The 144179-nt window shown below is 33.6% G+C and overlaps 9 protein-coding genes across 16 annotated transcripts in view; 5 read left to right on the plus strand and 4 right to left on the minus strand.

The window, feature by feature from the left end:
* Nucleotides 1-1353, plus strand: part of LOC114177593 (YTH domain-containing protein ECT4) — a 5379-nt gene extending 4026 nt beyond the window's left edge. For 3 of the 4 annotated variants that reach the window (XM_028063000.1, XM_028063001.1, XM_028063002.1), the window contains exon 8: nucleotides 249-1349. In XM_028063000.1, the coding sequence (XP_027918801.1) occupies nucleotides 249-848 (600 nt within the window). In that variant the 3' untranslated portion in view covers nucleotides 849-1349. Of the gene's footprint in view, nucleotides 1-248 lie in introns of all 4 variants that reach the window. The other variant, XR_003603154.1, reaches the window with a different exon arrangement.
* Nucleotides 1354-2993: 1640 nt separating this feature from the next.
* On the plus strand, nucleotides 2994-20872 carry LOC114177592 (probable inactive DNA (cytosine-5)-methyltransferase DRM3). 2 transcript variants are annotated; one of them, XM_028062999.1, is made up of 12 exons: nucleotides 3005-3243; nucleotides 3326-3401; nucleotides 4338-4450; nucleotides 5462-5561; nucleotides 5691-5737; nucleotides 7116-7220; nucleotides 8758-8856; nucleotides 10235-10334; nucleotides 14430-14533; nucleotides 18172-18271; nucleotides 18528-18607; nucleotides 19402-20872. In XM_028062999.1, the coding sequence occupies exons 3-12, from the start codon at nucleotides 4343-4345 to the stop codon at nucleotides 20734-20736; spliced, it is 2178 nt and encodes a 725-aa protein (XP_027918800.1). In that variant the 5' UTR covers nucleotides 3005-3243; nucleotides 3326-3401; nucleotides 4338-4342; the 3' UTR covers nucleotides 20737-20872. The 2 variants fall into 2 exon arrangements, with proteins under 2 accessions (XP_027918798.1, XP_027918800.1); XM_028062997.1 differs by lacking the exon at nucleotides 3326-3401 and having other exon boundaries at nucleotides 2994-3243.
* Nucleotides 20873-28366: 7494 nt separating this feature from the next.
* LOC114177377 lies at nucleotides 28367-103208 on the plus strand. The gene is made up of 63 exons (XM_028062696.1): nucleotides 28367-28598; nucleotides 28925-29006; nucleotides 29838-29941; nucleotides 30201-30296; nucleotides 30656-30703; nucleotides 37013-37063; nucleotides 37788-37891; nucleotides 38041-38158; nucleotides 39434-39535; nucleotides 39677-39877; nucleotides 40703-40860; nucleotides 43650-43808; nucleotides 44544-44636; nucleotides 44801-45131; nucleotides 45370-45483; nucleotides 46004-46099; nucleotides 50061-50128; nucleotides 55429-55549; nucleotides 55649-55870; nucleotides 55956-56183; nucleotides 56285-56394; nucleotides 59023-59119; nucleotides 60126-60224; nucleotides 60328-60468; nucleotides 60736-60804; nucleotides 64944-65417; nucleotides 65516-65833; nucleotides 66038-66169; nucleotides 67333-67446; nucleotides 68713-68897; nucleotides 69736-69844; nucleotides 69919-70062; nucleotides 71695-71970; nucleotides 72089-72754; nucleotides 73045-73251; nucleotides 75892-75995; nucleotides 76479-76774; nucleotides 76912-76987; nucleotides 77831-78529; nucleotides 78640-78958; nucleotides 79517-79675; nucleotides 79793-79956; nucleotides 80096-80276; nucleotides 80350-80619; nucleotides 80720-80926; nucleotides 81386-81440; nucleotides 81639-81769; nucleotides 81908-82408; nucleotides 82508-83311; nucleotides 83408-83484; nucleotides 87169-87622; nucleotides 87728-87814; nucleotides 90032-90187; nucleotides 90276-90460; nucleotides 90735-91256; nucleotides 91486-91663; nucleotides 91770-91915; nucleotides 91995-92121; nucleotides 100317-100538; nucleotides 100649-101005; nucleotides 101761-101919; nucleotides 102006-102293; nucleotides 102505-103208. The coding sequence occupies exons 1-63, from the start codon at nucleotides 28584-28586 to the stop codon at nucleotides 102616-102618; spliced, it is 12690 nt and encodes a 4229-aa protein (XP_027918497.1). The 5' UTR covers nucleotides 28367-28583; the 3' UTR covers nucleotides 102619-103208.
* Nucleotides 103209-108532: 5324 nt separating this feature from the next.
* On the plus strand, nucleotides 108533-111175 carry LOC114174943 (craniofacial development protein 1). 2 transcript variants are annotated; one of them, XM_028059677.1, is made up of 5 exons: nucleotides 108533-108692; nucleotides 109218-109315; nucleotides 109428-109552; nucleotides 109661-109846; nucleotides 110422-111175. In XM_028059677.1, the coding sequence occupies exons 3-5, from the start codon at nucleotides 109451-109453 to the stop codon at nucleotides 110794-110796; spliced, it is 663 nt and encodes a 220-aa protein (XP_027915478.1). In that variant the 5' UTR covers nucleotides 108533-108692; nucleotides 109218-109315; nucleotides 109428-109450; the 3' UTR covers nucleotides 110797-111175. The 2 variants fall into 2 exon arrangements, with proteins under 2 accessions (XP_027915478.1, XP_027915477.1); XM_028059676.1 differs by having other exon boundaries at nucleotides 109218-109298.
* Nucleotides 111176-112247: 1072 nt separating this feature from the next.
* On the minus strand, nucleotides 112248-115114 carry LOC114177839 (leghemoglobin reductase). Its single transcript, XM_028063413.1, has 2 exons — nucleotides 114759-115114; nucleotides 112248-113801 (listed from the first exon to the last, which is right to left on the minus strand). Exons 1-2 carry the CDS (start codon nucleotides 115008-115010, stop codon nucleotides 112551-112553), a joined length of 1503 nt encoding a protein of 500 aa, XP_027919214.1. The 5' UTR covers nucleotides 115011-115114; the 3' UTR covers nucleotides 112248-112550.
* A 1932-nt stretch (nucleotides 115115-117046) lies between these two features.
* On the minus strand, nucleotides 117047-119791 carry LOC114179833 (probable protein phosphatase 2C 13). Its single transcript, XM_028066302.1, has 2 exons — nucleotides 119152-119791; nucleotides 117047-118407 (listed from the first exon to the last, which is right to left on the minus strand). The coding sequence occupies exons 1-2, from the start codon at nucleotides 119311-119313 to the stop codon at nucleotides 117409-117411; spliced, it is 1161 nt and encodes a 386-aa protein (XP_027922103.1). The 5' UTR covers nucleotides 119314-119791; the 3' UTR covers nucleotides 117047-117408.
* A 1690-nt stretch (nucleotides 119792-121481) lies between these two features.
* Nucleotides 121482-128704, minus strand: LOC114179832 (hydroxyproline O-galactosyltransferase GALT3). The gene is made up of 8 exons (XM_028066301.1): nucleotides 128556-128704; nucleotides 126575-127386; nucleotides 125928-126160; nucleotides 125567-125845; nucleotides 124822-124950; nucleotides 122844-123020; nucleotides 122642-122749; nucleotides 121482-121937 (listed from the first exon to the last, which is right to left on the minus strand). The coding sequence occupies exons 2-8, from the start codon at nucleotides 127350-127352 to the stop codon at nucleotides 121731-121733; spliced, it is 1911 nt and encodes a 636-aa protein (XP_027922102.1). The 5' UTR covers nucleotides 127353-127386; nucleotides 128556-128704; the 3' UTR covers nucleotides 121482-121730.
* A 2113-nt stretch (nucleotides 128705-130817) lies between these two features.
* Nucleotides 130818-134172, plus strand: LOC114175341 (30S ribosomal protein S1, chloroplastic). The gene is made up of 7 exons (XM_028060119.1): nucleotides 130818-131145; nucleotides 131247-131522; nucleotides 131620-131700; nucleotides 132237-132518; nucleotides 132586-132696; nucleotides 133490-133576; nucleotides 133915-134172. Exons 1-7 carry the CDS (start codon nucleotides 130846-130848, stop codon nucleotides 134017-134019), a joined length of 1242 nt encoding a protein of 413 aa, XP_027915920.1. The 5' UTR covers nucleotides 130818-130845; the 3' UTR covers nucleotides 134020-134172.
* A 761-nt stretch (nucleotides 134173-134933) lies between these two features.
* LOC114177946 (E3 ubiquitin-protein ligase UPL6-like) overlaps nucleotides 134934-144179 on the minus strand; it is a 17875-nt gene continuing 8629 nt past the window's right edge. The window contains exons 10-26 of one of the 3 annotated variants that reach the window (XM_028063560.1): nucleotides 144145-144179; nucleotides 143698-143794; nucleotides 142557-142700; nucleotides 141864-141947; nucleotides 141696-141782; nucleotides 141401-141541; nucleotides 141155-141280; nucleotides 140822-140920; nucleotides 140560-140627; nucleotides 139649-139715; nucleotides 138916-139086; nucleotides 138722-138811; nucleotides 136706-136786; nucleotides 136303-136376; nucleotides 136149-136220; nucleotides 135949-136029; nucleotides 134934-135316 (exon numbers count right to left, since the gene is read on the minus strand). The exon at nucleotides 144145-144179 is cut by the window's right edge and continues 249 nt beyond it. In XM_028063560.1, the coding sequence (XP_027919361.1) occupies nucleotides 135250-135316; nucleotides 135949-136029; nucleotides 136149-136220; nucleotides 136303-136376; nucleotides 136706-136786; nucleotides 138722-138811; nucleotides 138916-139086; nucleotides 139649-139715; nucleotides 140560-140627; nucleotides 140822-140920; nucleotides 141155-141280; nucleotides 141401-141541; nucleotides 141696-141782; nucleotides 141864-141947; nucleotides 142557-142700; nucleotides 143698-143794; nucleotides 144145-144179 (1584 nt within the window). In that variant the 3' untranslated portion in view covers nucleotides 134934-135249. Of the gene's footprint in view, nucleotides 135317-135948; nucleotides 136039-136148; nucleotides 136221-136302; nucleotides 136377-136705; nucleotides 136787-138721; nucleotides 138812-138915; nucleotides 139087-139648; nucleotides 139716-140559; nucleotides 140628-140821; nucleotides 140921-141154; nucleotides 141281-141400; nucleotides 141542-141695; nucleotides 141783-141863; nucleotides 141948-142556; nucleotides 142701-143697; nucleotides 143795-144144 lie in introns of all 3 variants that reach the window. The other 2 variants (XM_028063559.1, XM_028063561.1) reach the window with 2 other exon arrangements.

Genomic DNA, 144179 nt, shown 5'->3' on the forward strand with positions numbered 1-144179 from the left:
TTAGGAGTTTTTTCCGCTAATAAGGACTTTGACATGTTTATTAAGGATTGTCATTTTATCATACTTCTATACTTGATTGTCTTGATTGAAGTGATTAAGTGTTTTTTATTTATTTATTTGGGAGTTGCTGTTATTTCTACATTGTGTTGATTTGGTTTTGTTACAACGTGTAGATTTTCATTGGCGTGTGCCTTTTTTTTACCTTGCTATTATTTGAAACAGTTTTTTATCCCATTTCTCTTGTGCAGATAATGTATGGTAAAGGTTTGGAAATGCTGAAAATGTTCAAAAACCATAGTTTGAAGACATCTTTGCTTGATGACTTTATGTATTATGAAAATCGACAAAAGATCATGCAAGAAGAAAAGGCCAAATTGCTGATCAGAACGTTAGAAATTCCATTATCGTTACCTACCTTGGAACCGCCTCGGAAGTTGAATTTTGTCTTTGACATCCCTCCAGTCAGTGCTGAGAAGGATTCAAAAACGGATGATGAGTTTGATAACTTAAAACAAACTTCAAGTAGTGGACATATTGTGGGTAGTTCTGATGTCACCAACACGGCACCTGTAGATGAAAAGGCCGAGAAAGGTACTGTTGAGAAGGAAGATATCACTTCTGTGTTTAAGATTGGTTCTGTCACTATTACCCCAAAACAAGTGGAGACTAAACCATCTTCCATTAGTGTCTCTAAGAAGGAGCCGCCTGATGTTTTCACGGTAGGCTCAATGCAAGTTAAAGTTAACGGATTTGCCAAGTCTTCTAGCTTTTTGAAGATCGGGAGTATCCCACTTGATCCGAGGAAAGTACAGCTGGACGGAGGTACTCGTGTTAAAAATGGATCTTAAAATTTGCATATGGGCACGCTTTGGATGTTTGGGAAAATACTGGTTAATGTCTACCTTATGGTTCCATTTTCGGTAAGTTAAGTTGGTTTTCTGTTCAATCTTCGTTTACTGTTTTTTTGTTCTGATGTCGTGCGGTGTTGAGTCAGAATGCTTTTAATGGAAATGTTACTCTTGTTTTTCGGCCTTTAGCAATCGATATACAAAGGATGTTTCTTCGTTGCAGATTCTTGCAAAATCTTCTATTGGGTAATTGATTCGGTAATGTTGCTATTTTTTGAACTCTGCAATTATTGTATACTATTACCGGGCTTGTTTGATTTTGTAAGAGAATTAAGTAGATCTTGTGTTTTCTCTTTTAGTATGTCGAAGTTTACGGGTAAATTGTGCAGAACCAAGAAGTAGTAATTTGTTGCGGTGAAAGTTAACGATGATTTAATGTTTTTGTTTCTTTCATGACTATGAACTGTGATGGTAGCCATCTATTTATCAATACTTGTTGTACCTATGCACCTAGTCAGTAATCACGATTTGAGCTTTTCTCTTTCTTAAAATAAACACTTTTAAGTCACTTTGTGGTTTTGGATGTTTCTTTTGGTAGATAAGGGATGTAAAGGGAACTCGACAGCGGAAAAATACGGATAAGTATGCATTTCTCTGATACTCTGATTACGAGGTTTTAAATGAGAGGAGGCATTTGTATTTTATTATTATGTATAATAATAAAATAGCATTTGGGAACTAAATAGGTTAAATGAAGTTTGGAATTCGCTAAAAGAATGTGATAATAAAAGTTTAGTATATTCTTGTGAACATTGTTGACTAAAAAATTCGCTTTTTAAAATATTAATTAAACGCTTTAAAAGAAGTATAAGATATATTAAATATATATTTAATTACAATCGATACAATTAAAAACAATTTAGTAAGAACTTTAAATTTCTCGTAATATAAAAATTTAAATCTATCACTTAATATTACAAGAGATTTTTTTTTCTTCTATTGCAACTACATAGTTCTTTGTCTCTCTCTATATATATTAAGGTGTTGATATGAATTAAATATTTTAGAAGATCAAATATAATATTCAAGATGCAGAGGATAAGTTTTTAGTTGGCCAATTAGATAAAAATACCATGTCCTACGTTATTTCACCTGGACTAATATATTTTGCCTAAAGAATTATAAGTTACGGATTGAAAAATTCATAGAATATTTCGTGAATACTTAATTCAAAAGTGTCATTAAAAATTTTGAATTTAATTACTTAAAAATATTTTTGTCATTTACTTCTAAACTGATTAATTTATAGATTTGTTTATTTTTCTCCTACTATTTCTTTGAAGATCAACAAAATGATATCAATTGATATTGAATGGCTATCTGATTTGCAAAGCAACACTGATTTGACAATACTTATCTTTGAATGATGGTTGATGTCTGGTTTACAAGCTGCTTGAAATGTGAGTCTTATTTTTCTTTTTTTTAGAAAAAGTTGTTTCATAAAACTTCTAGAAAAAATATGAAACAAAATGCAAGTAGACTTCCTGATAAAAAAAATACAGAGTAGAGTGTTCTGGAAATAACTTAAAACTTTTTAAAATTTGAATTTAAAAATATTATTTTAAACTGTATATTTTTTTTAAAATTTAATTTTGTATTAAAATTATGCAATTTTTAGTTTATCTCCCTTCAACTATAAATTTTACGTACAAGGTTACATTTGATTCTTAGAAACATTCAATCAGAATAGCGTTAAAATTCAAATTACTACTTTAATTGTTCAACTTAGAATATTTTTAAATTCCACAAGAAAAAAAAAAAACTTAAAAAACCAGTCTCAATCAGTTCTACGATTGTTATAAAATCTAAAGTGCAAACAAGTCTGAGAAAAAATGTGCAAGATAATAGGGATGAAGTAAGCAAAAGTTCAAGTTCTTTAATCATAAAAAATAGTGAATGACCCAAGCCTTTATTATAATTAATATAAAGGATTGGGATAATTAATCTGAATTATTATTTTTTAATTAAAAATCTATCATAAATCTCAGTCATGTTTGTTTGCCTATCCTATGTGGCAGAGAGTAGAATGCCTGTTTTAACCCCAAAAAAGAAGTGTGAAAGAAATAAGGAAGAGGTGTGACCAAACACAGAGACAAAAAGGGAAAATATGTGTGAACCGAACTAGTTGAGATGGCATGAGTGGGACCAGGAATCCCCTCAGACATGTCTTCTGCTGCTCTGCGTATATATATAGATCACTTCACTTTTACTGTCGCCGTGAAATCTGAGTTACTACTCTTTTCTTCGATTATCTTCTGTGTCTGGGGAATCTCAATCGTGGTTAACGCGAGCGTAGTGCGAGTGCGTATCACGCGCCGGCACTCTCTCCGATTAGGTATTCTCCATTCGCCTCCTGCATTTCCTTCCGTTTCTCACGCTCACTACTTCTTCCCTTTGTTGTTCTCGCCAATTTTCAGTTCCTGCATGAGCCTGAACCGGTTCGGCCCGGTTCACCAACTACGAGCTCTGATCGCATTTTGAAACCAATTCTGTGTATGAAATTCCTAAATTTCTCGACATGTTTTCTACTATTGTTATCCTATTAAAGTAGGACTTACCCGAAAATAAGAATTAAGATAGGGCTAATTGTGTTTTAGCAGATTGACTAGGATTATGCTGATAGTGTTTCTACGCTAGTTGCCTCTAAATAATTAATTAAAAAATTTGTAAAAGTAGTTAGCACGCCACTAATGTTAATAACTGTAAGTGCTTAAATATAGTTGCTCCCTCGTTATAAGAATTATTATTGTTATTATTATGCCTTTGATGTTATCAATTCCGGCATAAAAAACAAGGGTAGTTTATATCATGTTTTGAAACTGTGGTCGTGATTGCAGTTGTTGTAGTGACCACTGCAAGTGTATGCACTGTGGCTGTTGCGGCGTGAATTTGTTTGATGTTTGCACCAAATATATTTGACTATGACTAGTATTAACTATTCTGCATGTTTTCCCTCCCAAATTCCACATTTCCATCATTAATAACTCATTACCATTTAAGTTCAAAATTCCACACAAATCTACATAATGAAGAAAGAAGAAGAATGACAGTAATTTTGCAAGGGCTAAAAACCAATATTTCAGACTATTGTGGTATGATGCAGTCCGATGTGGCTGTTTGACGTTCTATATTGGGGTGTCGCGGTTATTTGTGTTTGTTTACAAAAAGTAGCGCAATTGCAGGGCGATGAGTTTGAAACCATGGTTTTCAGGATCAGTTTGTTGGGGCAATGCTGTTAGTGTTTGTTGTAAATGTTTTTTGTTTTGTTATATTTTTCTGCATGTTTTAGACACATTTAAGGCTTGTGGAACTGGTCTTCTATATTTTCTGTTGATGTTCTACTTCAGTATTATTATGCATGTCATTACACTAGAAAGTTGAAATAGCCATTGTATTGATGCAACCACACTCACGTACTGAAACATGCAGGTAACATGGCGGGGAATTCAAATGCACGAGAAGGAAAAACCGTTATGGTTCCAAAAACTGAGGATTTGGATTATGAGTTGCCACCTTTTACTACATTTTCAGGGGATGTTGGAGTATGTTGTTGATGTCTCAATACACACAATACACATCTTGCATTCTCATTATTCCCTTAATTATTTACCCATTCTATGGATGTTAATCACAGTGTTTTAGATCCCAGCATGTAACAGCTGGCCCCTAAAATTCTACAGCAGTATAGCATATAATAGGGTAGCTGCTATTCAGAAAATTTTCGTAAATCTATTCTATAACTATAGATAAATTTTCAAAAATGATATAAAGATTACCCAAAATTCATGACATTCATAAACAACAAAAAGTCTTTAGTGTCTAAGCAAGACATATAAGAACTAACAAAAAGTCAAATACATGTTTTCTACTTAAGAAATGGTAATCATCAATTATCCCCTTCTAAATCAAAGTCTTTTTTCTTTATCATTTTCACTACTATTACTGCTGCATTTTCTTTCTTGAAAATTGAAATCCAAAAAGGCCCTGGCATCTATTTTTATTTTTTGGAATCAACACATGGTGGTGTTATCCCGTTGGCTACAGCTTCTGTTCAGCTCATGGCAGGCACAATACCAAACTGCTATTCTACAGCAGCCTGAGTAGTGAACAGGGGCTGCTCCACAGAGTGACTATAGGAGTGCTGTAGTGCACTATTTAACGAGGAGCAAACTGCTGTAACCAAGTTCCAATATTGAAATAAAATCTCTAAGAAAGATCCATGCAATAAAAAATGCATCTACACCTTAGTCCTGTGCATTTGAGTGATAACCTCATTTTTATATGTGAAATTATTAATGATTCAAAAGTCTTTACTGATTTTGTTTGTTTGCCGTAACCCTATTGTGCCAGTTTTCTGAATTTTCTCTATTTACAAATCTCTACATTTGGTGTAACATGCAAAACCCATTTGTTAACTATGTACATATAATAGCATAAAACATATACAAAACTAGTGGTCTTAATTAATTTTTCATTTTTATTGTTTACTTATGTTTAACATTTTTTTCTTCATAACTTCCATATATTTAACTTCTTCCTTCATAATTTACCAGGAGACCAATGGTGCTAGCTCGTCTAGAGGCGAACTGCGAGCATTCTTTATTGGAATGGGATTCCTACCATGCGTAGTCGATAAAGTGATTGAGGAGAATGGTATATTTTGTGGGATCCAGATACTTAACTCGTGCACCGAATGCATGACACATTTGATGAATTTCTAAGATATTTCACTTTGCTGTTTGAAGTATTGATGTTTTGATTTATTTTCTTTAAAATTTACAGGTGAAGAAAATTCTGAAACTTTATTAGAGGCCCTCTTAAAATGTTCTGTAAGTAGACCAAAATTATGTTAGTGTGTTTTCATAGTCGGCACTCTTGGGATTATGTTTGGAATTTTGGTGTTTGTTTACTATTTAAATTCATAATAATGATAATACCTCTGATGTGCATGTTCATTGAGGTGAGAAAAGTTTATTTGTATAGACAGATATGCATATACCTGAAGATTGAAATTATCATTTAATAAGCACGGTCCTTTGAATTACATATTGCTTGCATAAAGTAGAAAAATAGTAGAAAAAAAACTAGTTTTTTTATGTGTAAGGTTCCTTATTCTCTTCAATTTTCATCTCATAAGACTCAAATACGTGACCTTGTAGTCATGGATTTTAGTGCTGAGATAACCTTGCTAGACCCACAGAATCATGGCATTTTATCAGGCGTCTAGTGCAATGTTATGCTAGGAATTTAAATAAATGACAAATATCCATTTGTAAATAGTGATAAATGTCATTTACTATTGTAGGGATGCAGATAACTAACTCCTTAGTTTATGTCCTGTCTCTTCTATTTGAGAGGACATTGTATTCTATTTTCTGTATCGGTTGATAGTATATTGTTTCCTTCTTTTCTTTCAAGATAGGTATTGTCATATTAGTGCTGCTTTGCGAGTTTATCAAATAGTTCTTCAATATCATTTGATGCCATTGGATTGGCCCTTAAAGTCCTATTGAATTGGTCCTTACACGGATGAAAGCATCACCATTATTGTCATTCAAGGACCAAGTTTGTACCACTTATTGTGAGTATATCTTTAGAGGATCAAAATGAATATTTACTCTAATATAATGTGTTATTCATTCTGATATAGAATTTAGTAGGAAAGAAAAAGAAAGGAAAACAGGAAAGAACAGAATAGAAAGGATAGAGAGAAGCAGAGAGAAACATGAGGTCAAAGAAATTGTGCACTGCACTTGTTATCATTTCAATCTGTCTACATTTAGTATTTATTACAAAAGGGAACCAAATAACCACGAACTAACAGTAGCTGACTAACCAATTAATTAACGTTTTTTTTTCTCTTATTTATATATACATATCCAATTCTCCATATTTTTATACTCATGAAAAGAGGGCATGATAGTTTGTTTTTTGTCAATTGTATACATAAATAGTAAATAATGGACTAGGACTATACATGTGTGTGTGTGTGTTTACATATTAGATTTCCTATTCACTACATTTTACATGAAGTTAGAACAGGGATAAAATACTGATTCTTTCTATAATTTTTTTTAATAATTAGAAACTTGTAATGATACTCAACAGCTGTGTTTGCTCTCTTCATTTGTTGATACTGCTGCCAATATGCTTTGTGAACTCAGGACTTAATATCCTGATCGGTGACTATTATTTCCAATTGATTAGGCTCACAAATCCAATTGTGACTCTTCTGATTCTTTGGGTGATTTTCACAATACAAGCAGTGGTACAAAGGCCCCAAATATCTATCGTGATGGTCACTCTAGAGAGGTAATCAGGTGTCTTCTATTATCGTCCTCCCCAGTTTTAGACATTTCCTTAGTTGATTGTTTATTAAGTGTTGACTATCCTACCTTATCCTACTGCTAGAAAATTAAAGATTTATTCCTATGACTTACTTTTACGTGATACCAATTGTCTTTTAGGCTTCTGGAGTTAGAATTTGGGATGGTAAGGTACTTAACGAAACATATCTCTGCTTGTATCATTTGAATTGTTTTTGTTTGAGAGAACTATTAAGTATTTTAAGTAATTGAATGATGAAATAACGACCAAGCTTGATACCTGGCCCTTTTCCATGTTTCTCCTAGCTTTATTCACCCTCTCTTGAGTCTTGATATACTTTCTTTTTTCTATGGCACATGGTAAAGGCACTGTTTATGCACTGAGCCTGATTGTCCAAAAGAATAAATTCTAGAAATGTTGTGGTGCAAGTACATCTATACACGCACACACACATTGTTTAGAAAAATTGAAATGCATTGATAATAAAAATGTATATAATTGGTTGCAAATGTGTTTAATAATGTGCCCCATTACTCCACATTGTTAACTGCAAATGTGCACTTATTTTTCTCCCACAAAATTATTTTTCTCTTCTAGATGAGAACACTGCCCTCAAATGCTTCACATGATCATCAATGGAGGGAGGACTGCAAGCCAAGACATCATCAAAGAATATTAAAAAATATTCTAAGACGAATTTTGAAAATGTTGTTCATAGACCCTAGAGAAGAAGTAGGAATATTGTGGTTAAAAGGGCATAACCAATCATTCATAGTGACCACTATGAGTCTTGAAGGCAGTTGTTGAGAAACGGCTCTGATTTTTTTATGTTTCAGATTTAGGAAATATTTTGTATAATCTTAATAGCCTATTTTTCTTGTAAATCCTTTTATACAGTTTATATAGGTATTACTTGTAAATCCTTTTGTACAGCTAGTAAGTCGCACAGCTGTAGCTTTATTGGTGAGCTGCTTAGTACAGCTGTCAGTAAGCAATGGCTATAAATACATTTTGTACTCATGTTTCAGAACGTGTGATACAATAATAAAGATATTTAGTTCGTGTTTAGTTTCTTCTCTCATTTTACTTTCAGTTTAGTTCATCTAAGACCATATGAATCTGGAAATTGATGGGCGAAGCAACGGATCCTTGAAGAATTGTGTGCTAATTCCTAACTGTGCATTTGCTTCTTTAGATAGTGCTTATGCCAAGCTGCATTTCACTTACGCAAAATTTTTCATGTCCAGGGGAATTCATATGCCTCAATGAAGGCAATTGTTTAAATATATTTTGAGGTGCTCATCAGTATTCTAGTGAACTAGACTGAAAATAATATTGTTGTAAATGTCAAGGTGCTTTTATGGGCTAGGATTCACCTAGAATAAGATAATTGCCTTGCTATCTCTGTTTTATTATTTGAAAATAGTTAACTTGAAATGTGTTCGCTTTTTAAATTTAACTCTATAATGGTTTGTGTAAAACTTTTAACTGCTTTTTTCAATTTGCTTTGTAATTTATATAGGCTCTTCAAAAATCAAATTCACTGTCTTCTGATTCTCTAGATAGTTTATTTGATGATAAGGATCTTCCAGAGGTTTCCAATGTCAACCAAGCAAAAGAGGTACCGGTTTCCTATTCCTTAGAAATCATCAATTCATTTGTTATAAAATTTAGTCATCTTATAGAACAGAGAAACTGATGTATTATTTCCATTCTCTTAATAAGTCCTGGTAGGAATAGTTGAGTATTTGGAACTTGAATATTTGAAATGAGCCAAATGGTGAGGTGCGATTTATGTTGCCTATCTCAACTAGTGGAATAAGGTTTTTATTGCTTATAAGCCAGTTCTGATCTATTAATGTCACATATTTGTGGTAGCTGTAATCTCTGACTATATGCTAGTTTAATCTTTCTAATGTTCAGGTATATTCATATGTTGATTTCATCCCAAATTCCAAAGAGATATATTTTTTTTTTCAAAAATTGTTTTTTAGATATTCTTGTATCGTCTTGTCAACCTTTAAAATTGGTTGTATGATTTTTTGAAATGTTGTGGCACCTGTCTGTTGCATATACCATGTGCATCATCTAAAGTTGTACTCACCAGTTTGTTGCATTCACCTTACATAAACGAATTCAACCAGTAATAAAGTAGTAGGAGAATATGGATATGAAGCATGTGTAACGCCAGTGTAATGGATTAAACCAAAATAGGCTTTTTTTTCTTAAAAATGTGTCATTGCAGGGGAAAGATCAGCTATTTACTTTTCTTTTTTACAGTTAAAAAAAGAAAATATTCTAGCTTGAGCAATCAAGGGTTTCACGGCAGTTCCCAATAGTATACCAAGGGCACCATCCTACCTAACCGAGAATATAAATCCTAGCTTAGCAAAATAAGTCAAAGTTGGCTAAATGAAGGAAAAACGAACCATGACTATTAAACTAGAGATCTGACTTTCTTAGCCAAGATAGTGTAAAGATAACATGTGTTTTTGCCATAGATTGGGCCCGCAACAAATGTCAAAGGGCCTTGACACAAAGCCTCATCTTTTAGGGTGTTCCAGATCCAGGTCATACACAACCTGATCCTGTTTCTTGTCTGACCCATATGTTGACAGAATAATATGATTCAACTGATTCATAGTGCGATGTAGCATAAAAAATTATTTGCTGTCAATCTATGCTTTTGGAACTGAGAAATGGATTGAATTGTAATCCGTAGGATTCTGATAATATTGGCTTGGCACCTGTTTGTTGCGTCATATGCATTATCTAAAGTAGTGATCATTGGTTCCCTTTTACTACTGCAGGTGATGAATTTAGTTTATATTTCTATGATTAAATATGCATGATGATGTATTCCTGCTTGCCCTTGTTGACCTTGACAATTTAGCCTCTTTAATGTGTCTTGTAGCAATATTTTCTTTCTTCATGGTTGTCATTATTGAGGCATGTGTTTTGGCTAATTCAATTTATTTTTGACAAAATCTTTCTTGCAGGAGCTTGATGAACTTAACAGAGACATTGATGATAAAAGAGGTTCCTTATTGATGATGAACTTCTCTATTGAGGAAGTTGAATTTGCAATTCGCAAGCTTGGTATGAGAATGTACATATTCATATGTAATGTTGCCTTGTGTAATTGATGTTTACTTTCTGATTGTATTTGGGTAGTTATTATTATGAAACCGGCTTGTAAGGGTTGGAATGGATCCACCTATATGTTATAATTTAGCTATATCTCTAGTTAATGTGGGACTTCCAATACACTCTTCACGCCTAAGACATTGAGTGTGAGAATGCAGGAGAGTCAATAAGGGGTGGTATGATGACCTACAAAACCTTTCTAGGACAAACACTAGTAAGCTTTAATACTATGTTAGAAAATGGACTTTAAACCTCACTCAACCTCACAAAATTGTATTGTAAAGCGAGGTTTGCATACACCTATATATTATAATTTGAATATATCAATAACATTTGGTCCTAATCAATATATCATGCAACTTTTGCATGAGATTATTTCCCTTCTTTACTCTACAACTCCTCCCTTGATATCAGTCTACAACCATTGTAAGAAAAATTTGATTTTCTATCACCAAAAATGTTAATGGTAACTTCTACTCATTGGAAAAACATTTGTGGTAAACACAATTCATTGAAGAAACATATGTAGTTAATAGTCCTTGTAGGAAAAAAATTGTGGTAAACAATAATGAGGGCTAGAAAAAAACTCACTAGAAAATAAGGGTGAAGTGAGTCAACCCAGTTCACAGAAGTTAAGCTAAAAGCGAGTGGAGCTCAGCCCTGCTTGTTTCATGGTGAGCAGAAGTTTTACAACCCGGCTCAATCCACCACAGTTATTGGGTTTAGTGGGTTGGTTCACTAACTCATTTATGGATACTAACCGTACCTGTTATAGTGACATACAATTGTAAGTAAATATATTAAACATCTAACTATTCAAAATCTTAAAAAGCATTCTAGTTTCAAAAAACCATAGTGTCAACCTACATAATTAAAATTAGTAAAAAGGTGTGAAATAAAAATTGAAATGTGGCAAACTACTCATTCTACAATTGAAGGAATTGGTTTCTCTTGTTCATGAAGAACCTTAAAGTCATGGATTGAAAAATCTAGAGTAATCTATTCTTTCTGAACATCTTCGTTATTTTCATCTTCAAAATCAAAATATTAGCAAATAATGTAATTTACAAGTATGATATCGAGAAAATGTTGGAAAGTAAAATAAATTAAATTACAAATATTTTAAAAGCCATGTAACCAATTTTAAGTTAAAATTGGTGCTTGAACATTATTAGGTAGAAAAATAGTATGATACTTAAATGTAGATTCACTAGCAACAATTGTTATTGGAATGCTCAACACATCAAATGCTAATCTATAGATATTTGGGCAGTGTTCTTGACGATTCTTCCAGTAGCTCAAAATATTGTTATGTTAGAAAATATTTTGGCTCAAGTGTTGTTTCAGTTAAATATAGATCCAACTCAAACTTGTCGGTTACAGTAACATTTTGGCTCACATAACTGATATATTTCTATTAGAATACAATGCAAACATAAAAATTGGTTAATAAATATTAGATAATAATAATAAATAACAACAAATAGGAATGTTTACTAACTTAGACAATATGGATCAATCTCATGGTCTTTGTCGATATTGAAATGTTCTTTTGTTGAAGAAATAAGTTGAGAACTTCATGCATAAGATAAATTTGACCTTAAACTGACATATTCTTCAAAGAGTTTGTACATCTTTCTTTTTTTATATTTAGTTTTTTCGTCACAAGTGGAAGGATCAAGCTTTGAAAAATAAAACCGAAGTGTTTCAAGTGTCATTTGTGGGTCAAGAATCATAGCAATTGAAAGAATGATACCATATTCACTCCAATATTTGTCACTCTTTTCCATCACCAATTTTTGTCATGTCTTTCATTAATGGATCATCACTTTTGAGTGTATCCCTTAACAACCATTGGATTTTCCATACTTGCATGAAGTTTTCATTATAGGTTGGATAAGATGTGCCTGAATTATAAATTTTCCACTCATCATATTTAAAATTTATAATTAGTGTAAAATATTTAGTGACCAATTTGCAATTTAGAGGATTTTAAGGACCCATTCAATTATGAAAAGTATTTAGAAGTCTTGTAATGGGCCAAACCCACTTTAGTCCTAACCCTAACTCGCTTTATGTGGGGATTTTGGGGGTTGAGGCTTTTTCAACACACTCATTTGGCAGGCCAATAAAATGGGGTTTATTTTAGGAGTGGGTTGGGGTTGGCCAATAGGCCATGGTTTAAAGTGACAATTGTAACTATATGTGATAGAAATTTTAAACATTGTCCATCATATGATAAGTGGAAAAGAGCCGAGAGGATGTGTGAATTTTTAAGGCTATTTTATATTACAACCTATTTGATTTTAGACACATCTTATCCAACCTCCAATGAATTCTTCATGCAAGTATGAAAAATTAAATGGTTGTTAAAGGATGCACTCAAAAGTGATGATCCATTAATGAAATACATAACAAAACGAATGATGGAAAAGTTTGACAAGTATTGGAATGAATATAGTATAATTCTTTCAATTGCTATGATTCTTGACCCACATGTAAAACTTGAAGCACTCGGTTTTATTATTCTAAGCTTATCCTTCCGTTTGGGATGAAAAACTTAATCATGTAAAAGGCAAGATATACAAACTCTTTGAAGAATATGTGAGTGTAAGGTCAAATACATATTATGTATTAGGTTCTCAACTTATTCCTTCCATAGAAGAACATTTCAATATAGACTAAGATGATTCATATAATTTAAGTTCCTATTTGTTGGTGTTATTTATTATTATCTAATCCTTATTGACCAATTTTTATCTTTGCATTATACTATATAGGAATTTATCAATTATGTGAGCTAAAATGTTAATGTAACTGGCAAGTTGGATTTATATTTCCAATTTTTGATGTTTTGACCTACAGATATATATGTCCCACTCTAAAACTTAAGGTAGGCAATGTGAAACTTTCCAATGCTCCCCTTCCACCGATGTTTGCTAAACCATGTGCATGTCAGATTTAATTATAAAACCAATTGGCATTAGGTGAAGTTGGTCGAGAAATATAGAAGCTGCACTTCAAGACTTGAAGCAGGCAATGTGAGACTTCCCAACACTAACTACTTCATTCTTACTCTAGAACATCCTAGGAACTTCTAGAACATTCTATAGTACTCCTCTACTTTTTCTAAAGAATTTCTAAATTTACAAATCATTTTTATGTTTCTTAATTTCTTATTCAAGAATTCCTTTATTTCTTTTGCCATATTTCTTGTAAGGATTCTTTGGGTTCTTTCTTACTCCCTAGCCCTCTTCATCTCCTTGGGTTCCTTTCTCTACATCGATGTCTCATCAGTAAAGTGCATGATTGTTGGCAAAATCTTTCCGTAGGAATTGTTGTGGGACAAATGATGGAGGACAAAAAATTATATGATAGTGTTAGAGAAGTTTGAGGGCAAAAGAATTAAAGATGGAACCTTTACAACGGACCTAAACTTAACCCATTAATATTTGTGGAGGTCTTTGTCGAACATAAACTTCTCTAATGAAGATTTGTGGTGGTGAGCCACCAAAAAGGGGAGGATCTGTTGTGAGCCATTAGAAAGGAGGGGCGGCGCTGTTAGGCCTAGAGGAGTTGAGAAGTAATCCTCTGTGGGGGAGTATGGTATAATGGTAAGAAGAATATCGATTTGGTGGTAGTTAAAAATGGTGCAGCATTGACCATTTGTAAAAGTGGTCCAAACCATTGCTTTGCTTGAGTTATTAATTCTTGCTTGCGTGGGACTTGATGTTAGCAGTACAACTTACTACGTAAGTGAACAACAGGCTATTGTTGAGAATATATTCAAGTGTTTAGACTATACTTGTGAATATTCTTTATAGTTTGTGCTTTGACAGAAATGAAAACAAAACTGACTATGAATAATTTCAGCAGGCTTTTGAATATGTGTAGCTGTATACATTTTCTATATATTTTCTATATCAGTGTTTTTTCTGTCAAGTGTTTGTCAAGATCTAATTAACTAATGCAGAGATAAGTTCATATCTATGTTTATTGATTACTCGCAACTGTAAGGGTTTCTTGATACATTTTTGTTTCATATAGGTGGTGAAGCATCAATTCCTGAGCTAGTGGACTTCATCTTTGCTTTGCAGATTGCTAAAAAGTTGAAAAGGGAACCTGAAGATATCACCTACGAGACAGATGAGGTTTTGATACATTTAATGAGATTTTTTAGGAGATAAATTACTGTGCTCTGCAAGTCATGTTTGTAAGTTAGTCCTCAAATTTATTATCTGCTAGACAAGATATAATGGTCCTAGTTGCTCCAGTCTACAAAATAAGCAAGACCTTTGAAGGGAACATAACTATATCCTCTACTTGTTTTACTTAAAGACTTGGACGTTCCAATGTCATATAGTTTACGTCCAGTGGAAATACAAATTCTTTCATAGAGACTATTAATTTTATTAGTTAATTTCTTTTGTGCATGCCTTTTCTTGTCATGTAAACTATGGGTTGTTTTAGTTTGACATGAGTAGAAGCTCAATCCATTTGGAGTAGATTGTTTATGTCAAAAATCGTTACTTAGTGTGTATTTTAGGAAAGTTGAAATTTTATTTTCGATTGTATTCTTATTCTCTGTCAAAGTTGTTTATTTGTTGTTAATACTAGGATTATGTATTTAGAATAATCCCATAATCATCATAGGGATTTAGAATAATCCCATAATCATCATAGGGATTTGTCTCCCTGGAATTAGCTGCTCATATTTCCCAAAATATCCAACAGACTCGTGTACATATAGGTCCCATGACCCAATAGTTCTGTATGAGAAATAAAACATTCTTCCTTCTAAATTTGAGATGATACCAGAGCTCCTGATCCTAGGAGCCTCTAACCGCAGCCTAAAACCCTAAATAGTTGCCACCACTATTGCGTAGCCTTGACCCACCGCAACCTTTGTCACTCACTGCAGCCTTCATTGCTGCCTTCCTAGCCTTGTAGCTGTGATTGCCCCTGTCAAAGCCTTCATTATTGTCTTCCCTACTAATCGCAGTCTTCATCCATGGCTGAGAATGTGAATTTGTTATGAAAAGGTTAACCCGTTCGTACAAGAACACAAAATTCCTTAACAAATGCCCCCTGGCCTTCTGGTGAATTCGGAACTCCCCTTTGTAGGAGTAGATTCCTCTGCGAGGTTCAAACTCGAGACATTGGGTTCATTGCAAGACTCTGATACCATTGATACGAAAAGGTTAACCCATTCGTACAATGACACAAAATTTCTTAATAGATTTATGTGAACTCCATTCCTAACACAGGGAACAAATTCCAAAGTGTTGCAGATTTGCATAATACACGTTTTGCTTATCGCCTAGCTAGGAGGAATTATCTTAAATGGTCTCAACTCAAGGAAAAAGGCAAGGGCAGCCACCTTATCGACAATGCCCCTTATGAAACAGATTCCAAGTTCAAACCATGGGATGAAAAAGACTCCATGATCATGGCATTGTTGTGGAATTCAATGGTACTAGAAATTATTGATACTTGTGTGTTCCGTAAATCAGCAAAGGAAATTTGGGAAGTGGTAGGACAAACCTATTCCGAGGCCAAGGATGCTGCACAAATATATGATTTAAAGGTGAAAACCTTGGAAACCAAACACGAAATCAAATTAGTCACAGAATATGCCAATCATCTATGGATGGAATTGGATCACTATCGCGTTATGTACACGAAAAGGTAAGGTGTTCAGAAGATTCAACAATCATTAAGGATTACATTGAACAAGATAGGGTTTTTGGTTTTTTGGTAGGCCTAAATTTAGAATATGATCAGGTCCGAATCCAAATTTTGGGAAAAGTGAAAGTCCCAAGACTTAATGAAGTGATAGTCATCATCCAGAGTGAAGAAGGCAAGCGAAATTTGATGTTGGAAACCTCAATTCCTGAAAGTACAACAATGGTAGTGGAAGAAAGAACAACCATGATTGTTAACCAGAAGGGAAGCAGACAATCCTCCTACATGGAGAAAAAGCATAAGGAATTATGGTGTACTTACTGCCACATGCCACACCACACAGAGGAGAAGTGCTAGAAATTACATGGAACTAGAGCCGTCAAAATGGATTCTAACCTGCGAGCTAATCCGGCTCATCACGGGTTCGGGTCGGGTTGGGTTGAAAAAAAATTACAAATTTCAATACGAATTAAGTATGAACCCAACCCACTAAGAACCCGGCACCCGTGATGAGCCGGGTTGGCTCACCAACCCCCCAATAAATTTTAAATATTAAATTAATATATATATATATATATATATATATTCATATATTATATATGTATATTATATATATATATATTATATGTATATATGTATAGATTATATATGTATATATTATATATATTATATATGTATATTATATATATATATATATATGTATATTATTTATATTATTTATATATATGTATATAATTGTAGATGGGGATAAAGAAAATGTTTAAGAGATGAAAATGTTGTGGATTTATTTATTTAAGATTTTAATACTATAGTTTGATAAGTGATAATAATGATTTGATGTTAGATAGTAATTTTTATTTTTGTGATTTTGGTTTGTATTTGGAGTTTAACATAATTTGGGATTTTATTTCGATTGTATTGAAGTTTATTTAGATTTTAATCGGAATTATAATTTAGTTTTTTTGAGATTGAAGAAAAAAAATTGTGTGCTTTTTTTTTAATTGAGTCTTTAACCCGCCAACCCGTGGTGGGTCGGGTCGGGTTCTAATTTTGTTGGTTCGCTAATAAGTGAGTCGGGTTGGGTTGATCCACTAAGTGACCAACCTGTCGCGGGCCGAGCCGGGTTGGGTCGGGTGACCCGTTTTGACAGCTCTACATGGAACACCTCCAAGTCGAGAATGGGGTAGCAACCTCCTAGTTGAGGATGAGGTAGAAAGGAGGTCCACAAAAAAAGGGAGGACAAGGGTAAGTACACTCTACTAATGGACATAGTGAAGAGGCGGTTAGATAAATCATGAAGAGGTAGAAAAGGTAAGGTCATTTATGAGTAAATTGGAAGCCCACAAGTATGTGCTCCTTATCATATCTTGGTAAGTTTTCGTTTTCTTTTGGACTTAATGTTTCAATACATTATTTACCCACTCTTGGATATTAGATTCTGGAGCCACACACCATATGACACCCCTATCTAGAAAAACCCAAAAGTTAAAATACGATAAAAAATTGTAAAGCACACATTAATTTAGGAGAAGAACGCATACAAAGTAGTTTACATATAGATAAATGTAGGGAGATGGATTTGAGAGCATGCCAAAGTGTAATATAAGTCTCTAGATTCATGTCCTTCGCCAATTAGCCAACCCATACCACATTCCTGTCTAACAAAAGAGTTGGTATCAAAGGTCTGTGAAAAATTTAATGATTTGCTTGATTGACCAAAACAATTGAGGTTGAAGGGACAGGCAGGAACAAAGAGAACAAATTTTAAGTTTAAAAAAGGAGAAAGGGAAACTTGACCAATTCCTTTTGAAGCTACTCTAGATCCATTGGCTAGGGTTATGAGATGAGACCTTTAAGGAAAGGAGAGAGACGAGAATAAAAAGGTATTACAAGAAATCTGTCAAAAAGGCACTTAAGTCTATTATCCATAGATTTTGACTCTCCATACATTGTGAAATTCTAGTTGTTGACAAAGTGGGAGTATCCTCTTTCTTGTGTTGTACCTGTATATCCCATCAAGAGACCTTTCCACTTATTATTTTAATTTATGTATCTTGTTATGACTGTATTATGCATCCAATTTTTGTTACTTGTGGGATCTTAGGTCACCAATGAAAAGCTCTTTGGAATTATGGCAAAAACACTCCAATTGTTTGAAATGGGCTTCTCTGAGAATGAAGTATCATCAGCAATTGATAAATTAGGTGAGTCTTGGTGAAAACTAATCTTTTCTAAACTAGGCAGCTGTGGATTAGGTTGGTGGTGTTGCCTTTCAAAGTATTTATCTTTAGAGTTGTGAGATGACATCAATGGAATAGAACTTATATCATTGGCTTTTATAATACTGGATTCTGAAAAAATGATATCCATTTCTTTCCATTCATGTTTTTTAGTCAGTACTTAACTTCAGGTTGCTTATTAGTATTTGCATCTTTGGCTTAGCAATTGGTCGTTTTTCAGGTACCGAGGCACCAATTTCTGAGCTAGCAAACTTTATTTTTGCTGAACAAAATGGTGTCGATTATGTGATGGAATATAAGGTTAGTCTTTTTAGTTGTAATATTTCAAATTATATGTTCAATCATTTTTTGTAATACAGCTTGTTTTTATATATAATTATGTAATTTATTTCAACAATAATGAGCATTGTTTCGTAGAATCATATTTGCATGCATAAATACGTAGAATCATAAATGAAGTTGTGGCAAGTGAAAAGTATATCCACTGTTTGTATGTTGAAGTGAACCTTATCTGGGATTTTAGGAGTTTGAAAATTTAAAGGATAATTATTGAGTGGCTGTTCCTACATTTTCTACATTGCATGACCATAATTAAACACTACCGTATTCCTGTTCTCTTATAACTAGTCAACCGCATGGTAATATTTTTGGTGCTAACTAAAATAAAAATTGTACCAAAAGAAACAAAAACACAGAAGAATATTTATAACTTAATTATATTTTGTAAAGTTTTCTCATAAGTTAAATTGCTTTTCCATGTATTATATATATATATATATATATATATATATATATATATATATATATATATATGTATGTATATCTTTTATGGTATTCAGAAAAACCCAACTAAGGTAATGCTAAAATAAAGTATGAGTGAGGACAATTTTCATCAAACGAAATCAATTTATGGAATTGAATTAGGCCTAAACCACTTACATAAAATGAACAGTATTTCTAAGAAACCTATGAAGTAAAAGTTAAGGTTGTGTTTGGCATATTCAGTATAAAATTGTATTGTGCCCAAGTCATTCTTTTGTACTTAAAACCAGACAGGTTTTTTTACTGAGTGATGAAGTTTCTTGCTTTTCTAGTTTCCCACCACTCCTGCTTATTCTGTGGGGATCAAAGATGAACCAGATTTAGATTTATGTGGTACAGCCGAAGTGAAAGCTGAGAACTTTAGCCATGAACCTCCACAATCAAGCCACGTCAATGTGGAAGAAATTTACGATGATACTAGGGTGAAAGACGAAGAAGGAATTGATGAATTTCCCAGCAATGTTTCTGACCAATATTTGAATTTTGTGGAGAATGACAGAGGTAAAAGGCCCAAATATGAACATCATGATTCAATCTCTTTTCCTGATCCTTGTTTGGTGGAAGAGAGGGTTGACAGCATTGTTGCTGAACTGTCAAAACGTCCCAAACCAAATCCATTCAGGTGTCTTAGTAGTGTGGCCGCTAAGCCACCATTTTTCTTATTTGGGAATGTTTCAAGTATATCCTACGACTCATGGGGAAAGATGTCTCAGTTTTTATATGGTATTGAACCTGAATTTGTGAATACTCAGTCCTTTTCTGCTTTGGACAGAATAGAAGGTTATATACACAATCTCCCAGTTGAAAACAGGTTCCACATCCTTCCAAAGCCTCCTATGACTATCGAAGAAGCAATGCCACGGACAAAGAAATGGTGGCCACCTTGGGATTCAAGGAAGCAGTTGAGTAGCATCTATTGTGAAACCAGTGGAGTGGCTCAAACTTGTGATAGACTAGGAAACATTCTAGCTGATGCAGGTGGAGTGTTCACATATGAAATGCAGAAAGACATTATTCGTTATTGTCGTGGGTTGAATCTTGTGTGGATTGGCAAATTTAAACTGGGTCCTGTAGAGCCTGAACAGTTGGAGCTTATTTTAGGCTACCCTTTGAATCACACTCGTGCTGCTGAGGGCAATTTGGCTGAAAGGCTTAAATCACTGAAATACTGCTTCCAGACAGACACATTAGGGTATCATCTTTCTGTGTTAAAGCCCATCTTCCCTAATGGATTGACAATTTTGTCACTTTTTAGTGGTATTGGTGGGGCAGAAATTGCCCTACACCGGCTAGATATTAAAATAAAAGCTGTTGTCTCAGTTGAAACTTCTGCGCAAAAAAGGAAGATTCTTGAGAGGTGGTGGCGTCAATCTGGGCAAACTGGGTCTTTGGTTCAGATTGAAGATATTCAAAAGCTGACTAGTAAAAAACTTGAGGGTCTAATCAGTAAATTTGGTGGTTTTGACCTTGTCATTTACCAGAATCCATGCTCTTACACAAATTCCAGGCTTCAAGCAGGTGCAGGTCTCTCAGCTCTTGATTTTTCAGTTTTTTGTGAATGTGTTCGTGTCCTGCAACGTATAAGAGGCTTGTGTCAAAGGAAGTGACTCGAATCTATCTTTTCTATCTTGTAGAAAATTATGTCGTTCAATGAATGTCATGTCCAGTTCTTATCTGAATCTGAACATTTTCCTGCTGTATATGTACTTCTTCCTAATAAATTTCAGTCCAGGGATTTTGTTAGTGTCTATCTTTTTAATTGTGATTCTGAATTGTGAAATTTGTGAGTTGTTTCCATAACATTATATAATTATGAATTTTAAATTATATAATATATAATATATTTTAGACCGTATAATCTTGAATATTTAATAATTCACAATTAATTTCTAAACCTAAAAATGTATTTTAAAATATATAATTTAAAAATATATTTTAGAATCTATAATCTAAAAACAATTATTAAATTCTAAAAAATTGTGTAATCTATAAATATAAGTGAGTTATTGATCGTTTCAAATTATACATTTAGAAAATGTATTACATGTGTAATTGTGTACTTTTTCTATCCCCATGAAATTACAAGAATAAACTATGGGATATAGAAAAGGAAAAAGAACCTACACAAAAATATGAAATTTATTTTGGATTAGGTTGCGGAGTATGGAGAAGGTCAAATAGGATCTTTCTTCCTATATTTCCATAGGTGCAGGTAAAGTCCAAATCATCACTGCAATGTATTTTTTTTTCCTGTAAAATTCAAAATACACTTTTTTTTATTTTGAAATGTATTCTGAATTACACTATGAAAATATAATTTGAATTACTCTAATTTAAAGTTTACAATTCTATTTGTATATTGCACAATTGAAAAAATAATTATATTTTTACATTTGATCTTTCAAAAACAACTTGCAAATTATACAATTCAGAAGTTAAAAATACAATTATGGATCGGAAAAATCCAAAATCTTCTAGTGGAATTTTCTTCATGGGTTATGCAATCCATTATAATCATGGATTCTGAAATCCAAAATGCTACAATTATTCCCAACTGTATGATCCATAACTTCAATTTGAAAATAACTCAAAATTAATGTCACCTCTATAACTAATCAAATCCTTTGCAAAAAAAAAAAAAAACAAAAAACAAAAAACAAAACACTTTGAGTTAACTGAGTTCAACACCTATAAAGCATTCACTTCCAATAACTCTCTTTTGGCAAATTCAATGTCACTAGTAAGGACCACAAATGATGTTTTGAAGGTTGAATACATTATAAAACAAAAAGGACAAACTAAACATTGTTTTCCAATGGGAGTCTAGAAGGGGAATATGTGGACACTACAAAAACGAAGCATGTCATATATGGAATGTGAACTACAAATTAAAATGACGAAAAGATTAAGACTTTGTAGCAATCAATGAAGAAAAAAAATAATGGAGAGATGATAAGTTAGGAACAAGAGGGGTGGACCCAATAAGTGAACATCTAAATTTCCCTCATTCACCTTCCATTTTTTATTTTAAATATGCATTTTATCCTTTTTGTGTTGTTATCCATTCATCCTCGTAGAACCTTTATTGTTACCCTCCTTGAAAAAGATTAGTATTGAATGATAGTTAATTGTGTTAGGTAAATTGTTCAATTTATTTCTCAAAAGATTAGACTAAGAGCGAATGCGACACGTTGATTTTTGGATGAGTTCCAAATTGAACATTCTTGAAGAAATATCCCACTGGAAGGATTATTAATTGTACAATGGAAGTTCTAAAATTCAATTTGGGATTTTACAACCTAGAATAGCTTCTTTTTTTGGATTTGTCAATGAATTTTTTCTTTTTTTTTTTTGAGTTACAAATAATGTAATTTAGAAGTTTTTATTTTTTAGCTTCTCATTACATGTTCCTTAGTAGTATTTTTTTTTTTTATTGAAAGTGATGCTTATATTTGACAAAACTTCGATGGCCACTTTTTTTTTTTTGAGTAAAATATCTAATGAAATTCCTTATATGAAAAAATGTGATTGAATAAGAATAAATTAAAATATATTATAGTGAAGTTTTCATGACAAACAATATGATATTTCACTTTTTTGTACTAAAAATATGATAAATGACATGTTTTAATTTTGTAATTTATTTGTCTAGGTGTTTCGTATACGTGATGATTTACTTAAATGAGTTTTTGGAGTAACATCTAAGCTTCAATTTATAAAAAAATTACTAGTAATTAATATATATATATATATATATGAAACGAATATATTTTATAGTTTATTTACATTATATGGTAAACTAATGAACAATGGTGAATGGTGAATATGAAGTTATTTTTGTGGATATCTTAATCATAAAAAGATAGATGAATTAGTAGATTATTCATATGTTGACTTATTAAAAACTAATTAACATTCTATGCTTGTGGATGTGAATCCCATAAATACTTTGATGACAAGAAAACAACTAAAAAGATGTCATAAATATCACAATTAATATCGATAGTCGAAATATAGTAACCAATCATATTGTTAAACTGTGACATATATATTTTTTTAAATGTAATAATTAATGATGTATACTTTAAATTAAATTGATATTACAATTCAGTGTATTTTTCTTAGATTTAGAAAAATCTAGTTTGTTATTAATTTGATTTGATTGAAATGTTATTTAACAATCAAAATTTATAATAGATATTGATTGATCGAGAGACACTGTTGCTTTATCCTAAATATATTTGTCTTTAATAAAATATAATTCATTATAATATAAGAAGAATGCTAATCAGGATCTTTAATATTCGATAAAGAATAATTAATGTGTATTTATTTTATTATTTTTATATTAAAAGTAAAAATAATTTAATATATTAATTAAAATAATATAAATGTGTATAATTATTTTATAAAGATCAAAATATCCTTTTAACTTTTTAGATACTAACTTCTTATCTAAAATAAGGATTTTGAAATTTTTAAATTTTTTACTAAAAAGTAAAAAAAAGAAATTTACTTCAATTTTTTTATTTTTTAGATGATTAACACTATTTTTTTTGTTGATTTTTCTATTAAGTTAAATTTTTTATGTTTAATTATATTTAATTTAACAATATTAAAATATAGTAATTTTATTTTTTAATTATTTTTTAATTTTTGTTAGTGAACATTAAATAAGATATTAAACATAGTGTATAATACTTATGAATTTTTTTTCCTTTAAATAAAATAAAATTGTATTAATTATTATTATACCATATTTATTTAATATCACATCTAATTATATACTTTCGTAAAATTCAATGGATATTAATTATATTTAAGTAATATTTTTAGGACATTGATTAACCAGATCCATAATATAATATGAATTTACAAAACATCAAAATGTGTTTTCAGAGTATAATTCAAAATATTGAGTAACATTAAAAATTAATCTCAGATCATGTAATTTAGAGGGTTTTTTTTTGGATTACGTAGTCTACAACATGTTTTAGACTATATAGTCCTAAACACATTTTTTTTTTCAAATTTATTTGATTCGTAATGTTGTCTCATATTCAGCAATTTAAAAATATCAAGAATCAACCAGTTGGAAATGTCTGCCCAACCAAAACTGAAAAAAGCGGAAAAGATGAAGATAAATAATACAAAAGAATTCAATAAAATGTCAAAATTTAAATTAAAAATAAGATAAATAATATATATATATATATATATATATATATTAACATTAGGTTTTTTATAGGTGAATGTAAATTATAATCTACCACTTTAACTAAATCACATAAATAAACAAATGATACGCTAATAATAATTGACATGATTTAAAAAATAAAATAAGTACATAAAAAATATCAAAAGTAATATTGTAGATAGTATAAATAAGTAACAGATAAAAATACTTAAAAAAATAATAATAAAATGAGTCTTTTATAAATAATCTGATAAACCACTAAAATAGATAAAAATAAATATATAATTAAGATATGATAAGATAAAAAAAATATGTTAAAAATTTAAAAAAAATATTTAGTTTACGAATTACTTCAACGGCGAATAATAGAATAAAAAAATATGAATGCTTTTTTTCTATTAGCTCGTAAATAAAATGTTTATCTTATTGAATATTTAAATTTAGAGCTAATAATTCTGATATTAAAAATTGAACAATATAATAGAGTATACAAATATTCAAATCTAAAACATAACTCCACTAAAATATCATAAGAGAAAAAAATAAAATAGAAAGGTATGATAATAGATTATTATATCAAACAAAATGTTTTCTAAAAAGTTTTTGTGATAATTGATTATTTATAACAGTTGTGACTTCATTTTTTATATTCTTAACCTAATTTCTAAATAGGCTTTTATAAATAAAATGGTAGGCTTTTATTTTAAAATACATAAGTTAGAAAAATCTATGTATTTGAGAACTCTATGTGGAAGGCTTTGAAAAACGTATTGTGGGTAGAATGATAACTTTTATCAAGTGGAATATTGAGTGATTAAGTGTTACTATTGTTACTAAGAGAAGTCAGTCATCCTTTATGTGATTTAAAGGAAGTGTTCATTTCTTATGTGATTCAATGAAGGTGTTTTCATCCCTTATGAGTTTCAATGGAGGTTTTTAGGGGTGACAATAGGTCGGATCGGGCACAGATAGTGCATATTCGCAACTTGACTGACAACAAAATAATCTACCCTTTACCGTCCACTACATGCGCGAGTATCCGTTTAAAAAAATACCTGCAAACATTTTTAAAATTATATTTTATAAATATTTAAATTTAAATTTAAATAAAATTGTAAAAAATGTCAAATAAAATATAAATTTAATTTAATTTAATTTAAATTTAATTTAATATAATAAAATATAAATTAAAATTTAATTTCAATTAACTTTAACTTATAAAACAAATTTAATTTTAATTTTAATTTTTTACGTGATAACGGATACCCAAGGTACACATAGTATGATACTTGCACCCGATCAGTTTATAAGAAGATATTAAAATACCCGCTTCCTGTTATCCACAGGTACCAATTATCCTTCACGAATTTTATCTGCGGATATCCACATGCACATGTATTTTTGCCATCCTAGTGTTTTCATCTCTTGTGTGATTTAAGAGAGATGTTTTCTAAATTATAAACTTTCTTATCTGTGATTGTATTAATTATATTTTAGTGATTGAGTTAATCTCGTTTTTTTACATATTAACAACTTGACGTATAGTCTTTTGATCCTAACCTATATAACTACTTTTGCAATTTTCTCTTCTCTACCCTATTTATTTTATTGTGATTACTAAAATAAAGAAAAAAAATTTAATTGATCTTTCATATTAAAAAGGAAAAATTTTTAAAACACAATTTGTGCTAAGATTTCAATTCACCGTTTCTCTTGGTCTTTGTACATTAACAAATTATTCCACTACACGTTTTCAATACGGAGCCACCAAATAAATGATAAGCTTTACACATTAACAAATTTAACTCTCCTTTATTCATTTACATATATACTCATACTTTTATGAAATAAATCAAACTTAATCAAAGCACTAATTAACACTCATAGTTGAGTTCGTGCAAATGTGAAAAAGAATTTTAATTTGTTATTTAAGTAACTTTTTAGCTTTTCTAACAATATTAAGTAATTGAATTATATATTTATAATATATATTTTAAAACTTTTTATCAATATACTTATGATATAATATTTATTTATTTTATTGCACATGCTTTAAATTAAAAAAAAATACTTAACCTTTTATATTTTAAGAAATAACATTTTCAAAATTAATTTTTTGATTTTTAACGGCAATACAATATCATATTATTTTCATCTCATTATTCAACGTGATTAAAAGTTGAGATATTTAATAAGACGCTATATTAATGTTTAGTTTCTAAAAGAACCAAACCTTAATTAAATATTATATCATTCTTAAGTTCCTATAAAATTTATATAAATAACGATAATTGAACATAATAAAAAAGAATATAAGTCTGAATGTTGGAATTTGGAATTCATGACCTTTGTGACTCTTGAATTACATGAAATCCATCCCTGGACGATATTATTTTGTTTTTGATGTTAACACATTTATGTGGTTCTTTAGTGACCAAATAAACCCTAATGGCCGGCTATTATGGTCACAGTGCGATGAATAAACGTTTTAACAAATAGTCCAACTTAAACGGATGCAAGAATATTACAAAATTGTTAATACTTGTTTTTCTGTCCTAAAGAGACAATTAAGTCTAAACCTGTCCTTCTCATTGCTACATCAATACATAACCCACTAACAGAGAAAATTTAAATCAGCAGGCTTAAAGGGTACTGAATAATTTTAATTTAAAATAACAATTATTTAAATCTAATGATTTTTCGTGTTATTTAACTTTTAAATATTTGACACAACAAATAAAGATAAAAAAATACAATTTAAATGTGAAACTAATGAAAACCATATTTTATATTCTTCAAAATACATGTGAATTCCTTATAGAATTAAAAATAGTTTATTTCAAAATTTAAAAAAAAACAGACAAATATTTTGTGAAACTACTTTAATTCCTTTATAAATTGTGATTCAAATAACTCAGAGAATTAAAATAATGCATTTCAAAACATAAATTAAAGTAAAATAATAAATAATTTGAGAAAGTAATCGTATATATTAAAAGTTTTAAATGAGTAAACTATATTTGCTATTTTGAGAAGGTGAGAAGAGGTTATTGACATTTTGAAACACTTCAAAAAAAAGTGAAAATCAAATAAATTGTCTACCACAAAATCAGCTTAACGTGATGTGCACGTATATGCAAAATTTACTTTTCCAAATCTGAATAATTTTGACTAGTTCATTAGATTGATATTAATTAGTTGCTATAAGTGAACTATATCCCGAGACGAAAATAGTTAGTAGGTAATTAAAGGTAGATTAACAACCATATGTACACTACACGTAACATATCCCAATACAAAGTAATATAAACAGTGTCACCTATATTCCGTACTCTGTTATTAACTTAAATAATATATAGTAAATGACCAAATAAAACATAAATTATAAAAATGAGGACTATTTTAAATATTTGATAAAAATGAGAGTTATTTTATTTTAGGTAAAATTATTTAATGATGTTATGTAACATTAAACATTGAATTTATTTAATAAATACAAAATAATATAAAATTTTCAATGAATTTGTGAACTGACTATACTCAACTGCAACTTTGATATTTAATGCGATCTATCTATTTCTCTCTCTTAAAATTTAGGTAGGTGGTTTATCCTGTATAATGTCTACATGAATTAATTTGTCGTACTTCTCATATTATTTTTTCAAAGAAAATTTTAATTTATAGAATATTTCATTTTTTTTATTTTGATTTCGTTTACAGAAATGTTTAAAATGTATAATATAACTATAATATAACCATTGATAAAAATATTGAAAGCTGAATTAATAAATTTATAATACACACGGGTTGAAGTCGTTTGTATTTAATTATGCGGTAATAATATTGGTGTTTGTTTATAGATCAAGGTGGTAAGGTAATAATACTAATTTATTGACAAAAGGAGTAAATTAGAAAAAAAAAAATCTAAAGATATTAAGAAGAGAAAAACAATACAATATTATTGAAATTATTGGACCGCAGGGTCGGTGTCAGCAAGTACCAGGTTCTGGCATTACATTACATGTCCCCGCTTATAAACTTGTGTGTTGCGAGTGACCGGGACCTATATAGCTTAAGCTTAACACCAATACATTCTCAACTTTTATCGTCATTTCTTCTATTTAACCGTCCCAATCTCAGGATCACCAGCCCTAATCAATTTCTCTCTCTAACAGTCTTTCCTCTATTTCATCTTCTTCTTCGCCATGCATTCATTCCAAATTCACCATTAATTGATCGCACTCCGATTCCTTCACCATGTTCGAAGCTCACGTAAGAATATCCTTCGTTAATCTATTTTCCGCAACAATCTGGAGCTCGGTTTTCAATTTTAATTTTCTCTGCGTGCGTGTGCAAGTGCGATGTCTATTTACTCGTATTTCCAAGGCGGAGTTGAATTTTAATCTTAATTTTGAATTTCAATTTGCTTCCTGCGTTTGCAATGTTGCTTCCTATTGCTCGTTGTCTGTTGAATTTGAGTTGGATTTGAAATTTTGTTTGCGTCTTTTTGTTTCGGTTGGCGTGATGTGTTATCGGTGAATCCTGTGACGAAGGTGATACCTGTGACGAAGGTGATAGTGACGTTGCTTTGTTGACAGGTTCTGCATTTGCTTCGAAGATATTTGGGTGAATATGTACACGGACTCTCTACGGAGGCGTTGAGGATAAGTGTCTGGAAGGGTTTGTATTCTGCCATTTTCCCACATTTTACTCACTTTGTTTACTGAGTCCGATGAATCCGGGAACAAGTTCGATAAATAGGTTTAATGTTTATTCTTTATGGTGTATTATTTTACATACACATTCTATACTCTGTATGCACGCCCGCTGCTCCATTTTTTTTTCTTTTCTGATTTATACCAACCTGCGACTAACCAAATTTGTTAATTGTCTCCGTAAGTTCTCAATTTATATCAAACTGAGCGTATGTTCAGATTTTCCCCCCAACACTTTAAACCTATTAAAACTTCTTGCGTTGTGAGGTAAATTGGAAGATATGGAGTAAGTTGTTTGGATAATATTGGATTTGTTAGTTTGGAATTATTTTTTTCCTCTTAATTTTATAATTCACTTTAGTGGTTTTATGAGCACTAAGGAAAGTCAAATATACTGGAATTATGCTCTTTTAACTGGACTGCTGGCAGTACATTTTGTTGGAGTGCAACTTTATTATCCTTAGAATGATTTTTTTTTTTTACATGAGCTTGTTTTTCCAAACTCTTTTTTTGAGGTCATTTATTTGTGATGAAAACATGTGGATGTATATTCTAGATTTAGTTTCATTTTCACATTTGTCTATATTTTCATTCCACACATTTTATTATTTATGTGTTTTTTCTGTGAAACCTAGTTCAAACTTGTGCCGGTGAATATCTTTCATTGGATGGATTTCTTATAAAACACATTATTTTCATGATTATTAATTTTCACATTACAGCAATGATTTTCTGTATTCGATTGAGATCTCATGGTAGTTGTTATTCCAACCTAAGACATTATTGGTGTCTGCAGGCGATGTTGTCCTGAAAGATTTGAAACTGAAGGCAGAGGCACTAAATGCACTAAAACTACCAGTTACTGTCAAAGCTGGCTTTGTTGGTACAATTACATTAAAGGTACATTCGGTCATTTAGCATTATTGGTTGTCTGAGTACTTTTTACTGGGACAGTTATACTTTTGATAATCAAAATGTTGTGGATTTTTCTGTTATGCAGTAACTAGTTAGTTTTAAACAGTTGGTTCCATGTGAGACTGGGGCTTTTCCTAATCTTAATACTTCAATTTTTACGTTTTTTTTCACTCTCTCTTGAATTCATCCATGTGCTTTCAAATGGGTGTTTATTTTAATTTTTTTTGTTACTCATGTGATATAGGTTCCATGGAAAAGTTTGGGGAAAGAACCTGTGATTGTTTTGATTGATCGTGTGTTTGTTCTAGCTCATCCTGCTGCCGATAGTCGAACTTTGAAGGTACACTAGTATTCTGTATTTTGTCTATTAGGTGTGCTTGGAAGATTTTATTTACAACTTATTTGAATAGTGTGACATAAGCACTAATATGAGTGTTTGGAAAAGCTTATAAAAGTAACTTATGATGTGTCCATATTTTGTTTTCAGATTATTTCAATAATAAAACTTATGATAGCTTAGGGAAACAACTTATATAAAAAAAACTAACCATAATTTCTCTTTGGATTATGAAAACATGTTATTCATAAGTCCTTATTTGAGTAGTACTTGTTCAATAAGCACTTAAGTGATCTGTTTACCAAATTGTGCCCTTAATACAATTCTATGTCTTTTGCTAATTGAGCTTTGTTTCGTCATAGGAAGAGGATAGGGAAAAACTTTTCGAAGCCAAGCTTCAGCAGATTGAGGTCAGACTTATGTAGATTCTTGTTAAAGTATCTTTTTTATTATGGTATATAGTTGTTTGTTTTGTCAGTTGATTGTGTTATTTGTAATTATCTTTTTCCTTACATTTTTGTATGCCTATTTTTGGGCTTGTAAACAATATTTTCTTTCAATTATATATTGTTGAGGGAATTATAATTTACCTGTTTGAGTTTTTGTGAAATCTTTGGAAACAAAACCCACTTTTAATTTTTGAAATTATAATGGTGATATAGAAATTTACTGCTAACGTTGTGGAAGTATCAAGTACCAAGTAATATAAGTAGTAGTATGTTGTAGTCCTTGGTTATATTTATCCTTATTCAATTTTTTTTTCCAAACAAATGGATGGCTTATCTTAAGGTTCCCCATAATAGATGAAATGGGTTATACTTCGGTGCATCTTAATTTTTACGAACGTCTTATCTGTGGTGGTGAGCAACTGTATTTTAGCTTCACAAGGGCTTTTCCCCTCCGTATATGAGTAGAAAAACCCTAAAAGGGTATTGAATGCATTTTTATATAGCAGTTGTGAGTACTGTAGTATTTAGATTTTGATGACTATAGTTGTCTTGTTGGGTCAGTGTATAACTAAGTTCTCTAACAGAAATTGTAACATAAACACATATAATGGATATAGCCACCCCATAAGCTGATAGCCCCCTCAAACTGCTGGTGCAGGTGAGACAACATGCCTAAGTTTGACACACAACTCATTAAATTGCTAGGTGGACAAAGGCTTAGTTAGGGAATTAGCAATCTCATCATAGCCAGGTATATGGTGAACACTCAGCCTTGGAAAGAACTTTTTCTCTGTGAAAGTGAAGATCCAACTCAAGATGCTACTTCCTTGCATGAAGAACAAGTATCTGATATATAAAGCACTTAGGTTTTGGAAATCAGAGTTCATGATGAAGTCATTGAAGTCACATGTTTTCAGTTGTTGTGCGAGCCATGCCACAATAGTCTGCTTGGTGGTTGATCTAAAAACGATTCCAAATTCATGACCATACTAGTTGCATAATTGGCAAGTAGCTCTGAAACCATTCTTACCACCATTGCTGCAGCCTTGACCTAGATTTTGGTTGTACTTATGATAAATAATCGAGAAATAAAAGAGACGATGTATTTTAGAGGGCTTGAAAACACATATCTTATGATCTCATATTTATAATAATAGAATTCTGATACAATGAGAAAAGGAAAGATAAAAGATAAGAAATCTAAACTGGAAACCTAGGTACAAAACTAGGTATAGCTCATAGGTATAGTAGGTAGTAGTTTCTAATACAATTATTTCCTACCTAGATTTATACTTATTCTAACATTCCCCTTTTAGAGAATAGAAATTGTATGTACCAAGTTTGGAACAAATAAACTTAATCCGAGGCCCTCTTAAGGATTTGGTGAACACATCTACAAGTTGGTCATTTGATTTGACAAACTCAATACATATTTCTTTAAACAACAAATTTTCCCGAATAAAATGATAGTCAATTTCTATGTATTTAGTTTTCATGGAATAATGGATTGGAAACAATGCGGAGAAGGTAAGTTTAAGTTGTTGAAGAAATTGTTTCACCCATACAAGTTCACAAGTACGAAATGCATTGCCCTATATTCAACTTCAGCAGTTGATTGGGCCACCACATTCGGTTTCTTACTTTTCCAGGAAACAATATTTCCTCCTAGGTAAACATAATATCCTGTAGTAGAGTGTCTATCAATAGGGGATAATGCCCTATCAACATCACAATACCCAAAGATTTGGATGTTTCCTCATCTTCATATGACAGACCTTGTCTTGAGTCTTTTTGAGGTATCTTAGAATATGAATTATAGCATTGCAATGGCCGATTCATGGAGCCAGCACGAACTGACTAAGAACACCAACTACGAAAGATAGACTGAGTTTGATAATAGTAAGATAAACAAGTTTTTCAGCAAATCTACTCTATCTTTTGGGATAAGAGAGTGATTCACCTTGTTTAGTCACTAACTTTTGATTTAGGTCCACACGATTGTTTACTTGTCTACAATCAATCATATTTGTCTCTTTTAGGATGTCTAAAGCATATTTCCTTTGAAAGATTACAACACCTTTTGATTGAGCTACTTCAATTCCCAAAGAAGTATTTGAGACTAGCAAGATCCTTGGTTTGAAAATGTTTAGATAGATGTTTCTTCAATTGAGATATTTTAGCAACATCATTTCCTGTAATGATTATATCATCAACATATACTATTACATAAACACATTTTCCAAGAGAGGTTTGACAGTAAAAACTGAATGGTATGCTTCACTACGTTGCAACCCAAGGGTTTGAACAATGTAGCTAAAATTTTCAAACCAAGTACTTGGTGATTGCTTGAGGCCATAGAGAGAGTGACATAACTTACAAACTAAACCAGACTCCCCTTGAACAACTTCGAGGGTTGCTCCATGTAAACTTGCTTTTCTAGATTTCCTTGAAGAAAAACATTTTTAATATCTAATTGATGAAGTGACCAATGATGAATTGTCGCCATGGCAAAGAAACGATGTATAATAGTCATTTTGAGCTATGAATCTGAGTGTATCCTAGATGAAACTAATCATGCCTTGAGACGATAAACTTCATCACTGGGGCCAACTTTAATGGCGTAAACCATGTACATCCAATTGTCTTTTTACTAGGTGGAAGGGGAACTAACTCACATGTGCTATTCTGGTCAAGAGCCTACATATTTGCAATCATGGCTCGGATAATCAAGAGTTTCATTCGATTATTTTGGAATAGAAATAGAAGAGGGTAGAAAAGAACAATAGGAAGACGACAAACTGCTATAACTAAGAAAATTATAAATAGGATATGGATTAGGGGTAGAATGAGTACGTGGTATTCAGTGACGATGGAGAAGAACTTGAAGAAGAGGATTCATCTAATAGCATTGGATCATCGGGGTCCTGCGTTGGTAGGTAATGATCAGGACTTGGATTTTTAGAAGCACTAAGAATAGTGAATTCAACTAATGGTATAGGGAGGATCTGTTGGATGTAATGAATGTCTTGAACAAATGAAGAAAAGTAAGAAGTCTGTTCAAAAAACGTGACATTAGCAAACATGTAGTACTTCTTGGTTTTTGGAGAATAATATTAATACCCTTCTTGAAGCCGAGAATAGCCTAAGAAGACACATATAACAACATGGGCATAGAATTGTTAACCCTGGAGAGAAATCATGAACAAAACATGCATAACCAAACACACAAGGAGGCATACGAAAAAAGAGGATTATTTGGAAAAAGAATAAAATCAGGAACCTTATTTCTGAGAGTGGAGGACGACATTTTGTTAATTTGAAAACAAACAATTAGGATAACATTGCCCCAATGGTTGACTGGTATGTTTGCATCTATCAATAGGTACAACTAGTCTCAGCAAGTGTCTATTTTTCCTTACAGCAATACCATTTTGTTGAGGAGTCTAAGGACTTGTAGAGTGATGTAGAATACCATGTGAACTTAAAACTGTATAGAAATTAGAGGTGAAGTACTCTTTGGAATTGTCAGTTTTTAAATCTTAATTACCTGGCCAAATTGATTTTTGATTTCATTCAAAAATGATTTCAAGATAGTCAATAGTTCAGAATGGTCTTTCATAAGATAAACTCACGTACATGTTGAATATTCATCCGTGAATGTAATAATATGAGACATGACTTAGTCCCTAAATGTTAGAATGGATAATAATAAAAATAATATTACATCCTGATTTAGATCTTTTAGGAAAAAAAGATCCAAAAAGTTTTCTAGTTCACATGACTCGTATTGTAATCTGGAGACTACTAAGTTCATGTACCATTTTTCTTAATTTTGACAAGTGATGATGTCCAAACGATAATGTATAAGTTTAGGAGATGGAGTTGCAAAACAAGACACATGTGGACTAGATTTAAAATAGTATAAACCTCTTGATTCACATCCTTCTCCAATCCATTGCCTTGTACCATGTTCCTGTGTAATAAAGTAATTGGTATCAAAGGTTATTGAAGATTTAACATTGAGTGGACAAGTAGGAATGAAAAGGACAATTTTTAGGTTTATGGAACGGGAAAGGGAAACATGACCCACCCCTTCTTAGGAAACTTTTGAACCATTGGCTAAAGTTATGAAGTGAGGATTTTTTTGGAAAGGAAAGAGATGAGAACAAGGAGGTATCACTGTAAGTGTGATTAGAAGCATTTGAGTCACTTATCCATGGGCTTGGACTATTAACAGATTGTGAGATGCTAGCTGTTGACGAGATGGGATTTGTAGTGACTGTGCCAAGCTATTCAATTTCAATCTTAGATATTATTGGTATTCTTTATTGGAGAACTTGTGTTCAACAACTTTAGCTTTAGAGATATTTGCTATCTTGTCAGGAAATCCATGTAAAGAGAAATAATTCTCTTGAATGTGTAAATTGTGTCGCTTACTTCATGGTGTCAAGCAATCTCCACGTGCTTGGTTTGGATTTAGCTAAATGGTTTGAACATTTGAGTTAGAACGCAGTGAGACAAATCATTCTGGTTTCTATTCTCTCACCTCCATTGGAAAATGTGTGTACTTAATGTTGTATGTTGACAATATAGTCATTATGAGGAATGATGCTGCTAGAATATCTCGGTTAAAGTAATACCTATGTAGTCATTTTGAGACAAAGGATCTTGGAAGTCTCAAATCAAAGGAAGGAGTTATATGTTGTCAAAGGAAATATGCTCTTGACATCCTAGAGGAGGCGAGCATGGTTGATTGTGAACCAATGGATTTGTTGTTGTTGATTTGAAAGAATAGATGTCCTTGACCTCACAGGTTTGTATTTCTTTGATAATTAGGTTGTGATTTACTGAGTGGAAGGTAGAAAATTGTGATCAAACTTGTAATAGCAGAAAGTAACACTGTAACAGGTTTTGAACACCCTTTACGGTCATCCCCACATCCTCTAAAACTGGTGCTGTGGCCACCTCGAAAAGAAGACGAGCCACAAAATCATTGACTTGCATTTGAGTATCACGAGTCAATGTTTGAGTAGTAGAAGGTTCTCCATCATTGTTTGGAACAAATTTGGTTAAAGGTGCATGTGTGAGATTAAGAGAAACAAAATCTAAAATAGTATTTTTAGTTATTTTTGAAGATGAGTCATGTGCAACAGGTGCTTCAACTTCTTCTATAGGAAGAGGTCTGAACTTACTTTCAATAAGATAAATAATATATTGATAATACTAGAAAGAACTAATATAAAAGAAAGAAGATTGTTATTCAATTGATTCATTTGAAAAGTACATTAGTCTCTATATATAGAACTCTAACCCTAAAGTAATAATTACAAGGAGATCTCTAGAATCTTCTATTAGCTTCTAGTTAGCTTCTAATAATATATTTAATATTCTACCAACTTCTAGTAATGCATTTAATATCTTTCTTACAACAATAATCTTGAGGCAGCCCTTCAGGAATAGGATCAATGTGTTTTGGAAATAGGATCTCATATAGAAGCAAGATAGGAAATTGGACACTTATCAAAAACCTGTACAGGAAACAGAACAAAGTCTCTGGTAGGCGCTGGAGGTGGGGGTTGAGGAGCAGGGTTATTTTTGGAATCAATGGATTATTGAGCTCTTTATACCATATTAGAGTTAAGAGAACCAGAGGAGAGAGAGAGAACAGAAACAGAAAAGGTAATTTTTGTACAGATAAAATGTACAAAGGATAATTGGTATTTTCTTTCTACAAAGATTGAAAAGATGGAAAGCTGTAAAGCAACAACTAATAGAGACACTTATAACATAAACTATAGCAATCTAAATGCAACAATAACATGTTTGAACCCATGAAGGATGGTGTTATTTAAAAATCTTTATCATGAGTGGAATGGGGAGTGTGGTTTACCCTATTTTCTGTTTTGGAAAACAGAAAATGGAGGTGTGAAGGTATTTGAACATGTCTGCTTCTTCTGTTTTTTTCACTTGCCTTTACACCATTATTTCATATCAGTGATTTTGTGCTTTCATGCATAATCAGTTTTTGATCTTTGTTTAACATTTCTTCCATGTATTTTAGTCTGTTCTTTTTTAATTTGTGTTGGGCAATGTCTTTCTTTGGCTTAAATTAAAAGTTAGAACCAACTCTCAATTGAACTAAGCCAATATGTTTGTGAACACTGGAATTGTTTTACAGATTTCGATTCTGTTCTTATACCTTTATTTCTTAACCTGACTTTTGTAATATTCTTTTGACCTATGGTTTCTTTTTCATATGTCTTGATGCAGGAAGCAGAGTCAGCTACACTGGACGCAATATCTAAGTCCAAATTGGGAAGTGTATGATGTCATAATCTGTCTATTGTTCTGAATACATTTGATTCTGTCTTTTAATTATTCATTTTTGTCATCTGTTTACTGTAAACAGTGCACATGTCATGCCCAAGTTTGTGCATATATTTGTACTCCGTGACAGTCATTTGTTTTGTTGAAAATAAATCTGAATAAACATGTTTTGTTTTGATTGTATTTTAGAATAAGTTATTGTTAAATTGTGATCAACGTTTCATGCTTTGTTTTCATTTGAGGCTATATTTGGAGTCTGATTTTGTTGATTTTGGAGATGAAGAGGCTGTTTATCTTTACATCTGTAAGAGTATACGTAGAGGAGTATGTCTCATTAAAATTTAACGATCAGGAAACAGATGCACTGCTAAAATGTTACTCATTTTTTGGTTTCTTTTAAAGGGTGTTGAAAGTTTATGAGAGCTACTTGGAGTTAGTTAATTATAGAGGAATTAAGTAAATGAATGATCCAGTCATGTTGTTTGTTGTTTTTTGATAGTGAAATGAATTTAGACATACAATGTATATTTCCATTTTGTTGTATTCAAACAAAATTTGAGATGAGTGAAGAAGTGGTAGCGTTTTTGGAAGGTATTTTATCTGAAAATTAAAATGATTAAGTCAAATGGACAGTGAACATATTTTCTCTCTTTCTATACAAACAATCACAAATACACACACGCACTGAAATAACAAGATTGTTACTATTATCTCACAGCCGTCTTCTGGAAATTCGTGGCTGAGTTCTCTAATTTCTACAATTATTGGAAACCTTAAGATATCAATCAGCAATGTGCATATCAGATATGAAGATTCAGTCAGGTTGGTTTATAAGTACCATTTTAATTTCCTTTGCACAGTAGAAGTGGGCATGAAAAATTGACATTTATTTATTTTTTTCATTTTTTTAATTGAAGAAGTTTTGGTTTTGTTTATTTTCATTTGCTTACGCACAAAAGTGTTGTTTGCAGTAATCCAGGCCATCCATTTTCTTCAGGTGTGACTTTGGCTAAGCTTGCTGCTTTTACAGTGGATGAGCAGGGGAACGAAACTTTTGATGCAAGTGGCGCTTTAGACAGGTTGAGGAAGGTGAAGTGTTCCTCCCTAAGAAAATTTAATAGACAGCATTGAATGTTAATTTTAACTTGACAAACCAAATTTAGGCATTCCAGGATAGTTTTTGATGCGTTAGAGCGTTATCTTTTAAATGCTATTCGAGTTAAGAGATGGAGATAAAGAGAGAGAGAGAGAGATAGAGAAAAGGGAAACAAAAGGTAATTTTGTATTCATAGAACAGATGTAATTGTTGCCTTTCAATGTTTAGGGCTGTTAATTTTAATTTTTGTCATATATATAGGATAGGAAATAAATGTGCTGTCTGGCAGGCTTGTTAATTTGGGTCTGGGTTCTAGGATAGAGTTTGCTTGGTATTGTTTGTTGACCACTTGTATTACGCAAGACTTTTTTAGTAATTGGTATGGGTTACTGGATTATTGGTTTCTTGATTCTACATGGGTCTGGTATTGTCCACTATGGTTTTGGTCTAATATTTTGTTTTCTTTTTTGTAATGTATTTAATGGTTGGTTTGGTTTTGGAGCTTTGAGGTGTTAACCTTGTTGCGATTTCAAAGCTTCATAGTGATGCTTTCTGGAGTGAAACCTTTTATAAAAAATGATCAATGGAAAACAAGGATTCTCTTTATATAGAGAATGAAAAGAAGCAAAGATGTGAAAGAACAACTGATAGAAACACCTATAACAAAAATTATGTCAAACTGAATACAACACTGTCAATTGTCTTTTATCTTGTTGTTTGTATACTTATCTTCTTACTTTTCTATTGTTTGGTTGTACATAATCGTTTTTGCAATATTTAGAATTTAGCAGACCCCCTACAATGGTGCAAAGTATGATTCTGTTATCTGTAATTTTTTAGTAACTGACCCAGCTCTTTAGTCATCTACCAGCTTCTGGATAGTTGAACCAGCTGTCTTGCAGATATAATATCTAGAGTTAGTTGCAAATCAATTAAGTATCAGTTAGTAGCATCCAGTTTATAGCCTAGCCTATCTGTATATAAAGGTCTTAAAATTTTGTCTCTATGTAATCAAAATACATTTAAATTTAATGAACATTTTCATTCAATTTCTCTTTTTCTCTGGTTCTTCACATGGTATACATAATTCTAGAATAAAATGGAAAATCTTTTTCTCTACTCTTCTGATAGCCAGATGGTTTAACAAAGCCATTGTTTGGTTCCTAAAATATTTATCCACTTTGATATAGTGAGTGCAACTTATTTTTTGTATTGTTACAGTGAGTGCAACTTATTTTTTGTCTGATGAATATTTGTTCTCACTACAGTCAGTGCAACTGGAGAGACTAGCTCTTTATCATGATTCTGACCACCTTCCTTGGGAGATTGATAAGAGATGGGAGGATATCAATCCACCAGAATGGATTGAGGTTTGTTGTACTTTGTTTGATAACTTTAATCTTCTTATTCTTTGAGCTACATATATATAACTGCCAAATGCTTTTTGTTATTGGTATGTTATGCGAATTTGGTCTTATTTTCACATGTCTTTTATGTTTTCGTTGTGCTAGATATTTGAAGAGGGCATAAATGAGCCCACTGATGATCCTAAGTTTGTATCTAAGTGGGCTAGGAATCGTGCATACTTGGTTTATCCTATCAACGCAGTTTTACAGTATCATCGGCTTGGAAACCAAGAAAGAGTTAATCCAGAAATTCCATTTGAAAAAGTTACGCTTGTCCTCACAGAGATCTCACTTACTCTTACAGAGGTATTTTATTTCTTAACTATTTGATACTTCTATTGAATCAATGATGAATTTAGAGTTAGATAGGATCCTGATTAAGGAGATAACTCTAGAAGCCTGTTTTCTATACTTTAAAGCATCTTCCTTGTTTGTAAGATAACTTGCCTTAATTGAATGTTTACTGGATATTGTAATTTATATTTTTAGTTTTTGTGCCAATGTAGGTTGGAGTGGGATAGCTTTATTACTTGACAGTTGTTGGTTGCGTATTGTGTGCATTTACAACTAAAGCTGGGGAAAATGTTTTCTTTGGTTTTTTTCATTAGTCTTGTTATGTTCATTTTATTTTTAAATTTGTACTAGAGTACAAACGGATTCCTTGTTGGATAGTCATAGGAATTGGAAAATGATTGAGTGATTCCTCACCCTCCTATATTTTCTTTATCTGATTTGACCATGTTCTAGATCTTATGTTATCACTTGATTTCATTTATTTTCTTTGTTATCACTTTATTTCATTTTATTCTTTTATTATCACTTGATTTGATTTTTTTCTTTGGTATCAATTGCTTCCTATTATATTTTTTATTTTGATGAAAGGAGAAAATTTTATCAGAATGTTGTGTATATAAATGGGATCACCAGAGATCTCCAACATACATTAGTTGGATATGTCATGATGTATTCATATTTATGAATTAGATTCAGAACATAAGAGTAGTATGTCTGTTATGACGCCAGATCAATAATACTCAAAATTTTCTAACAATTTGCTTTCTAACAGGACATACTTTAACTCACCCTTTGTCTGCTTTGATATTTTTTTGACTTGTGCTCTGTGAATTATAGTCTCAGTATCATGATTGGATTAAACTTTTGGAAGCTGTTTCAAGATACAAGACATATATGGGAGTTTCTCATTTACGACCTGCAGTTTCCATCTCCAAGGCTCCTTGTTTGTGGTGGCAGTTTGCTGCGCAGGCTTCACTCCAGCAGCAGCAGAAGTGGTAACTTGAATTTTCTGTGTTGTTAAAATACGTCATCTACATTTTTTGTTTATTGTACATGGAGAATTTTGGAAAAGATTGTAGAGAATACCATTACTTATAATGTGAAAAAAGATATTTATTAAAATTACATTAACATCTATATATAGAGAACTCTAACCCTAAAGTATCTAGAACCTTCTACTATCTTCTAACAACTTCAAGTAGAACATTTAATATCCTACTAACAACACTCCCCCTTAAGTTGGTGAATGAATATTTGTCATTCCCAACTTGCATGTGAGATCATGAAATCGCTTAGTAGGAAGAGCTTTTATGAACAAATTTGTTAATTGATGCTAGATGGAACATAAGAAGTAGTGATAAGACCACTATCCAATCTCTCTTTAATAAAGTGCCAATTTATCTCTGTGTTTGGTCCTATCATGCTGAACTAGATTGTGAACAATGCTAATAGCTAACTTATTATCACAATAAATAATCATAGGTCCTAGTATGCACTTACATTTTTTAATTTTAGACCAGCAAAAGATGTACATGTTGGGCAACAAAAGCAGTGGAACTAGAGGGCTTACGATCCTCACATTGAAGAAATTCATTAATAATAGCAGATTTGTTGGCAAAAGCATATGAAGGAGGATCCACAGTAGATGGTTGTGAGAGAGGATCAGTGTGAGCAACAACAATAGATCAAGGAGGACGACCATGTAAAGTATAATGCTTGTCAATTTTGTGGTCGAACTTGCCACAATGGTCACACTTATGATGCCATTTTTCTGGCTTGTGAGAGCGGTTGCGATCATTATGTTGAGATGCCAAGGCAGAGGAATAATTGACAAAAATAAGTGTATCACTGGAAGGTTTACATGGCACATGCAAAAGAGTAGAACAAGTAGAAGGAAAATTGGGTATAATAGTAGAACCCAAAATCTAATCACAGACATGAGAATATTTATCGGCAAGTCCGTGTAAAGTCAAAACTATGAAGAACTTTGACCATAGCTCTATTTCTTCAGCAAGAGTAGAGGCAGGAGGTAATACTTCATTAAATTAATGAAAAAAGATCATTCGTCTTATCCAAATAATCAGCCATAGAGTCCTGAGTTCGAGGAGTAAACGTGAAAAAGGTCATGACACATATTGAATATAGTGAAAATAGGTTTGAGACTAATCTTCCTTATGTAGAAACTACCATTGGGTACTATATTTATAATAAAGGAAATATGGGCTAAGCCCAATATACAAAATAAAGAATAATATCGAAGAAACTGAAGATAGAAGATAAAGATAAATATCTAAGATATCTAATAATCTAATAATATATCTAACAAGCACCAAAATGATTAGCAGCGTGGTTCACATCACCATATGCTTGAATCAAATTGTCTGTATTGTATTGTCAATCGCAGGATATTAATAAGAATGGATAACCACAATAGATGGTATGGATAACCAGACCCCAAGTTCATCGAGCAGAGTCTAAATCCATAAAATCTGAGCAGTAACCTTAGATAAGCTGCTGTATTTGGGTCTATGCTTGTCCTGGCAACATTCTGTTTCTTGCAAGACATCCAAGAGATTAGGTTTGGATCTAAATATATGGAAGCACCAGAAGTGTGAAAGTGATTATCAGGGTGGTGTGCAACCCAATCCAGTGTCACTGAAGGCTTTTAATGTAAGAGGCTGATGAGCAGCAGCAGGAAGGAGCTGAATGCCAAAGGGTAGTTACCCTTGAGTTACCTAAGGATATTGATAGAATCTATTGGTAATTTTGGAAACGATTTAGGGATTCACACAATATTACAGGAAGAATACAACTTTGTTATAGAATCTTTTTTTTTAAATCAACATGACCCAAGAGGAAATGATGCATACTTCAAGACTATTCGAGATTGCCCAAAAACTCTTCCATTATACACCACAATCACACACTCACCTCTCTAACCAACCTCCTATGTATTCTACTAATTATAGAACAGTTAATTATGACTATTCTAATTGCTCTGAATTAGTTCTGTAGCTGTATCCCAATTAGCTGCAACTACTCTAACCACTTCAAGTTGGTTACAACTGTATTTATATCGCTATCCTTATTTCTATTCTTGTCCTTTCTGACATATACTTTCTTAATGAGGGGTCTTGTATCGGATATATATGACAGCCGTTTGTGAGCCTTAAGAGGGTGAGGGAGTTAGCAAACTTTATTAACTTTATAGCTGGTTTTTTGGACATGTAATTGCGACACTGGAGAGCTGCCTCGAAACCTGTTGAGAGTGTGATCAGTCAGCAGGTTTGTTTGATTTTTTGAGAGGTTGCAGTCAGATGGTGTAAGGGAGTAGATACACTTGGCCTTAGGCATGTTGGTTTTATGCAAAATATCTGTAATTTATTTGCTTTGAGTAAGAGAGTAGAACCGTTTGAAAGATGTCTGACTTAAATGCCAAAGACGTAGTCAAGCTTGCCAGGTTGTTTTATAGCTAAAGTATAATTTAGTTGAGGATCAAGGCTATGATACCATGTTAATGGTACAGAGAATTTGAAAGAAAATATTGAAGAGAAACCTGTTGTTATTAATGTCCTGTTACAAAATGAGAGAGATACAATCTTTCATAAATAGAGCCATTGACTGTTAAGAGTTAGCTTATATCTTAACAAAACCCTATAGATAACTATGACAATAAAAGCGGTGTGACAAACTCTGTAACTACTTAATTTCTAATATGATATGTATTGCCATTCATTCTTGGAATCTTGCCTGAGGTTGACTTGATGCTTCTGTATTGAATTAGTTACCGCTTGTCATGGGATCAAATTAGGCATCTTTGTCAGTGTCGACGTCAGTACATTCAGATGTATGTGGCTTTTCTTCAACAATCATCAAATGTTAATCGTACAGAAATCCGAGGAATAGAGAAAGATCTGGATTCGAAAGTGATTCTTCTATGGAGGTCTGAATAATTTTTATCCTATTGTGCTGATGCTTTTTAAAGGTGGTTGTTTTTTTTTTTTTTTTTTCTGAAAAAGATCATGCTTTGTGACTTTTGTATTGACATTTCAAGAATAAGATAAGGCACTTTGTTTGTGTGCATGTGTGATTTACTGAATCGAGTGGCTTGTAAGCAATAGTTTCTTAGTAATCTATTTTGTTTTAGATCAGAATTCAATGATATTTAATAGCTGTGGATTCTGTATTGGAAATTGAAGTGAAGAGAGGGATTAGAGATTCTGGGTTATGAATCTGGTGATTTGTTAGTGGTTATCTGTGGGTTCAATCTGCTTTGTGCTCTTTTCCGCTGTATGTTGTTGAAATGTAATGTTATATTTTAATATTTTGTTATTATTGGTTTTGTATGTATCCAGCTTTAGGTTTAGGGTTTAAGGTATGCCTCTTTTTGTAATATATATATATATATATATATATATATATATATATATATATACACACACACACATACACATACACACACACACACATCAATCACAAGCACAATAGGTAGGTTGAATACTCTCTGTTTTCTTCATTTGATTTATTCCAGTGATGTGTTAACAGGCTGTCGAAGAAGTAAACGAATTTGTTTGGGGGGGGGGGGGGTGGGGTGGTACCGTTTGGCTTCTTCGTGCAATATGTGTTCATTCATAAGTGAAAAGAAGTTGTATCTGTGTTCATTTTGTTTGTTATCTAGGCTTCTAGCTCATGCGAAGGTTGAATCTGTGAAATCAAAGGTAGCAGCTGAGGAAAGAAAGATCAAGAAAAAGAGCTGGTTTTCATTTGCATGGTACATGTGAACTTCATTATTTCTACACATTATCACTTGTAATTGTTTTCATTTTGGTCCTTTTGTGGATTAACTTCAGAAATATTTATTGGTCTTCTGGCTCTGTTTTCCTGAGGTTTTTTCAGTATGCATGATCATTTATTGTAGTTTCATTTTTTATCTAGGGGTGACACGGAAGAATCTTGTTTGGATGATGCTTCCGAAGAGCAAGAACTTAGAGAAGAATGGCAGGCTATCAACAAGTTACTAAGTTACCAGCCAGAGGAGGACTTGATGTTACGATCTGCAAAAGATGTTCAGAATATGGTTCAGTTACTGGTAACTGTATCCATTGGTCAGGGTGCTGCCCGGATTATCAGTGTGAATCAGGAGGAAATTGTTTGTGGTCGATTTGAGCAACTTCACGTGTCAACCAAGTTCAGGCATCGCAGTGTCTACTGTGATGTGTTGCTAAAATTTTATGGTTTATCTGCTCCTGAAGGTTCACTTACACAGGTTTGCACTCTTTGAAACGAATGCTGCACAAATATTTTACGCATAATTTTCAAGTTGCCAAATTAACTTTGGTTTATTTCTGGGTTCCTCTTTTTCTTATTGTACTATTTACCTGTCCTTTTGTTAGGTTCTCTTTAAAGTGATTGGACTGGCTCAATTGTTGATATAAGTCAAGTCTAACAATTTTTCTTTTTTTATTTTTTGTTAATTCGGTAGTTGTTGTCTACCTGATGTGCAGAGTGTCTATAGTGAGCAGAAAGTGAACGCATTAGTGGCTAGTTTTGTGTACTTACCAATTGGGGAGAATATTGACTGGAGATTGTCTGCCACAATTGCACCCTGCCATGTGACGGTAATTTTTCAGTCTTTGGGAGAGTCAAGAAGGAGTCTTTTTAATTTCCCATTTCCTCAAAAGTGTATCCGTCATTTTCCATTTTCAATTTCATGTCCCTGTTTTATGATTTTCTTACTTTTATATGAAATTATTTCTCTGTGGGCCCTGTACTGAGACTCTTCCATTCTCCCTCCATAAATAACTGAGCTAAGACTTGATAAAGCTAGAAATGAGCTCCTATAATAGTTTCTAAGGAAGTAATATCTCTAAATGGTTTGATTATGTTCTGTCTAACTATACGACTAATAACTAGACCGAAAGGCATCTATTCTTGGCCTTGAAACTGAACAAATCTTTAAAAAATTTGTTGACAAAATAGTTTCACATCAAATGTTGTAATTTGTAAGAAAGGTTGCAAACACATGCTATACAAATAAAAAACTTCTACTTAATGGCTTAAAATCAAAGTATTCAATTTAGTAACTACTTGATTTTCATCAGTTTTATTGTTGGGTCCTTTCTTACTCTTTACTTACAGGTTTTGATGGAAAGCATTGATCGTGTCATGGAGTTTATAAAACGAAGCAAAGCTGTCAGTCCTACTGTGGCATTGGAGACAGCTACAGCCTTACAGGTGATTATATCCTTGTGCTGAAATTAAAATATTTTTTAATTGAATAAATATTATATATAAGGACACCAGTGCTTTCATTCCTGAATTTCCCTGCTCTTGTTTGTTTTACTTTTGTTTTTTATACCTCAATTACTTTTTATTTTAGAGTGCGTTTCTTTCAAATTGTTTTATTTAAGTACACCTTTATTAAAAGTATCTCTTTTCATATATTTTGAACCGTTTAGTTAAGTGTAAAAAAAAATCAGAATCTATAAAAAAATTCTACAAAGGCTGATCGGAATAACTTTTCAAAATAATCACTTGTTACACCTAAATATTCACGGAAAATTTATAAATTACACGGAAATATAACAAGTATAACTTACTACAAGGGGTATTAAAACTAACAAAAATGTATTTCAAAGCTAAAGGAAGATTACAGAAAAAGGAAAGTCACCTCTTTACAAAACCACCCTTTCTCACACACACATATAGGTATAGGGCCACGACAAAAGAAAGAAAAGTTGTTGTTAGAAAGCGAGGTTGAAGCCTAATTCAACCTAATAAAAAATCCACTTATATACTATAATTTGGCTTCTTCTCTAGTCATTGTGTGTTCTTGAACACATTCTCTCACGCTGAGTACTTGCCATCTTGAGCATGGATTAAGGGGGAATCCAATAGTGGGTTACTTGAGATGTAGCAAATTTGAAAATCCTAAAAGCTTTTGATAAAGTAAACATAACATCTACAGGCTTGACACTGGGGAGTAGAGGGGACAAAAGACAAAAAGAACCAATAATAGGACTACAATTATTTAGGATACACATGGGTAACATGTTGAGGTTTGTCACAACTAACACAACTTCTCCCAGGTAGTTTTAGGAACAAACATTTAAAAAGGAGGGCTCTGGGCTCTAGCTACTTTTAGATGATGGCAATTCTTCCTTTTTGTAACTCTGCTCTGTTGTGGAGTGTTAAAATAAGTTAGCTCATGAGCAACACTGTTACGAGACAATTTTGGAGAATTTATGATTCACATATTCAGCACCATTATTAGACCTCATTTTTTTGATGTTTTTCCAAATTTATTTTGATGAGATGAAAAAATTAAAAGTTATTTGAAATACCTTAAATTTACTTTTCATGATGTATGTTCTTGTGACACACGTCCAATTGTCAACATAGGTAGTACACCATTTTGCTCTAGAAATAGATTCTAAAACTTGTCTCTAAACATCATATTGAATCAAGTTAAATAATAAATTACTTTTTTTTACACGAGATGGGATAAGATGCATAGTTGAAAAATGTAACATTTGAAAGACTTAATAGACTCTTTAGTGAACATTTGGGGGAACAAGGATGGGATAAGGTTGAATGAGGGATCCCTAAGTCTTTATGATGCAATGATATTTGGAAACTTGCCCGTGTTTCTGATGTTGGTTTTTGAGTTTTGACCTATGTGTTGCTTTGATGTTTGGATTCTAATAGATGCAACCCAGTTCTCTCCATCTAAAATCATTTTTCTTGTGGCAAGGTCTTGAGTTTATTGAACAATTCAAACCCTCTTTATGTTTTTGTATAGAAATAACACTATTGGTCAATTGTGGGACATATAAAGTTATATTCCTAGATTTGCATTCGGCACACAATTACCATTGCAACTGTAATGAATTGTTCTTAGGTCATTTGGACATACGAATTTAAGAGCTTATGAAATGTAGTCATGTGATTGGTTGCTCTTGAATCAGTAATCCAAATTCTTTGAGACAAACAACCAATAGATTAAGTACACTCTTACCAACGGACTTAGTTATTGACTCAATCATTTGTTTTCAAATAATGAAATTCCTCTTTATAAGCTTTCATACCTGATGTAACCCTTTGAAGGATGGTTGGATCTCTATAAAAACAAGAGATGTTAGAGAATCCAAAGTTCCATGATAAAGCAACAATGGTTGGTAAAAGCAAGATAACAATGGTGGGAACATCCAAGGATTTCAAATGTAAAATAAGAACAAGTTGCCAAACAAAAGTGAAAATGGATGAACGAAAGGAATTACACATTGGTTTTGAAGAGAATTTCAAAGGATAAGTGCAAATGGGATTCAGCACTTGAAGAACCTCTCCAAGATAAGAATCAAGACAATAGTACTCAAGACACGCAAAAGTTGTCTCAAATTGAATTGTATTCAACCATTAAAGTGTGTGCTTACAAGAGAGTTTGGCCTTGTTTTTAACCAAAGAATTTTGTCCAAGAATTTAAAAAATCAATTTCACGCTACGTGAACATAAGAAAAGGAATTCTATGTCTGACCACAGAAGTAACAATGACACCTATTGTGAACAAAAGCCTAATTTAGCTAATGGTTACACATATGTCTTACTAATCATATGATTATTACAAAATTAGTTTCCTAATCTTGTTTATCACATGGAAGATAATTGAAAGGTGGAGGGACACTTGGATAAGCACATTGGATGTCCCTTTATTCAAGGAAAGGACATGTGAGGTGGCCACAAAATTCATATGCACTTGAAAGTGACATGTTATTCTAACTAAACACTCTTGTAATTCTAGAACTTCTTTTAGTCTCTATTTTTGCATATCTCTCTTGAAACTTTCTTCTTTTTGTTCTTTTCTTGCCAAGCTTATTCTTTCCGTTCTTAATTCTTGTGGTAGTTCCTTTTCTCCTTCGTTATTAAATTCATCTCCAATCCTATTTACACCAATACCAGACAATGAAAAATAAAAATACAAAAACAATTACATAACAAGGATTTAGCCATTATCATTTTGATTCATGTTGAGAATAAAAAAAATAGGGTTTGAGATTAATCTCCCTTGTGTATAATCCACACATAGGGTAATCTATTTATAGTAGAAAGAGATACAATTAAAAAGAGTAACTGAAAAAATAGAGTAAATAGAAGATATAATTTGATATTGTGATTAACAATATCTAACAATATGTTAACAATATCAAACAATATCTAAACAATATCTAACAATTCATAACAAAAAGAATCTGTTTGAAAATAGAACCAAAAGATCCAGTTTTTCGGGAACCAAAGTCAAAAGGAATGTCATCACCCCTTGGAATGTCTTTATGGTGGTGACGAGTAGTTTTTGTAGTGAAGGCTCATGGGGCTACGTGTGACAATAATGGTAGTGCACATGACAACTCTATTGATGAGGCATTGCATGTTATGATTGCTGAAGTGGCCACACCTTTTTGATCCAATACTAACCTCATTGGCAAACAATGGCAATGGCAGAAGTTAACCGGCGATTAAAGCAGGGCTTCCAAGATTAAAATGTTTGATACCAACTCATAACAATCACATCATTTCCATTTTTATTTTTTCTATTTGGAATAATAAAATCTTTGAAAACAAAATTAAAAAATATTTTGAAATGAATTTAAAGATGCTAAAGATGTTTTTTAATAATTCTTATGGAAATATTGAGAATATATTTATTGTAGTAATCTGCAATTTACAGCAATAAAATATTAATCACATAACCTTGTAAGGCATTGTGATTCTGAAAATTCCAGTGAACTACCACGTACAATATTGACACTCACATAATGTACGTGTTGCATGGACTTCACTTTCAATATTTATTTCTTATGGCTTGTATTGCTAAGGATTAAACCGATGCCAAATTTTTTGGTGTGTACTATGTAACAAAATAAGCAGATGTAGTTCCTTTACAAAAAGTGCATTTTGGGAGTGAGTTGGTTTCTTTATAAATTATAAAACCACTCTAAAGATATGTTGAGGGACCAGGTAGTCTAGATTGATGAATATATTCTTATTTACTTATTTATATTTTTTCTTTATTTGTTTGGGAGTCTACGTTGAACTCATAAGTAAATTGTGGAAAAAGAAATATGGGGTTAGTATATGTAAATGGAGAAAAGTAATTGTATTTATCCTGAATTGACTTGTGTAACCAACATTTGGAGGGTAGGTGAAGTTTGAGAAAGTAACTCGTAGAGCACAGGAGCAGTTTCAAATGGCTTTAGAAGAGCAAAGCAGGTTTCATCTACTGTCAATTCGCTTTTTCTTTTGGATGGATGTTTGTGTTTTTTTTATCTTAATTGATATCTGTTCCCTTTATTTTCTCTTTATTACATGTTAATAACTATTGAAAACCTTTTTCTGGTGTTCATCACACTAGTTATGTTTTGAAATATTGAATATTTTAGTGAGATGCTGTCAGCCTTTTCCTGTTGAATATACAAGATGTAAAATAAGATGAAATAGGGTTTTGGGATTAATCTCCCTTGTGTAAACCCTACACAAAGGACAATTTATTTATATTGATAATGGGCCAAATCCCAGAAATACATAATGGGCTGAGCCCAACTATTAAACACAATATTATATCATCTAACACTCCCCCTCAAGCTGGTGCATACAAATCGTATGTACCAAGCTTGTTACAAAGATAATCAATTCTAGGTCCTCGAAGAGACTTAGTGAAAATATCTGCTAATTGATCACTTGAGTTGACAAACTCAGTCTTGATGTCCCCGGATAGGATTTTTTCTCGAATGAAGTGACAATCAATTTCAATGTGTTTGGTCCTCTCATGAAAGACATGATTAGAGCTAATATGAAGAACAGCCTGATTGTCACATGTGAGTGTCATTTGAGTGACATCTCCAAATTGCAATTCTTGAAGCAATTGCTTAAGCCAAACAAGTTCACATGTGGCTAAAGCCATAGCTCTATATTCTGCTTCTGCACTAGATCTTGCCACAACACTTTGTTTCTTGCTATTCCAAGAGATCAAATTACCACCAATTGAGACACAATATCCGGAAGTAGATCTTCTGTCGGAAGGAGATCCTGCCCAATCAGCATCTGAATAACATACAACTTTTGTATCAGAGTTGGAATCATATAGTAAACCTTTTCCAGGGGAGCTTTTGATATACTTTAATATGCGAATAACTGCATTCCAACGGTCTTCACATGGGGAATTAAGGAATTGACTCACCACGCTAACAGCAAAGGAAATATCAGGACGAGTAACAGTAAGATAATTCAACTTTCCAACTAACCGTCTGTACTGTTCAGGATCTGAGAAAGGCTCCCCCTGTTTAGGTAGAAGTTTAATATTAGGATCCATGGGTGTTTCTACCGCTTTAGAATTCGTTAATCCAGTTTCCTCCAGAATATCCAATGCATATTTCCTCTGAGATATGACAATACCACTATTGGATTGTGCTACTTCAATACCCAAGAAATACCTGAGTTTTCCAAGATCTTTGGTCTGAAAATGACGACAAAGATGTTGCTTTAAGAGGGAGATGCCAAGGTTGTCACTTCCTGTGAGAGCAATGTCATCAACATACACTATTAAGTAGATACATCCAGCACTGGAGTGACGATAAAAAACTGAATGATCCACTTCACTGCGAGACATGCCAAATTGTTGAACAACACTACTGAATTTTCCAAACCAGGCCCGAGGAGACTGCTTTAGGCCATATAAAGATTTGTGAAGACGACAAACCAATCCAGAAGACTCCCCCTAAGCAACAAAACCAGGAGGTTGCTCCATATAAATTTCTTCATTCAAATTGCCATTGAGGAATGCATTTTTGACATCAAGTTGGTGAAGAGGCCATTGGCGAAGAGCAGCTATGGCAATGAATAAGCGAACAGATGCCATCTTGGCCACTGGAGAAAAAGTATCACTATAATCCAAACCAAAGATCTGTGTGTAACCTTTGGCAACAAGGCGAGCTTTGAGACGGTCAACAGTACCATCAGGGCCAACTGTGATAGCATAGACCCACCTGCAACCAACAACAGATTTCCCGGATGGTAATTGAACAAGATCCCATGTTTCACTATGCCTGAGAGCACTCAATTCATCAAGCATGGCCTGACGCCAACCAGGGTGGGCTAATGCATCACCTAAAGATTTTGGAATTGACAAAGAGGAAATAGACGAAAGGCATGTATAGAAAGATGGACAGATTCTATGATAACTTAAAGCAGCATAATGAGGAGAATGATTACGGGTAGAACGCATACCTTTACGAAGGGCAATGGGAAGATCAGACTCAGTTGTTGGAACCGGAGGAGACAAATAACTCGGCACTTGATTTGAGTCATGTGTTGGTGGTTGGCAACGATGTCTTCTGCTATAAACCTGAAGAGGTGGTCTATCCGCAATAGGTACACTCGGAGGTGGCTGAGGAGAATCCGAGGTGGCACTGGAAGTGGGTACACTAGGAGGATCACACACAACAGGGATATCTATAGTAGTAGATGGTGGCTCACAACGAGAAGAGGGGTGTGTGAAGTAAAAAGAAGACTCGTCAAAGGTGACATCAGCGGAGATAAAATGACGATTGAGGGAAGGAGAGAAACACTTATACCCTTTTTGTGAGCGGGGGAATCCTAAGAAGACACATTTGTGGGCTCTCGGAGACAACTTATCCAAGCCAGGACTAAAATCATGAACAAAACATGTGGACCTAAAGACTTTAAGAGGTAAAGGGTGAAGAGGGTCGTGAGGAAATAAAATAGAATGAGGAACTTGATTATGCAAGACTGAAGAAGGCATGCGATTAATAAGATAACAAGCAGTAAGTACTGCATCACCCCAAAAATGTGAAGGAACTGCACCATGAATTAAAAGAGTGCGAGTTGTTTCAATAAGGTGCCTATTCTTGCGCTCAGCCACTCCATTTTGTTGGGGTGTATAAGTGCATGATGTTTGATGAAGAATGCCCTGAGAAGCCATAAAATGTTTGAAGGATTGAGAGAGATATTCACGACCATTATCACTCCGCAAATTTCGAATAGAAACCCCAAACTGTGTTTTAATTTCATGAAAGAATGATTGAGAAATAGAGAACAACTCAGAACGATTTTTAATTAAATATAACCAAGTACATCTTGAATAATCATCAATAAAAGTAACAAAATACTGAAAACCTAAAGTAGACTTAACATTACTAGGTCCCCAAATGTCCGAATGAACTAATGCAAAAGGGGACAAAGCTCGTTGTGAGACACTACAAGGAAACGAACTACGACTATGCTTTCCTAATTGACAAGACTCACACGACAAACTAGATAACTTGGACAAGCTGGGGACAAGTTGTTGCAGTTTGGCAAGGCTGGGATGACCAAATTGTGCATGAAGAAGGGATGGTGATTCCATAGCTGCGCCAACATGTGAAGGAGGACGAAGATGATACAGACCATGAGACTCACATCCGGTGCCAATCATGTGTCTCGAACTCCGATTCTGTAAACGAACAAAATCTTTGGTAAAGGAAATAATACAATCAAGAGAACGAGTTAGCCGACTGACAGATAATAAATTGAGTGGAGACCCAGGAACATAAAGAACATGATCAATGGATATGGATGGAAAAATATTAACAGTACCAACACCATGAGATGAGACTCTAGACCCATCAGCCATTGTAATTGAGGGTAAATGATCCGGACAAGACAAAGAAGAAAACAAAGATTTGTTACCAATAATATGGTCTGTGGCGCCTGAGTCAAGAACCCAAGGACCAAGAGAATCAGAGTGAGTTAGGCCAACGAATGATGTACCTGTGCGTGCAACAAAGGCAGATGTAGTGGAACTAGAACTCTGACGTTCCTCATACCATTTGAGAAAGTCGTTGAAAATGGCAGGGTGCCCTGCGGTATCAGATGAAGCAGGATCCACAGTCGCTGATCGGGGAGGAGGATCAGAGTGAACTACTGCAGCAGACCGAGGAGGACGTCCATGTAGAGCATAACATTTGTCAATCTTGTGGACTAATTTGCCACAATGGTCACACTTGGGTCGTCTTTTTCCCGGCTTGCGAGAACGATTGCGATCATCCCGCTGAGAGACCAAGACTGAGGAATCATCAGCACAAGTAGATGTATCAATGATTTGTTTTCTTGGCACACGTAAAAGGGCAGAACTAGTAGCAGTGAAGTTGAGCACAACAGGAGACCCCAAAATCTGGTCGCGAACATGAGAATATTCATCAGAAAGACCATGTAATGCCAACAACATAAAGAACTTTGACCGTTGCTCAAGTTCTTCAGCTGGAGTGGAGGCCGGAGGCAATAACTCATTAAACTCATGCAGAAGGGCATGAATTTTGCCCAAATATTCAGCCATGGGTCCAGGACTCTGCGGAGCAACAACTTTGAAAAGATCCTGACAAACACCATAAAGACGCTGAGTGTCATTGGTGTATAACAACTTGGCCTGTGCCCAAACGTCTGAACATGTTTGATATGAACGAAACATTTGTTTCAGCGAAGAGTTAATGGTGGACTTAATGACGATGCATAATTGGGCATCAATTTTCGTCCAACGGGAAACTTCATCTGCAGCAACTGTAGTTACACTCTGGGTGAGATGATCTTCATATCCTTGACTCTTGAGCCAAAGTTTGATATCGGATGGCCATGTCGCGTAATTTGTGCCATCCAACTTGTCAATGGATAAATGCACATTGACGTAGTTGGTATAAACAGAGGGTTCATATAGCGGAGTGCTTGAAGATGACACACCCGAATTGGCAGCGGAAGAAGCCATAGAGGGAGAAACCCTAAAAATTCAAGGTGCTCCGATTTAAACAACAACCACAGATTCAGAAAGAGCTCAAGAAGGCGATTCAGGCGAAGTTGATCGGCGTAGAAAACGACCGGCGACGCGCCGTCACGCGCGGCGGAGAGGTGGCGGTTGCCGGAGCTTGCGGCGACGCGTGGAGGCGCGTGAGAACTCCGATGGTGGTGATCTCTGCGGCGTTGGAATCGCCTGGCCGAGACGAACAAAACCGTCTGGTCGTCGGTCGAAACTGCAGCTCCGGCGACGGCGGCGGTGGCGGAGGCGACGATGACGACGGCAGAAGCGGCGGCAATGAGCGGCGGCGGGACGGTGGCTGTAGTAAACTAACCTAAGCTCTGATACCATGTAAAATAAGATGAAATAGGGTTTTGAGATTAATCTCCCTTGTGTAAACCCTACACAAATGACAATTTATTTATATTGATAATGGGCCAAATCCCAGAAATACATAATGGGCTGAGCCCAACTATTAAACACAATATTATATCATCTAACACAAGAAAAAGATATTTCCAAAGCATTGTAATCTTTTGGGTACATATAGCAAAGAAAATCCCTTCCTCTTTTAGTTTTTTATTTTTTCAATTTTTTATTCTTAGCATGCATGATTTGAATTATTTGATACTTCATTGCATTTATTTTTCTGATTTTTTTGAGCATTGTGTTAAATTGAAAAGGCACATCATGCTCATTTACCGATTCTGGTTTCTGACTGAACTTTCAGATTTGCATTTGATATTGATCTTGATGCTCCAAAAGTTAGAGTTCCTCTCAGAATTAGTGGTTCAGACAGATGTGGTAGTCATTTTCTTCTGGATTTTGGTCATTTTACACTGCACACTGCAGTAAGCTACTTGAAATTCAAGATTTTATTTTGGTCATTTTACTTTGTACACCAGGTTTATTATTTGGCTTGGCATATTTATTGATTCTTGTTTTCACAGGAAAGCGAGTCTGATGAGAAAAGGCAAAATCTGTATTCTCGCTTTTACATAGCTGGACGAGATATCGCTGCCTTTTTTACAGATTGTGGCTCTGAGTTTGGGACTTGTAGTTTGGTGAAACGAATAAATGACAGTGAAGTATTGAATTCACCTATTGCTAAAAATGATGAAAATGTGTATCATCTCATTGATAGGTGTGGAATGGCTGTACTTGTTAATCAGGTCTGTTTCCTAAATGCTCATATTTGGATGACATTTGTATGTGCATGACTTGTTCATATTCTGTTTCTTTCTCTGGTTACTCTAGATTAAAGTGCCACATCCTAGTTATCCATCTACTCTTATTTCCATTCAAGTGCCAAACCTTGGCATTCACTTTTCACCGGAGAGAAATTTCAGAATTATGGAGCTGCTGAGCTTATTTAATAAGACTATGGAAACTTGTAATCAGCCTACAACTGATAGTTTCCAATCTAAACCTGTTCCTTGGAGTTCTTCTGATCTCACCACTGATTGTAGAATCCTAGTTTGGAAGGTAACTCGACAATTCTTGTTAAATTTACTTATTGGCCATTTATGTTTAAGGTAACGAGTCATTCTTGGCAATAGAATTGGAAATAATATTTTATTTTACAGGGAATTGGCAATTCTGTTGCTACATGGAGTCCTTGTTTCTTGGTGCTTTCAGGATCATATCTTTATGTATTTGAATCTGCTAAGTGTCAGAGTTACCAGCGATACCTAAGGTTTTTAGCATTTCTTTCCCTTTTTTTCTCTTGGACACCAATTCCAAGTTTTTTATGAAAAAAAAAACAAAATTTTGAAGAGAAGAGCATTTACATGGGTTAACTGTTTTTCTTCTCCCAGCAGAATGGACTTATTTGTATTGAAGAATAATGCAAAGATAATTAATGCCAATCCAATTTACAGGAGAATAATTAAGATATTGTTACTTCCGAATTGAACATAGCTGTACCAAGTATGCCTGCCACCTCGAAAATAAAAATTGAAGAAGCTTTTATCTCTTAAAGCATTCATATTCCGAACATGTATACATGTTGAGAGGTGTCAGGAGAATGTTGAAATGTTTAATAGTGACCAACTTTGCCTCAAAAGTGATCAAAAGATTTAATGAGTGTGCTTGGGTAACTAATTGTTAAATGTTCCTGGAACTGGTTAATGCTGAGGTGATTCAATGTCTAATTGCTGTTAAAAGTAGTTAATTGTCTTGCTGACAATTGGTGGAGATTTCCAAGGTGATGTTCTTCACTTTTCATAATAAAATTAAGGGTTAGATAAGTTTTTTGTGCCTCCAAATTGACCTCACTGCAATTGGTACCTCCCAAATTCTCAGTGCTTTTGCTACAGTATATTGAATAAATATATTAATTTCATTCTTTACAGTAACTTTATTACTTTTGAATTAATGATGTTGACCTATAATGATCACGGTGAGATATTTGCATGGAGGCTAGCATATGTCAAATTAACATGTCAAATTAATCTGACAAAACTGTTAATTCGAAGTACAAGAGGAACTATCAGGAAGAAAATAGCACATTTGTTATATGTTGGGTATAAAAAACATTTAAAAGTGTTTGGAGGTATCAATTTTAATGTGGGTCAATTTTGAAGGTTTAAAAGACTTTTCTAACCCAAAATAAATGAGCAAGGCTGCTGAGTTTGTCTACATGCAGAATTAGAAACTCTTTTAGACCAATCTGATCAGAACGTCATCTCATAGCTTGACCTTAAAAAATCAGTTTGAGGTTAGCCTTTTTTTTATTAATGTGGAACTTTTTTTTTTTTTTTCGAATTCTTCATGTTGCAGATGAACTGATAAACTGTACATTATTACTATAAAATTACAGAAGAACCAATAAAATTGCCACTTTGATTCTTGTCAAAATTTTTATATGAATGAAACAGATAATCATTAATTAATAAGCACCAAGACATATCCAGTTCTCTTTGCGGGTCACAAATTAAGTGCTTTGTAGGAAAGCAACTGTATCCTAGTGAAGTAGCTGCTAGTCCCACTGGAAATAAAATTAGTTTTTGGGAGGACCTCAGAAATGATGTATAAACAAGCTTTAGGCTTTGTCTCCACATCGACAGTATTACTCGGGGAATGTGTCTGTAAATGTAACCAACACGAATTATAAATACAGCATAGAGTCAGGGGACTATCCTAAGTCTGCTAATTTTTGTCATTCAAAATTCCTCTCCTCTCTCATCTTCATTTGCTTAGTTTTGTCAATTCCACATATCCAATTACAAACTTTAAAAATGGAAGAAAAGTCTAAAAACTCAGATTTGTTGGTATTCTTGTGTTGCATGCCTACTTCAAGTACATGCTTTGCTTATCTTCATCCTCTCATGATACTAGTGTTGAAATATGGGTGTAAATATTGTAAATTTATTGTACAATAAATATAGATTTGTTTGTAAGAAATTCCTAAAATTAAGGGATTGGATTATGAGTTTGTTTAGTAGAGTTGCTCAAGACTTAGAGTCTTTATGTCTAGAGATTTATTTCCTTTTATTAGGATTTCGTTTTTCCTTTAAATACCAATGTATTTTTTTTTTGGAGATGAAGTAGTTTCATAATTATTGCTTAATGTCTGCTCATTTTTTCACAAGCATTGAGTAGATATGATTTTGTTATTCTGACAGATAAATGCATTTCAAAGGAGCAAGTCATTATATAGGTGTCAAGTTTCACTTAAAATATGATTTACTTTGCCGGAGTATAATCTAGTCCGCATTACAATTGTTTAGGATCTTCTTGTATTGGGCTTAATTGCATTTTTAATTCCTTTAGTTTAGATTATGTGCAATTTTGTTTCCTGAAGTATTTTTTCAGATAGTCCTTTTATTTTTAAAATCAAAAAAATTTGGTTCTTCGGTCAATTTCCTTGTACCGAAAGTCCTTAAATTCTCTCTTAAAACTCAAAATCTTCACATATCTTTTTTTTCTTCTAAATGCCCCAGCTAAAATTTAAATTTCAGCAAAAAAAGAATCTCAAGTTTGTCTGTTTTCATACCCTAATCCAGCACCACATAAAATATTTGTAGTTTTATTGATTTTTCTATTAAATTTTTACTTCTACATATTTAAAACTAATTTGTCTCCCAAATCCATGACAATGCCCAAATATTTGGAAAGAAAATGAGAACCCATGTGCGTGTTTTAGGTAGTAGTTAGAAGGAAAGCAACAGAAGAGTGAACTTTGAGTAATTTAAAACTAGTGGAACTAAAGTTGGTCAATTAAACTTGAAGGTTCAAAGCTGCAAATAAGCTAAAGTTAAACTTAATTTAGAAAACAATAATCTCTTTGGACTTCATGTAATTTTGTTTTTCAACTCTGCAGCATGGCTGGTAGGCAAATCCTTGATGTGCCCTCGACATATGTCGGTGGTTCAGCATATTGTATTGCTTTAAGCATCAAGCGAATGGACATTCAACAGGTACGGCAAATAATTTCTTTAATCTCTTAGAACAAATATAGCTGTCAAAACTGTCCACTCTAATCTGCTACTGGTTATTGTGGTCTTAGTTTTCAATTTATGTGTATTTTCATCACTTGGCATGTTCTAGTCTCACTAGAGATGGAATGCCTTAAGCAAGTTATTTCATGGCGTTGTAGCCAGTTTATCATGAAGAAAGTTTGCTAAAATGTGTAAGAACCTGTGCAATACATACCTTACACTCATCAAGAGAAACAGTAGTGTGGAACCTCCTACCTTGCAAAGTGTGACTGCATAGACAACTTACTTGACAAGGTGCTTATGATCTACAAATTGGTTATCAAGAATGAATTTCTGAATATTTGGAGACCTACATAGAAAACCGAGGTTCTTAAAATGCTTTTCATAAATTCTATAGTACACAATTAGCCGTCTGATTTGGAAATAATGAGTTTACACTGAAAAGGACTCTGGCTAGCTGGCATCCCTACGTATAAAAATTGGAAAGTGCAAGACAAATATACAAAACGAAATAAAAGTGTTGATAGACTTCCTAATTTGAGAGGGAAAGCTCATGACGTGCATGGTAAAATAAATAAATATTAAATAATTTAAGAGAGAGAATTTAGAATGAATTCTAAGAAATTGCATTTCTGAAAAGTCACAGGTAACCAAACAGATTCAGCTATTTTAGCTGACTATGGTTCATAACTTGCTATACAAGTCAAAGAACCTAATACACTATCAAATATTTACATAATAGACTTCGTTTGAATCAAGTGTATATAGATGCAACACTCTAACATTCACCCTTGTTTTTGTAGTTTGCTTCACGTAAATATAATTTTTCTACTGATAGATTATTTACTTCAAGATGTAGAAATGGGGAGACAGAAGAGATGATGTCGTAAATTATTAAGTGGACATAAACAATAAAATTTGTTAGGAATGCATTTTTTTGCAACTTGCTGACTTTTTCTGTCTTAAATTATGAATTACTTTATAGGCTCTGGAATCTTCTAGCACATGGATCTTAGATTTTCAAAATGAGGATGAGAAGGCTAACTGGTTTAGAGGACTTGTTCAAGCCACGTATCAAGCTTCTGTATGGCATTTTTAATCGGCTGTCTTATGCTTTTTTGTTTTGTTAATATTTGATATATGTTTTTTTAGTCATCAATTTATAAAAGCATGCATGTTGTATGTAGGCTCCTCCATTAATTGATTTGCTAGGTGACTCAGAGGGTGATGCTACTTCCTACAATGTTCTTAGTACCACTGATTCAAAAACAGCTGACACCGTTATAAATGGGTCACTGGTGGAATTGAAGTTTTTTATATATGGAAAGGTTAGATGAATTCGTTTTAAGGTTTTGTTTGGGAGTAGCACAAGGAATGAGTAATATTTGTTGCATACAGATATATGAGTAGTATTCTCATTCTTGCAATTTTTTGTTTTATTCTCAATTCACAAGCAATTACTTTCAACTAATTGGATATTTTCATCTTTTCTTCGTTGCATTTATTTGTTTATGTTTACTGTTTACAGTTTTTTATGTGCATGTGCAAAATCTGTACTTACACACACACACACACACGTATTAATGTTTGTGCAGGTTGGGGACACCACAGATGGAAAGCTGGATGAGTCTCTTATTCTTGAAACTGTTGCGGATGGGGGGAAGGTTTGTGCATATATTTCTACAATTTGTGTATAGATAGATACTTTTTTAATTGGAACTGACCTAGATCGATAACTCTTTTGATAGTCATATTATGCACTTTTTGAGGTGTCCTTGTTTTAAATTCTATTGCATAAATAAGACAGTATTGGGGAATCGTCATAAAAGACCAGTATAATTTAGGAGCAAGTTTGTGTTCTTGAATATTTTGTGGAATATCAAAATCTAAAGGGATTATCTTTTTCTTTTTATAGCATGCTTCAGTTATCATTTTTTAATAATATTGGTCAGAATCCCTTAATTTATGCTGTAAATAATATTTACTTGTATAGTTTTAATTACATAACCAGGAGATTTAATTACATTTCATAATTACGAGGATAGTTGGGAGGATTAATAGACTAACAACATATTTTATATTTAATGCAATGATCTTTGATTATGAATAATAAGCATAAGTAGTGTTTATCATAGATAGGATTTTCTGTTATTAAGAGATATTGCTCTTCTACAAATACTATAGGAAACAATTTTTTTGACAGTATCAACGGTCTAAAATCCTTCGGAGATTTTCAAAACTACAATCCTTTCTATATTCCATTGTATTGCTTTTGTGCCTACATTGCCATACTTCAAACCTCAAAGTTGTCTGATACTCAAAGAACCACTAACCAATAAAGTAATTTGGGAAATGTTGAACTTCAAAATATTCAACCAAACCTTAGGCTTAATGGGAACACATTTCCTTATCTTCTAGGAAACCTGTTGTTGGTTATTGATGGATTTTTGCTATCAAAACTGGCATCGATTGTACTATTGATCATCTTAATGCTCAACTAGTGGCCAGAGGTTATACACCCATTTTTGGGTTGGACAACGATGACACTTTTTCTCCAGTTGCAAATATGGCCACTATTCGCTTATTCATAGCCATGACAACTCTTCAATGTTGGCCTCAATGTGAAAAATGTTTTTCTTGATAATGATTTGCATGAAAAATTTGATATGGAGCAACCACCAGGTTTTGTTACTCACGAGAAGTCTTTTGGATTGGTTTGTCGTCTTTGCAAATCTTTATATGACTTCACACAGTCGCTTAGGGCTTGGTTTGGAAAATTAGCACTATTGTTAGACAATTTGGTGTGACGAAGAGTGAGGCGGATTATTCAATATTTTACTCTTACTCAAGGGCTAGTTGTATCTATCTAGTAGTAGCTAGTTGTATCTATCTAGTAGTACATATTGATAATACTGTACTTGCAAGAAGTGATGACTATGGCATTTAAAAGGTAAAGCAACACCTCTTCACCACTTTCAGATCAAAGACTTTGGCAAACTCAAATATTTCTTTAGGATTGAGGTGACACGCGCCAACAATGGAATTGTTATTTCTCAAAGGAAATATGTATTAGATGTTTTGGAGGAAATTGGGTTAATGAATTCAAAATTTTTAGACACACCCATGGATTGCAATGCCAAACTACACCCATGGATTGCAATGCCAAACTTCTACCTATTCTGTGAGAGCCACTCAGATCCTAAGAAGTATTGAAGATTAGTTGGAAAATTGAACTAAGTTATACTTACTCACCCTAACATTTCTTTTACTGTCAATGTGATGAGTCAATTTCTTAATGATGCATGTGCAAATCATTGGAATGTTGTCATTCGTATATTGAAGTACATATATATTCTCATTTGAAAGGATTGTTATATGGACATAATAACGACACTAGAGTTGTATGTTTTTCAGATGCTGATCGGGCATGCTATCCTTATGATAAGAGATGCACTTTCGGATATGTTGTCTGAATTGATGATAATTTGATTTCTTGGAAGAGTGATGAACAAAATGTTGTAATATGATTTAGTGCGGAAGCGAAATATAGATCTATGGCCTTAGCTACTTGTGAGCTTATTTCTCTTACAAAATTACTTAAAGAATTGCAATTTGGTGAGGTTAGTCAAATGACACTTAGATATGCCAATCTAGCTACTTTTCATTTTAGCTTAAATCTCGTTTTTCTTGAAAGAACCAAACGTATTGAGATAAATTGTTATTTTATTTCAGTATTGCATCAACATATTCTTCATGGCAGACTAAAACTCCAACACTAGTGAGCTCATCAAGATAACTTTTAATCTTGAGAAGATAATCTTCCATTTTTTTGTAATCAAGTTAAACTGCACGCATCACAATTAAGGTTGTCAAACTTGCGAGTTAACTCGTTAATTCGAACGAGTTTACGTTCATAGTTATGGCTTCCGAATCAACTTAGAAGCAAACTCGTTTTTCAATTGACTTCGTAGAATCGGATGTAGACTCAGTTCATTAGGTTAAACTCGAGTTCGATGGGAAAAAACTTTTAAACTAAAATTGAGGTCGTTTGGAGTAGGATTGTAGAGGAAACTCACTAGGATTAGGGTTTCACTATTTTCTGTTTCAACCCCTTCATCATTCCTTCTGAAGTTCTTTCCATCGTGCATCTGCTGGACCCTTCCTTTCTGTCATACTGCCGTCGTAGTTGCCCGTTGTCATTCGGTGTTCATCGCACAATCTTCATTGCTGCTTGCTTTGCTATGTGTCGCCCATTTAAGAGAGGACAGTGATTCAGCCCCTGTGCTCTGGTCTGTACAATTCATGATTTGTTTGAGTGCAGCCCTTGCACTCTTGTTTTAGTTGTGTAGTGAAAAACTGGAAATATTTAAATTTGGAATATTATTTGTAATTTTCTATTCATGTCATGTGAAGTAAACTCTTACGAGTTTACGTAAACTCTCGAGTTTGACTACCTTGATCACAATATGTAATGTATATGAGATATGGTTTACGTACTAAAATATTCATGAGTCTTCTCTCAAACCTTATAGGAGTGATTGCACCCAAGGACACAAGTACAACATAGAGAGGGTAGACTGAAGCCAAATAAGTAATGTTTGTTGCTAGACTTGCCACGCTTCATACTTTGAATTAACAAGATCAAGTGTGCGGTTGTTTTCAGGTAGATAACAAGCAGAACTATGGGATTCACAACAAATCGTTGTAGCTTGTGCGATTTTATTACCGGTTGAACATATAACACTAATGTAGATAATTCAAGTCATCAAGCTTTTCAGCAATGGAGGATGGAAATGATTGTGTTGCGAAAGCCATAGAAACACAGGAAGGGTAGGCAAAGATGAAGATGCTGGGGAGAAGGTTTACGAGACTGAACTCATGAATAAGAACTTTAGATAAATGCGAAGAGAGATTCTTGAGAGTGAAATGGTGAATAAAAGGTCACAAAGGTTAACCCTAGATTTGGAGAAGATGAAGCGTCATAAAATAGCTCTAGACAACATCTTAAAGAAAAAGGAATGAGAGGAGAAACTGAACTTTTATTATTTTTTCTTATATGAAATATGAGTACGAATTATTTATAGGCAACACTTGCAACAAAAGCTATTGTTAATAATAGCTGACTGTTGTAAAAGCTAACATCTGTACAAACGGACAATTATTTATTTGGTCTAATTCCTCTTTCTTTCGCCCTACCACTCATTCTCTCAAGATCTATAATAAGTTAAGTCTAAATTTAAATTCTTAGATGATATGGCATTCTATCCTAGATTTATTAAGGAAGGTTAACTACCTTATTATCTATGTATGTCTATGTATGTGGAGTTAAGTTCATTTCCAAATTCTAAAAGAGACATTGGTCTGAGAGTTGTAATTTAATTATTTTGGTATTTTGCGTTAAATTTTCTTTTTCCTAAACATGGAGGGCTTTAAGCATCATATAATTTCTTGAACCATGACAAAATTATTATTTTGAAAAGCATGAATAGTGTACTGCTGACAAAAATAGGGATAGACTGTTGCTGTGAAAATGTGAGCTGTTAGAGTGTATTATCTGACTCTTAAGAAGGGTCGTAACCCCATCATAGACCTAATAAGATGGCCGTGCTCAGTTCCATAAAATGATTTAAGTTCTGACCTAAGATTCGGCAAATTAAAAATTGTGTCAACTAATCCATTGAGTAATTATGACTGTGCTATTTGCCATTAAAATTATTTCAATTTGGAAGTAGATATTTGTACTTTTCTTATTTTGTAAGTTGATTCAATTGTTAATGCTCTGTGGTTGCTTTTTGTTTCCCAGGTCCAGGTCCTTCGTGCAGATGGTGACCTGACAGTTAAATTGAAATTGCATTCTTTAAAAATTAAGGATGAACTTCAGAGTCGTCTATCAGTAGCTCCTTGTTATCTTGCAGTTTCAGTCTTGACAAATGAAACTTCATCCTCCGACATGTTTGATTCTCATGGGAAGGAATTTTTTCATGATGATGATGATTGTTTTACAGATGCATTATCTGATTTCATTGCCCAAACTGATGGAGGACATGGTCTACATAATATGGATTTGGATCATAAGGGATTGGTAGGAGTTGCTTCTGATTTCGAGTCTCTGGAAAGCATACTACATGAAACTGATATTGAATTAATAAGAGGCACTCCTCGCACTCCTCGAGAGATATATTATGAGGCGCAGGGAAGTGATACTTCAAATTTTGTGTCTGTTTCCTTCATAACAAGGAGTTCTGCTTCGCCTGATTATGATGGAATAGATACTCAGGTACGTGGTTGCACCTTGTTGATGATGACTTGGAGTTTCTGGTCTTCTCTTAACCATGATACATTTTAGTTCTCATTTTTCTGAATGTTATTCTTCAGATGTGTGTTCGTATGTCCAACCTGGAATTTTTCTGCAACCGACCTACTATAGTTGCTTTGATAAGTTTTGGATTGGATATAAGCTCTGGAAATAAAGTCACAAGTCCCGCTGACATGGCTACAACTTCTTCAGATAATCTTTCAGTAAAGGAGAAAACTGATGAAAAGGGGGCCGTTACGGGTTTATTGGGATATGGTAAAGACCGTGTAGTCTTTTATTGGAACATGAATGTGGACAGTGTAACTGTTTTTCTTAACAAGGAAGATGGTTCTCAACTCGCTACACTAGTTCAAGAAAGCTTCCTTCTGGATCTTAAGGTAATTACAAACGTTTTTGTTAGCTAGTTAGAGTCTTCCTTTCTCTTTTCCCTGGCTTTCTCAATGCTATTGTTGGCTTTCAGTCTATTTCTAAGTTATTCTTTTTTAATTTTCTTCTGTTGTAAAAGCACTTGTGCTTTCTATTATTCACTGTCATATGTATGCAAGCTCTGAAATCCAATGTTCTTTTTTTTTTCTATCAAGGTTCATCCAAGTTCTCTTTCCATTGATGGAACGTTAGGGAATTTTAGACTCCGTGATACATCACTTGGATCAGAACAGTGCTGGGATTGGCTGTGTGACATTCGTAATCCTGGTGTTGACTCCCTTATAAAGGTGTGTTCTCTGCCTATAAATCATTCTTGTGTACTTTTTCTTCTTTTATTTTGAGTATATTTTGCAAATATTCCAGTATTGAAATAAGTTATTCTACCCCTTGTATTGCATGGATTGGTTTAGGTTTCATTTCTCTTTGTATTTTATTGACACCAGTATTGACACCTGTGAAAACAGATACGCTATGAGCATGTGTGTTCATTTTTTTGTGTTTATTTTTTTATAATAATAAAAGATAATAAAATTATTATTATTGTTATTCTTTTAATTATAAAATTAAATATAAATGGTTTATATAATTTTAGTGTAAGTAATTTTTATGTATTTTATAGGTAATTTTTTAATTAAAAAAAATGGTCAAGTTGAAAAAGAAATTGGTCAAATTAAAAAATCCGGTTAAATTTAAATAAACAGTCACTTGAAAGATAATATTGATAAAATAATTATTTTGGTTTAAAAAAATTGTTTAAAGGGTAAAATTGAAAAACAAATGTGAACACCAAATAAGGGATTCTCCTTTATTGTAGGTATATATTTTGTGGCAGCTTAAATTCGTTTATTTTAATTTTATAGATTTAATATAATTTATAAAATCTTTGAACAAAGTAAAGATTAATTACAAAACTCATTCTAACTTTATAAAAAAAAATTGGTTTCTTTGTGTTATTATTGTTAGTGTTTTGTATGTCAAAACTATACTCTGTTTTTATTATTCTTAATTTAATATTATGTTTGGCTAAAAAATTTCAAAAGTTTCAAACTGTTCGTCTAAAACCATAGTTATTAAAAGTAGATCAGTTTGACCGTGTAAGACAGTAGTTTTCCAGGTTAAGTAGTTCATTTAAACATTAAAGGGTAACAACGTAGTTAACATGGAGAGGGGTAGTGAGCTTGTAAACTCGTGCAAATTTACTAGTTCAGTAGTGAATAACCATGCCCCCATAACGGTCTTTGTGTGCAGACTACTGAAAATCCCAACTTTGTGATCGTCTTCTTATACACACATATCTATATTTGTCTGTTGATATTTGACCATTAATATTCAATAATCTATAATGTCACTGATCTATTTCCATATAAGTTTTCACGCTGATTAATGATTAGCTTTGCCATTCGTGATTGGAATGACAACTTTACAAATGTTTATTGATTTTTGTTTTCAGTTCAAATTCAATTCTTATAGTGCTGAGGACGATGACTATGAAGGATATCATTATAGCTTGCAAGGCAATCTTTCAGCAGTTCGAATTGTTTTCCTTTATAGATTTGTGCAAGAGGTATCCTCCAAAACTCTGTAAATTTGGAGTCTGATGTTAAAGTTGGTGTTTTTCTGTTTCTCGCGTTAAAGCTGTTTCTCATGTTTTGTTTAAAATTTTAAGGTTAAAATATGTTTAGACCCTTGAATCTGGGCCACTTTTTCTTTTAGTCCTCCATATTAAAAGTTATATTTTTTTAGTCCCTGAATTTTAAACTGAATTTATGATGTGGAAACTCATTTTTTAAATTTTTTGTCTAAAATATCTTTTTAATTCCTTGAATTTAGGTCAAATTTTCACTTAAACCCCCACATTTAGAAAAAGGAGATGTTTTTAGTCCCTCAAATTGAGAAAAATGAACATCTCTAAATCAGGACTGAAGGTGAACTTTTGTTTCATTCAACTCCTTTACATGGAAATTTATGGGATGAAAAATTAAAATAAAATTCACTCGTAACATCTCTGTCAACCTTATTCTATTGTATGAATTGGTTATTGAATAATATTTTCGGATATATTTGTTCATATGATTTTAGTCATCAAATCTAGTGAAAGTGAAATGAAACCTTGTATTCACACATTCTAGTCACAACGAATACTATACTATAATAAGTAAAAATCGATGTCAAAACTCTATTAATGTCAAGGTGACAAGACCAAGGAAGACAGAAGATAAGAAGGGATACATCATTGTGGTAGTTGTAGTTCTGAAGATTAGAAGAAAATTATTTCTCTTTTACATGTTGTATATACATACATTGATAGGAAACAAGCACAACCTATTTCTGGAAATAGATCCCTAGATTGTGGGATTGATATGATAGAAATAAAACCAAGATAAAGAGATTATAGAAAATTAAAACCAATAAGAATAAAATCTGAAACATCCTAAAATATTGACGGAGTAAAATCTAAAATTTCCTAAAATATCTCAACACTCCAAAGTGTTCTGCATTTTCAACTTGGATATAGTTCTCTCAAAATTAAAACCAATAAGAATAAAATTGAAACCTGGTTACACATAATTAATTCAATGATAAATGTCATTGTTAACATGGATGTCACTAGCCACATGGGCAACGAGTGTAACATTGTTGGTAGCGAGAGCCAAAAGATAGTTTTTTGAAATTTGGGGACAAAATAAACAATTTTTAAATTTGGAGGACTAAAGGAAAAAAAATATACAATTTTTAGCAACTAAAACCAAATTTTAAATCACTTGATCTTTGGGTACCTCTGGTATTTCATTTAAGGGAAAAATGTTTGTATAATTGTTGGCTGTTTCAGATAATGATGTACTTTATGGAACTTGCCTCCCCTCACCCTGACGAAGCAATAAAACTTGTTGATAAAGTTGGAGGATTTGAATGGCTCATCCAGAAATATGAAATGGATGGAGCTACTGCACTCAAACTGGATCTGGCACTCGACACCCCAATTATCATTGTTCCGAGGAATTCAACAAGCAAAGAGTTAGTGATATTTAAATCCATTTGTGGAGTCAATCACAGTGTTTATTTAATATGCTTGGTAATCTTTTATGATGGGGTAAGTACTTAGGACCTGTTTGGACAAGTTTATACATAAACTATTGTAGAAGAGAAAAATAAGAATAAAAATTAAAACCATCTTCGCTGTAAGCTAATTTGTATAAGTTCTCTCTCATAGCTTCTTTAAATTGTATAACTTTTTTAGAAGTTAGTTTTAGCTTATAGAAAATATTTCATATTTTTTTTCTTATTTTTCTCTATTTGAAGTACTTATGGAGAAGTTCATCCAAATAGACCCGACATGTAATAGGTGAAGATTGCATCACATGATTATTCAGGTAGTTAATGGTAATATTGAATTACAATAACCACGATAGTGTGCTTGATTGTGTAATGTGTTCTCTTTTGTTGGTTATATGAGAGTTTCAGATGGTAATAGTTCTATTGGAAAATTACATATTATATCTTTCATCGGGTAGGATATGTAAGTAGGGAGAAGTTTCTAAGTTCTACCATGCCTTCTCAAGGAAGTGTCCTTTCGACTTAAAGTATAGACAATGCATTTCTGCAAGCACCTTATGATACCTTGTCAAAGCTACCTCTCCTACGCTTAAACATTACTTGGTGACAGACAATAAATAGTTCTTAAAAAGTGAACTCTAAACCTAACTCAACATCACTAAATCAGCTTGAAATGGAGGTTTGCACCTACTTGTATATTATTATTTAGTCATATCTATAGCTGATGTGGAATCTCCAACAATAGTTTTATATCTTACAAGCTGAGAAATCTTATTGTTTTTATTTTATTGAATTCCAGTTTTATACAACTTGATCTTGGAAAGCTACAGCTTAAAAATGAATTCAGTTGGCATGGTTCTCAAGAAGAAGATCCTTCAGCTGTGCGTATTGATCTTCTTCATGCTCAGGTACACATTTCTTTTCCCAAGTGGTCTTCCCATTAAAATCATTGACATCCTCTTGACTCGAAACGAAATGACAGATTCTGGGTATTAACATGTCTGTTGGAATTGATGGTTGTCTTGGAAAACCAATGATACGTGAGGGTCAAGGACTTGATATATTTGTTCGACGAAGCTTGAGGGATGTTTTCCGGAAAGTTCCAACATTTTCACTTGAAGTGCAGGCAAGTCCAACTCCAAACCCTAATGTTTAAGTGTTTTCTTGTATTTCTTTCCCAATCCTGTAACAAATATATCACTTGTACCTTGCTTTTTGAAGTTTATGCAGTAATAACCATGTTGAAATTCCAAAAAAAAAATTGGGTAATGAAAACGTACTCCTGGGATTCTTCATCAAAACATTCACTTATTGTGTGGATAACATATAAATATGATTAACTTATCCTCACAAGTTGTTCAAAGTAAATTGTTGTGATTCTATTTATTTATTGGGTTGTGCTTGGGATAATAATGGTTAAATGTCTCAGTTGATTAAAAATGTCATCAAAGTTATTGAAATTCCCAATGATGGTTGGAGGTGGGTTAGAAGAGTTAGGATCAATGGATGTCATGGAAACAGAAAAAAAATTGGTAGAAGCCGAACCGTATTGTAACTAACAAGAAATAGAATCATTAATAAAAGAAATTACATACATACATACTTATATATATATATACATATATATATATATATACACACACACACACACACACTCTCACACACACACACCCCTATATATACATATACATGTGTGTGTGTGTGTGTGTGGATAGAGAAGCATAACATAGGAAAGAAAGATCAGCTGAAACAAACTGCAACTGTAAAACAACAGGAAACAGAGGAATAACATATGCAAACCCAAGTATTGAAAAACCTTTATGTGGTATGAATTATTGTAGATTTTTAAGCTTTCCAATCTAATTCTTTTAGATATGAATTCAGTCCATTTACACAAGAATTACAGAAGGTCTATATAGCCTATTATAGGATGGAATCCCTAATCTCTATTTGACTCTTACTAACTTGTAGTTAGTTAGAGGTGACAGGGCTAAGTGAGTGTAAAAATAACAATCTAACATGACTATTACTACACAAAAAAAAAAAAGAGTAAAACTATACATTATTGTGGAAAAAAACCAAGTCTCACATTGATTATATGTTCAACAGTCGTCTTTCATTCTTATTTTTCTTCCCCTTACAGTTCTGGGCCTTCCATTTCTTATTACAATGCTAATCACATTTCCCAGGTTACATTTTATACAGTTTACTGATTAGTGGGCAGGTTATTTCAATATGCACTTTTCAACAGAAGAATCACTCAATTGTGCTGATGAATATATTTAAGACTGATTATTCTTTCCTTTTGATAATTTTATTAACCTGGTTGTATATAATATTAGTCCACATGTAGGCATTGTGATAGTCAATCAGGCTACCTGGCCAGTGGACAGATTGTTAAACATGCAGTTTTCAGCAGGAGCATCACTGAGTCAGTAACGTTGTTAGGATGCCCCTTTTGAACTTCTAGTGAATTTATTGAAGCAAGTGTAGGGACTCAGATGCTCCTTCATTAATTTCTTTATTTATGTTCCTGCCAAGACTCCTAAAATTTCCCCTACTTGTTTAGCCAAAGGCCCAGCAGTTAGTTATAAGGAGGTTTCTAGATCTGACTCAAAGCAAGTCTCCAAACGGAATATATCTAGAAATATAAAAATCTGTGTATCTCATAATTCAGTTTCGTACTGTAAGTAGTTGTTATGCTCAAGTTCACAAAGGAGATCAAATTCTTCAGCTAATTTTATGTGCATGTGAGCAGGTGGATCTATTGCATGGTATAATGTCTGCTAAAGAATACAAGGTGATTTTGGATTGTACATTCATGAATTTATCTGAACAACCAAGGCTTCCTGCAAGCTTTCGTGGTGGACAATCTGGTTCAAGGGATACCATTAGGCTTCTGGTTGATAAGGTTAATCTGAACAGTCAACTTCTGTTGTCACGAACAGTTACAATCATAGCTGTTTCAATTAACCATGCCCTGCTAGAGCTTGGTAATGGCACTGGTGGTGAATTTCCGTTGGCTCATATTGCTGTGAGTTCTTGACTTTATTTTAATTAAATCATTTCACCTTTTGCTCTCAGCTTGATATACGTCGTGAATGGAACATGCACATCTCTCATTCTGCTTTGTATTATTTCGTATTTTACAGATGGAAGGTCTATGGGTTTCTTATCGCATGACCTCTTTATCAGAGACAGACCTTTTTGTGACCATTCCCAAATTCTCTATACTAGATGTTCGCCCTGATACGAAACCTGAAATGCGTCTGATGCTTGGATCTTTTGTTGATGCTTCCAAACAACCAGTTACTGGACCCTTTTTGTTTAACCCCGGTAGCTGTAGAAAGACCACCAGTGAAGCTGGAATTGACGATATGCCCATTTCAACAATGATCTTGATTGACTACAGGTGGCGGGTGTCATCCCAATCATATGTAATTCGTGTGCAGCAACCTCGAGTCCTTGTTGTGCCAGATTTTCTACTAGCAGTGGCTGAGTTTTTTGTACCTTCTTTGGGAGCACTAAGTGGAAGAGAAGAAAAAATGGATCCGAAGAATGATCCAATTAGCAAAAATTGTAGCATAGTGCTGATGGAATCAATTTACAAGCAGAAAGAAGATGTGGTTCACCTCTCCCCATCTAAACAGTTAGTTGCTGATTGGGTAGGCATTGATGAATATACATATGATGGTTGTGGGAAGGTTATTTGTTTATCTATTGAAACAGATGCAAAGGAAGTTCGAACCACAAGGTTTAGACCAATTATAGTCATTGGACATGGCAAAAAATTACGATTTGTTAATGTAAAAATCGAGGTAATATTCTTCCTCTCAGTCTGTAATTACTTTTCTAATTTCCTTTGTATATTTGAGAGTTCTGTAGTTTATTTTTTCCTGGAAACACCTTTAGGAATCTAAGGCTTTCTCAATGTTACTAATACTAATTATAATTTGTCAAATATACACCTTTACAAGAATACAATCCCACATTTTTTTTGATCTTACACTGTCCAGTACCCACTTCGATGTAGAATTTCTGGTACTGCCCTTTCCCTATTATACTTGCTTATTATTAGAAGCTTACAGTTTTGTTATTTATTCATCAGAATGGTTCTCTTCTACGGAAGTACGCATACCTTAGTAATGATAGCAGCTACTCAATCTCTAGTGAAGATGGTGTTGACATGGCAGATCCTGGCAATTTTCCATCTAATGATGAGAAAAGCCTTGACAATGTGAATCAGATATCAGGCACTTCTACAGATGCTCAAAGTTGTTCAAATGGAACTCAGAGTTTTTCCTTTGAGACCCAGGTAGGTTATATTTCATGTTTCCATGAAAAGTATTGTTAGAATCCCTTGAATTATGTTACAGTTACTATTTCCTTGTACAGTTTTAATTACATAATTAGGAAAGTTAATTACATTTCATAATTAGGAGGATTAATAGGCTTACAATATATTTTATATTTATTGTACGAGATTTTTGATCCTGAATTGTAGGGAGAAGTGTGTTAAGATAAATGGGTTGGCCAAGTATGTCCTTTCATGGTAGAAACCCATGGTAAGACCCAGCTCATACTTGAGAGGAAGATTGTTAGGAATAAGTATGAGTAGAAAGTCCCACTGTAAGTAGAAATAAGAAAGTTGAGTGACATATAAGAAAAAGAAGACCTATAAACATTGTTCCTTTAAGTTTTATGTTGGAGGTTTAGTCATGATCTCTTATATGAGCAATCCATACACCTCAAGTGATGAATTGTCTTAGTCTATCATAGTAAACAAAACTCCAATTGTGGTATCAGAGCTGTAAAATCCTTAGGGGCCACTGTAATCTCATGTGCAGCCTACATTGCTGCTGTTAGAATATTATTAGCGGTTACAAATTTCTAGAAAATCAACCTTTATATAATCTCGTAAATTAGGGTGATTGATTTGATATTATTATGAGCCTTTATTGTAATTGATTCTATTCAATAGTACAAATACACATTGTGTGGTCTGCATTAGACACACAATACCATCTGAACATACAATTCTATAGCTGCCAACACAACATTTATTTATTCAATTGTATTGCTTCTAGGCCTGCATTGTCATAGTTCAAATTCAAATCTTAAAAATGTTTGATAGTCAAAAAACTTGACCCACTACAAGGTTCAACATAGAGGAGATTCTAAATTTAAAGGGTTTGCTAGATACATGACCAAAATCTGGCGACTCATGTAATTGCTCCTTAGCATTCAAGGTGATATTCCTTACTCTTGTGCACTCTATGCCTTAAAATTCCTTTAAATAAGGTGTCTGGGTAGTTGATTCTGGTACCATACACCACATGCATCAATCATCTACTAGGTTTATATCTTATAGATTTTGTCCAAGCAACCCGAAAATTGCACTTGCGGATGGAACTTTCATTACAGTTGCTGGAAAAGGAGATATTATGATAAAGTAGAATCTAATTCTGAAAGATGTTTTGCATGGTCCCGAATTATTTGCCAATTTGATTTCTGTTCACAAGCTTACAATGGATGTATACTACCAGGTGCCTTTTAATCCTACAACCTTCCAATTTCATAATCATGGAATGGGGACGGTGATTGGACTTGCTATTAGTATGGAGTTTAAGCCTAACTCAACCTTACAAAACCGGCTTTGTAGGGTTGAGTTAGGCTTGAACTCCACTTCTTAACATGGTATTAGAACCATAGTTAAAAAAAAAAAAAACCTATTCTAGCGAGATTTCTTAGACATTTTGTTCTACCCGCTATCTTGGGCTGCTATTGGATCACCCATCTCTAGACCCATGCACGAGATGTATATTCCTCGGCAAGTAGAGTGTAAACCTCACCTTACAAAAGCATAGTTTGGCAAGCTTACTACCATAATGAAGACCATGGGCTACAAGCAAGGCCAAGATGGTCATACATGGTTTATTCAGCATTCAGCTTCAGGGGAGTTACTACACTAATTGTTTATGTAGATAGTATAATTCTAATAGAAAATGATCAGGCAAGAATGGGAGCCTTAAAAGGATGTTTGATTGCGAAATTTGAAATTAAGGAGTTAGGCAAATAAAAATATTTCTTGGGCATCGAAATGGCCCACTTCCCATCACGGTATTTTTATTTCTCAATTGAACAAGAGTATGTACTGGATTTATCGAACTCTTCCTTTCACACAAACTCTTATCTCAATATAGATCTTCTCATAAGTCGTCCCTGCCTAATAGATCATTGATTTTTATATTGAAGAGCCACAAGATAAATGTGATAAGAAATGTTAGTTTATGTTGGGTAAATTGGATTTGTACTCGGGGAACTCACCCTCAAAAGCTAGCTGTAAAGGCGGGAGAACCAAACACTTAAAGACTCTCCCTAGGATCCCATACCACTCTGTGGGATTTGGGCACCTCATAATTCCCAAACTCCTATCACATTGATAATGGTATACTTTTGTTGTTACCAAGAAAATTTGTTTGATACCAGCCTAGATCATATGCTATATTCTAATAGAATCTAAACAGCCTTGGCAACTGCATCATTTCTTGCTGCAATTTTGCTTGGTTCTTCCACTGCTTGATTAATTACATTTAAAATGAAAAACAAATTACAAACATATTGATCCTTTATTCCTTCTTCAGTCATGTTGAAGTTGTTAGGAAACAGCAGAAAATAAAATATATATGAAATTCCTACCAACATTCTAAATTGAAAGAACTGGCTTTAGTTTTGATGAAGAAGTTTGTACCAAACAAGCTGATTATTTCATTAAGTCCAAGTCCACAATAATAGCTCCCAAATTCTTTACTGATGCAAAGTAATGTTGTTTAGATATGTTTACCTTTAAACCAAAGGAACTTGCCTGTTTGTCTAGCTTTAAACCTATCCACCCACCGAGAGGTGATATTTTCATTTTATTTTGTGTTCTGATGGCTATTGTACTTTTTGTTAGGTTGTTTCTTCTGAATTTACCTTCTATGATGGCACTAAGTCATTTCTTGATGATTCATCTTATGGCGAGAAGCTTGTTCGTGCAAAGTTGGATCTAAGTTTCATGTGAGTTTCATAGTTATCAAGTGTTAAATTTTCTTAGAAGTGTTACTGTTTTAGAATTCTTGGTAGAAATATTTTCAGTTTAGGAAAAAAGTGACTGTAGACCTGCTTGGATGAGCTTTTTTGTAAGTACTTCGGAGAGAGAAAACTAAAGAAAAATTGAAATTAGACTCTATAAGGTAAAATTAGCTTATGAAGAAGTCAATTTCATTTTTCTTCATATTTTTCTCTCCTAGAAGTGTTTATGAAAAAGTTTGTTCAAACAGACCTAATGCATGTTCAGGGGTAGACCATTAGCTAATGAGCACTGTGGACATTATGAAACTTTGTTAATTATTTTTCAGTTGGAATTATTTTTGGCAAGAAATTCTTAAACTAACAATTTTTGTGTTCAATCTCTCTTTTTCACTGATTCTTTCAGAAAAAATTGTAAGAATTTCTCTGATTGAAACTTGACCTGTTAGTTTCTTCAATATATTTGAGTAGGTATGCCTCCAAGGAGAAAGACTCTTGGATTAGAGCTCTGTTGAAGGATTTCACTGTTGAGGCTGGTTCTGGTCTTACCATTCTAGATCCAGTGGATATTTCAGGGGGATATACTTCTGTGAAAGACAAAACAAATATATCTTTGCTATCAACAGACATCTGTTTACATCTTTCACTTAGTGCTCTTTCTCTTATGCTAAATCTGCAAAGTCAGGCATCTGCTGCATTAAGTTTTGGAAATGCAATTCCTCTGGTTCAATGTACCAACTATGACCGAATTTGGGTGTCTGAGAAAGGTTTATTCCTAATTACAGAATTTTCTGGTTGCAATTTTTCTTTTATTTTTATGTAATCAATATATCAACTCGACTGATTATTTTTTTGTACCATCTATAACTGGGAAATAAAGTTCTTATAATGAACTATTTTGCAGAGACTGGTCATATAACCTTTTGGAGGCCTCGAGCTCCAGCAAATTATGTTGTATTGGGAGATTGTGTGACATCAAGGTATATTCTCTATTTTTTTTTTTTTTCATTTATACCTTGCTTTTGCATTTGTAATCTTCTGGAACTCACTTTCTTGATCCTTCCCAATGAAATCTTTTTAGGGAGTTTTCAACTTGGCCAAACATCAAAATTGCATCAGGAAAATGTCATGAAATATTGTTTAAGATGGTCCTTTTCTTGATATTGTTATAGAATTCTCTTTTTCTTTGTTTTCCGTTATCTTTTGATCTTTTGTTCTTGTAATGTATTTATTAAAATATTTCTTATTGACATGAATTTTTTCTGAATATTTTTTATTAATATTGCTTTTATTCTTATGAATTAATGAAAGAAAAATTTTGTATTATACTTAAAAAATTGTTTATTATTTTTTCTAGACAGACAAACTAGTTTGATAATAAATAGTTCATTTTTCTAAAATTTTTCATTTATTTTTTCTTAAGCCTAGATGCTTTGTAAAATGCATAACATTGAGAGAGAGAAAGAGAATAGATTGAGAAATGCTGTATCTGTTGCAAGTGAGCTCATAATTGGATTACTTTGAATTGCCAAAAACAATTTTGGAATACAACAGATAATATAGTTTTTCTATCAGCATTCTACGTTAAATAATGTTAAAATATAATCAGCAACGGTTACAGATTTATAGGAAATCAACCGTTACATAATCTTATAAATTAGGGTGATTGATTCCTAATTATTAAGTGTCTTTATTGTAATTGATTCTATTCAATAGTATAAATACATATTGTGTGTAGTGTTTGGTTGTAAATTGTGATAGGAGCCGTCCTGAGTTACATAGATTCCTTACTGTGTTAATTTTGCTTTTCCATGTCTTTTCAGGCCAATTCCTCCTTCACAGGCAGTAATGGCTGTTAGTAACACATATGGTCGTGTAAGGAAGCCAGTTGATTTCCGTCTTATTGGGTCATTCCTCAACATTCAAGGGCGTGGTGGAAGTGAAAGCCATTCTGTTGATGACAATGATTGTTCTCTTTGGATGCCCATTGCACCATCTGGGTACACAGCTCTAGGCTGTGTTGTGCATGTTGGAAACGAACCACCCCCAAATTACATTGTTCACTGCTTACGTTCTGATCTGGTAACATCAGCAAAGTATACAGACTGCTTACTGAATATACCATTAAATAGTCATTTTACTTCTGGCTTTAGCATATGGCGCCTTGATAATGCCGTTGGTTCATTTTTTGCTCATTCTTCCACTGGTTGCCCTCCTAAGGACAGATGTTATGACTTAAATCATCTGCTTGTCTGGAATTCAAATCGAGCTCCCTTAATAGGTCCCATGTCAGATTATCCTTCTGATCATGAAGATAAAAATATCCAGACAAGCAAAAGTGTAAATACATCTGGCTGGGATATTCTCAAGTCCATTTCAAAAGCAACTAACTGCTATATGTCAACACCTAACTTTGAGAGGATATGGTGGGACAAAGGCAGTGAACTCCGCCGTCCAGTCTCCATTTGGCGACCAATCGCACGACATGGTTATGCTGTCTTGGGTGATTGCATCACTGAAGGGTTAGGCCTATTGCCCTCTACGCCTTTTTCTAACTTCCAATCATCTATGTTTTACTCAACCTACTAAAATGTTTTTTTGGGGACTAATTTTTTTCTTCTCTTGTCTTCAGCCTAGAACCTCCAGCACTAGGAATAATCTTCAAGAATGACAGTCCTGATATCTCTTCAAAACCTGTTCAATTTACCAAAGTTTCCCATATTGGATCCAAAGGGATTGATGAAGTTTTCTTTTGGTATCCAATAGCTCCTCCTGGTTATGTTTCTCTAGGATGTGTTGTCTCTAAATTAGATGAGCCTCCACGATTGGATCTGTTTTGCTGTCCAAGGATGGATCTTGTTAGCCAAGCAAACATTCATGAGGTCCCTCTTTCAAGATCTTCAAGTTCAAAGTCTCCTCAATGTTGGAGTATATGGAAAGTAGAAAATCAGGTTAAAACTTACATCCAATGGCTCGCTCTAAAAAATTTTGTATTGAAAGCTCTATTTATGTGTGGTGTTAAGAAATTTCTGTTATTCTTAGAATTTTGGTCTGGGTCTAAAGTCCCACACCTAGCAGTATTGAGTTTGGCACATGGTTACTGTAGTAGGTGAACCAATAATAGAATAAGAACGATCTTGGATATCAACTTACAATTTGGGTCCAACATGATTTAACAAAATTGATTTGTAATGTAAGGGTTACCTCCCCACTTACACTAATTTAGTTTTATCTCTAGTCCATGTGGGACTTGGTTTTTTTTCCAAATTGGGTGCATGTTAATTTTACCACGTGCTATGGAATTAGCTTAGGGGAGCATCCACATGCCAAATTTGTTGTACAAGTTTATTAAAATAGAAAACTCTTTTGATTTTTTAGTTTGGAAAGCAGAAGCTGAAAACACTTATTATACCATGATCATATTGAGCTAGTATTACATACGAGATTTTCAACACTCTCCCCCTCCCAAATGAAACAAATTCTTTACTTATTATACCATGTGTCTGCAGGCTTGCACATTTCTAGCTCGTTCTGATCTAAAAAAGCCGTCAAGCCGATTAGCGTACATAATTGGTGATTCCGTGAAGCCCAAGACTCGTGAAAACATAAATACTGAACTAAAGCTGCGATACTTTTCCTTGACAATTTTGGACAGCTTATGTGGAATGGTTTATCTTCGATACCTCTTGTGAAATTTGAAAATAGTTGCCATTCTTTATATTGTTCTCCAACAATATTTTTTAATGCAGGAATAATCATTGTGTTATTTTCAACTACCCTTGCAGATGAGACCCCTATTTGACACTACAATTACTAATATTAAGCTTGCAACCCATGGAGGAATACATGGGATGAATGCGGTACTGATTGCTTCAATTGTTGCATCAACCTTCAATGCACACTTAGAAGCATGGGAGCCTGTTGTGGAACCATTTGATGGAATATTCAAGTAATTAATATTTAATTCTTTTGTACAATATTTTAGTTGCATATTGATACTGATTATCTAGTATCTTGTGATTTTAGTCATGAATCAATCCTGTTCAGAATATTCCATTAATTAGATGTTTATTTTCTATCTTGCTTAGATTTGAAACTTTTGACACCAATGCACAGTCACCATCTGGAGTTGGGAAGAGAGTTCGAATTTCGGCCACCAGTATCTTGAATGTAAATGTTAGTGCAGCAAATCTTGAATCCTTTGTGGCAAGCATTCTTTCATGGAGACAACAGTTAGAGCTTGAAGAGAAGACATCGAAGCTGAATGTGGTAAAATTCAGAATCCTTTATCCTTTTATCCTTTAAAGCGGGCAACTTTTAACCTTTCTGTTTGGATTTGCAGGAGGTTGGTGGTCAACAAGGCAATGGAGAAAATACTACTTTTTCTGCACTTGATGAGGATGACTTACAGACTGTGGTAGTTGAAAATAAACTTGGGTGTGATATTTTTGTCAAAAAATTCGAGCATGCTGTAGATACAGTTGACAAGCTACAACATGGCAATTGTGCTTCTGTCTGGATTCCACCTCCAAGGTTTTCAAATAGGTTAAATGTAGCAAATGAATCTAGGGAAGCACGTTATTATGTTGCTGTGCAGATACTTGAAGCCAAGGTTATATTAAGTTGAAAATGGTTTATACATTATTCCAATCTTCTTCCTGATTATCCTCCCTACCCAGAATGTTGAATCCAATTCATTTCATATTTTGTAGGGCTTACCTATCACTGATGATGGTAACAGCCATAACATCTTCTGTGCTTTGCGTCTTCTTGTTGACAGCCAAGCATCAGAACAGCAGAAGCTTTTTCCACAGAGTGCAAGAACTAAGTGTGTGAAGCCTGTTCTATCAAGAATTAAAGATCAGGTTGAAGGTAGAGTAAAGTGGAATGAACTTTTCATATTTGAAGTCCCCCGAAAGGTATTGCATCGTTAGTTGATTAGTTTTACAATTTTGCTTCATTTTTTATTCCAATTTCCTCAATAACTGAACATTTTATTGGAAGATTTTGAGCTGAAAGTTTGGCCAACTAGAAAATAATGCCAGTACTTTAGAAAATGTTACTTTTATTAAGCAACACTTATTTTCATATATTTACATTGTCATTATACATCCAGTTGGGGGTTTCTCTATTTTATTAATTCTTGAATGCAAGATTTTCTGTGCATTTAATTCTATACTTCAGACCTGCTTTAGTATTACAAGCTCTAGTACGGTCATCCCTTGAGGTTTTTGAAATATTTGTTCAGTCCCCATTTTTTTTCCTTCCCAACACCACCCAATGTATACGTATGTGAGCACATTAGGTGTCTGCATTCATCAATTTAAATTTTATAGGCATTGACCGCATTTATTGTTACATTGAGAAATTCATTACAGGCCCCTGCTAAGTTGGAAATAGAAGTGACAAATCTTGGAGCAAAAGCTGGGAAAGGTAATTCTTTGATGACTTATTCTGTGAGACTTCATGCATATCTTGGATGTCCTGTTGACTTTTGTTTGTACAAAGTCTAATGCTACTGATCAAATCCATTGGAGTAATTTAATCATTAGTTGTCAATTATTATTTGGAGTTATATGTTTTCTTCCAAATCGGTTGCCTTTTCCCAAAACTTATGTAGTCAACATGCAGGGGAAGTTGTAGGTGCACTATCCTTTTCTGTTGGACATGGTGCAAATACTCTGAAGAAGGTTGCTTCCGTGAGAATGTTTCAACCAGCAAGTGATACCCAGAGTATTAGATCATATCCACTTAGTAGATTGGTCAGTTTATATAATTTAGTCATTTTTATCTGTTAAATGAAATTATTAATTGTCTTTTTATTTTTATTAAGAAATGAAATCATTAAGTGTGTAGAATTTTCTATTTACTTTTATCCTATTTCACTTATTCTGGTTCAGCAAAATGTTGAAGCCAAGCAAGATGGATGCCTCTTTGTTTCAACCTCATATTTTGAAAGAAACAAAATTGCCAACCTTCAAAATGATATTGAAAGTGAGAATGATGATGATGATAGAGACATAGGTTTTATGGTGGGGCTCAGCCTAGAGAGTGATTGGGTGAGTATCAGATCGTTGCTTCCACTTTCAGTGACCCCAGTATCATTACAGAAGGAATATATTGGTATGGAAGTTGTGATGAAAAATGGAAAGAAGCATGTAATTTTCAGGGGTCTTGTCACAGTAGTGAATGATTCAGATGTTATTTTGAATATTATGACAAGCCATGCATCTCATACTCATGGTCCCTCGCTTGGAGTAAACAGTTCTAGTACTGTAACTGAAGAAGTCTTTCAAAATCAGTATTACCTGCCGTCAACTGGTTGGGGTAACAATTGGCCAGGTGTGCACAAAGATAATCCTGGACATTGGAGCACAAGGGACTTTTCAAACTCATCTAAGGTCGGTATATTTATATATTTCCCTTATCACTAGTTAACTCTCTCAAGTGAGATCCATGATTATGATTATTTTTCTAATCTCACTTGTGTCATTTTGAAGGATTTCTTTGAACCTCCACTTCCTCCAGGGTGGAAATGGTCCTCAGGTTGGTCCATTGATAAGTCTCAATATGTTGACAAGGAAGGATGGGCTTATGGGCCTGACATTATAAGCTTAAGATGGCCTCCTACTTCTTCACAGTTTTCAACCAAATCAGCCTCTGATGTTGTGCGTCGAAGACGTTGGGTTCGTACTAGACAGCCTTTTTCTGACCAAGGTACAGAGTACTTGCAGAGTGGAGCAAGTACTGTGCACCCTGGAACTTCTGCTGTTTTATCATGGAGAAGTACATCCAAGGACTCTGAGCAGTGCCTGCAAGTTCGACCTAAATTTGATAATTCTCAGCCCTCATACTCATGGGGTTGTGCTATTGCTGTTGGTTCAAGTTATATATATAGCAAAGATCAACTATTAGATCCAGGTTCTAGACTAACTGCTGTAACACCCAATGCCTCTTTGAAGCTTAATGAGCTTGAGAAAAAAGATATACTTCTGTGCTGTAATCCTAATAGTGGAGGTAAACAATTGTGGTTTAGTGTGTGTACAGATGCCTCAGTTCTCAATACTGAATTAAATGTACCTGTATATGATTGGAGAATATCTATCAGCTCTCCTTTGAAATTGGAGAACCGTTTACCTTGTCCTGCTGAATTTTCAATCTCAGAGAAAATAAAGGAAGGAAATTGTATTGAGCGACATCGTGGTATTGTATCTTCTCGTCAGACTGTACATATCTATTCAGCTGATATTCAAAAGCCACTGTATATTACTTTGAGAGTGCAGGGTGGCTGGGTCATGGAAAAGGTGATAACTTTTATTTTAAAGTAATTGTCTTAAATTGTCTGTGTGCTTTGCAATTTAGCTCATATGGTTAGACTACTTTTTGATTCATCTACTCAGGACCCATTTCTAGTGCTGGATCCTTCTTTCTCGAATCATGTTTCATCTTTTTGGATTACTCACCAGCAAAGTAAAAGGTATGTAATCTGCTTTTCTTTCAAAGTAAGTTGCATAAATTTTATTTTAAGTGACTCACATTTGTGATGTATTGAATTCTATACAAACATTTCTTCTAATAATCTTCTTAGGGATAAAGTTTTTTGACTATTTGAGATTTTGAGCAGAAGTTTTCCTTAAAATACATCCATGATCTTGTATCTTTATCATATCATCAAAGCGATACGACTATAACTTGTTAAATATATATTTTTTTGTAATGAAAACAGAAACATGAATATTTGTTTGTCCTCCAGCATAAGATTGTCTACGTAAATGTTAAAACATAGAAAACAAAAATTTGGACCGAGTTCCTTTGTGACTGAATACATGATGGATAAAAGTTTATATATACTCATTACATTTATTATGCATGAATAAAGAATAATAGTGAACGAAATGTATTATTTTGATTCTCAACACTCCCTCGCAAGTTAGAATATAAAATCATATGTACCAAGTTTCTTTTGGTCACAAAATTGATGAAGCTTGTGGAAGTATCTCCTGACTTGATTTTCTCCCTTATGGAAATATGATTCAATCTTAATATTTTACTTGAAAAGAGTTAAGCTGTACAAGAAAAAATGATTTTATTGAATTGAATAAATGAAACAGTACTCTCTATCGCCAAAGTAAGGATTACTAAGAGATCTCTAGTATCTTACAAGAGCACACTAGTAATAATTACACTTGAACTATGTAAGAATATAGAGAATGATTTCATTGATAACAACAAACCAATAACATTCTCCTAATGTGTAATAATCAAAATGACATTAAATGAATAGGAAGGTTTTGACGCTACTTTTTCCTAAGTACTATGGAGATATCGAGAATATTTTTTATCCTAATAATCTATTATTACCAACAATTACGATATTTGTAGCTTAACAAAATATTTTCTCTCAACTTAACACTCCCCTCAAGCTATTGAATGAAAATTTTATTCCTAGGTTGCATGTGAGATCATGAAATCATTCTATGGTAAGACCTTTTATAAACAAATCTGATACCTGAGGCCTAGATGTGACTCCAAAAGGTGATAAGGCCATTATCTAGTTTTTCTTTAGTGAATATGTACTTGGTCCTATCATGCTGAATTATATTGTGAGCTACGCTAATAGCTAATTTATTATCACAATAATCAGTCATAGACTCTTGACATGTTGCTTTAAGATCATTAAAAATAACTCTCAGTCATAACAATTCACAAACCCCATGTGTCAGCTTGGATTTGGTCTTTGCATTAGACCTTGCAACAACATTTTGTTTTTTACTTCAAGTCACCAAATTTACACCCAAAAGCATGAATATCTAAGTTGGATATCTTATTTGTAATAGACCTTGCATAATATACATCACTATACACTTCCGTTTTTTTATTTTTCATTCCTGTTGAACAACAATCCCCTTCCCACACTTGTTTTCAAATATTGAAGGATTTTGTTCACAGGATTGTGCCTCAACTCACTAACTATGCTCACAACGTAAACTATGTTAGGTTTGTTGTGGGCTAAGGAAATAAGCTTTGCCAAGTCTTTGATATTGACCCTTATTTGCACTAGCACTACCTCCATCAAACTCAATATTGTGGTTTTGTTCCATGGGAACTATAGAATTGTATATGTTCCGAATGTATTGTGTGTATAATGCAGACCACACAATATGTATTTATACTATTGAATAGAATCAATTACAATAAAGGCACCTCATAATTAGGAATCAATTGTCCTAATTTACGAGATTATGTAACGGTTGATTTCAAAGAAATTTATAACCATTGATTATATTCTAAAACTCCCCCTTTAGAGTATATATGTCATACGCACCAACTTGTTACAAAAGTACTCAATCTGAGGGCAACTAAGGGACTTGGTGAATACGTCATCAGTCGATTGCTAAAGTTGACAAAATTAATAGTGATATCTCCAGAGAGCATAATTTTTCTAACGAAGTGGCAATTAATTTCAATGTGTTTGGTTCTTTCATGGAAGACCAGTTTGATGCAATGTGAAGTGCAGCTTGATTGTCACAAATAAGCTTTGTTTCATGGATGTCCCTTATTTTTATTTGTAGTAGTAGTTGCCTGAGCTATGTAAGCCCCCAAGTGGTTGCTGCCATGGCATGATATTGAGCTTCTGCACTAGATTTGGCAACTATATTTGCTTCTTGCTTCTCAATGAGATAAGGTTTCCTCTGATAAGAACACATTACCCAAAAGTGGATCTAAAATATGATCATGATCCTGCCCAATTCGTATCAGAGTAATAAGTGATCTTAGTACTGCCTTTGTCTTCGTACAATAATCCTCATCCTGGAGCATTTTTTATATATCGAAGAATACGTGTTACAGCATCCAATGGCTATTAGAAGGAGCTTTGATACCATGTTAAAAAGTGAACTTTAAAGCCTAACTCAACTCCACAAAACTGGCTTGTAAAACGAGGCTTGCACCCACTTATATACTTGTCTTATCTCTAGTCGATGTGGTACTTCCAACACACACCCTTCACGCCGAGGTACATACATCTTGTGCGTAGGACTGGGTAGTTCGATAGCGGCCCAATAGCGAGTGGAACTATATGCCCTAGAAACACAAATCTTTCTAAGATAGGTTTTAACTATGGCTTTGATACTATTTAGAATTGTATATGTTCTGAATGTATTGTGTGTATAATGCAGACTATTTAATATGTATTTATACTATTGAATAGAATCAATTACAATAAAGGCACCTAATAATCACCCTAATTTACGAGGTTATGTCATCGTTGATTTCTTAGAAATCTGTAACCATTGATTATATTCTAACAAGAACTCCAATGTTTTTGTACAAAAGGCTAAAAGCAACCAAACCATATTAAGGAGGATTATCTAAGATGATAAAGGGATTTGTGAAATCAATAAATCATATTAGAGAACTCCCCTTGAGCAACAAAATTGGGTGGTTGCTCCATTGTGTATACTTATTTGTCAAGATTGTCATGCAAGAAAGCATTATTAAAAGTTGTGTTTAGTTTTAACCCAATGATACCAAATCGGCTTGTAAGATGAAATTACACCTCAATTATTTAATATAATTTGGCTATATTCTAATCAATGTGAAATCTTCACTAAATCCCATCTCGCCCAAGATGGGACATCTCAAGCGTGGGTTAGATATTTCAAGTGATATGATAATGGTTTGATAGTATAGATTCTTAGAAAGTGAGTTTATATCTAATTAGACATTGCAAATCCGACTTGTTAGGTGAAATTTGCACATCACATGTATATTATAATTTGGTTATATCTTTAGTTGATATAGCATGTAAAACAATATATTTTTTTATTAGAACTAGTTTGCACCACTAAGGAGTTTTCACACGTATTGTATTCTTGAAATAAATTTTCCGGTTAATATTATTGCTTGTTGTGTCAAGTTGAAAGATGAATGTGGGAAAGGTACATTTTCGTGTGCAAATTTTAGTCTTATAATCTATTGTTCCTCCTTACAATTTTTTTACAGAGTTATGTTTTTTTTTTTTTCCAAAGTTATGTAATGGTGAAAAATTGTTGGCTATTCTTTTTAACAGATTCTTTGTTCAATATAATGCTAACAATGTTCATTTTATTTAGTTAGAATCTTTATTTTAGCATTGATTATCTTAATCATCATTTTTCAGGAAATTGCGTGTGAGCATTGAACATGATATGGGTGGGACCAGTGCTGCTCAAAAGATGTTAAGACTTTTTGTCCCTTATTGGATTGTCAACGATACTTCTCTATCTTTGGCATACCGTGTGGTGGAGGTAGAACCTCTGGAAAATGCAGAGATGGATTCTGTCCCACTGTCTAGGGCGGTTAAGTCTGCCAAAACTGCTTTGAAAAATCCCATAAGCTCATTAGATAGAAGGCATTCTAATTCAAGAAGAAGCCTGCAAGTGCTTGAAGTAATTGAGGACAATAGTCCATTTCCAAGCATGCTTTCGCCACAAGATTATGTTGGGCGTAGTGGAAGTACAATGTTTCATTCTCCTAAAGATACATATTTATCAACTAGGCTGGGAATTTCTGTTTCTATGCGGTCATCTGAAGTTTACAGCTCTGGGATTTCTCTGCTTGAACTTGAAAAAAAGGTGCTTTTTGAAAGTTGGCTAACTAACTGCTCTATCCTTTTGACTTGAACAAGTATTTCCTCAGGTTTCTACCATGGTATTTAATGTTCATTGAAACTCTCACAGGAACGTATTGATGTCAAAGCTTTTGATTCTGAAGTATCTTACTACAAGCTTTCAGCATTGTTGAACATGACTTCAGATAGAACAAAGGTTGTCTATAGTCTATATATATTGTTCCTTGCCTTTACAAAATCATTTGATTATCTATTAGCAAGTGGTTTTAAGCTATACCCTCTTTACAAATCCGGCTTGTAATTCACCTATATACTCTAATTTGGCCTTATCTATAATTGATGTAGGATCTCCAACACACCCCTTCATGCTGAGGCATTGATGTCTCATGCGTTGGATTAGATATTTGTGGGTAGTTTGATAGTTGCCTCAATAGCAGGTGGCACAGTAGGCTCAAATAACCTCACTGGGAGAGGTTTTTATACCATATTAGGAAGTGGGTTTAAACTTAACTCATAAATGGCTTGTATGGTGAGAATTGTCCCACATATATACTATAATTTAGGATCTCCAACATTACCTTCTGAAATTCCTATTATGATTGGCTATTGCATATCACATAGTTCAAGACCAACCTATATAATTTCAAAACTGCAAATATGTAGAAACAATCCCATAATCATGGGGATGTGTCCCCTATAATAAATTTTCCTGATTTCCTAAAATTTTCTAAAATTGCTAATAGCTTTCTGTATATATAAATCTAATGTATCTCAAAATAAAATAGCAGAAACTTGAGATGGTATCTATTGAATATAGAGAAAATAGGGTTTGAGATCAATCTCTCTTGTGTATAAACCACACACAGGGTAATCTATTTATAATAGAGAGAAGTACAGTTAAGAAGAGTAACTGAAAATAAATAGAGTAAATAGAAGATATTGTTTGATATTGTGATTAACAATATCTTAATAATATCAAACAATATCAAAGCTTCTGATCTTTGGGAACTTCTTATCGTGGGACCCAAACCTAAAAGTAGTATTCATTGTTGCAGGACTTCAGTCATCATTTTAGCCTTCATTGTTACAAAATTCTCATCTTCTCCCTAGTGCCTTGATCACACTTACATGTGATGGCTAAAATCATGAACCCTACTCTGGAAATTAAAGACAAGCCCCAGAATGTTGGACGATTGCAAAATGTTCATTTTGCTTATAGGTTAAATAGACATAATTATCTCACATGGTCTCTATTAGATATATCGTGTTATATGTTAATTAGGGAAACATAATGTCTATTGTTTATTATGGAAAAATAGACATTGTTTAATATTGGTAGATATTGTTTATTGCAATATCTTTTATTTATCATATTTATGTTTGGTTGTCATATATACTTGTGTCATTCTTTATTATAAATACATTCACCCTATGTGTATTTTAGACACGAGGGAGATTAACCCTATCGGTTGTTCTCAATATTCAACAATCTCAATTCATTAAGACCATTTTCACATGGAAAGGAAAGGTCTGTCACTTGACTAATGATACTCCTGGTGAAAGGGATGACCAGTTTAAATCAGGGCATGAAGAAGGTTCCATGATTATGACGTGGCTATGAAATTTTTTATTTGGCTATATTTATTATTCAACAATCTATATTTATTTTACAGTAAATGTCTATTTGCTCCCATATTTCAACACAAACCCTTCAATATTTAAAGACAAGTCTAAAAAGGGTATGTAGGGTTTGTCACAGATACGAGATCCACAACAAGATATTGCATGTTCATGGGTGGAAATAAGCTGACTTGGAGAAATAAGAAACAAAATATATTTGCAGCGTGTATGTAGAAGTTGAATTTCAAGCTATGGCACATGAGGTGTGTGAATTGTTAAGGTTGAGAATTAGTCTAAATGATTTAAAGTGACTGAAGAGTATTTGACTCTTTATTGTGATAATAAATTAGCTATTAGCATTGCTCACAATCCAGTTCAGCATAATAAGACCAAGCAGAGATGGATTGACACTTAAAGAAAAATTGATGGTGGCCTTATCATCCTTCTTATGTCCCATCTAGGCTTATCTTCCCACAGAACAATTTTATTGTCTCACATGCAATCTAGGAATGATAGATATCCACTCACCAGATTGAGGGAAGTGTTGATTGATAAACCACGGTAGGATATTGTAATTAATTACAAGTGTGTTATTAGAAGCTGTTAGAAGATTTTAGAAATCTTTGTAATCATTACTTTAGGGTTACAATTCTTAGTATACAGAGGGTGATGCATTGTTTCAAAGAATCTATTCAATAAAATCTATTCTCTCATTCAATTAAATCTTTTCAGGTTAATATATATTATTACTAAACTTGAGCTATGATTAACTATTGAGCTATTTAATGTACAGGTTGTTCATTTCCAACCACACACATTGTTCATTAATAGGTTTGGATGTAGTATATGCCTGCAGCAATGTGATACTCAGTCAGCTGTATGGATTCATCCTACTGATCGTCCAAAGCCTTTTGGTTGGAAGTTATCAGCCAGAGTTGAACTTTTGAAGGTATGTTTTATTAATTTTCAAAATATTTGTCTAACTTACATATTTTTATTGTTTTCTATATCTCATTAAGTATCCTATATTGATTCAGTTGCGGATTGATGGCTACAAATGGAGTACACCATTTAGTGTAAGCTATGAAGGTGTAATGCGCATTAGCTTGAAAAAAGATGTTGGAGATGAACTAATGCAAATAAGGGTAGCAGTAAGAAGTGGTGCCAAGAGATCACGTTTTGAAGTTGTTTTTCGTCCAGATTCGCTGTCAAGTCCTTATAGGTTTTTGTTCTTAGTTTCTTCCCTTTGAACCATCATAATACTATGTTCATTTTTCGACAATGAGGAAGGGTAATATAGAAATCAAACCTACAACGTTTTATTAACATCTGAAGTATGGTGGATTCCCCATTTCTTCATTTATATATATTGTCATGATCTTGTTTTTGTTGGAGTCAAGACCAAAATTTTCTTGGACTCATTCATGACACATTTCATTAGTATGATGTTTGTTATTTAGCTTTTTAATGTTTTCTAATTGTATTTATGTTCACAGGATTGAAAATCACTCCATGTTCTTGCCCATTCGCTTTCGTCAAGTTGAAGGTACTGGTGATTCCTGGCAGCTGCTTTTTCCACATTCTTCTGCTTCATTTCTGTGGGAAGATCTTGGTAGAAGACGTTTACTGGAACTCTTGGTAGATGGAACTGACCCAGCGAAATCATTAAAGTATGATATTGATGAAATTTCTGATCACCAACCTGTCCATGTAAAAGATGGACCAACTAGAGCCTTGCGTGTTACTATAGTAAAGGAAGAAAAATCAAATGTTGTTAAGATCAGTGATTGGTTGCCAGAAAATGAACCTACAGGAGCTCCGAGAAGACATTTATCATCAATGAATGATTCTCAAAAGCAACAGCTAATGTCAATTACAGATTGTGAATTCCACATCAATTTTGATCTTGCTGAGCTTGGGATATCTATTATTGACCATACACCTGAGGAAATTATGTATCTCTCTGTTCAGAATCTTGTTCTGGCGTATTCAACTGGTCTGGGCTCTGGAATTAGTCGGTAAGATTTGCAACAGTTGTATCTTGAATTTTGCTAGAATTTGCATCATGGTTATTTATCTTCCATTAGTTATTTTCTGATATGTCCTGGTAGATCTAACTATCTAGTCAACCAAGACAACTTTATCACTTGCAGAGGATTTAAATTAACTGTAGAAGATCTATTTCTGTTTAGTTATCCTATTTGTACAACCATTTGATTTTGAAATTCAATTTCAATCCTGTTCCAGATTCAAAGTCAGAATGTGTGGGCTACAAGTGGACAACCAGCTGCCATTAACTCCAATGCCAGTTCTGTTCAGGCCACAGAGAGCTGTATCAGAAACTGACTATATCCTGAAGTGCTCCATTACAGTGCAGTCAAATGGATCAGTGGATCTTTGTGTCTATCCATACATCGGTCTTCATGTGAGCATCACGCGATCTTATATTTACTATTCTGAAAAGAAAAACGTCAATGTTTAAGTTTATAAATTATGACACTTTTATTTTATGATCGGTTTCTTGCAAGCAGGGGCCAGAAAGTTCTGCTGCCTTTCTGATAAATATTCATGAACCTATCATTTGGCGTCTTCATGAAATGATTCAGCAGGTGAAGCTCAGTAGGCTGTATGATTCTCAAACAACAGCTGCCTCGGTTGATCCAATCATTCAAATTGGGTATGTTAGACTCTTGGAAATGCCTCATTATATTTGTTGGTTTGCTTGAAACTGCGTATAACATTACATTGAATTACAGTGTACTTAATATTTCGGAAGTTCGATTCAAAGTTTCAATGGCTATGTCACCAAGTCAAAGACCAAGGGGTGTTCTTGGGTTCTGGGCATCCTTAATGACTGCATTGGGCAACACAGAAAATATGCCTGTAAGTCTTTTAATTACTTTCTATACGTTACCTTAATTGGTGAACCATTTTCAAAATCCATTGTACTTGCTGAATGCAAGTTGTCAATCTTATGTCTCATTTGTTTCCAAATTAGGAGTACATTGTGTAAGTTTCACAAAGTGATTAAATTTCACCAAGACAATGACAACTGAGTACTAGGTTCATAAAATATTATCTTCTTTATACAAGTAAATATAAATCATAGATGTACGATCAAGACCTTTTTCATATATTATTTAAATGATTGAACTGGTGTATAAAGATTAGAACAGCAAGCTAAAAAAGGAAAGAAAAAAAAAAGCCAACTCCTATACTTGAAAGGATTAATATGAAAGAAAGAACATTTTTATTCAATTGATTTATTTAAAAGAGTACATCAGTCTCTGTATATAGAGAACTCTAACCCTATAGTAATGATGTCCTACTAACAACACTCCCCTTCAAGCTAGTGAATGGATATCTATCATTCCTAGCTTGCATGTTCTCAAAATTAGAAAAAAAAATCTTTTACTAAATCTCATTACATAAATTTATTGGATAATTTAGGAAACAAGCACAGCCTATTCTAGGAAACAAATAGGTGAATAAGTCTCCATTCCTAGCTTGGATATAATTCTCTCAAAGTTACTGTTATTTAGTCCTTTGGTGAGTTTGTCTGCAAGTTGTCATTGAGTAGACACATATCGAGTGCAAAACAACACACTGTCAAGTTTTTCTTTGATAAAATGTTCACTAAAATGTATTTAGTTCTATGATGTTGTACTAGGTTGTGAGCTATGTTGATTGCAGATCTATTGTCACAATATAATCTCATAAGTCCATCCCACTTTATCTTTAAGTCTTCCAATATAATCTCCATTCATAACAGTTCACATATTTCTTGAGTCATTGCTTGAAATTTTGTTTCGGCACTAGATATAACTACCACGGGTTTGCTTTTGCTTTTGCTTTTTACTCTTCCAAGTTTCTAGGGCTCCACCAAGGAATTTGCTTTTGCGTTTTACTCTTTCTTTGTTCCCCAATTTTTGGTTTGGGGTTTTCCATGCAACCTCCAACATTTATCTCTAGTGTGGCATGGCTTGTTGCAATAAGTACACCATACTCTTTCGTTTTTCCTCACATCTTTGGAAGAGAGCCTCCTTTTCTTTGGTCTATAAGCATGGTGGTTGTTTCTTCAACAATCATTGGCTTGACTCCTACTTTCTTCACTCCAAATAATTGCCATGACTTCATTGAGTTCTGGAACCTTCTCCTTTCCTAATATTTTGAATCCTGACTTAATCATATTATTGGTCTATACCTATGTGTTTAGTCCTATCATGCTAAATTGGATTCAGTGCAATGCTAACAATTGATTTATTATCTCATTAAAAAATAGTAGCTTCTTCACATGCCCTTTTAAGATCATTTAGAATAATTCTTATTCATAACAATTCACACACCCCATGTGTCATAGCTCAGAATTCAGCCTTTGCATGAGACCTTACAACAACATTTTGTTTCTTAGTTCTCCAAGTCACCAACATTTTGTTGTTCAAACCATGTTGGTGACTTGGGGAAATAAAAAACAAAATGTTGTTGCCAGGTTTAGTGCAAAGGCTGAATTTCGAGCTATGGCACAGGGGGTGTGTGAATTGTTATGGCTGAAAATTATTCTACATGATATTAAAATGGCATGTGAAGAACCTATGATCCTTTATTAGATAATAAGTCAGTTATTAGCATTGCTCTTACAATCCAGTTCAACATGATAAGGCCAAACGCACATAGATAGAATTATTAAAGAGAAACTAGATAGTAGCCTTATCACTACTTTCTCCGTCCCATCTGGACTTCCACTAGCAGATTTGTTTACGAAAGGTCTTCCCACTAGTGATTTCGTTATCTTGCGTGCAAGATAGGAATGATAGATATCCATTCACCAGCTTGAGGGGAAGTGTTGTTAGTAGGATATTAAATGCATCACTAAAAGTTGGTAGAATATTAAATGTATTACTAGAACATGTTGGAAGATTCTAGAGATCTCTTTATAATTGTTACTTTAGGGTTAGAGTTCTCTATATATAGAAGTTGATGTATTGTTTCAAAGGAAACAATTTAAATAAAAATGTTCTTTCTTTAATATTAATCTTTCAAAATTCTTAGTGCCCTTTGTTTTAAAGCAATAGAACGTTCTCTACTCCTTAACTATTCCAATTGTCCTCCCCGTAACAGGATTCAAAAACACAATAAGTGGAAAAGAAGGTTATAGCACAATTTAGGTCACATGTAAGTTTTTGAAGGAAAATAAGATTATTAGAAAGTTTTAGAACACAAAGGAAATCTTTAAGGTTGAGGGGTGATAATAGAGAAACATTACCACGTTCAGTTATTAGGATACGAGTCCCATTGACAACCGAAATGTGGTTACAAAAAGAGAAACATATGATATTAAAAGAGATGAATGAGGGGTCATATGTGTACAAGTGTCCAGAATCTCAGAGTCTTTACATAAAGTTTTAGAAACATTAAAAGATGATTAATCTGATTTCAACTTGAAAAGATTAATCTGAAAGAAAAAAGATATTGATTCATTTAATTTATTTGAAACCCTACATTAACATCTATACATAGAGAACTCTAACCCTATAGTAATAATCACAGAGAAATCTCTAGAATCTTCTAACAGCTTCTAGTTAGTACACTTAATATCCTATTAACAACACCTATGATTAAGTATGAATCGCTAACACTATTTGTGCAGTAAAAATAAATGGTTGACAATAATCTCATAATTTATGGGACATAATAATATCCCAGATAATTTCGTTATCTCTCTGACAATGTTTAACTAATTGGGATATAGTATCACACAAATGTTTATTCACTTTTAAGATATGGGAATTCTTGAAAACAGAAGGGAATAATTGCTTTATTCCTTATTGATGATTATTAGGTCAATTGACCTATTTAAACATATACATATGTAACTGACCATATACTTAGAAAGAATAAATCCCTATAACTACGGGATTTTATTCTTATTACAATCTTCCTAATATTAAAACAAAATCTCAACTAATTAAAACGCAATAAATAAAAAATTTACAATTAATGTAGGCTATCGTAACAGCTTGCTCTTGACACTCCCCCTCAAGCTGGTGAATAAATATTTTCCATTCCCAACTTGGATACAATATCTTCAAACATAATATTGTGTAGACCTTTAGTAAGGATATCTGCAAGTTGATCTTGTGTAGATACAAAAGGAGTACAAATCAACCCACTTTCCAATTTTTCCTTAATAAAGTGCCTATCCACTTCAACATGTTTAGTCCTATCATGTTGTACTGGATTATGAGCTATACTAATCGCAGATTTATTGTCACAGTATAATTTCATAGGTTTCTCCCATCTTATCTTCAGATCATCTAGGATGATCTTTAGCCATAGAAGTTCACATATTCCTTGAGCCATGGCTCTAAATTCTGCTTCGGCACTTGATCTTGCCACGACATTCTGCTTCTTACTTCTCCAAGTCACCAAATTTCCACCAAGAAATGTGCAATATCCAGTGGTTGATCTCCGGTCCACAATTGACCCAGCATAGTCTGCATCAGTGTATGATTCAATACTTAGGCTTTGGTTTTTTCTGAACAAAATCCCTCTGCCTGGAGTGCCTTTTAGATACTGAATAATTCTGAATACAGCATGCAAATGTGCCTCTTTTGGTTGGTGCATAAATTGACTTACTAGGCTGACAGCAAAAGCAATGTCTGGCCTGGTATGGGATAAGTAGATGAGCCTGCCTACAAGTCTTTGATACATTCCTTTATCCACAGCCACATCCTCTTCCATACTTCCTAATTTCATATTCGGATCGATCGGAGTGTTTGCTGGTTTACACGCCGTTCTGCCGGTTTCCTTAAGCAAATCTGTAACATATTTTTGTTGAGAAATGAAGATTCCTTTCTTAGAGTAGGCTACTTCAATTCCCAAAAAATACTTGAGTTTTCCTAGTATCTTTATTTCAAATTCTGCTGCAAGACATTCACTCAACTTCTGCTGCTCTCTCTTGTCATCTCCGGTTACAATAATATCATCTACATAAACCAGCAAGATAGTTACTTCCCCTGAAACTGAGTGTTTGAAAAAAAGAGTATGGTCTCCCTGACTCTGTTTATAACCCAAACTTGTCATCACATTAGAAAATCTACCGAACCATGCTCTAGGAGATTGCTTTAATCCATATAAGGCCTTTTCTAGCTTGCATACAGTTCCTGAGACTGCCATTTCATCATAACCTGGGGGTAACTCCATATAAATTTCCTCTTCAAGATCTCCGTGTAGGAATGCATTCTTTACATCAAATTGTTGTAAGTCCCAACCATTATTCACTGCTAATGATAATATGACTCTGACCGTATTCATTTTTGCAACCGGAGCAAAAGTTTCCAAGTAATCCACTCCATACGTCTGTGTGAATCCTTTAGCCACTAACCTCGCCTTGTATCGTTCAACTGTTCCATCTGCTTTATACTTCACAGTAAATACCCATTTGCACCCTATTGCCTTTTTCCCTCTAGGTAAGATAACAAGCTTCCAGGTCTTATTTTTGTTCAGCGCTTCCATTTCAACATCCATGGCTTGTTTCCATTTTCTATTAGATAATGCTTCAGATACAGAAGATGGTGTGGATATGTTATTCAGATTTGTAAGGAAAGTTTTATGGGTAGGAGAGAACTGTGTGAAGGATAGAAAATTTGATAAAGGATAAACAGGTTTTTTAGTGCATGTTCTGGTTTCCTTTCTAAGAGCAATAGGTAGGTCAAGCTCATTGGGTAGGCTAAGGTTTTCTTGCTGTACTTTTGAGGTTTCCAAAATTCCAGCATCACATTCATTAAACAAATTTACAGGACTAGTAGATGTTACCTCATATAGTGGTACCGGATTGGATTCTTGAACATGACTAGAAGCTGGAATGGACCTCGTTTTTCTCCTTGAATACACCAAATTTTTCCCAATTTTTCTACCATTAGTAATCTCAGTTTCAGATTGGCTTTCAATTTGTTGAGGTTCAATCTCAGGTTGAGTTTTGGTGATAGTAGTTTCGGTCTCTGGTTGTATTTCAATTTCAGGTTGAGTTGGACTATTTTCAGGTCTGTCCATGTTCACCACACCAGGATTAATTTCAGGTCTTGAGAATATTAGAAGCTCATCTTCCCTTAATGGTTCATCTTCCTTTGTTATACTCTTCCCCTGAAGATGAGATTCCTCAAAATAACTTTTATGTTCATGAAAGGTAACATCTCTAGACACATAAAATTTTCTAGATATAGGGTGGTAACATCTATAACCCTTTTGTGTGTTTGAGTAACCTACAAAAACACACTTGACAGCTCTAGGATCAAGTTTTCCCCTTTCATTATTGTGAACATGGACAAAAGCTATACACCCAAATATTCTAGGTTGAAGTTTGTTTGAGGACTCTATGTGGGGATAGAATGAGGACAGGACCTGCATAGGACTTTGTAAATTTAGAAGTTTTGAGGGTAAACGATTGATTAGGTATGTGGCAGTGAGAATAGCTTCCCCCCAAAAATTTTTCGGGACATGATTTTGAAAAAGAAGGGCTCTGGTATGATTTAGAAGATGCCCATTTTTCCTCTCAGCCACCCCATTTTGTTGAGGTGTGTGAACGCACGAAGACTCATGAATAATACCTTCTTTTTGACAAAAAGAATTTAAAGTTATGTTAAAATAGTCCTTGGCGTTATCAGATCTGATTTTCTTAATGGTGACACCAAATTGAGTTTTGATCATTGAGACAAAATTTATACACATGGAACTGACTTCAGATTTGTGTTTTAATAAAAAAATCCAAGTAACTCTAGTACAATCATCAATAAAAGTTAAAAACCATTTAGCACCTGAAAAAGTTGGAATATTCGCAGGACCCCAGACATCAGTATGAACAAGAGAAAAAGGTTGATCACTCAATTTATTATTAATAGGAAAAGGGAGACGTCTATGTTTGGCTAACTCGCAAACTTCACAACACATACTCCCTATATCTATGTTTTTAAATAAAGAGGGAAAGATAGTTTTTACAATTTGAAATGAAGGATGCCCCATCCGACAATGGTGAAGATGAATTTTTTCTTTATCGGTCATGGCAGATTCTGTAACAAGAGAGTGACTTTTGGTAGACAAATTGGGATTTTCTATGTAATAGAGACCATTCCATTCTTTAGCACGTCCAATCGTCCTCCCCGAGTTCCTGTCCTGTAAAATACACATATTGCTGTCAAATATAGCAGTACAACAGAGATCCTTTGTAAGTTTTTGAATAGAAATGAGGTTAGTGGATAATTTAGGAACATGAAGGACATTTTTTAACGTGAGGGATGGGTTTATGTGGATCTCTCCCTGTCCAGCTGCAGTTATAAGCGTTCCATCAGCTGTAGAAATTTTTTTATTGCTAGGACAGGGTGAGTAGGTGGAAAAATATATAGGTAGAGGTGTCATATGGTCTGTGGCTCCTGAATCTAATATCCACGAGTGTGAAAAGTTTGTATCTGAAACATTAAAGCCAAGAGAATATGGAATCTTACCAGAATGTATCAAGGTACACATACCTGTAGACTTGTCCATCTTACTTAGAAAGGATCTTACTCTTTCTATTTCTTCGTGATTCAGTTGCCCCATCTCTTCATTCTGTCCGATTACAAAATTTACTTGTCCTTGGCCTCCCCTCTTTTGGGTATGAAATCTTTGGCTGCCCCATTCTCGGTTTGGTGGTTTCCCATTTAGTTTCCAACACTTCTCCTTTGTGTGACGTGGTTTCTTGCAATAAGAACACCACACTTCTTCTTGTTTCTTTTCCCCTGCTGGAAAAATATTCTTCTTTTGGTTAACCACCATTGCCGCTCCATCTTCTACCTTCATTGCGGTACTCTCAGCAGTAGGAATTTCCAACATCAGATTTCTTCTACTTTCCTCACTTCGGATAATGGCTATGACTTCATTCAGACTTGGAACTCTTTCTTTGCCTAGAATTTGAATCCGAACCTGATCATATTCAGGATTTAGGCCCACCAGGAAATCATATACACGGTCTTGCTCAATATACTCATTGAGTAGAACTGAATCCTCTGAACACTTTGCTTTTATCACACGATAATGATCCAATTCCATCCACAAGGACTTGAGCTGATTAGCATATTCTGTGACAGATTTATTGCCTTGTTTAGCTCCCACAGTTTTTACCTTCACTTCATATATTTGGGCAGCATCCTTAGCCTTTGAGTAGGTTTGTTCGACTGCCTCCCAAATCTCTTTGGCTGAGTTTAGAAACATACACGTGTCACTAATCTCAGGTATCATAGAATTCCAAAGCCACGCCATAATCATTGAATCTTCTTCTTCCCATGATCTGAATCTAGTTTCTGTTTCACTAGGAGGATTTTCTGTAAGATGACTGCCCTTGCCTTTGCCTTTTAATATGGTTCGTGTAAGTTGGGACCACTTAAGATAGTTCTTTCCGTTGAATCTGTATGCAGAGTGAATATTCTGCAATTCTCCATTATTAGGGACGAATTTGTCACCTGAATCAGGGATAGAATTCACTGCCTCAGCCATAGCAGCAAGAATAAAGGAATGGGAAAAATAAAGTGCAGCAATGAAGGCTGCAGGAAGACAATCGCAGAGTGATGAAGACTGCTTGAAGATGCAGCAATGGGCTGCAGTAATAAATAAAAACAGCGTTGAAGGCTGCAGTGGGAAAAAAAAGAAAAAACAGAGGCAGCGGTGAAACAGAATGGGTAAAGACTGCGCAACAGTGACAACTGCGATTCACTGTTTTGGGATACGGTCAGAGACTCCTAGGATCAGGAGCTCTGATACCATCTTGAAAACAGAAGGGAATAATTGCTTTATTCCTTATTGATGATTATTAGGTCAATTGACCTATTTAAACATATACATATGTAACAGACCATATACTTAGAAAGAATAAATCCCTATAACTACGGGATTTTATTCTTATTACAATCTTCCTAATATTAAAACAAAATCTCAACTAATTAAAACGCAATAAATAAAAAATTTACAATTAATGTAGGCTATCGTAACAGCTTGCTCTTGACAGGAATATCTGAAATAATGCTTACAATAAATATTTATTTATTAACCAGGTTAGGATAAACCAGAGGTTTAATGAAAACGTATGCATGAGGCAGAGTTCTATGATTAGCATGGCTATCTCAAATGTCCGAAAGGATCTTCTTGGCCAACCACTTCAGCTTCTCTCAGGTGTGGATATATTGGGCAATGCAAGTAGTGCACTTGGACACATGAGTAAAGGTGTAGCTGCATTGTCTATGGATAAAAAATTCATTCAAAGTCGACAGAGACAGGTTTGATTGGATTTCTCCTGTGCAATTTTTTCCTTGGTTCTCATGCTTTATGTGTTACACATTTAATATAATATAATACTAACATCTGCTTTCAATATAACTGTGTGCAGGAAACTAAAGGTGTGGAGGATTTTGGTGATGTTATAAGAGAGGGTGGTGGAGCATTGGCTAAAGGTTTATTCAGAGGGGTAACTGGCATTTTAACAAAGCCTCTGGAAGGAGCAAAATCTTCTGGTGTTGAGGGTTTTGTTCAGGGTGTTGGGAAGGGAATTATTGGTGCAGCTGCGCAGCCAATGAGTGGAGTTTTGGATCTTCTGTCAAAAACAACTGAAGGTGCTAATGCTATGAGAATGAAAATTGCATCTGCTATAACATCAGATGAACAACTTCTCCGGAGGAGACTGCCTCGTGTTATAAGTGGTGATAATTTGCTTACACTATATGATGAGTACAAAGCTCAAGGACAGGTAACATGGGTTCAACTTGCTATGGCAGATCTAAAGTTCATTTGTTATTTTAACAATTGAGATTTAAATCATAATATTGTGAATGATAAGTTCCATACAAAGAAACCTAATTCTACTTGAAATTCTAGACAGTGGTTTAGACACATGATGGGAAGATTAAAGAAGAGATATTGCATTCTGTCACTATTGAAGAAACAAATGTTCGAATTTTATACAATTTAATTCTTAGTTGTACAAGTTTTTGACAGATATTGTGTTTATAGGCTCAAAAGCGAAAGCTGGAATTGTATTAATGTAATTGAGGATCCTGCTTTCAAGCAGTACTTCTGTTCCTTAAAGAGTTTCAGGGTTCAGTCAACAAGTCTTATTTATTTTAATGACCATTTCTGACATTAGAGAATAACTATAATGTCATACTTTTGTAGTCCCCATCCCTTGTATTTCTTGTTAAACTATCACCTTCACTGACATAATTTTCACCATCTTTCAGATAAACTTTATTAACTCACTATTGAAGTAGTGACAAAAACTTTTTTTTTTTCAATATTACCAATTTTGAGCTTCATTAGTTGTTATCCTTAAATTGTTATCACTGTATTTCCAGGAGATACTTAGCAGCTAGTGAGAGAGAACGTGAATTATGTGGATGGCCATGTTATGAAAATATTTTGTTTTGTAATTTACTGATTATATCGATGAAATTTACCTCATTTCCTTTTCCTACTCCTGACTATTGCTATGTTTCTGTCTTGAAGGTGATACTGCAGTTGGCCGAATCAGGTTCATTTTTTGGTCAGGTTGATCTGTTCAAAGTTCGTGGAAAGTTTGCCTTATCAGATGCCTATGAAGATCACTTCATGCTTCCAAAAGGAAAAATTCTCATGGTCACCCATAGAAGAGTCATACTATTGCAAGTATGTAGTCGTGATTGAGAACAATGAATAAAACCTATTTTTCTTGAATCAACTGTTACTTATCAATCTTTGTCTTTGTCATTCAGCAACCATCCAATATTATTGCTCAGAGGAAATTCAGCCCTGCAAGGGATGCATGCTCAATATTGTGGGATATTCTGTGGGATGACCTTGCTACCATGGAACTAACTCATGGCAAAAAAGACAACCCGAGAGGTCCCCCCTCAAGGCTCATTTTGTATTTGCAGTCTAGGGCATTGGATACGAAAGAAAATCATCGCATTATAAAATGCGTCCCTGATACCCGTCAAGCTCTTCAAGCTTACTCTTCTATTGACCATGCATTGAACACATATGGCCCAGGAGTATCAAAGGTATGTTTTATTTCATATGTTTCCTTATACTCTAATTTGTATGTTTTTAGTTCTTCAAGCAATTGTTTAACTAATGACCACCAAGCCTAAACTGTTGGAAAACTATCAGACTCTAAATAAAACATGCTTACACATCAGTTATATGTTCCCAATGTTTATGCACACAATATTAGAGCTGACTTCTGAATGAAATTATTGTCTTGTTATTCAGGGAGTACTGAAAAATAAAGTGACAAAGCCATATTCACCCCATGTTGATGCCCTTAGTGCTGACCTATCCCCCCAACAGATGCCTGGATCAACCCCTCTCTCCTCAACTTTTTGAAGCAGCGCCTATCACTAGGACCATGATTGTTCATCACTTTCAACAATTTAGACAGTCCCGTGCTCTACTGAAAATCTATCACTGTACTTGATCAAGATGAAGCCCAGTTGCCCTTCAGTTTCAAAGGTATCACTTTTTTCCATTTTTCTCACCACTCATATCAGCATTGAGATTACAATGCTGATTTCTGGAACCATATACCTACCCGATGATAACAGTTACGGAGTTGGAGGGAATTGGTTCGATATCTATGAATCCTGTACAAGGCCCGTCTCCCATTTTTTGTTAAAATATAATATCCATTAGCTCTTGTATTATATTGAATGTAATAGCTTCTGTTGTACATATACAAAATCACATAGCTCAGATAGGAGGATCCCACTTCCCCTCGTCATGCCCTTTTCAGTTTCATTTCTTCAGAGGAAAAGCCAAATACTTATGTCTGTTTTGCAGAACCTAAAACGATATCTGAATGACTTCCATCTCGTGGAAGCATATAACAATTGTTAATGCTTCTCAATAGTTAGGATTTAACTTCTCGGATAGACCAAGCAACAATAGAAAATACTTTTTTATTATTAGAATCACAATTCCTGTACACACTATACTAAGACCGAATGTTGATAGCCGCTAACGTTAAAAGGTTAAAGTATTTTGGTATTTTGGAGATATAATTTCTTAAAAAGGTTAAAGTAGTAAACATGAAAGCTTACGTGGGTTTTTTCGTTAACATTATACAAACATTATACAACGAAACTCGGCTTTTGAAGTAGAACTTTAGTGTGTTATTGGTGCGCAATTTAGACTTTTACACATTTTATAATGAAAATTCTTTATTTTAAGTTTCTATTTAATAGGATGGAATATTACATATTTTCTTATGAAATATTGGTATAGTCACATAAGGCATTGACATCACTCTCAACCCAAAACCTTAAGACAATGGGAAGGGTGAGTCCTTTCAACCAGATTGGTACACTCCCCCTCCAGTGGAAGTATTTCCAACCATGAAACCTTAAGACAATGGGAAGGGTGAGTCCTTTCAACCAGATTGGTACACTCCCCCTCCAGTGGAAGTATTTCCAACCATGAGTATCCCTTCTCGTACCGTTGTTCATCTTAACGGGATTTCAATCCAAAATCTTAAGGCAATAGGTTTATGGGTCTTTATTCTTATATAGTGCTCCACTTTCTCATTTCTAGTCAATGTGGGATTTAGAATCACACTTGAATTCCTAACACGTCTTTATTTCTATGTCTTTTAAATTATATTCAAAATACTGCATGCATCTGATTCATACATATTATAATGGTTACATGATTATGATTACAACGTTATACAATAACGTGATACAGTGATACAATAACGCTATTTCTTTAAATTAAAAAAAAATCTTTTAATTAACAAAATTGACATGAACTATTAATGGAAAACAGGTATACCCTATTTTTAAATGTTTTATGATTAATTTGTTTTTTCCTCTGTAATTACTAGTCGTCATACAATTACCAAAATCAAATTTTTCTATAATCAATACGCTTCAGGATTACGGGATAAAAAAAATATTATCAAAGTTAATGATTAAATAAAGTGTAACCTCCTAATTTGTGTAACAAATTTTAAACAACATATGAATTATAGGTTTCAAATTAAACCTCCGAACTTTATAATTATATGTACAAGTGTGTTCATTAGTATACCATAATTACCAATTATTATGATTTCTATAATTTTTATCTCATGGTCTAGGGTAATGTTTAACACATTTTCTCACTACAAGAAATTTTTGAGTGAAAATTTGTTTATTAATATTATAAAAATAAAAAGTTTTAAAATTATAAGAAAGGGTTTCTATATGTTAATTTATTTAGGAGCTAATTTTAAATTGTGGAAAAACTTTTTTTTTCTGTACTTCCGGAAAAAATAGTAAATTAAAAATTGTTTGTGTGGATATAGTTAACTTATAAAGAGTGTAATTATATGTATATGTTTCACCAACTTTAGTCATATATAGATAATTATATGCAATATTTATTTTCTTTTAACTATTTATGAAATGAATCTAATTATATGTCTGTGAGATTATTCATGTGTGTCTATCATTTACATACTTCAAACAAACGTGGAACACTTATGCGAACAACTATTTCTAAATATAAAAACTAATATTCAAGTGGAGAAAACACTACTAGATTTAAAAAATAGTGTCCAATGCAATCCTTCCAAAGATTCAATTATTGTGTAAAATCTAAGCATATTACAATTAATTAATATAATTAAATATTTTTATAGAAAACACTATGATAAAGAAAGTATGATATTATATTTAATATTTAAATATATTTCTCTATTTTTTTCTTACTAAAAATAAATAATAATTATATAAAATTTAAATTATAGTACGAAATAACAATGATAGAAATTAAAGAATTATATAAATAACCCAATTATATGTAAATAAAATTTTATAAATAAATCTCAATTAATTTTGTGAATGTTAATTTTGATAAAGCTAGAAAATGTTTTTTAAAAATTATAAAAACCAAATATTTAAATCTAAAAATATTTTGAATATTTTTTATTTATTTTGTAAATTTTTATTAAATATTTTTTCATATACTATAAATATTATAATACATGACCTAAATGAAATTTAAAAGATGAATTAAACTAATAATATTTTGATTTTACATATAATTTTTTAATCTTTTGAAATAGTAACATTAAATTATTGTATTATAGTAAATGAGCTTAAAAAATAAAAAGATTATATAAATATCATTAAAGTATTCTACATACAAATAAAAATTTTAAAAAAATAAATAAGTGATTAAATATATGTTTTAGAAATTAATTGATAAACAAAATTGCTCAAATATATATATATATATATATATATATATATATATATATATATATATTAAGATTCAAATAACGAAGAAAACAAATTCTTTTATATTACGTAATAATCGGAAAAGTTTACACGATTGCACAGTTGGAATTGAGAAGAGTCAAACATTATCCTGCGAAAAAAACATAAAAAGTAGATAAAGAAAAGTAAAAATAATTAAATATGGACCTAAAGATTATTAATTCACTAAATTTGACAAACACTATTTAAATAAAACTACATAAATATATGCACAGTGATGTATGGTGTGTAGTGTTTATACACAGAAGTTAACATGAATGCAGGGTGTATGGTGTTTATGTATATGCATTGGCTAATATTTATGTAAGGTGTGTGATGATTATACATGAGCATTGATTAGCATTGATGTAGGTGCATGGAAATTCTTAAGATGGTTTGATTTCAAGTGGAAATTACTAGGATGGTTTAATTACAGGTGAAAATTCCTTCGATTGTTTAATTTCAAATGCAGATTATTGGGATGGTTTGATTTCGAGTTGAAATTATTGAGATTGTTTTATTCCAAGTGAAAATTCTTAAAATGATTTGATTCCAAGTGAAAATTCTTGGGATGATATGATCTCAAATAAAAATTCTCGGGACGGTTTGATTCCAAGTATAATCTATATGGTGGAGCATTATTGACGGTATAAAAAATGAAGATGTGTTTATTTTAACCAGATGGAGAATGTTAGAATGATGAAAATAATACATTTTGAAAAATCTCATATAGCCTATGATAACCTAGGGGAGGTGTTAGGTGTTAGTAACTATATATTAGGCTCTAAGTCCACGGTGTTTTTTTTCCAAATCAAAGACACGCTGAGCTAGTGTTTGAGTTTTCTTATACTGTTGTTGTAGTAGGGTAGGGTGTTGTGAAGTGTAGCTAAATTCTGGGTGTATTTGTGATCAAAAGGTTGAGAATGTTTTCTCTGTATTATACAAATTTGCACATAATGATTACTCTCTGGTTGTCATTAGACAATGATCATGGTTTTTCTTTAAATTTAGAGTTTCTATGTTGTATGTTTGTGTTTGCCTACTCATCTTATATCTTTGTTATTAGATGATTCTTGTGGATAAAATGCTACATTTTTTCCAACAAAAAGTTTATTTACCAAGATTGTCTATTGTCTGATATTTGTCCTCAAAGTGTTTAAATAATTATATATTTTTAACTTTGTACAATAATACTTGAATAAGAAAGTCTTATAATTTTAGGAATGTCAAAGCCTCCAATCAAGCTGACCCGTCAAACAACAGATGGGACGGGTTACATGTTTGGACCCGCCAGCCCGTCGGTTCACAAGGTGGGTTAACCCGAAAAAACCCGTAACATGTTTCATGTTTTCTATTTACCTTTTTTTCATTGTTTTTTCACTAAAAAGATCTCACAGTCAGCCTCAACACAAGAGAGGAAACAAACCCTACCCTAGCCACCTTCGTCTTCTTCTCCTCTGTGTGAAGCCACGACAACAACACCTCCACTTACGGTTGTAACTTTCTTGCCTTGTTGTTAGCATTGGAGACGAAACCTACCGCACTTATCTGCATCTTTTTCTATTTGTGAAGCATGACAACACCACCTCCATCCACGACTGCACCTCTTTTGCCTCGCCATTAGTGTCAAAGTCGGACGTTGTCGTTGGCATTGCTGCATCTTTTCCAGGACGCGTTGTTGGCTAGGAGCTCCAGTGACCCTCTTCTCTATTATTGTTCAACCTTCTTTCTCTTCTTTAAATGCTCTAGTTGTGGGTGTTTGAGGTGAAGGAGAAGACAATGATGGGGCTAATGGTTGTTGAGATGTTGAGAGAAAGTTAGGATTTCTAATTTGTTGTGAATTGTGAATTAAGAATTAGGATCTGGAAATTGCAATTGAGATTTCTGATTTTGCACATGATTTGTGAATTGTGGATTTTGATTTTATGAATTGTGAATAGAGATTTCTGGAATGACTGTGAATTTGATTTTTGGTACTATTTTTGCACTGCGTCCTTTCTTTTTTCCATTGATTGCGTTGTATCCTTTTTACATTGTATCCTCTTTGTTCCAGATTCACAAACATCACGTCCATTGGTTGGACGGATTCAGATTCTCAACCCGTCTTCTCATCTCGGTTTGATCCGATTTGATTTTGGTGAATAAGTCACAATTAAATGGGATAGATTAGTCTGTGTTTTGATATTTTTATATAATTTATAAAATATTTGTTTAAAAACATCTTATAATTATATCCACAATTATAGTATGTGCATGAAATATAAAATCAATTAGAATATAAATTTCAATTATCAAATTTATATTAAAAAATAAATATTTTAAAATATATTATTAACGAAAGGAAATTTGAACATTGAAAATATTAGAATGAGAACTTGAATTGTGTAGTTGAGCAGCGAAAATCTTTATAAACAACAGTTAGAAAATAATTAAAACATACTTCAACGCTAACACGTGATCATATAAACGTATATATGCTAAATTTTGTATTTTTAATATTTTACACTACAGTAATAATTTTTATTTTTGAAAACCACGATAATATTTTTTTAACACACAAGTTCAAAATTCAATTTTTTAAAATTTTAAATAAACTAAAAAAACAAAAATTAATTTCAAATAATATTATAAAACCAAATTTCTTACTTTTTTTTCTTCTTCTTTTCACATCAATTAAAATTTATTCTCCACATCTTTAATTAATCATTTGAATTTACTTTTCGCTAAAGTAAATTCTATTTTTCCTTTTTCTTATTTTTTTTCTTTAATTTTTTTCTGGATAACCGAATTATGAAAATGTTTTTTCTCACCAACGTGCACATTAAATAAATTTATTTGGAAATTATTTTGACACCGAATCCATTTGGAGTTGTTTTTAATGTATTTGGGGAAAATTTTAATAAAAAAGAAAAAGTCTTTTTTACTAATTTATTAATTAATAATATTAAAAATTACATCGTGAATGTATATAAAGGTTTGTATTCACGTTTTCCTAGGAAAAAAACACAGAGAAGTGAGAAAGAAGGGTGATTTGGGTAAAGAGAACGGAAGTTTTTCAAGGGAGAACATAGAAGGGAGGGTAGAGCCGAAGTTGTTGGGTTGTGCTTCTCCGCCTTCTCCACCGCCGCCGCCTCCCGCCACCGGCAGAGATGAGTTCTGCCGGTAAAGCTTTTCTTTTCTTGTTTTTTCTGTTCATTCTCTGTTTCACCTTTTCTTTTCAGCTTTCAATCCAAACGCCCATAATTCCATTTCCCCCAAAACAAACTACTCAAAATACGATATTTCTTCTACATCATCTCACTGTCACGCTTCGTGATTTTATGCGTACTTTTAAATACCCATATTATTATTATTATTATTATTATTTTATTTTTACACTATCTTTACTAGATCTCTTTTGCTCCTGCTTAATGTCAAAACCCTAGTTCGTTGCATTTCCCTATTTCTTCATTTATTTATTTATTTTAACGTTTGGTTTTGTGATAGTTACTGTTTTGTTTCGTTACACGCATGGGTAAAGGTAAAGGTAAATAAAGTTTCAGTTTTTCTTCATGTGGGTCTCGATGACTGAATACTCTTCTTTCTTGAATCCTATATTTGGTTTAAATCACCGTAGTATGTTCAATTCTCTCTCTTTTAGATATAAAATGGGGCTTCTTTGAATCAAATTTAAGTTTTATGTTTCAGATACGGTCAATGCAAGTTCAACTGAGTCTGTCAAAGAACCTGTCATGGGGTCTAGCCTGGAAGCAAAACAGGAGGATACTGGTGAGGTTTTGGCTTCGGTATGCATGTTAAGACTTTTGTTTATCTTTGGCAATGATTGTCTGTCGTGGAGAGTTTAATGTTTTTGCTGCTGATAAACTTGCTCACATCACATGCTCTTTCTCGTGGTAGAAATAAAAGCTCAAGTTGATGCCATGTGGGAGCAAATGAATAAGGGAGTATCTAATAAGGTCCTCACTAGATTTACAAGCAGGCCTAATTCTGCCCCCAAAAAAACTGCAAAAAAGACATCTTCTGTAAGGCATTGCCGTTGTTCTCTTCTTCAAGCCACTTGTAAAGAAATCAAATAAAACATCTTTCACTGCTATGGAGTTTAATTTCTTTCCTGATAACTTTGAACATAGAATTGGATGTCTTATTTGGGGTTGGCACCAAAGGCAACTGAATCCCTCGGGCATGGTGCTTCAAAGAATGAACATGGCACTACGCAAAGCGGCACCAGTGAAGAAGCCAAGAAGATTGCTGCTGCTGCTCTTGCAGCAGTGAAAGATGATGCTGCCATGGCTGCCTCAAGCAGGGGGAAACTTGTGGTAAGCATATCGGTATCTATTGTTCCTATTTTTGGTCGTGTGCTAATCTGGCTGAATTGGGAAAATTATGTGTGCAATTAGTCAAATGAAAGGGCAAAATATGTAGTTTTATTTCCATACGTGGAGATGGCCGGGTTATATAAAAAGAAGCTTTGACGGAGTCAGAAGCAGGATTTAGCTTAAACCCAGCTGTTTTAATGTGTAATATACTAGGGGTGCCTAGTGTTAAGCCCAACGCAATTATGGTGTATGCCGTGCAACAAAGTTTTCACTCGAAATGCTTTGGATTCTTCAATTTTATTTCAATATGTATAGATGCCTAAGTTAATAATAAAATGATCTTTATGTAGACATGATTAGATTTAGTTTATATCCAGCTGTTTCAATATGTAATGTACTAGGGGTGCCTATTATTAAGTATATCCAGCCCAACACAATTTAAGTATATACCATGCACAAAAAACTTCACTTGAAAATTTGAATTCTTTGGTTTTCAATTTGGTTGATGTCCTAGCATGCTCACCACCCATGTGGGGAATGAGTCTCAATGTTTATTGATTTTCTTCCTTTATCAGATTACTGAGGTTCGGGATTTTGCTGGTCAAGAAATTGAAGTTAAAAAGCTTGTTGATTCAGACTCAAAGGAGGCAATGGAAAGAGCCAAAGCTCCTCCACCTTCTGCAGTGGATGTTGTACTTGAACAAATCAAGAAGAAACAGAAGCTCAGTGTACTTGACAAGACCAAAAAGGACTGGGGAGAATATAAGGAAGAAAATAAGGGCCTGGATGTAGAACTTGATGCTTATAAGAAAAGTTCCAACCAGTATTTGGACAAGGTTTCTTTCCTACAACGAACAGATTATCGTGAGTTTGAGCGAGAGAGAGATGCACGATTGGCTTTGCAAGCCAGGAAGCGACCAGATAATATGCAAGAGGATGCATATGAGTGAAGGTAGTTGAAGATTGGAGTTGCTACGAGAATTATTTACGGTTTTGTAATGAGTTGATGGTGTAAGTGCTATAGTTCATGGGAAGGTCTTCATCTCTCAAGAGGTATAAGACCTTTGATCACATTAATGGGGTATGATGCTTGTTGTGCTTTTGAATGCTATTCAATGACTTGGTATGCGATGTGGGAAGGAAAAATACGGTGCTACAGGTGCCAATTTTAGACTGACATTTGTCCATTCCATTCCTTGAGAGCCTCAAACAACGCATTCACAACTTGCCAAAGGTGGTTTCAAAGAACTCATTTTGTGTCTGTTTATTATTTGGTTGTTTCAATACCTCTTTAAGTAAATACTAGGATTCGATTTTCTTGCAGAGCAATTCGATCCTAGTTTCAAAGCGTAAGAGATCGTGTGCAGATACGATTCCTTAAATAAGTATGGTATTATTGCTAATAACTTGAAGTTTTATATAATGCTTTTATTCTTGGATAATGGTATTTTCTAAGGTATGATTGACATTATCACGATTACAAAAGTTTAAAATAATCTGCACAGCTTAAACTTTAATGTTTTGTATAAATGTGCGGCTTATGAATTGGTTATGTTAATCATAAAAAATTCTTAAAGGAGTCTAACTTGGTAAAGGTTTGTACCTTTTGCAATCTGCTTACTAATGTAATCTATTTGAGATTTGGGATTGAACTCGTAACTGCCATCATGTCGAAACACTAAGATTTGAAACAAGGGATATGCGGCAAAATATGGTTAACCCAACGTAAAAACCTATCGATCCACGTGCGTAAACAATAACAGTTTTTTCTAGTACAGTGTGGGAGCCGTTCATCTTGAAGATTCTGGCTTTTCATGCTTTGTTCCACTTACATTCTTTAACGCCTTCAAAGAATGTCTTTCGTAAGTTATACACCCAAATCAGTTTTCTTTCAAGAAGTTTGTTTTCAGTTAATTAAAAATGCATTTGACTTTTGATATTTTTAGAATTACTTTCTCAACTTTAAAATAATTAAAATTAAAGCTGTAATGAAGTCAAAAGATAACTTCTCACATTCTAATTAACTTTTCCACTTCACGGAAGTAGAGCTATTTATAAATAAAAAAATACTCAAATATTTTATCCAATTCTGACAATAATAAAAAATAAATATTCTTATTTACACACTAAAAGTAAAGACTCTGTAAATGAAACTTTCTCGTTTAATCCATAGAGATATCGTAACAACGTCCCAATCCCCTACAAACGTCATTGCTGGTTCTTTAAAGCTATTATACCACTCTTTATCTTCCTATTTTGTCCGATGTTAATGGCTTCCTTTGCATCGATATTTACTGCAACTGAATAAAACTAATCATGAACTCAATATAACAGCTTGGTCACCATTTTTATTCCTTCAAGTATCCTGTCATGTAAGAATTCCTGCTAATAAGAAGAAATGGGCAGATAAAAAATAATTTATAAATACCCAACAATGTGTTAATCAAACCGTTCGACAACCCCATTTCAGTTGTCTTCACCCTGTAAGAATTACAGCATTGTCCCAGAGAGAAGGGGAGATATAAATTATTGAACAGAGATAAGAACAACACAATCATTCCTCTTATTATGCAAACAAGTAAACAGGGGGATAATTTTCATTTAAAAACCTGAATCTAAATTTAACACAGAGGTGGTATCATCTCCAAGTCATTGTAAAATTGTTGGACAAAAATGAAAAGAAAATGAAGAAGCAACTAGCTCTTCATATGTGAATGGGCTTGTCATAAGTGGCCATTGCGGCTTCTTTCACAGCCTCGCTCATTGTTGGATGTGCATGGCACACACGTGCAATGTCCTCACTGGATGCATCATACTGTAATGCTATTGCTGCTTCGTGAATGAGCTCTCCTGCATTGGGTGCCATAATATGCACTCCCAATATCTTATCCGTCTCCTTCTCAGCCAATATCTTCACCAGTCCTTCAGCATTATCAATTGCCTTAGCTCTGCTGTTAGCCATAAAGGGGAATTTGCCAACACGGTATTCAACTCCAAGTGCCTTCACTTGCTCCTCTGTCTTCCCAACATAAGCAACCTCGGGGGTGGTATAGACAACACCTGGGACTTTGTCATAGTCCACATGGCCAACCTTTCCAGCTATGAATTCGACACAAGCAACCCCATCTTCTTCTGCCTTGTGTGCCAACATTGGGCCTGGAATTACGTCTCCAATCGCATAAACACCAGAGACATTTGTGGTGAATCTCTCATTTACCAAAATCCGTCCGATCTTGTCAGTTTCAACTCCTATCTTGTCTAACCCAAGTCCAGCAGTGAATGGAGTCCTACCTGCAGATACAAGGACAACATCTGTTTCAAGTATAGTCTGATCACCACCAGCAGCTGGTTCAAGTGTTAGCTTCACACCATCCCCAGAGGTATCGACTCCAACAACCTTTGTCTTCAACTGGAATTTCATGCCCTGTTTCTCAAGAGAACGCTGAAATTGCTTCCGCACCTCTGCATCCATGGTTGGAACAATGTCTGATGCAAACTCAACAACGGTTACCTCAGATCCAAGTCGGCCCCATACTGAGCCCATCTCTAGACCGATGTAGCCTGCCCCAATGACTACGAGTTTCTTGGGGATCTCAGTCAAAGCAAGAGCACCAGTTGATGATACAATTTTCTTTTCATCAATGGTGACACCAGGTAGTGATTTCACATCCGAACCTGTGGCAATTATAATATGCTTTCCTTTGACAACAGTGTTTCCACCGTCAATGGTGTCCACAGAGACTTCAGATGGTGAAACAAACTTCCCATAACCTTTGACATAGTTTACCTTGTTTTTCTTGAACAGTCCTTCAATACCCTTGGTAAGATTCGAAACAGCTTTATCCTTTTGGGCCATCATGCCAGCCAAATCAACCTCGACAGATGAAAGCTTGATCCCATGGTTGGCAAAGGAGTGTTTAGCCTCATGGTACATGTGGGAAGAATGCAAAAGCGCCTGAACCAAAATATGGAGGTACCCTCCTAAATGAGCACGTACATTTCTAGAATGCCATATCAATTATTTTATTCAAACTACAAATGGAAACACAAACAACAAAAACCATAGTCTTACACAGCAGATAGATGGATGGATCAAATGAGATGACATTGTTTGTATATGGGAGCCTATTTGTTTGCAAATATGTAACGATGGAAATCATATTGGTGATCAGTACAGAAAATTATAAAGAAGAAATTAAAGTATAATCTACAGCAGGATGTGAAATGACTTTATATGGGAAAAAAAAATACAGTGAATGAGATGAGTTTTATTGGAAGGTATGGAAAGAAATTACTAAAAAGTGTCTCAAGGTGAATTATATCCCTGAATTTATTTTTTTACCGTCCAATACTGATTCATGAAACCAGTCTCACCTAGTGAGATAAGACTTGTTGAACAAAAATCAATTTCTTGTATAAAAATAAACAAGCTAAACAATAGATGTTCTCGCATCCGTTAATATTCTGGTTGAGACCTTAAATTTTGATATTGCAAATCAAGCAACTCATCCACACAACAGGAAAAATTATGCAAAGCAAAAAACAGAGGACAGAAGCATACTTGCACTCAGAATTCCTAGATAGTAAAAAACACCTCAGAGGAAATACACTTCATCAGCTTCATCACACCTCAACTACTTTTCCCTACCCCACCACCTCGTCATAACAAAACATACTCCTCTCACTCCAAAACAAAAAAATCTGCAACACCAAAATTAGGCCCTTCACTACGGAAATCCCAAATTCAAGAGTCATTTCAATCTCTTCCAAAAAACACAGACAACAATCAGAAATGAAAGAAGAATACAAAGGAAAACCAAATTCCCAATCCCGCACAGAAAGAAATGAAAAACTTCATAAAAAAGAAAAAGGAAAAACAAAGCGCGAAAAATAGAATGAAAAGGTAATGAACCTTGGAAGGGATGCATCCGACGTTGAGACAGGTGCCGCCTAGAGTTCCACGCTTTTCAATGCAAGTGGTTTTAAGACCCAACTGCGAGGCTTTAATGGCGGCGACGTAGCCGCCGGGACCGCCGCCGATGACGACGACATCGTTTTCGTCAGATCCGGATGCGAATCCCCTCAAACTTGTGAGGAAAACCGATGACCTGGATGATGAAACGACAGCGTACGCCTTCCGTCGAGCCAAGCTTGCCATGGCCATGATTCTTCTCTCTCTTTTTTCGATTCCTTGGGATTTGATTTGAGCTCCTTCTCACTCTTCCTCTCACAACCTAACACACCACACAACTCATGCTCTTTTTCTTTATTATATATATACAATCTCCATCTTCTCTCCACATTATAATGCTACAGTTATAATAATAAATAAATTAATAAAAAATAATTAGTCTTTTCCATTAATTTCCATTTCATGTCAGCCCTTAGATCATTCCTGATGCATCTGTCGCCCTTCGTTACTCATTTTTATTGTTTTTTATTTATTCTACCGCCTCGCACGGCTTTGCTCTTCGGACCAAGAAAATTACAATAAAATTAAATTAAGCAATGGCATTTTTGTCTTAACAATATGTTTAATTAATATAGTGTTTCCAAATTTATGAATCATCGTGTTTCCAAATTTATGGTGATTGTTTAAAAAGTACTTTTATCTTAGATAAGAAGATGAAAAATTGCTTATAAAAAATACCATAACATTACTTTTTAAAATATACCTGAATACTATTTGTTTAAATTATAAATTCGAGCATAATTTGTATTCTTCAAATTAATCTTTTTATGATATTTGTAGTCGAGAATATTTACTAATATATTTTTTATTTATATTTAATATTAAAACATATTATAATTTTAGAAATGTGTTTCAGTTTATAAATTAAGATTGAGATACGGTAAGAATTGTATAGTTAGTATTTTTGTTACATTTTGCTGTACAAGTACACCAGTTAAATATAACAACTGTTTTTTTGATATAATATATTTTTTATATTTTCAAAAGTTCTAAAATTGTCAACAATTTGTTTAGTCAATTTTCCATAATTTGAAAACATCATTTTTAAAAAGCAATCGCAGTTTTGAAAATTATTTCGTATGGGAATATTTGAGTGGAAGAGGCATTACTTTTATTTCCTCATAATTTTTTTTTCTATACAAAGTCAAGAGTTGAATTGTAAACACTTTGTAGCTATGATGCTTCTGTATCTTTGGGTTTTGATTTGATTACAAACTCATTGGAGTAGCATACAATTAATCAAATAAATGAATGTAGTAAGAGTAATATCATAATTTGCAGAACATCGGTTGGGTCTATATTCATTAAACGCGACGCTAGAAGATCAATCATAAGTTATATGGCTCTTTATTTTGAATAATATTATCCAATTAGCCTTAAACCGATGTTATCATATTGTCCACTTTGAGATAATTGCTCTCATTACTTTTTAGGTAGTTATAATAAAAATCAACACATTTGTTTTGTAATCGAGTGATGATATTAAATTGATCTCAGCATGTGGTTTTCTCTCAATGATGGATGATACAAGTTTTAAAAGAAATATTTTAATATGTTTAATTCAATGCATGTTAAGGTATACTTTTTTATAAAATTATAAAACATTTAGATTTATTTTAAGAATCAAGAATTTTTAATTTAAATTTCTTTGATAAAAATCAAGAATTATAGCAACCCAGTAGTATCAATAATCACACTGTTATATTGAGCGAGAACAGAAATGGTAAGAGTTTGTAGAATGATTCTGTTTTTGATTGAAGTTGAATGGTTAGAAAGAGGAAATTAACATAGTTTTAGAAATGAGGCAGGAACGGGTGGCATATATTTAGGATCTGAAAAAGAAGGGATATGATATGATAGTAGGAGTTGTAGATTGGGAAGTAGGAACATCTGGGAGCAAATTTCCCTAGTCATACGTTTGCAAGATTTAGATAACGAAATAACGACCTTACACACCTTACCAAAGCCTCTCAGTATTTGGTTGGACTAGGGCAACTCACAGGCTCCATTCCCTTCTCCTTCTAAAACCGAGAGAAAAATCATCACATGTGATAAGGGATTGATTAGCTTGTATGATGCCAAACGGTGATATTGCCCCATCTCATAGGTCCTACACTGATAAGATGGGCCATGCATATCCACCCACAAAACATGGAGAGGGTCAAGAACAATAATCAAAGCCTCAAACAATAACTTAGCTATGCATTCAGCTATCACCACACCTCATCAAAGTAAATATGAAATTAAATTTTAAATGAATATCAAATTTTGGCGGCATGCACCCTCAGAGAACCAGTGAGAAAGCCTAAAATCATTTCTATTTACAGAAGCAGAAACAGTGTTAAAATGGGAACGACCATGGAGGCCTCCGAATCTAATCCGCCAAAATTAGCTACAATTGTTTCTATGCCAACAAAACTCAGAAAACACCTCCAAATTAAATAGGTCTGAACCCCCTCTAACCCTCACTAAATATCCCTTCTATCCCTACAAAACTTCTGGCTGCTTTTTAGCTCTCTGAAACAGCCTAAAAAACAGATTATTTTTTTTATAATGGAACATTTGTGAATCACAAGAATTGCATGTACAGTCAATTTCGCTCAATGAAGCTCTTCAACCTATTACGGGCCTCTTCGGACAGGTTGCAAGCTTTGAATCTTCGTCTCTGGGGTGGACATGATTCAACAATGCTTTCAATGGGTGCCAAACATACAACAATCACAGTGAGATTATCCGATGTATGTAGGCGCAATGCTTCCTTGACTAGTTCCATAGCACACTGCTTTGGGTCGTTATGCCTTCTTAATCCTCGGCGAACAAGACTAACTGCAACTTGGCTAGATATTACATCCCAAATCCCATCACACCCAATGATCAAGAACTCATCCTCCTCGGTCAATGTAGCCAGTCGAACATCTGGCTCAGCAATTAGAGGAGATGCAGCACCGAGTGGAAATTTCAAGTCCCAATCCCCAAGGGCACGGGTTACTGAAAGATAACCATTGAGGTATATATCATCAATGAATCCACCAACCTCCTCCACCCTCCGCCGTTCTGGCAGAAAACTTGGCCTGTGATCATTAGACATGTCAACAGCCACACCCCTCCGGCAAAGAACTGCGCGGCAATCACCAGCATTAGCAACAAGCAAGTGCCTTCCAAGTACAAGGGCAGTCAATGCAGTCGTTCCACACGAACTACTAACGGTTTGCTCATCAGCCAAGGCAAGATCTGCCCGTAGAAAAGCTCTCCTATGGGAATCCTCTAACTTCTCTAGAAAGAATGCATCAGTATCATATGTCTGCAGCATGTCCGCATCTTCAAAAAACAATTTCATAGCATTCCTCTTAACAAAAGCAGCTGCATCAGGCCCCCCATGACCATCAAAAACTGCATAAAATGCACTCCGTATCGGGTACTTGAACACAAATCCAAGATGAGCACCTAGATCGTCAATACAGATGTGTTCATCATCCATAGAAACTCGCGGCCCAATCTCAGCATAGCTACCAGAACGCGCTTTTGGAACAAAACTCGCCTCAGGGGTCTCGGAAATGGAATGTTTAATGAAATCAGAGTGATTCACTGCCTGATCAACATGCAACACAAAAGTCAGCACAACAAAACTAGAGGTCGGCTCAAAGTGTTACAGAAAAAACATGAACATGACCACTAAACTCACAAAGCATAATAGTTCGAAATTACTAAAAAGCAATAAATAAATTTCAACTGAGTGAGGAACCTACGTTAATGGGGATAAATAAACATCCAATTCCAAATTCTACTTCCAAAATTCAGATTCGTAAACTTCACAAACACTAGTCCCTAGTTTGGTAGAGATAAGAGAGAGGTAATTAATTTTGGTTGTTTGGTTTAGGGAGGAGAGGAGTAGAAAAAAACTGACGAGACCACTCTATTATTCCTCAAATATTTCTTTTCATCAATTTATCACTATCCTTATTTCTATCAAATCAATCAAATTACTCAACTTTCAAAACACTTTCGCTTTTCTCGCTTATTTCTCCTCCACCAAACAACTAAACATTCAATTTATTTCTTACCTATTTATCTTTTCTCAGCTTATTCCTTCTCCATTTTCATCCTTTTCTACTTATTTCTTCTAAACCAATACCCAGAGGAGTATTGGATCTTCCCACATTTATCAATAAAAAGAAACAAAACCAAATTCAAAAACCCGGTTCAGATTTGACAGTAAACTAAACTAAAAAGACAACTCAAAAACCAATTCCTTCAAGCATATTAAACAATGATAACCGCAATTAAAATCAAACCCGAAAGGCAAAAAGATACAGGGATTGGGATAAAATCATACTTGGCCAAAGATCGGAACAGAAGGTGAAGGCGATTTGGGTGAAACCTCGACCTCAACGTTGTGTTCTTGCGCAACGCAAATATGATACTTCACGTCCAACATCGGAATGGTCTGCTGACAGATAATTTCCGCTTCCGCTACCATCTTCGGGCTCACGATCATCTTCAATCGCCGTTCCGCAACGAAATCAACCGCTAGAATTTCCTTAATTGAATTTGAAGCTTTCGAATTTGGAATTTTCTCTGAAGAACAGTGACAAAATTAGGGCTTCTCTTTCTTTCACCTCTATGTATGTGTCTGCTGCGAAATTCTGCGCACACGATACTTAAAAAGGAGGGTGCTTAATCCGACGCACTAGTAAGCACGTCGGTGCGCGTGGCGTGAAAAGCCAGTAATGCCCCTGCAACACGGTGTCGTATCGTGTTTGTATTTTCTCTCTTTCTAGACACTTCAACGAAAGGGTATATTTGTGACGCGAGGACAAGAGCGTGGAGTCGTCACGCCTCTTCTGATGTACATCAAGTTCGTGAATATATAAAATGACGTAAATATCCCTGGATTTGCTTATGATTAACGTCACTCGCATTAGTTTAGTTACCTACAGATTAGTTAATTAAACCAAATTTAAAAGTTTAACTTTGCGGCTAAGTACGTGGCAATCCATGAATTGTAGGGGTGAAGGTTGAGGTTGCGTATAAGTAATTATGAATAATTGTAGCTTTGACTTAATAAATTGTGAATAACTAACAACCACGTCAAAAAAAAAAGTTGTGGCTGTGGCTGTGGACGCATATAAAATATTCCAATCATTCATTCTTAACACGGATGAACTTATCAATTTAAATTTTGTAAGGTTATTATTATTATGAGTATAAGATAAAATTTATGTCAAGTGCTTTAAATGGAAAGTAATAGCCACTATAAGATATTACTTAATTCAATATGAACTTCATCTGATAATACTAACAGTTCTTAAACTAATACTGCTTTTCTTTCCCAAATTCATTGAAAATTTGCGCCCCTATTAGTTATTTCCTGTTTATTCAGTGATTAAGTTTAATGTGGATGAAGGTTCATTTAATAACAAGAAAAATTACTAACACAAAACAATCTTAAGTAATGAAAAAACTTATATACCAGGAACATATGCCTATGAATTATGTATAATTATTATAATTTTCTCATTTGTGAAGGTAGATTCAATTCTTATCCATGTTGGACTTATCATAGGTTGTCTTCCATATAGAAGTAGTAAGGTTATTAATTAAGGGGTTGACTTAGAAGAACAAGTAATTGCTCCCCGTTTTCCCACACAGTGTTCAAATTCAATGCATGGTGAAGTCTTCATTTGACTGTTATTACCATTGGAAAAGAAGGTATGGGAAGCACCGATGGCTTCCATTTCAATCCTACTCTAATTTTATAAAGTTATCCATACAATATCTTTCCTTAGTGGCACGCATAGTCATTATCTGGTTGCGTACGATGATGAGTTGAGTTTGATTTTGCTCTCTCCACCCACTCACTAAACACCAACTGTTAAAGCCAAAACCTCTCAACTTTTCATCTTTATAATCATTTACACTTTCTTTAATCTTAGGTACTTTCTAAACATGATATAGAGATGAGCCTTATTATTTTGGGCAAAGTGTGTTCTAGTAAACTTGATTACTAGTAATCAAGGCTTTTTAAGCCTTTGATGCATAATATTGTGTAGTGGTTATACATGCTACAGTAGTAATCAAGTATAATTATGTACACTAACCAAATAAATAACTGAATGAAAAATAACAGAACTCACCAATGGTTGAAGCATAGATGCAACTGGGATGAAACAATGAACAGACAATCTCATGGGAATTCAGCAACTTCACATCAGCATTTTGCTATTGTTCAAGTTTACACGTATTTTTAGGTAATAAAAGTTAGAGTAATTTGTTTTTGGTTCCTTAAACCATTAAGGTTTTCTTATTTTGTCGTCCAGTTGTAAAAAGTTATTTAGTCCTATCTTTATCCAGTTCCAATGTGATCCCACTATTAGGTTTCCATTTGTTTTTTCATTAAGTACTTATGCAGCTCGAAAAATATAAAGTACCAAATGACAAACTTGGGTCATTTACAAGGACCAAATGGTAAAGTTTATAGAGGGACCAGAAAATAGCACTTCCGGAACAAAGCTAACAAAAGGGACAGCAAGGGAAATGAACAAAAATACAAGTCTAAATTATAACTCTTCAAAAATGGGAGATTAAATGGAAAAGAAATATTTTGAAGGACCAAAAACATAGATGAGCCTACAAGTTAGTACAACACGATGTTTTCATCCTATGTTTTCAGTGATCAAGAATTTCAATGTTCATTGTTCAGAATCAAAATGCCACGAGTTAGCAGGAATTATATTACATGTATTTTGAAGCAAAACAATTGTTTCTGCTGAAATGATTGTAATGAATGAATAAATCAATGAACAATAGGATACAACATACATATAAGATGATTAGTGGTAACTTACATATGACCTAAACATTTAGAAAAGCTCAAACCTTAGAATCATTGGTTACAACTAAAAAAACAGATATCTACTCACAGCATACTGGCTGGCGTTCTTTCTGCAATTTCTCCCAAAGGCATAGCACCATCCTTGGGCTTTGATAATGGGCAAGTACATAATTTGATTCACATCCAGCATTGTAAAACCTCTCATCATTCATATAACGCACTTCTTTACCACCATTTGCGAACTGTTCAATCCATATGCCCATGGCAACATCTTCTAATTTAAAGAGCTACGAAATATCAAAAAAGGAAATCAAATAAATGTAATCCTTCTTTAAAAGAGATTCAAAATAAATAATAAAAATTGTTGTTCAATAAAGACATATATGGCAGGGCGAACATAGAAGAAATACAATGATAAAAATTAAACTTTTTTAATAATACACTGTATGTAGTTTAAGATAATACTGGTTTACTTATGCCTATTTAAGTTCCACTTGAATTTAATGTTTTGACATGGGATGGAAGTGAAGATTAAGAGTCCGCGCAACTTATCATGTGTATCATCATCATATTCCTTTTCTTCAATTTTTTATTATGAGATCTTTTAATTGGTATATCCTCTATGTATTTTCTTTTAGTTTCTCATTCTACTGTTACACGTTTTTTAAAGTTTTTCGTAATTTTTTTATAGTTTTCCTTTCTTCTCCTGACATTTTCATTTATCTTTGTTAATTTTATATTGGTTTAACATTTTGTTTTCCTCATTCTCTTATCATGGTTGAGAGAAAAAGAAAATGGTCCAGTAGTCTGAGGTGACTTACAGTAAACTTTTGTTTTACAATCAACTTTATTTGTTTTTAAAATTAACTATTTTGAAATATATCGATAAAAAATAATTATTAAAAAACATATCCTTGAAATATCCAAAAGACTCTAAAAGAAGCACATCTTTAATCGCCCCATCTTGTAATAGGAACGAAGAAATTTTTACCTTGAGTTTTCTTTCTTGATGGCCATTGACAACGAATTTTGCTATGTCTCGAGAGATAACATAACCAGGACCATGTGCCCATAGTGGGTATGTATCATGTGGCCATTCCTAAAATTATAATAATTAATAATATGAATAAATTTGGGTGGGGAGGGGAAAATGCTAATGTAATTAATTAATAGCATCATAGAGGCATGAATACCTCCTCACTGATGTACCACTTGCTGCCTTCATCCCTCTGAGGAGATGATTTAGAAGATATGAGACCGTATAAGAGGCCTTTGGATGGCTTTTCTTTAAGGCTGGAAAGCACTTCATCAATCCTTACAAAGGCATCATCATCTGTTTTCATGATGTACTTAGAAGGGATGATTTTTGTCTGCAATTTTAAAAATAAGAGCACATTAAATACCCTGTATGAAGTAAAGGCATAAAAACTAAAGAGAGAGAACCGGATACCTACACAACTTTTAAATGATATATTTGATAGATATACAACAATTGCTCAATTATTGAAATCATTTTAAGGTCTTGAAAATAGTTACAAGCAACTTCTTGATTTGATAAACAGATAAAGTTACAAAAACCCTTGCTTAGATAAAAAATGACACTGTCACAGAAATAAAGGTTGTTAGAAAGAATAACTCAGAATATCATTATTGGATCTCCATAATACAAAGTGTCTTACATGATCTCTTAGGAGTAGTAATTAGTTTTATTTTTTTATTTTTTATTTTGTATGACATCTTTCACAACACTTTCAATATAAGTTTACTTTTTTTGATTATTCCTATTTTCTTTTTATACCTAAAGCCTGTAATTTTAACATTGTAGATAAGAGCAATACCGCAGTACCACCCTGCATTATGCATTAATGGAGAGAAAGTTGAAATGTGAATGTCATGTCATTCTTTTAACCGCAAATAAATCACACTAGAAGTAATTTATTACGAGTACTCCTTTCCCTTCCTCTATAGTCTATGCCTAAACCTTGTAATTTCAACAAAAACATAGAATGGTAAATAATATTCTTTAAGGCAAATCAGTCTCCATAAATTTTCGTATATAGATTAGGTCCAAGAGTACATTTTCCCTAAAGAACATGTGTAAGGCACAGATGTGCAATTCAAGCAAAACTACAGGTATACCATGGCACCATATGAGATGCAACTAGTTTAACATGACTGAAATAAGTTGACCATTGGGCCAACTACAGCCAAATACAGTAATAATGAAACTGTGAGCCTAATAAGGCACGTGTATGTATTTATATTAGTAAGGTATCAGTTAACCATAGTTACAGGAATAATTAACTCTTGAAGAGCTCTTAAGTTAGAGGTTAACTAAAGTGCGTGTACGATGTATAGTGTATACACATGTCTAAGATATTTTCATACAGTAATCATAATAGAAGTGATACCAATTTTTTTTCTCCTAATTAACACTATTCAGAACTGAAAGTACATTGCTGTGTTACGAAAAGCAAGTACAACAAGGAATAAAACAATATGACTTGAAAAATGTTTCTATGTTTTGCTATTTTTTTTTCTTTATATATTGTATAATATTTGTCAGTGCAAAGAACTATTAGAAACTTGGCTTAATTGCACTTTGGTCCTTCAAGTATTGCAATTGTACAATTTCGGCTTTCCTAATTTCAATTGCATAAATTGGATCCCTCCTTTATCGCAATTGTGTAATTTTGGTCCCTCTTTCAATATTTAGTTAAATTTTTAACATAATTTGTTGATGTCAATGTCATACTCAATGAGATATGACAGCTAACATGTTGCCCAACACGTCTAGGTGTGTCTTAATTACACTTTTGATCCCTTACAAAAAAGTGTAATTTAAACTACCAAATGTATCAAGTAACATTTCAGCAACCAATGCTATGTGGGCAAACTTTGTTAAGTATTTAATAAAAAAATTGAAAGAGACCAATTGTGTAATTACAACATTTGAAGAATCAAAAGTGCAATTAAGTGTATAACTTCATACCTCACAAAAAAAAAATGTGTATATATACTTCCACACCACTCTATCTTGATAATTTAGAAAAGGCATTAATTGAAAATTGTCTTTAAAGTCAATGTGTAAGCGGTTGACTCAATAATTTGAATCGAGATAAACAATAGCAATCCCAATATATTTTGTGAATAATATCTTAAAAAACTTACCCCCATAATGCAAATTGCAATTGTCTTCAAAGAAATCAAACTATAGTAATCTACAAAAGGCATTAATTGAATATCCCCGTATGCTTGAGCTTCAGTCCATAACTCAAAATTAACCCTATTGTTCTTGTGCTGCAATAAAATCAAATAAAATGTTACCCAACAATTATTTGAAGAGAAAAACAGTTTAAAACAAATTTAGAATGCTTGATGGACTCAAGATACAGAATTTCGTGGGTTAGAGTTCTAGAGATCAATCAGCCGCTTTGGTTTCAGCTTTCAACTACCGTTTTCTTGTGCTAAAAACTAAAATAAATTAAATTATTCATTTTAATAATGAATACAACTTCAGCAATTCAGGTAATATCCCAACCACTTCATACAGTCATCCTACATAATGCAACTTCTTGAGTATATTCCTTCATGAATATGGCACTAGCACTCCCATGCTCCGTTGTACTAAACTATTTTACAAATTGATTTAAGCAATCATAAAACAAAACCAAGCACTTGACTTAAGAACCATTGGCTGATTACACCTATAACAATGGTCCGTAAATTATTACACTTCAATTTCTTTATAAGCCAGCCAATTTCATCCATATTTCTTTCAAACAAAGATAAGTGCAAAAATAACCAGGAAAGCAGAGCTTTAACAAAATTCTGAGGCAGAATTAGTGCATAAACTAGAAGAAGATTTATACTAATGTATAGTTTCACTTGAACAAGTTTAAAATGCATTGCTTACAAGCCCAATGAAAAATCGGACAGCAACTTCTCCAGAACGTACAGCTTCATATTGCATCCAAGACCTCCTCAGGGCCATGCGACGCTCAAAGTTGTTTCCAGTAGAGAACACTCCAATTAACAAAATAAGCCTTTTTCTGGGGATAGAAGGTGCCTTCAGATTCTCAACATCAATAACTATATCAGTATCTTCAGTAACAGGTAAACCTTTAGCCAGGATTGATAAGAGACTTAAACTGCCTGCTACTTTAACACTGCTGACTAACCATGGTTCAAGCTTCTGCATTCATAAAACCTGTACAAGGTTAAAATGACTAGTTTATTAAAAGCTTTTGTTTTTAGCAGTATTTCTCTTCCCATACCTCCCTATATGCAAAAGATGTTTCATGCCTTCCATTCACAGTCATATGAAATCCCTCTGAACCAACCCACAACGTGGAAGTGAAAGGATTACCCTCAGCAAAGGGGAAAATAGCATTTCTATGTGCACTTTCTGAGGAAATATTAGAAGGTATACTAGCAGGTTGAGCCAAATTTCCATTCCCTTTGGTGTTACTTCTGACTGCTTGCACATTGCAGGGAACAAGTCCATCAACTACAACATCCAGTTAGATAATTTAGAAGTTACAGCAAGCCTCCCTCTTAAACAACTGCACTCAAGAATAATAAAGGGTCCATAATAACACATAACAAAAGAGCTTTTTGTTATTAATTATAATATGATTAATCTTACAAACTTAGCCGCCTAAGCATGAGATGAGGTGCTGCACTGCAGCTATAGCCTATTGAAGAGGGAAAATGATATTCAAACAAGACATCATCCTAGTTACAATATAAATTTACAATTTTACATCCTCTATAAGAAAAGGAAGATATTTCTAGTTAAAAAGTGCTTTTAATCCATTGTAGTGTGCAGAATAGACTAGTTTAACAATTAAAGATCTATAACTGCTCATCACTTTTAACAAAAAAAATTCATGATTAGAAATGAAAAATTTACTTAATATACCTTCTTGGATGTTGGTAGAGCCATGTGCAGGACACCTTTCTTCTTTTCCCCACCCTAAATCACTAGTCCATGTATTTTGAACAATATATGGTTCCTCTGTCATGTTTTCTCCAGGAAGACTCACATTATAATGCAAGATAACTGGAGGATTTGGCTCCGCTTCTAGCTCTTGCCCAGCAAGGTCAATCTGGAAACTTCCGTTTTGTCCATTGGGGATTCCAATCAGTGTAATAGAAGAATCTACCACCAGACCACAAGGGAGATCAAGAGTGATTTCATTATCTAGTTCAGCCTTACCAGGTGAAGCCACAGAGAATGGGCAGTTTTGGTTTTCTGGGCCATTAACCTTGGAAGCTTTGTCCTTTTCAATGGTGGACAGCAACTCTTTCCATGCTACAGAAGCCTCTTTAATTCCTTGAGCTGTTTCATCCAAAGCATCTGACCTTGACAGCACAGTACGTAAGGAATCCCAAACAAGCACAGAATTCATCACTCCTTTGGATAAATTTTTCATGCCATACAGATCATCAAGCCCTGCAATATGTACCAAATATGGCCTTTTTGTTGGTTTCGGTACCCTTTTTTGTTCCATCTTGGAAGAGTTTACTGGAATATTACTGCTTTGTTTGATAGAATCATCTGGTGTATGGTTATTAAAGAAATTGTATGCTGATTGTTTTGTTGACTGCTTCTCTGGCTGAATTCCTTTCAGGTTGTAGAGGAAAAACAACATCATACCCAAAGCTATTATCAACAGGCCTCCATACCACTTCCTCATTTTCGGTAAACCTTGAACTAAATATAGCTTTTTTCTGCATGCAGATAAATTATAGAACTTTCACTACAAAATAAAGGACTAGAGTTGCACCACCTATTCGGTAAAAAAATAATAAAAGCAACTTGACAGAATACAATTGACATGATCTAATCCGAAATCCAATTATATGAATTAACTCTCGTCAGCCTCCTTTTATGCCTTTTTGGAACTGATGATGAAGGAGCACATCTAGGTTTTTCACATCCACATAGGGAAAAAATTCCATACCATAATAAGGCATGGTATATATGAGCTGACGGGCATCATAGTAACCTATTGAAATACTGAAAATCCATTACGAGCACGAGCACATGATTTGCAATTTGGTGTTCGAGTTAACACAATAGAGTGAAAATGAAGGAAGTAAATAAAGTTGAGGTTATTGAATATTAACTGACATGCTTTAACAATCCACTTTCACTATTTTTTCTAAAAAATAATCTTTAATGAGTATTGCATACAATTAGTCCCTGAAATCATAAGCTCTATTCAATTTAGACCTTGATGTTATAATAAGAAAACCAAGTCCCTGACTCTCAGAATTGACAATTAATTAAGCCCTGAAATTGGTTTCACCGGTCCGGTCACTAGTCCATACGATTACATAATCAATTACTTTAGTTCCTGAAAGTGTTAACATTGACAAACTGATGCTAAATTTAACACTCATCAACCGACAAGGTCCCTACATTAGGAATCAAATGCTCGATGTGTACCAAAGTCAAGGACCAAAATGACTATAGCAGTAGCCAAGCATAGAGACCAAGTAGATAGATACTTAACATCATGGACTAAATGACTCAGTTGCTAACTTCAAGGACTAAAATTTCTTTTTCGTGATTTCTGCATCTAAATGACCGGTGTTAATAAGTTAAAAAACTACTCATTGTTTTCCTGAATCTTAAACTGTAGAGCTACTTGACTGTGCTAAAAAATGTTTAATGCATGTAATGGTCACTGCAACATGTATTCAAGTTCTGAGCAGTAGAATTGAAACAACAATCCAGAATATCATAATTGTATGGTCAGCGTTTAATTCAAATCTTATGGGACATAAGTAATTTTGTTGTAAAGCCTCCACTTTTATATTTTATTTTCCTCCACAAAAGTGTAGAAAAGCACAAGATCCAGAGAACGGAAGAGAGAGAGAGAGAAAGTACTGACCATTGAAATGGTGGTTTGAAGTTAGAGAGAGAGACAGTGGGAAGATGGGTGACACTCAAATTCCTCCATTGCAGCACCACCCTTCCCATTTCTTCACTGCTACTCTACAGCTATTGTACGACGTTGTCTGGTGTTTGGGCATGTGGATGGACACTAACCTAAATGTGATGTGTTGGACACATCCAATAACAAAGCGACACCTCATTAAAATCTTAATAAAAATAATGTTATATTAAAAAGAAAAGGAGTTGCTTCATTTCATCTTTGACGTTGCATCTTCCAAATTTGAATATGTTAAGTATTTTCGACTAAGGAGTGAAAAAAAATGATAAAGAAATATAAAGTAGTGGAAAAAATCATATCGTTTAGATTACAAAAATATTGTAAAAAAAAACAAAAGTAAAATACTCGTTTAAAAAAATTGCCGTATAACTTGTGATGCTTTATTTCATCAAATAACTTTTAAATTTTAAATAAGATTTGTGAAGATTATTTGAGAGAAATGATAAATTAGAATAAATTATATTATGAAGTTTGCAATGTTTACTTAAAGGGATTTAGAGATAAAAAAATAGTAAATTTATAAATAAAGTTTATAAATAATTTTATTGATATAATAAATTAAAAATTAAATTTAATGAAAAAAAAATATTAAATTAAATTTTTTTAAAGTAATTTAAAATTATAATAAGATAAGTTATATTTATTTTATAAAAAAAATTATTAAAACAAATAAATTAAAATAACATATTTTAATAAAAAAAAAACTTAGAACAAATATTAATCTCATTCCAAATCTTCTCTCACGAGAGAGAAATAGAAAATGAAGAAATTTAACTATTCATTTATTTTCCCTTCTCTTAAGCATGTTGTTCTCTTAAATATGTTGAAGTCGACAATTATATCACATCGTAATCATTGTACTTTCTTTCTTATGAACCATAAATATGTTAAATTGAAGACAACTTAGAGTTGCAATGTAATGACTAATACAAATTTATACAATAATAACATTAATTTATATTGTTATTTAAAAAGAAAAAAAGATAATGTCTAATTTGATGCAACAATGTATGAAAAATACAAACACTTAAATTACAATAATTAAAAAGTAAAAACAAAAATATTTTGATAAATGACCATATTTACGGTTGTGGTTTCTTACTCCAAATTTTCTCTTCACCATTTTGATGTTTTTTTTATGAAAAATGTCTTCCTACACCATGTATGTATAATTATTGGTTCAAAAACTAAAAAATTAACATAAATATAATATAATAACTTATCTTAGAATAAGCACTTATTTGTTCTTTCACAACTTAAAATATATACGTAAAACACAAAATAATCAATTATCTCTATGATATAATTATCAAAATATGGGTAATTATAAAAATTGTAACAGTTAAATACTTAAAATTGTTACCTTCTCTGCAAAACTTAATACAACATTTTTTATAGATAATATTTTCACGGTATTTTTGTTGTTTGAATAACCACAGACAATATTTCATTATTAATTATTTTAACATGCTTATTTATTTATTATCACTTACAATGAGATGTGTAAATATATTTGCCCTTACATAAAACCTACTTTTTATACCAATATCATTTTAAATATATTTTTTTATATCTGTATTAGTGTATTCAATTAATTTGTTTCTTTGTCTGAATTTTTACTGTCTAGATAATTTGCACAGATACATTATTTGAGTTTTCTTAATATATTTGTTTGATTCGTTTCACTCAAGACAAGGAGTGTATCTAAGTATTTTTGTTATCATTAAGTCTATTATTTTATATTAATATTATAAAAAAATACTCTAGTGTTATTATTATTATTATTATTTTATATACATGTTAATATATTTATTTACTCAATTGCTTATTTTAATATTATTTAGTTTCAACTCAAACTCTCTCTCTCTATATATATACTAGATTAAAGTAATAAAATAATTTGTAGAGCCTATTATTTTATAACTTTATCAGTATATTTATTTATTGAATTAAGCATGCATTTATTCTCAGCATATTATCTGGGAATAAAAATGTTTTTTTTTTCTGCTTTATGTTTCTCTTAGTTGGTAACTTGTAAACATTTGCATACGTAATGTGATGTAAAAATATTGATTAATGATAAAGAAGAGTGAAAAATAGTTTTGGTGTAATAATGAAAAGATGAGAAAAAGCAATTAAGATGCAGTTGGATCTTAAACGTTATCCTGTTTGTCATAGTGAGAGGAAATAAGAATGAGACATTATCCGTGGCAATGGCACCACACAAATGGCTTCTCTTGCTCTTCAATTCACTGCTCTCAAATGCTCTCCACTCTCTTCTTCTCCTCTCTCAAAACCCTCTCTTTTCACCCAACATCGCCACAACCAAAAGCGCTTTTCAACCTCCATAGTCAACTCAGTGGCACTGGCCAATGCACAGAACAAAGAGAGAGTGAAGCTGAAGAAGCTCTTCGAAGAAGCCTACGAGAGATGCCGCACTGCTCCCATGGAAGGGGTCTCCTTCACCCTTGAAGATTTTACTGCTGCTCTCGACAAGTACGACTTTGATTCTGAAGTTGGCTCCAAGGTCACTCTCGCACTCCTTCTTCTTCTTCTTCTTCTTCTTTTCAATTCAATTCTCAATTGGGTCGTCGGCAAAGTATGAAAGATCATCTTTTTAATGATCAGGTTAAAGGTACTGTGTTCTACACGGATAACAATGGAGCAGTTGTTGACATCACTGCAAAGTCCTCGGCGTATTTGCCGCTGCAGGAAGCGAGCATCCGCAAGGTTAAGCACGTGGAAGAGGCGGGCATAGTTGCTGGGTTGAGAGAGGAGTTTTTGATCATTGGTGAGAATCAATCGGACGATAGCTTGATCTTGAGTTTAAGGTCGATTCAGTATGATCTTGCATGGGAACGTTGCAGGCAGCTTCAGGCAGAAGATGCTGCTGTCAAGGGTAAGGTGGGTTTCTCCTGTTACCGAATTGTTTTGGCTTCAGTTACTCCTTTCCTATTACTCCTCAAATGAGGTTGTTTTGATAAGATTATTGTATTGACAGATTGTGGGGGTGAACAAAGGAGGAGTGGTGGCTGAGGTGGAAGGGCTTAGAGGGTTTGTTCCATTGTCACAATTGTCAACGGTTAGCTCTTGACTTGAGCTATATTCACATTTACGGATTCACTAATTTGGATTCTCTCTTGAGTTTTTCTACGTTGTTCCTCTGTATAATTAACCAATAGACACGGATATTTTAAAATATATGAAATTTTGTTTTAAAGCACTGTACTTTTAATGTTTTTAATGTAATGTTCAGCAGACTACAACACTCCAAAACCAATGGAGAATCTTGACTTGGTTTAAACTTGCTCTATATGACATGTAACCATTCAAAAATATCTTATCAATGAATGAGTGCACAACATTTAATAACATTCTATGTAGAAAGTAAAAAAATAACTTCCTATATTCTCATTGAAGTTGAAATTGAGTCATGCAGTTTTCTTCAAAACTTGTTTGTTTCTACAAGTTATAAATTATATGATTTTGCAGACTAGAGAATGAAACTTCTCGTTTTCATTTCTGTCTTTTATTTAGCTTCTAAGGCCCTGGGTTATTATTTTGTATACGTTTATGAAGCAGCTGAAATTCTTCTCATTTTGCTTATTATCTTCTCAGAACTCAAATATAGAAGAGCTTCTTGAAAAGGAGCTTCCTCTTAAGTTTGTGGAGGTGGATGAGGAACAATCTAGACTTGTCCTGAGTAATCGCAAGGCCATAGCTGGCAACCAGGCACAGCTAGGAATTGGTTCAGTGGTTACTGGCTCTGTTCAAAGCCTGAAGCCATATGGTGCCTTCATTGACATTGGTGGAATTAATGGCCTCCTTCACGTTAGTCAGATCAGTCATGACCGTGTAACTGATATCTCAACTGTTCTTCAACCTGGCGACATATTAAAGGTAAAACTATAGCGAGTAGGGTAGATTTTTGTCTGGATTGGACATAATAGTTTTACAATTTGTTTAGGTGATGATCTTAAGTCATGACCGTGAGAGAGGTCGAGTAAGTCTTTCCACTAAGAAGTTAGAGCCCACGCCTGGAGACATGATCCGCAATCCAAAGGTTGTCTTTGAGAAGGTATGTTATGAACAAGAAGCTTCTTCAATCTTTTACTCATTACATAAGTAAATTATAATTTGTAATTTCAAATGCTTAAATTAAAAACTCCATTCATTTCCACTTTAAGCTATCTAATGCCACAGTTTGACATGATATAGGAAGCTTAAAAAAGAGGTTTCTTTGTTTATTTCAGTTGTTGGAGATCATTTCTACACACCCACACACACACGAGTAGATAACCCTTACTCTATTAGTTAGATTTTGAGATTGAGTTAAGCCTAAATGCAAATTCTAAAGTAGTATCAAAATTTATCTTAGTAATTTTGTAGACCTATTTGACCATCTGTTATTTGTTGAAATTGAGAGAAACTCTAATGTGAAAATATTCCGTAAAATGAACCCGTAGACTCAGTAGCTTATACTGTAGTGTCATAGAAAGAGCAGAAAAAGATCTAACTACCTGTAACTGAGGTTACAGATACAGAATTACATGAGCATATGCTTGTCTTAGCAATAGGAGTAAAACTGTACTCTAAACTATTCGGCCATTATTGGATCATTAGAAGATGCTCACTCAGACATGCAAATTTTACACTTGAAATTACGTTCACCCATTCAACCTAAGGGGTTGTTGGAGATTTCACATTGTTAAAAGGAAGACAATTTTCAACCAACTCTAGAATTAAGTTACGCGCGTACACTAATTTCTAAAACTTTTTCCTTCGATTTGTGTTGCATGTTTTAAATCTATTTCAACCCATTTTTGAAGGGGAAGTCACTCACATAATTCTGAACTTCTTTTGTTATATAGGCTGAGGAGATGGCTCAAACATTCAGACAGAGAATAGCCCAGGCAGAAGCTATGGCTCGTGCTGACATGCTTAGGTTCCAGCCTGAGGTATTTATGGATTACTTATTTCTTAAAAATTCTGAATCTGGTAAAAAGGTAGAAACAGAGAATGATTGAAGTGGGACTAATATCGAAAAACATAGCAAAGCAAAGTCTGAAGATTATTGGGTTTCTGAAATGACAAGAATAAAATAATTTAAAAATGGGTCTTACTAGACAAGGAAAGGAATATCATAGTGCATTTGCATAAAAATGGAATTTGCTACATCAGACTTACCTGAAGCGAGATACGAACATATTTCTGCTTCCTATAACATCCATATCCATACATACGATAGAAGAGCATTTCATGAAGCTGTCACTCAGTATTCCATTTTGATTCGCAGAGTGGGTTGACTCTCAGCGGTGATGGGATCCTGGGACAATTTACTTCAGACTTGCCCGAAGAGGGACTAGATCTCACTGAGGTTCCACCAGCTGAAGAATCATGATTCAGAATTTCGACCTTTTTTGCTTACATTTTATAATGTTGCCGAACCATGTATTGATGCAAATGTATTATTGAGTCAAATAAATATAACTATTAATACTATCATTACACTCTCAATTGATTCTTCACCAGAATATATTCATCGTTAAAGCAACTTAGAGTGTATATTCATTGTTATCCATCTACATAAATACCAAACCACACTAACGCTTACGTCGTTATAATATGTTGTCATAGTTCCCGTACTGCAGTTGGAACAACAGTGACCATATTCCAGTTCTCATTTGTTTTCTTCCCTATCTTTTTTCTATCACGTGTCAGATTTGACTACTGAAAAAATTCCACATTGCATAATGATTATCAAGGGCCACTGGATCGATTCTAGATAAAGTCGATGGGTGAACACGTTTTAAGTTAACTAGGTTTTGAAGAATTCTATAATACAACCGATAAAAATTTAATCGGTAGGGTCGATTCGTTTAGTTTTATTCAATTTTAACTACCAATTTAAACCAGTTCAATAAGACCACATTTAAGTTTTGATCAGGCAGGAAATTATATTTACAATTAAAATAACAATAAACCAAAAAAATGGAAAAATGGAAAAGATGAAAAAAATAAAAATAAAAATGAAAATAATGATATGTTGCCTGAAAAGACTAAACAACATAAATCAAATCCTCTAAAACAATAATGATACATAAGTTTTTTAATAGTTTAATGATGATCGAGTGTGAGATTGTTAAACTAAACATTCATCTCCATCAAATTAATACAAATTCAAGATTATCAAAATTCAAATCCACACATCTAGTTTTTTTTTTTCTTAAACAGTAAGTTAATATTCGCAGGAATGAGAAATGTGTGCTTTCACTTTCCCTTCAAAACCTAATTTCCAGACTCACCACGCTCAAATGCAAAAGAACAAAACCTCCGGGTGAAGTTTTGCTTTTATGATCATAGAAAATAATCAGGAAAAACCCTGCCAAAGTGAATTTCACAAAATAATTCACATTTTAGGTATTTACATTTAGATAAAAAGACACAAATTGGCAATCAAGATTGAAGAAGACAACAAGTATATATATACACATACATACAGTAACACATGATATTTTTATTCAGCTCTATCCATCCGATTATTTGCCCTTTCCTGTTCCACTAATCGTCATCGGAGTCATTCTGTACCAAGCTCAAACCCTAAAGATATCGTAAATTCCACTTCATGCTTCTAACTTAAATCAAAGCCAGCATCGGCATTTATGGCATACAGTAGTTTGGTTTCCAATTGCTCCTTACTGAAAAATGTTTTGTCAGGGGAAATGATTTAGAAGAACCACCAGAAACTACTTCAACAATAAATAATATGAAGAACAAGGAGATGATAAGTCATACAGGAACTCTGCTGAATCATAAATAATATTTTAAATGCAAATTTCTCTAAAAATCCCGTTCCAATTGTTTTTATCTCAATACATACTTTTCCAAAAAATAAAAAAAACACAAGGATGTTACAAATGCTCCCCTCATTCTTGTCAAATTCAAATCTACCGAAAATGGAAAATACTAATTATAGTTAGAAAACAATCTACAAAGGATCTATTTTTAACATCAAATGGATATCTCTATCCCATATATCTTGGACTTTTTTTCTAAATAACTAAATATAAAACTCACTGCCTGTAGCACCAATAATGACTCATTTAAAAAACCCTGCTCTTTTGTCAGAATAAATTGTTTCAAACATAAATCCAGCCAATCAATGTTAGTTATTTAATATACTTTACAAAGAGTAAACCTAGTATCTTAATTTTCGTTCAGCATTAACAATTCATATATCTCCAATTCTGGCTGTTCTAAGAGTCTACAATCGTAACTACAGAAACAATTTTATATCAGTTCTGCAAAGGTAACCTAGCCTAGGACAAACCTTGTATAAGGCGGAAGCTTCAGTAGATTCATACAAGTAGCCGATGTTGGTAATCGGTCAAGTGATTCCTCCGCAGCATTACTGGAAGCCCTACAACGAGAAACATTAGACAATTCCAATCTGTGTCATCCATGTCTTCTAGATATGCTTAGTAATGCTAGAATTAGATATCAGAACATAAATGCTGGAGCTGCATTCACCTTTGAATGCAAAACAAAGGTTCAAGATTTCTGAAACCAAGCAATGGCCCACGAGAGCAACCTGTCACGAACCTGTAGAGATGATAAATTTATTATCCATATTACGATCTGTCAAATAAAAGGGCTCCCATTCATGTGTATTTGTATTGCTTACTTCAAAAATTTCTTCCTGTTTTCCAATGAAAAGCCTTTAAGAACTTCCCAAAACATCTCAATAACATAGTGGTCCTATTATAAGAAACCACACGTTAGAATTCAATAATGTCAATAAGAGCAATGCCTTTTAAGCTAAATGGAGATTGTAGCGTCATCATCAGAAAATTAATGATTGAGATTTGAGAGGTAAAAATCGGCAGTGTATATAAACAGAAAAAAGTATGCTACATGATCCACAAATTCCTCAAGTGGATCTTATTGAGTTTAACATGCATTTATTTTTCATTACTGACTACATGGATCTTATTGAGTTTAACACGCATAATATCCACAAATAAATGCTACACGCATTTATTTTGTTCCTTACTGACTAAAAGCACAAAAAATGCCAGAAGACTTACACTATTATAACCTCCTGCATAGTTGGTGTGCAGCCGCAAATCATCAATATCCAAGCTGTCAACTGAACCTGATATCAGAAGCTGTGGAAAAAAATGATGTCAAGCAAGTTGGACTCCAATGAAACATATAAGTGTAGGATAAAACTAGTTGAAAATCACGTCCAGAAAAATGGCAATAATAAATACAGAAGTTTAGGATAAGATTTAGTTAACATTGTAATAACTAATGATAATTAGGAACAAAATTAGAACTTAAGATAAAATTCAGTTTTACAAGGTTGGATTATTATATACTTTTGTTGTTGAATACATCCTTAACCACCACACAAGCAAATATCAAAACTAACATGGTTACAATCACAATTAAGATTGAGGAATTGTGCAATTCCACAATTTCACACAACTCCGTTTCGGATCCCATGCATGATTACGACAGAGTGAGATCCTGTAGATTGTCGAGCAAGATCATCCAATCCTGTTCTTTGGGTCTTGTTCATTCTACTTCCAGATGCTGCCTCGCCTACTTAGGTCAATGGATTTTGAGTTAAAACGCAAGCCCAATTTAAAAAAAGCCACAACATTACACAATTTCACACATACTATTCCCCTACTTGCCCTACTGCATAGCACAACTATGAACATTACATTTCTCCTTCTTGAATCTTGTCCACTAAGCAACATTGCAAGCCACTTACAATCACGACACTGACACATTTTTTGCTTTCACATCTCCTTTTTGTTTGCAACAACCTACACAACTCCTTGTTCACTTTTGTATATCCTTCACATATTTTCCCTCTAGAGATGTTGCTATTAGGAAGTGAGTTTAAACTTGACTCATTCTCACACAAATAGGCTTGTAAGGTGAGGATTTCCCTCACTTGTAAATTCTAAATTGGTCTTATTTTTAGTCCACACAAGATTTCCAACACACTCTCTCAGTTTGAGGCATGGACATCTCATGTATGAGACTAGATATTTTTCGATGGTCCGTTGGTGGGTGACACAATAAGCCTAACAAACCTTACTAGGATAGGCTATGATACAATATTAGAAAGTGAGTTTAAACCTCACTTATCCTCACAAAATCAGGCTTGTAATGTGAAGTTCACACATCACTTATATATTATAATTTAACCTTATTCCAAGTCGATGTGGGATCTCCAACATACTCTTTCACTTTAAGGAATGAACATCTTGATGCGTGTGATTAGATATTTATGGATGGTCTAATAGGAGCCCGATAATTGTGGCATAATATCCTCAAAGAACTTGACTAGGATAGACTCCAAATGACTTTGATATCATCTTAATAAGTGAGTTTAAGCCTAACTCATCCTCACAAAGTCGGCTTGTAAGGTGAGGATTGCCCCCACTTATTTACTCTTCTCTAAATTGGTCTTATTTCTATTCAATGTTGGATCTTCAAAAGTTGGCATTGCTTCTATCAGTGTCCTCACAGAATGTTCACCCTAAGAAAGTGGAAAAAATGCTTTAGGTAGTAGAACAATCTTGGTTTGGAAGATCGGATATGTATTGATGGAGATCCAAGAAAAAATCAAATCAAATTTTGTCAAAAGACTAATAAACAGGACTTTAATGCTTGAAGCACCATTAGACAGGAACTCAAATGGATGTAATTCCATTCATTGATAAGTGGGATGTGGAAAATGTTGAAGGAGACAATGAGAGTGTTGGTTTAAATGATGCTCCAAATTCAAATGAAGACAAGGTGATGCGGAAAATGATGATGTTCTCGCCATCGCACCTCTAGAGGAGGACCTTTTATTGGAGTAAGTCTATTCTTTAGGTTGTAACCATCTATTGTTCTTTGTCTTGGACTTCCAGAGGTCTGTTTCTTAAAAATTAGAATCTATATAATCCATTGCGAGTCCTTTAGAATTCTAACCATCATCTCAATTTTGACTACCTTGATCAAAAACCAAGAATAGAGTGGGAAGAGAGAACAACATAGCTTTGAAGACCCAAAATTGGACAGGATTATTAGAAAAAAACCTGAAGTTCATGTTCATTAAACATATCAATCCAATCCTTCTGAATAAGTTGCTCAAATCCCCTCAAGAAATGCGAACTCTGTTGGCGTATCTGAAAGCACAATTGTTTTTATTATGTTTTAATGATTTAATTGCAATATGGCATTATTTGTAGTACAAAATGCAATACAATTACTTTTTTCAAAAATACTTTACCTGAAAATTCAAGCGGTGATTGGCTACAAGATGAATAAAAGTAATAACATTCTCATTAGTGACACGTAGGTTTCTTCCCCCAGGAAGCAGTTCCTCCTCTGTTTGTTCTCCATATTCATTATTTACTATAACAAAGTATAGTTCCAATTCCGAAATGTCTCCCTTATAATGCTGTTAGTCAAACAGATTGCAAAGGCAAAATTGAGTCAATAAGAAAATAGAAGCCGTCCTACAGATGCATATTTATTGTATTTTCTGAAAATGCATTCTAAACAACAATATAGAAGATAATTTAAATCAGCTGGTTGCATTAATCCGAGATATTTAATTCATCTAATTTAAATGAGTTTATTCTTGTGAAATATATATTTAATTTCAAAAATTAAATAAATTTTGAAAATATTATTTCCATTACACAAATTAATTACTTCTATTTTATCTACTTTCAAAATTAATTTATACTCATTCTAATTAAAATACAACCATGGGCATTTATGTAATTTTTTATATTATAAGATTACTTCAATTTTTTATTTCATATTGATCAAATCTACAACAAACTTTAAACTTGTTTCCCCTCATTTTCCACTCTCTTTCCCTTATTTCAAATAACCTCATTTTCCACCGTCGTTTACTTCCTTTCTTTCCTTTTCCACTCCCCTTCAATCCAAACAAAGATAAGACTAAGGCAGATGCAAGTAGATGAAAGTGCCAGAGATTGAAGTGACATTACCTTGAGGAAAATGAGATGGCGATACAATTCCGGGTCCAAGGAGGGCAAGTCATTCAAATAGTTGTACCTGGTATAAGGAAACTAAAGGTGTAAGAAAACGTGAAATAGATAATCCTATTATAAGCATGCAGTCCCTCCTTAATACATACTACTGCCCTTGTTCGTCTTTTGGTATCTTTCCAAGGCCGTGGCACATGAACTAAAAAGTATAATTAATGTTTTACTTTTTATAAACAAATTATCCAACTTCCTATGATACACTTTATCCATCTTATTTGTCATTTATTCATTCCAATTTCTCGAGAAATGCATAAAATAGTTAGAAATTAGGTGTCAAAACCAAGGATAAAATAGGAAAAATATTATCTTGAACTTTTCAAGTTAAAAGGAACAATTTTCTTTTCAATAAAAGGTTTACAGATGAAAAGGAATAGAGGTTGAAAAAGGACTTCAACAAATCCAGAGCCAGCTCATTTGCACCACCGTAGCAATATTTTATATATGCATTTTTAACCTAAAATATCTATTTAATCCATGAGAAATATTTTAATAAAGGGGAAAGGGAACAATAACTCTCTTAACAATGTCTAGATCATACAAATGATTTAATTGCTAAAGTCTGAGTTCAAATTTAAAGTTAATCTTTTTGCAAGTTTGTTTGGATTTTTTTTAAAGACCCAGTGATACCCCTATATTAACCGGAAGTGCACAAGGTTAATTAAAATGCAGAAATACAATTATCCGTCTACAGCTATACAAGATATGAAGTCACATTTGTGAATCTCATACTAGTAAAAGCAGTTGTAAGCAAGAAAAATAATGTATGAAAATCCAATATTTGAACACTTGAACTAATTCAATTTAAATGAACAAACTACCTAAAGCAGAGCAAGAGACTCCTTGAGTCTTACTTTTGTTTCAATTTGCTCAAAAAGAATGTAGCAAATGGTATATCAACCAGAATCCCTTCAAACATAGCCTGCACACGCAAGTAGTAACTGTGAAACAAAGTTCCAATTAAGTGCAGGCAGTATAGTTATAGGAGAAATACCGCTCAAATAACATGACAAAAAAGATAGAATATCAATTTGAAGTAAATTCAGGTATCTAATGTAAAGGCCTACTTTATTAAAAGAGAGAAATTAAAAAGGGAATGGGAGAGGAGGGGAATACCTTTGCAAGAAGAGTACCAAGGAAGTGGAAAAATTGGAAGTGTTGTTCATGTATCATTCCGGATCCAGGATTAGGATAAAGCAGGTGATCTGCTGTTTCCTAGATGCATTGGCATTTAGTATGCCAAGAATCAGTAAATCACAAGGAAAAAATAAAAGGATAACAACGGCAGGATTACAAAATGAAGTAACTTTTGTCAATCCACCTATCCAATTGCATCCATATTCACACTCACTAATACTTCAATAACCTAGATTCTTTAATGCGGTCAGCTATATACATAGTAGAAAAAACCTTCAAGTTAAATATAAACAACAGCACAATATTTCTGACCTTAAATAATCCATACTGCACATCAAAGGCAGCACGTGTGATGTTCTCCATGAAATCTTTGAATATTCCACCGCCATCAATTCCAGCCTCTTCAACTCCAAATTCATTGACAAAAGTCACACGGATCTGCAAAGCAGCAAAAAGAAATTCACTCTCATATAAAAGGAGGACCTACTAGATCCCTCAAAGACAAAAAAATAGGGAATGAATAACAAATAAGAAAATATGTCTTAGAAAAGGACTTACCAATCCTCGAAGACTATCTTCTGTCAACTGACTCATTTGATTATAAGCATCTTCCAAAATACGGTCTCGTTTTATTCTGAACCGATTCCTACTAAATACAGCCTGAGATCCATGCCTTTGCCTAACAGCAGCTAGTTGAGACTAAAGAAACAAGAAATAGTCTATATTAATTATCCATTGACATGTTATGTTATGATACAGGAACTCCAAAACCTTGCTTGCAGTTGCAGCTATCTACTGTAAATAATACAAGAATAACGAGAAATCAAATCAAAGTCAAAAAAGAGATTCTTACAGAGTATACTTTAACCCTGCTAGTAAATGGTATCAAGAAAGGGGCCTGTTTCAATATTTCATTTGCTCGCGTATTTTCTATTAAAGCCTGTGGAAAAAAAGGATTATATTATACAAATAGAAATTCCCGTTTCCATCCTATAACCATAATCAATGAAAGAGGGAATACCTGAGAGATAAATAGGTCATTCACACCATCAGCATGGAAGTTACTGGGGGATGTAAACTGCCGTCTATTGTTCCAATCTTGCAGCTATGGAAGAAATTCAAAATGTAAGACAGAAATATAATAAAAACAATTCATATAGTATGGTTATTGGTGAAATTTGACATGCATGTCTCTTTAAAAACAGACAGAAAAATTTTTAATACAGAAAGTGGGGACAGTAAGGACTTTTTTTCAAATATTTATTCAACAAATTTTAAAAAAAAAGGTGAAAATAAAGTGAAACTTTTGGAAAACGTTCTCAAACGAACAGACTTGATGAAAACCGGAAAGCCTTGGTATCTCTTTTTCTTGTGTTGACAGAAGAAAAAAAAAGTTACTAGTAATAGTGAGAATGGAGAAGATGGCGACAGCATAACAAAAGAGATGATAACTATCCCAAAATAGAATAAGGAAGAAACAAAAAAAAAGGAAAACAAGATGAAATAACACTGCCCAGTCTCTCTCTGTTTGCAAATAAGACAGAAAATCCTGCCAAACACTCATGAGCATAGCATAGAAAAGCCATAATACAAACCTATCCTAAAGCCAAACCCTAAGAGACGCCCTTGTCATATAGATATCACTTTCTCTGTTTCCAAGCAAAATGTAACAAGGAACATGATATAAGATACACGACATGTGAGGTGTTTCTACCTGGGAGAGAAGCTCAGAGACTGCAATGCTAACCCTCTGTTGAATGGCCTGAACGAACTGCCCCTTTCTAACTGAACTATTCGGAACTGATTTTACTGAATTAGCTGATGTAGTATGATTCACCCACAGTAGCTGCCACAGAACCTGTGAAAACAGAAAAACTATCCAGAATTACTTGCAATTGCAAAGGTCACATTAGTATCCAGAGCTTCTGCAGAAAACATGTTTGCAATATATTCTGGGTCAATGCCACCAAAAAAAAAATAGCATACAATATTTAGGTTTAACTCAATCAATGTTGTCAAACTCATTAGTATACTCATAAACTAACAAGATGTCGTGAGTTTTGGTGTGGTGACCAAGCACGCAAACTTGGTGGTGGCATGGAGATTTCACAAATAGTTGCTAGATTGTGACCTTGCATTCAAAATTGGAGGATCCTGGGTCCCTTCAATCCTGAATGGAACCTGTGTCGACTTGGTTTTTTAAACACAGCACCATTTCCCTAAGATTCGCCAACACAAATGATAACAATTTCGCCATCTCAGCTATCAACCCCAATGAGCTCCATCACTCTCATATTGCTATTGCAGGTCTTCATCATTCATCACATCACCGTCTCCAACCCTCCCATCACCATCATCGTCCTTGTCCAAGCTCCCATTGACAATATTGTCAACCCTCGTGTGACCATCACCATCCCGAATTGTTATGGGTGCACAGCATTAAGGTAGCTGGCTTTTGGTAGTTGTTGGAAGTGTTCTGATTTGATATTTCTTTGTGATGTTTTTCCCCATTATTTCTTCTTAATGTTATGTTATACCCTTCATTTATTAGTTCTTATGAGTTATTTTATGACTTATAAACCGATTTTGAGACGCGTTATGAATTCGATCTTAATATTTAAGTTATTTTTGTTGTTTATATTATTTTTAATGTATGTGTATAAGGTTTTCTATTTGCATAATTCTTGAGTCAAGTCACGATCTTTTATTCCCCTTCTGGTCCTCTTGCGATCCTCAAGTTTGAGAACATTGAACTGAACTCAAGTACTTCATTCATTAATATAATATCTTGTCCTATTCAACCACAAAAACTGTCACGAATTTCCCTACAAAAATAAGTCCTAAAAAATATCTACCTGTCTCAATATAATGATGAGGGTCCTAATATCCTTCAGTGACAGCGGTTTCTCCTGCTCATAAAATTCTTCATTATCAACAATCATAAGCATGTGCCTGATAAGAGAAAAATAGGATACAGTATAATGATTTAGATCACAGAAGAGTGTTGAATAATAGTTTCATGAATTGCTCAGGTTAGAAAGAACTCAGAAGGTGTATATTTTATATTGATTCAACAGTTAAATACATATAAGTACAACAAAGGCAATAAATACAAAACTAACAAATCTGTAAAATCATGTAACCTCCTTTGACTTCAAATGATAGTCATGATGACTCATAAGATCCATTTCCAACAAATATATTCAGAATTAAAAGAAGTTAGAAAAAAAGTTCATGGTGAGCAGAGGGAAAATTTTCATGTCTCAACAACTATATTAAGACAATGGCATAAAAAGTTTTACTTGTAGACAGGACAGAATACAGCCAGAGGTAACAG

This window comes from Vigna unguiculata, chromosome 3 (assembly GCF_004118075.2).
Source record: "Vigna unguiculata cultivar IT97K-499-35 chromosome 3, ASM411807v1, whole genome shotgun sequence".
Taxonomy (NCBI): Eukaryota; Viridiplantae; Streptophyta; class Magnoliopsida; order Fabales; family Fabaceae; genus Vigna; species Vigna unguiculata.

Excerpts from the sequence above, each read along its gene's own strand:
- LOC114177377 (XM_028062696.1), top strand. Across the intron at positions 55,550-55,648 it reads ATTTTACACTGCACACTGCA|GAAAGCGAGTCTGATGAGAA; the intron begins GTAAGCTACTTG and ends TTGTTTTCACAG. Across the intron at positions 71,971-72,088 it reads TTCCGTTGGCTCATATTGCT|ATGGAAGGTCTATGGGTTTC; the intron begins GTGAGTTCTTGA and ends CGTATTTTACAG.
- LOC114179833 (XM_028066302.1), bottom strand. The coding sequence starts at position 119,313 with ATGATCGTGAGCCCGAAGATGGTAGCGGAAGCGGAAATTATCTGTCAG. Across the intron at positions 118,408-119,151 it reads CTGTTCCGATCTTTGGCCAA|GCAGTGAATCACTCTGATTT; the intron begins GTATGATTTTAT and ends CATGTTGATCAG.
- LOC114179832 (XM_028066301.1), bottom strand. The coding sequence starts at position 127,352 with ATGAGGAAGTGGTATGGAGGCCTGTTGATAATAGCTTTGGGTATGATG. Across the intron at positions 126,161-126,574 it reads CTCTACCAACATCCAAGAAG|TTGATGGACTTGTTCCCTGC; the intron begins GTATATTAAGTA and ends TGGATGTTGTAG. Across the intron at positions 122,750-122,843 it reads AGTGGTACATCAGTGAGGAG|GAATGGCCACATGATACATA; the intron begins GTATTCATGCCT and ends TTATAATTTTAG.
- LOC114175341 (XM_028060119.1), top strand. The coding sequence starts at position 130,846 with ATGGCTTCTCTTGCTCTTCAATTCACTGCTCTCAAATGCTCTCCACTC. Across the intron at positions 131,146-131,246 it reads ATTCTGAAGTTGGCTCCAAG|GTTAAAGGTACTGTGTTCTA; the intron begins GTCACTCTCGCA and ends TTTAATGATCAG. Across the intron at positions 131,701-132,236 it reads CATTGTCACAATTGTCAACG|AACTCAAATATAGAAGAGCT; the intron begins GTTAGCTCTTGA and ends TTATCTTCTCAG.
- LOC114174943 (XM_028059676.1), top strand. Across the intron at positions 109,299-109,427 it reads AGCAAAACAGGAGGATACTG|AAATAAAAGCTCAAGTTGAT; the intron begins GTGAGGTTTTGG and ends TTCTCGTGGTAG. Across the intron at positions 109,847-110,421 it reads CAAGCAGGGGGAAACTTGTG|ATTACTGAGGTTCGGGATTT; the intron begins GTAAGCATATCG and ends TTCCTTTATCAG.
- LOC114177839 (XM_028063413.1), bottom strand. The coding sequence starts at position 115,010 with ATGGCCATGGCAAGCTTGGCTCGACGGAAGGCGTACGCTGTCGTTTCA. Across the intron at positions 113,802-114,758 it reads TCGGATGCATCCCTTCCAAG|GCGCTTTTGCATTCTTCCCA; the intron begins GTTCATTACCTT and ends ATTTTGGTTCAG.
- LOC114177592 (XM_028062997.1), top strand. The coding sequence starts at position 3,072 with ATGTCTTCTGCTGCTCTGCGTATATATATAGATCACTTCACTTTTACT. Across the intron at positions 5,562-5,690 it reads TAAAGTGATTGAGGAGAATG|GTGAAGAAAATTCTGAAACT; the intron begins GTATATTTTGTG and ends TAAAATTTACAG. Across the intron at positions 8,857-10,234 it reads ATGTCAACCAAGCAAAAGAG|GAGCTTGATGAACTTAACAG; the intron begins GTACCGGTTTCC and ends TCTTTCTTGCAG.